This window comes from Martes martes, assembly GCF_963455335.1.
Source record: "Martes martes genome assembly, chromosome: 1".
NCBI lineage: Eukaryota > Metazoa > Chordata > Mammalia > Carnivora > Mustelidae > Martes > Martes martes.
Window position 1 is genome coordinate 75273351 of NC_137888.1, and position 144179 is coordinate 75417529.

The window sequence follows — 144179 nt, forward strand, 5'->3', positions numbered from 1 at the left end:
AATTAAACAACACTCCTGCAATGGAAAAAGACAAGTTTAAAAAGAAAAAACTCCTTGTTAATCCGGGGACCCACTGTTGCCTGGAAGAGGGGACGACTGCGCCTCTGACCTTGAGTACAGCTACCATAGGGAAGCACGTGCACGAATACCCTGGGAGGAATGGTGAACAGCTGCTGCCTATTTGATCTGAGACGAACTGGAAGGGGTGAGCTTGAATTTCATGGAGAGCTTTGGGGTGAATGTTTGCAAGAGACTTCTGTCTCCAGAATTAACCAGTGAAGGGTTCCGGAGAGAGGTGGTGGAATTCCCTGGAACAAGAGTTTTTCTGCAGTGTTCGCGCAATCCTGTGCCAGGTCAAAAAAGAAAAAGTACTCTTCAAATCTCAGATTTTAACTCCAGAACTCTTTTGCTAACTAAGATGATTCACATCCTCAGGGACTTAAGCTGAGGTCAGCAGGAGTCACTACAGTTACCAATCCACTGGAGATCAGGGAAGAAGAGTTGAAATCAGGGTCATGGAACATAACTGTGGTGTGTGTACCTGTGTGACACACAGGAGTGGAGTCAAGCCTGAGACGAGGCTGGAGTAAAGGTGAGTTCATGTCCCAATTTTTTACTTAGGTTTTAGGTACATCCATGGTTCCAAATTTCCTACAATGAACACGTATTACCACTCTCCTGGGGGAGGGGAAAAAAGACCTCCTTCCCGATCTGCAGCAATTAAGCCAGCACAGATTAACCTAGCCCCTGTCAAAGGTGATGAAAAATCATAGACTGTTGTGGATTCTTTCCACTGTCAGAATTTTGACACCACGTTAAAGAAACATAAAGCTAAATCTCTACTTCACACTATGCATGAAAATAAATTTCAGTTACATTATAGAACAAAACACATGTAAAGAATACTGAGAAAAATATAGTAATATTTGTATAACTGTGGATGGGAAGAGTCTTTTTTTAACACGGCATCGATGCCAAAAATCATAAGGAAATGACTGGCACATCTATTCTGATAAAAATGAAAAGCCACCAAGATAGACAGTGATTCTGAAAAAAATAGTATTTAAAAATATGAAGACGTTACAGATAACGGGACAATGTCTTTATGAATAAAGAGGGCTGAAAACTAATTTAAAAACCAGATTTTTGTTTGAAAAAAAAAAACATTAAAAAGTGAAAGGACCTGAACAGAAAAATCACACAATACAAATGACAAAACTATGAAAATTTGTCTGAACATCAGTACTAGTAAAAACCAGAAAATTAAAATAACATTTTCACACCTTATGTTGGTAGATGTTAAATCCTTTTCTTCCATCCTGTGAATTGAATTCCCACCAGAGCCAACATGGGAGCAGTGAATCAGGGCAATCCCTGCATTTGTCACAAGTCTGGTTACCACTGCCCGCCACCATTGCCCACACAGGGAGACCAGGAAGCAGCGGGTTTTGATGGCCAAGGTGAGGAAGTGTTTCTCTCAGCCAGTGGTTTAATGCAGCACCATCCCGGAGAGCAGCTGGAATCCTCATATAATGTTGGTGGAAGTGTTTATTAATAGCAGCACTTTCAAAAACTGTTTGACAGTGTCTATGAAAGCTAAACTTATGCATACCCAATGACTCAGCATTTCCATTTCTTGGTATGTACACAACAGAAGTGCGTGCTTAATGTGTACCCAACACAAGTAATGTACAAGAATGTTCATAATTTCAACAGCCCTTCATGATAGAAACACTCACACTGGGAAAGGAAGGGAACTTCCTTGACCTGATTAAGGACATCTACAAAAAATTCACAGCTGTATCCTCAACTGTGAAAAACTGAATGCTTTTCTCCTAAGACCAGGAAGGAAACAAAGATGTCTATTCTCAAGACTTCCACTCAACACTTTATTGACTGGACCGTTCTAGGCAGAGCAGTTAAGCAAGAGAATGAAATAAAAGGCATAAAGGTTGGAAAGAAGTAGAATTATCTCTCTTTGCAAATGACATGATCTTGTATGTGGAAAATCCTAGGAACTCTACTAAACTATAAGAAGTAATAAGTTCAAAGGGTACAGAATACAAAAATCAATATATAAAAGTTAATTATATTTCTATACAGTTGCAGTGAGCCAACAGAAAATGAAATGAACAATTTTATTTACAATAGCATCAAAGAGAATAAAACGTTTATGAATCAATTTAACAAAAATGCAAGACTTACACTCTGAAAGCTGCAAAACACTATAGAACGAAATGAAAGAAAACCTAATTAAACCTACCTAATGACATCATGTTTTCATGGATCAGAAGACTTAATATTGTTAAGGATGTTTGGACGATGGCAGCATCCTCCAAATTGATCTACAGATTCAACCCAAAAATTTCAAAATACTAAGTGACTTCTTTGTAAATATTTAAAAATTCATATGGATTGCAAGGGACCAACGACAGCCAAAACAATCTTAAAAAAGAACAAAGTTGAACAGCTCAAACTTCTAGATTTCAAACCTTACAATAAAGTGACAGTAATCAAGACAGCGTCATCCTGATGTAAATGAGACATGTTAGATCAAAGGAACTGAATTGGAATCTAGAAATAGACCAACACGATTACAGTCAATCGGTGTTGGATAAGGGTGCCAAAAAGACTGAGCAGGAAAAGAATAATTTTCAGTAAATGATGCCAGAGCATGTTGGTATCCACACACAAAAGAGTGAAGTCTGACCCCTACCTCACAACATCGATGTTACATAAATGTAACATAAATGTAAGAGCTGAAGCTGTAAAACTCTTCAAATGAAACACAGGCATAAACCTTTGTGGCTGGTTTCTTAGCCATGACCCCAAAAGCATAAGTAGCAAAGGGAAAAAATAAACCGAGTGGACACCATTAAAATGAAAAACTTTGGTTCTTCAAAGGACATTATCAAGAAAGCGAAAAGAAAAACCACAGGGTGGGACAATCACGTATCCGATAAGAGACTTCTGTGAAGAACGTACAAGAAACTATTACAGCTCTGTGATCAAAAGGCAAACCACTAATTTTTTTCAAGAGGCAAAGGCTCTGCATGGACATTTGTCCAGGGAAGATACAGTAAGGACAAAGCAGCACACGAAGGGATACTCCATATCATCAGCGGTCAGGGAGCCGTCGGCGCTAAAGCTACTGCTGCAACCAGTTACATCTCTGTGGAGGCCTTCGTATTGACCCACATTTCAAACACGAGGTTCCAGCTCGCAGACCCCAGACACAGACTCTCCGACTGTCACTTGAGGTGGGCCTGAGGGGTTCTCGACCTCCACCCCTTGCAGGGTGTTGGGCAATCTCCTCCAAGGGGCCCCTTCCAGCCCCAGGGAACCCAGAGAACTGTGCCTCTGGCCTCTCTCACCCTCCTCAACCCCTGGCTTCATTGCTTCTCTAGGCTTTTGCAAAAGAACAGAGGAACATCGGACCTGTGGTTGCTTCTGCATACCCTGCAAGCGTCCCTGAATCCTCAAAGCCCTAAAGAGCGAAACTGAGAGCGAGCAAACACGACTTGAAAATTCCATAGGTTGTCTTGCCATAGGTATTTCCCACCCTCCCTTAAATAACCCACTATGTCTTATTCACTAGACTTCAAGGTTATATATATATATAACCTTGCATATATATATATATGTGTATATATGTATATACGTGTGTGTATATATAGGCAAAATGTGAAAGATTGCACTCTAAGTCATAATTACAATAACAATAAGCAAATGCATTTTTTTCCTTGCACTTTACTTTTGCTTTTTAAAATTATTCAGTTGGGTCCCTGGGTGGCTCAGTTGGTTGAGCGACTGCCTTCAGCTCAGGTCATGATTCTGGAGTCCCCGGATCAAGTCCTACATAGGGCTCCCTGCTCAGCAGGGAGTCTGTCTCTCCATCTGACCCTCCCCCTCTCATGCTCTCACTCTCTCAAATAAATAAATAAAAATCTTTAAAATAGATAAATTAAATTAAATTAAATAATCCAATTATTGGGCACCTGGCTGGCTCCTTTTGCTTAAACGACTGCCTTCAGATCAGGTCATGATCCTGGAGTCCTGCGATGGAGTCCCATATTGGGCTCCCTGCTCAGCGGGGAGCCTGCTTTTCTCCCTCTGGCCTTTTGCCTCTCATGCTCTCTCTCTCTCTCTCTCCGTCATTCTCTCTGTCTCTCTCTCAAATAAACAAGTAAAAATAAAATCTTTAAAAAAAAATTTTTTTTAAATCCAATTATTATTATGGTCACATAGATCAAAACATAAATAATTTTTTAAAATACACAAGTAGGGGCACCTGGGTGGCTCAGTCATTGGGCGTCTGCCTTCAGCTCGGGTCGTGGTCCCGGGGTCCTGGGATCGAGCCCTGTGTCGGGATCCCTGCTCAGCGGGAGGCCTGGTTCTCCTTCTCCCACTCCCCCTGCTTGTGTTCCCTCTCTCGCTGTGTCTCTCTCTGTCAAATGAATAAATAAATCTTTAATAAAATAAAATACACAAGTAACCCTATTCTGGTTTAAAAAAAAAAAAAAAAGGGAGCGCCTGGGTAGCCCAGCAGGTTAAGTGTCTGCCTTCACCTCAGGTCATGATCCCAGGGTCCTGGGATCAAGTCCCACATCAGGTTCCCTGTTCCTTGGGGAGTTTGCTTCTCCCCTCTGCCCCTCCGCCACTCCTCCTCGTGCTCTCTCTTTCTCTCCCTCAAATGAATACATAAAAAATCTTAAAAAAAAAAAGTTAATGATATCCATATTTCTTTCCCATTTTAGTATGGATATATCAGTCTACATGTTATTTTACATCCTGCTCTTTGCACTTATTCACAATTTCCATGTTACCCTATAAATGGTATTACATTAATTTATAGGGTCTGCATGAAACGGATTAAAATCTGCACAGCTCTCTCAACCTCCTAATTCCATTCCTCAGAATTTTACTTCACACAAGTGTTTAAAGCAAACTGAACAGTCTTTCCTTCCTTGTAAATTTTCCATCGCTCCCCACATTTAAGAAAACAGGATGCTTTCGCCTTTTCCCCCATCCCCTTAATCTCTTCTACTTGAAACCCCAACTGCCTCTGTCGAGGGCCTCTCTGTGCAGGACACTGCAGTTGCCTCACAGACAAAGGCATAAAATCAGTGAAAAGCAGTGCCAGCTGCTTGCCCGCTGCTGCTGGAAGAGGTCATCTTTCCTGACTTTTATCCCACCGAACAAGGACTTTTCATCCCTCAAACTTCTTTAGAGTTCCCAGGGGCTGGGCAGGAAGGGCTCCCCCCAAAGTGCTCTCAGCCCTTGGGTAATCATACATGAGCCAAATCTGCTTAATCTTCCTTCCTAGAAACAGAAACCAGAAGGTCCAACCCTGAAATCTAAAGGAAAATCCTGACTGTGATTTCATCTCTCAAACTCCTGTTGTGGTTTTCGAAATATGCTCCATAAGGAATGGTTTAGAGTAGTAGGTAGATGAAGAATGGATTGTAATCTGAAAGTATTTGTACCCTGTGCATATTGTATAAATCAACTACTGCCCTCCCACTCTCTATCATCCACTCTTCCATAAATAAAGAACCTGATACATTAAGGTCCCAAGGCTGACTACAATCAAATGCTTATTTATGGCTCCTTCTATTTTTCTGAAACTCCCAGAGAACAGGAGGAAATAGGAAAGTAATTCCTTTTCTTTCTTTATCCCTGACTCCCACCCCCAAGTCAGGCTCCATCAACTGAGCAAAAGATTGAAGAGAAAATACTGCATTTTTTATTATGAAGATAAGGAAATCATTATGAAGGTAAGGTGTTCTCTACAAAATCACTTAAAAATCCAAGGCTGTTTTCACAAAATTTATTCATGACACTTGTTAAAGAACAATAAAGCAGACTTCATTCTGGACCATTTCTGTAGGTGTAGGGACCACTGAGATGACGTTTTGCAGTGGGGGGAGAGAGGTCAGGCTCAACTCCAAATACAGTCAGGAAAAGGGGGGATGTATAGCCAAGGATGGGGCGGGGGTCAGTGAATGGAAAATTACTCAGAGGACACATCAGCCGTCAGGGAGGACTCCGGCTAAGCTGACTTGACGGGATTCTTGCCGAAGGCAGGCAGAGAAATCAGACATCACCTAGGGGATGGTGGAGGTTGAGGCACCCAACCCCATTCCAAGGATAGGGGATTCTGGCCAAACTAACTTGGCAGGATTCTTGCTAAAATCGAACAAGGGAAAGGCAAACACAGAAGCCCAAAAGTCAGGTCCTTGTTTAATCTGAGCTACTACAACAAAACTATTGTTACAGGATGTTTGCTCTGTGGGTGCCCCAGGTTCTTGGTCACGCATCTTCGAAGAATGAAGGTAGGCCAGGCAGAGTGGTGGGCAGCAAAGCAGGGTTTGTTGAGTGATACCAAAGTGATAGCACAAAGCTCCAGAGGAAGGAGGGGACTTGGGAGCACAACCCAAGTCCCTTAATCTAGGAGCTTTTATGGGCTTGTTGACAGGCTGTTTTAATCTGATTAACTCTCCCTGTGCCTGTCATCCAGTCAGATGTTTGTCATCTATCTCTCCCATGGGAAAGGGTGGAGGACTCCTTCCAGGGTGGTGTAAAATCCTTTTAAGGGTGGTTTCCTCTTGGGGGTGGGGTGGGGGACCTCTTCCCTGCCTACCTGCCTTCTATTACCCTTCATCAATAACACAAACTAGGTGGCTTAAACACCATTTATTTCCCATGGTTCTGGAGTCTGGGAAGTCCAAGATAAAGGTGCCCTCATATTTGGCATCTGAGGAGAGCTCATTTTCTGCTTCATAGATGGCTGTCTTCTTCATGGGTCCCCACATGGGGGAAGAGGTGAGGGGACTCCCTGGGGCCTCTTTTATAAGGGCACTAATCCCACTCACGAGAGCTCTACCCTCCAGTCCTAATCACCTGCCAAAGGCCCCACCTCCTAATATCATGGGGGTGGGGGGGGAATGTCCGGAATTTCAACATATGAATTGCAGAGGACGCAACATTCAGTCCACAACACGAGATTTGAGAGGAGACTGATTAAAGTTTGGTCAAAGAGAGACGGGCAGTTGTAAGAATATTTGGGAAAGAGCAAAAAAGATTATTGGGATTCTTTGAGGCAAAACGAAGCCTATTTAGAGCCCACTTTGGCAGTTACTCAGATTCCAGCCTTGCACTGCCTGCAGCTATGTTACAATTCTGTAAACTTGGGGATGAGTGATCGCAAGGCAAAGTATGTGTTTTCTATACACATGCAAATATATTCTGGGTTGGGGGGGATGTTTGGGATTGACTTCCCTCCCTTCCACAAAAAAGCCAGCTTTCCTGTTCATTCATAAATTCATTTCAACACATCTTTATTCCATGTAAATTTGTGCTCCTTTGATTTCTCCTTCCAACTAGTTAACGTCCTACCAACTCCTTCATTAACAATGAATTGAATAAATCTTTAATACACGTTCATGTTATATTTTCATGGAAGTTCTGATTTTAGCCTTGTTAAAAAATCATCCTGTAACAAGGTCGGGCCTCCCAGTTCCAATAAGAGGACTAGAAAACTCTACCCTTCCATTCAAAGAATTGCCAAATAAAACAAAAATAATCCCCTCAAGAGAATAAATTCACAGGCTATAAGGCACCCAGTTCCACACGGGTTAAGGAGGTGGAGGTAAGTAAACTGAGACTTTTAAAGGTCTCCACCCTCAGTGAAAGAGTGGATCAGAATGAAATGTGTCCACCAAGTCAGGAAGATATCAAGGAAGTTTGTCTCTGTTCTGGACTTAAAAAACACAGTCCCAGCTAAAGATGAGTTTACTGTAAAAAATTGTTTAAAAAGTATGAGAAATCATTCCACCACGAGTAACAGTTAGTGAACACAAGTACCAGAAGGTAAGATAACTAAAAAGACAAACTGAAGCAGAAGAAAGTAATTATCTCTGAAATTATTAAAAATATTTTTAAATAGTCAAAACTAAATAAAACAAGACCCTATTTTTAAAAAAACAGGCAGAATGAGGAGAAAATCTGAGAAAGAATTAAATAGAAATTTTAGAAGTGAAAAAAATTATTGAAATTAAGAAGAAATTCATACAACTGATGAGTGAAAAAACTCATTAAATAAAACTAAAGAGATAATGATCAGGCCAAAAGACCTATGTGAAAAAAAAATGAGCCAAAATACCACAGAGAGATAATGATAAATACAGAGAGATAAAGAGAAGAGATTATGACCAAAAAATGAAGAGACATAGAGGACAGTGTGAAAAGGCTAAACATAGTTGGAATAGAAATTCTAGGAGAAAAGAATGAAAAGAGAAGAATTTGAAGAGAGAGATGGCAGAAAAATGTCTAGTCTTGGTAAAAGACATAAATCCCCAAACTCAAGGATCACTATGATCTGGAAATCAGGAAAAATAAAAATAGACCCACTGTCACAAACACCTTAGTGAAACTGAAAAACACCAAACACAAAGTCTTTTGAGACTTGAGATCCCAGAGAGAAAATACCTGTAACTCACAAAGAAAGAGCAATAAACTGATGGCTGACTTTAAGACAGCAATACTAGAATGGTCGGGAGATGAGAGAATACTGTCCTCTGATTGCAGAAGGAGAATAAGTGTCACTGTGGACATCTGTACCGAACTCATTCAAGGGAGAAGAAAAAATTAAAACATTTTCATATAAACAAAAAGAGAATTTATCCCTCACTGTTAGTTACTGAAAGAATTACTGAAGGATGTACTTCAGGAAGAAGGAAAAGGAACTTGAAAGGAATAAGATGCAAGAAAGAATGGTGAGGGGCACCTGGGTGGCTCAGTGGGTTAAGCCTCTGCCTTTGGCTCAGGTCTTGATCTCAGGGTCCTGGGATCGAGTCCCGCATCGGGCTCTCTGCTCAGCGGGGAGCCTGCTTCCTCCTCTCTCTCTGCCTGCCTCTCTGCCTACTTGTGATCTCTCTCTCTCTCTCTCTCTGTGTCAAATAAATAAAGAAAAAAAAAGAAAGAATGGTGAGCAAAGAAATTGATAAACATGGAGCAATGTAAAACATGCTCATAAAACATGCTCATAAACAAGGAGCATGTAAAAACATGCTCATAAAAAACAATAATGGCTAATTTGGGCAAAAAAAAAAATACCTCACTATAAAACAGTAGTTGTATAACTACTGTTCCATAAAATATGGAAGAGGGAGATGACTGAAATCAAAGCATTTGAGCTCTTCCTTCTAGAAGGAAGATTAATTACAGATGAGTTTTAGACTTCCATCAAATATACCAGGTTTAGGGCGCCGGGGTGGCTCAGTGGGTTAAGCCGCTGTCTTCGGCTCAGGTCATGATCTCAGGGTCCTAGGATCGAGTCCCGCATCGGGCTCTCTGCTCAGCGGGGAGCCTGCTTCCCTCTTTCTCTCTCTGCCTGCCTCTCTGCCTACTTGTGATCTCTCTGTCAAATAAATAAATAAAATCTTAAAATATATATATATATATACACATATATATATGTATGTATATATATATATATATATATATATATATATATATATATATATACCAGGTTTAGTTTTTAAAGGGTTCGCTGTGGGGCGCCTGGGTGGCTCAGCGGGTTAAAGCCTCTGCCTTCGGCTCAAGTCATGATCCCAGGGTCCGGGGATCGAGCCCCGCCATCGGGCTCTCTGCTCGGCAGGGAGCCTGCTTCCTCCTCTCTCTCTCTCTCTCTCTCTGCCTACTTGTGATCTCTGTCTGTCAAATAAATACATAAAATATTTTTTAAAAAATAAAAATAAAAAATAAAGGGTTCGCTGAGACAATAGAAAAGGAATGTTTAACTCTGAGAAAGGTGGAGTGGCACAAAAGGGAAATAATAAGGAACCCCTAATCGGATGCTCTCCCACACATTAACACTCTCCCAAACGAGGCCTCCAGTCTCCCATAGCAGCTGTTCCTCACATAGGAGGGACAAAGACAGAGACCCACACCTCCATTGCAGCCATCCCCAAGAAGAGAGGTGGAAAGAGGTACAGAGATAAGAATGAGAATGAGCCTGAAATAAGAGAACTAATGTTCAAGGGCAATGGGCCAGTATGCCCACGTGACCTAAAGGCTAGGAAATGGGCAATTGGAAGCAATATGTTTGGACGGTCAGAAGAAATCGAGAAAGAAAGGTTAGGATAAGAACTTCGGGCATTTTATCGGTGAGTTTACAAAACTTCTTGACAGCAAAGTTACATATTTCACATCGTCCTGCTGATAAAGCTGGAGAGATGATCTTCCAGGACAAGCTACGGTCAAAGGCAGGTTACGTGTGCTCCCGGAGATGGTGTCAAAATCTGTTTGATGACGGGGATGACGGTGAAGACGCTGGGCATATCCAAACTGAACTCAACATTTTACATTTTACATTCTGATCTTTCTGTGGGTTAGAATTTGGACCATAGCCACAATCCTTGAAGAAGTCTAAAACATTGCTAGCGTGAGTGGTTTGTTCAACAGATGGATGTATTAAAGTATTCTGTTTCTTTTAAAATTGATGATACTAAATTACCTTCAGTCAGATGTGAAACCCACTTTGTTCTTTTATTGTAATGGCATTTATTTGGGACAAAAACCCACAACATCTGTTGCTTAGGAAAAAAAAGAAAAAACATATTGCCAGTTTCCCTGCTGTGGCCACTTCACCTCGAGTATGTGGATGTTTTGAAGAAATTCTATGCCACGTAATTATCATGGATTATGTGTAAACCTCTAGTTTTGACTACTCTGCACACTGCTTGGAGTCCTTCTGAATCCTCTATTTACTTTGGTGTCTTCTTGCGACTTTGTTAAGATTTAAAGATTTAAATCTGCATTTGATATTTCAATGCATGGTTCTTTCCTTAATACTTTAGTAGCTTGAGCTTTTTCTTTTTTCTACTAATTTTGATATCACACACATTCTTTGCAAGTCTTATGTTGCCATCATAAAGAAATCAACAAAAGCTCTTTCCAAAACCAGTTTTGAGAAATTGGGTTTGAATTTGTTAGTTTTGTAGTTGCAGAAATTGAACACTGGGGGGCACCCAATCATAAAAAATATGTATTAGGGGTGTGTGTGTGTGTGTGTGTGTGTGTGTGTGTGTGTGTGTTTTACTTGCCATGTACTTGAGATTTTTCAAGATCTCAAAAAAGAAGCTACCTTTCTAACCTTTTACTAAATATGAAGTTTTAAAACTCCTCCTTTGGAAATAATTCCAAAGTTATAAAATATTGCAAAAATAAAAATAGTAGGGGTGCCTGGGTGGCTCAGTGGGTTAAAGCCTCTGCCTTGGGCTCATGTCATGATCTCAGGGTCCTGGGATGGAGCCCCTGCATCCGGCTCTCTGCTCAGAAGGGAGCCTGCTTCCCCTCTCTCTCTCTCTCTGCCTGCCTCTCCGCCTACTTGTGATCTGTCAAATAAATAAATAAAATCTTTTTAAAAATTTTTAAAAAATAGTATCCAAAACATAATTAGATCCTTCACCCTGATTTACCTATTGTTAACATTTTATACCATTCACTTTTGTTTCTTTTTAAAGAGATTTTTAAAAAATTTTTAATTCCATTATCGTTAACATACTGTGTTATATTAATTTCAGGTGTACTATATGATTCAGGTACTCATCCTGATAAGTATACTTTATTTAATCTCCACCCCTATTTCATCCACCCTCCTCCCCCTGCCACTTCCCCTCTGGTAGCCTCTGAACTTGAGTCGGTTTCTGGGTTTGTCTCTCTTTTTTTCCCCTTTGCTTGTTTGTTTTGTTTCTTAAATTGTACATATGAGTGACATCAAATGGTATTTGTCTTTCTCTGACTGACTTGTTTTGCTTAGCATTTTTACACTTTCTAGATCTATCCATGTTGTTGTAAGTGGGAATATTCCATTGTATTCTGTATACCACATCTTCTTTATCCATTCATCTATCAATGGACACTTGAGCTGCTTCCATAATTTGGCTATTGTAGATAATGCTGCTAACAACATCGGGATGCAGGTATTCCTTTGAATTAGTATTTTTGTATTCTTTAGGGAAATACTTAGTAGTGCAAATGTTGAACCATAAGGTGGTTCTATTTTTTACTTTTTGAGGAACTTCTGTACTGTTTCCCAGTGCTGTGGCTGCACCAGTTTGCATTCCCATTAACAGTGCAAAAGGGTTCCTTTCTCTCCACAACCTCACCAACATTTATTGTTGCTCGTATACCATTCACTTTTATCATTCCCTCTCTCCCTTTCTTTCTAACAAATCTATGTATGTATGTATAGTTATTTTCCTGAACCATTTGCAGTTAAGTTACATACATCCTGAATCTTACCCATAAGTGTTTTAGTGTGTATTTCCTAATAACGGGAATATTCAAAAGAGTCTCTTTTGATGGAATTTACAGAATATTTGTAGAATATAACAGATTAAAATAAAAATGTGTTCTTTCCAAAAGCCTCATACAGTGTAAGATACAGTTTTGTGTGCTTTATTTATGTACACTTAAATTATGACTTAGAGAGGAAGATAATTTCAAACTAACTTCTACAAAATAAGTTTTTCTCAAATTTTTCCTAAGCTGGAAGAGGACGAAGAAACTACAACTTAATGAAAAGATGGTCTCCAATTTCTTTTCTAGGACTTTATTTATTTGTCAGAGCGAGAGGGAGAGAGAGAGAACAAGCAGGGGGGCGGCAGGCAGAGGGAGAAGCAAGCTCCCTGCTGAGCAAGGAGCTCGATGAAAATGCAGGGACCCAATCCCAGGACCCTGACCTGAAGGCAGGCACTTAACTGACCGAGCCACCCAGGTATCCCTCCAATTTCTGAAATAAAAGAGCCACAGGTAAAAATTATAATGAAGAAAATGTCATGTTTCACCCTTAAAAAGCCCCAGAAAGCTAAAGTCCCAATCAATCCAACAGAAGGTAGAAATGGAAGTTAAAACTAAGCGAAATAAAATGATGATGGTGATGATGATAAGACAAGTTAAAACATAATCAAAATCCAAGTATATGCTATTTAAACAAGACACAAAAAATAATGACATAGAAAGATTAAACATAAAGGGATAGAAAAACATACTGTACAAACAATATCCGAAAGAAAGGTGAATATATATTTACACACAAAATAAAATAGATTAAGTCAAAAAGCATTATTAGGATGGATACTACATAATGAAAAAAAAAACTATCAAAAAAGATAGCCCTGAACTAAAATACACCTAACAGGGGCACCTGGGTGGCTCAGTCGGTTAAGCATCTGCCTTCGGCTCAGGTCATGATCCCAGGTCCCAGGACTGGGCCCTGCATTGGCCTCCTTGATGCTCAGCAGGGAGCCTGCTTCTCCCTCTTAATCTGCCTGCCACTTCCCCTGCTTGTGCTCTTTGTCTCTCTGTCAAATAAATGGATGAAATCTTTAAAAAATAAAATAAAATACACCTAAGATATCCTCAAAATATTTAGAGTAAATATGTATGGAAATATTAGAAATTAATAAGCCCATAAACTTTTACCAAGAAGTTAAAAAATTAATAAAAATATATATTTAAACAACATAATTAACAATTTGACCAAAGGAACAACCATGGGACTGGCACCAAAAACTAGAGAAAACACGTTGTTATTTTCAGTCCTATATAGCACATTATAACAGGTAACCACATAGGGATACTGGCTAGGAATGTAAACTAGAATGGAAGGGAATTTGTTAATGTCTAACTGTATATATTCTTTGACCCAAAGTTCTCACTTCTAAGAATTTATCTCAAAAATATATTTGCACATCTGAAGGCTGGGAAGATGGCCAAGCTGGAGGACCCTAAGCTCACCTCTTCCCACGGATACAACTAGATAACACTCACATCCATGTAAATAACCCAGAAAATGAGCTGAAGACTGACAGAACAGACTCTGCAACTAAAGGCAGAGAACAGGCCACATCGAAGAAAGTAAGAAGGGTGAAGATGTGGTTTGGGAGCAAAGGGACCATGGCCATTCATGGCTGAGAGAGAGAGCCAGGTCTCAGAGAAGAATGAGAAACAGACTATCACAACAGGAAGCCTGCACAGGGAAGACAAATCCCTATAACATCAGGCTTGGAAGGCAAGAAGGGCTGAAATTCATGAGTTCTTGCAACCAGCAGAACTTAAAGCCTGGAATTTTAGAAATTTTTTTTTTTAAGATTTTACTTATTTATTTATTTGACGGACAGAGATCACAAGTAGGCATAGAGGCAGGCAGAGAGAGAGGAAGGGAAGCAAGCTTCCCACTGAGCAGAGAACCCGATGCAGGGCTCGATCCCAGGACCCTGGGATCATGACCTGAGCCGAAGGCAGAGGCTTTAACCCACTGAGCCACCCAGGTGCCCCAAAGCCTGGAATTTTAAAAATTAGTGGATGATGGGAGAGCCTAGAGAGCATGAGGAAGCTGAGTCCCCACCCTTAAAGAGATAGCTCCATGGGCAGCAGAAAAACAGCATAGAAGCAGCAATTTGAAAAACACATGTGGCAAATGAGACAGAGAATGATTTACTCATGTCAGAGCACGGCCCTGAGAAGCAGTGGTCACAGGAAGACCCCTCTGGGAACAAAGAAACTGGCAGGTGCCATTTCCCTCCCTTGCCCCTCAACATGAGGACAAGGCCACCTGTGGGAACCAGTGCAGTGTGGACACTTGCTGCCTAACTGGCTTACACCAAGCCCTGCCCCCTGCACTTTGGCAGAGCCACTTTTACCAGTCATGCACTGCAGCAACCCCCACCCCCACTCCCAGAAGACGGGCACAAACCTCACCAGCACTGTGTCTTTGGGCCTGCCTTTTGCAGGGCCTCTGTTCTGGCAGCAATGGTGGCAGGTCTCATTTCACAGGCAGACTAGTGCATACCTTCTTAAGATGTGCCCCACCCAGCAGGGACCAAACACTGCCCACAACAGGTAAAGACAGCCTCTGCAGATGACTGCACTAAAGGGAAAAGAGGCCAGGCCTCCAGAGCAGAGCTCACACAACAAACATGGGAGATGCTCCCTGAAGTGCCAGGTCCCAGGGAACAGATAACACTGCACTACAGGACACTATAGGACCTCTTCTTCATAAGGCCATTACCTTAAAGAACAAGAGACATAGCTAACTTTCCTAACACAAAGAAAGAGACACAGGGAGTAGAGAAAATGAGGAGAAAGGAATATGACCCAAATAAAAGGACAGGACCAAGCCAGAGCAAGACACATAAGTGAAACAGGTATAAGTAATATGCCCCATAGAGAATTTAAAGTAATGATCATAAAGATACTCACAGGACTTGAGAAAAGAGCGGAGGACATCAGTGAGACCCTTAACAAAGAGATAAAAAAGAACCAGGGTGCCTGAGTGGCTTAGTGGGTTGGGCCTCTGCCTTTGGCTCGGGTTGTGATCTCAGGGTCCTGGGATTGAGCCCCCCATCGGGCTCTCTGCTCAGGCGGCAGCCTGCTTCCCCCTCTCTCTGCCTGCCTCTCTGCCTGCTTGTAATCTCTCTCTTTCTTTGTCAAAAAAAAAAAAAAAAAGATTAAAAAGAACCAATCAATGATGAAGAACACAATAAATGAAATTAAAAAATACACCTGAGGGAATAAATAGCAGGCTAGAGGAAGCAGAGGAATGAATTAATGACCTGAAAGACAGAGTGATGGAAAGTAACCAAGCTGAGCAAATGAGAGAAAAAATAAATCATGCAAATTGAGAATAGTCTTAGGAAACTCAGTGACTCCATCAAACATAATAACACTCCCATTATGGGGATCTCAAAAGAAGAGAAAGAGAGAAAAGAGGGAAGAAAATTTATTTGAAAAAATAATAGCTAAAAACTTCCCTAACCTGGGGAAGAAAACAGATATCCAGATCCAGGAGACAACAAAGATTCCCCCTGGAAAAATCAACCCAAGAGGATCTGCATCAATACATAGTAATTCAAATGGCAAAAAGTAGCAAAAAAGAAAAAAATTTTTAAAGCAACTAGAGAAAATAAGGTAGTTACATACAAGGGGGAAACCCCATAACATTATCAGAGAATTTTTCAGCAGAAACTTTGCAACTAGAAGAAAGTGGCTTGATCTATTCAAAGCACTGAAAGGGAAAAAAAAATCTATAACTATCTGGCAAAGCTTTCATTCTGAATATAAGGGGAGGTAAAGAGTTTCTCAGACAAACAAAAACTAAAAGAGTTAATGACCACTAAACCAGCCCTATGAGAAATATTAAAGGGGACTTTTTGAGTAGAAAAGAGAGACTATAAGTGAAAGCGTGAAAAGAAAAATCAAAACAGCATTAAAAATAAGTATTTCATTAAAGTCAAGGAATTCATAAAACAAAAGAATGTAAAATATGACATCAGATACCTAAAACATGGGAAGGGAGAGGATGAAGAATGGATTCAAAGTTAAGTAACCATCTACTTACTATAGACTATTATATGCAGATGTTATATACAAACCTAATGGTAACCACTATTCAAAAAAACCAGGAACAGATATGCAAACAATAAAGAGAAAGGAATCCAAGTATATCACTAAAGAAAGCCAACAAACCACAAAAGAAAGCAAGAGAAGTATCAGAGAAAAACTACAAAACAACCACAAAACAAATTACAAAATGGCAATAAATACACATCTATTAATAATTACTTTGAATGAAAATGGAATAAATGCTCCAACTAAAAGACATAGGATGAGAGAGTGGATTAAAAAAAATAAGACCCATCTATATGCTGCCTCAAGAGACTCACTTCAGACATCAAGATATGTGCAGATTGAATGTGAGAGGATAGAGAAACATCCAGCATGCAAATGGATGTCAAAAGAAAGCCAGAGTAGCACTACTTATATGGTACAAAATAAACTTTAAAACAAAGACTATAACAAGAGACAAGGAAGGACACTATATAATATTACAGAGGACACTCCAAAAGAAGATATAACAATTGTAAATACCTACACACCCAACATAGGAGCACCCAAATACATAAAGCAGCTAATAACAAATATAACATAAAGGAACTAATTGATAGTGGCACAATAATAATTGGGGACTTTGACATGCTACTTACATCAATGGACAGATCATCCAAATAGAAAATCAGTGGGAGTGGCTTTGAATGACACACTGGATCAGATGGATTTAATTTAATTTAGAACATTCCACCCTAAAACAGCAGAGCATATATTCTTTTCAACTGCACATGGGACAGTTTCCAGAACAGATCACATATTAGGCCACAAAACAAACCTCAACAAATTAAAAAAGATCAAAGTCATACCGTGCACCTTCTGACCACAACAGTATGGAACTAGAAATCAAGCACAAGAAAAAATCTAGAAAAAGGAAAAATACATGGAGGTTAAGTAACATGCTAATAAACTATGAGTAGGTCAACCAAGAAATCAAAGAAATTAAAAAAAAAAAAATACACGGAGGGGCACCTGGGTGGCTCAGTGGGTTAAAGCCTCTGCCTTTGGCTCAGGTCATGATCCCAGGGTCCTGGAACCGAGCCCCACATCGGGCTCTCTGCTCAGCAGGGAGCCTGCTTCTCCCTCTCTCTCTCTGCCTACCTTTCCGCCTACTTGTGATTTCTGTCAAATAAATAAAATCTTTAAAAAAAATACACAGAAACAAATAAAAATGAAAACACATAATTTCAAAGTCTTTGGGATGCAGCAAAAGTGGTTCTAGGAGAGAAGTTTATAACAACACAAGCCTGCCTCAAGAAGCCAGAAAAATCTCAAACAACCTAATTTTACACCTCAAGGAACTAGAAAAAGAGGAGCAACAAAACCCTAAACCAGCAGAAAGAAGGAAATAATAAAGATTAGAACAGAAATAAATGATAGAGAAACTAAGAAAACAGTAAAACAGATCAATGAAAAAAAAAATTGACAAAATTGATAAACCTCTAGTCAGACTCATAAAAAAGGAGAGAGAGATAGAGAGAACCCAAATAAGCAAAATCACAAATGAAATTAAAAAAAAAAAACATTACAGACATACGAACAACTGTAACAGAATATTATGAAAAATTATATGTCAACAAATTGAACAACCTAGCGGAAAATGGATAAATACCTAGACATATAACCTACCAAAACTGAAGGAAGAAGAAATAGAAAATTTGAACAGACTGGTTACCAGCAATGAAATTGAATCAGTAATATAAAGAAATGCCTAACAAACAGAAGTCCAGGACCAAACAACTTCACAGGCAAATTCCACGAAATTTAAAGAGATAATACCTATTCTTTTCAAACTATTCCAAAAAATAGAAAAGGAAGGAAAGCTTCCAAATTCATTCTATGAGGCCAGTGTTCCCCGATACAAAAACCAGATAAAGAGACCACACACACACCCACACACACACACACACACACGCACGCACACACACACACACACAAAAGGAGAACTACAGACCAATATCTCTGATGAACATAGATGCAAAAATCCTCAACAAAGTAGTAACAAATTGAATCCAATAATACATTTTTAAAAATCATTCAGCACAATCAAGTGGGATTTTTTTCCCCAGGATGCAATGGTGGTTCAATGTTCAGAAATCAATGTGATACATCACATCAATAAGAGAAAGGACAAAAACCAAATGATCATTTCAATAGATGCAGAAAAAGCACTTGACAAAGTACAACATCCATTCATGACAAAAACCCTCAACAAAGCAGGTCTAGAGGGAATATGCCTCAACATAATAAAAAACCCCACAGCGATCATCATACTCAATGGGGAAAAACAGAGCTTTCCCCCCAAGGTCAGGAGCAAGACAAGTATGTCCACTTTCACTACTTTTTTTCAACATAGCACTGGAAGTCCTAGCCTCGGCAATCAGACAACAAAAAGAAATAAAAGGCATCCAAATTGGAAAGGAAGTCTTAAAATTTAAACTATTTGCCGATGACATGATACTATAGAGAGAAAACACTAAAGACTCCACGAAAAAACCACTAAAACCAATAAATAGATTCAGTAAAGTCACAGGATACAAAATCAATGTACAAAAATCTGTGCTAATTTTATGCTAATAATGCTAATAATGAAGCCACAGAAAGTGAAACTAAGAAAGCAATCTCCTGGGGCACCTGGGTGGCTCAGTGGGTTAAGCCTCTGCCTTTGGCTCAGGTCATGATCTCAGGGCTCTGGGATCGAGCCCCGCATTGGGCCCTCTGCTCATCGGGGAGCCTGCTTCCCCCACTCTTTCTGCCTGCCTACTTGTAATTTGTAATTTCTCTCTCTGTGTCAAATAAATAAATAAAATCTTAAAAAAAAAAAAAGAAAGAAAAGAAAGCAATCTCATTTACTATTGTACCCAAAATAAACTATCCAGGAACAAACTTAACCAACATGAAAGACCTGTACTTTGGAAACAACTATAAAACACAGATGAAAGAAATTGAAGATAACACAAAGAAATGGAAAGACATTCCATGCTCATGGATTGGAAGAACAAACATTGTCATAGTTTCTATGCTACCCGAAGCAACCTACAGATTTAATGCAATCCCTACCAAAATACCAACAGCATTTTTCACACAACTAGAACAAACAATCCTAAAATTTGTATGGAACCACAAATGACCCTGAATAGCCAAAGCAATCTTACAAAAGAGAAACAAAAGAACAAAACTGGTAGTACTACAATTCCAGACTTCAAGTATATTACAAAGCTGTAGTAATTGAAACAGTATGGCACTGGCACAAAAATAGACACATAGGGCGCCTGGGTGGCTTAGTTGGTTAAGCTTCTGCCTTCAGCTCCGGTCATGATTCCAGGGTCCTGGGATGGAGCCCCATGTCAGGCTCCTGCTCGGTGGGGAGCCTGCTTCTCCCTCTCCCTTTGCCTGCTTCTCCCCTACTTGTGCGTTCTATCTCTTTTTCTGTCAAATAAATAAATACTATCTTTAAAAAGAAGAAGAAGAAGAAGAAGAAGACGACGACGACATAGATCAGTGGAACAGAAAGAAAATCCAGAAATAGGGATGCCTGGGTGGCTCAGTCAGTTAAGCATCTGCTTTTGGTTCCAGCCGTGATGCCAGGGTCCTGGGATCAAGTCCCGCTTTGGGCTCCTTGCTCAGTAGTGAGCCTGCTTCTCCCTCTGCCTGACACTTCCCCTGCTTGTGCTCTCCCTCTCTCTCTCTGACAAATAAATGAATAAAACCTTAAAAAAAAAAGAAAACTCAGAGATTAACCCACAATTTTGTGGTCAATTGATCTTCAACAAAGGAGGAAAGAATATATAAGGGGAAAAAGTCTCTTCAACAAATGGTGTTGGGAAACTAGACAGCCATATGCAGAAGAATGAAACTGGACCACTTTCTTACACCACACACAAAAATAAACTCAAAATAGATTAAAGACGTAAATACCAGGCCTGAAACCAAAAAAACCCTAGAAGAGAGCACCAGCAGTAATTTCTCTGACAGTGGCTATAGCAACATTTTTCTAGATATGTCTCCTGAGGCAAGGGAAAGAACAGCAAAAATAAACATCAAAATAAAAAGCTTCTGAACAATGAAGGAAACAGTCAACAAAACTTAAAGGCAACCTACTGAAGGGAAAAGATACTTGTAAATAATATATCTAATAAAGGGTTAGTACCCAAAATATATAAAGAACTTATAAAATTCAACATCCAAAATATGAGTGATCCAATTAAAAAATGGGCAGAAGCCATGAACAGACATTTCTCCAAAGAAGACATGGCCAACCAATACATAAGAAGATGCTTAACATCACTCATCATCAGGGAAATGCAAATCAAAAGTACAATGAGCTATCACCTTGCACCTGTCAGAATGGCTGAAGTCAAAGACACAAGAAACAACAAGTGTTGGCGAGGTTATGGAGAAAAAGGAATCCTGTTACAGTGTTGGTGGAAATGCAAACTGATACAGCAACGGTAGAAAACACCATGGAGGTTGCTCAAAAAGTTAAAACTAGAACTACTCTATGATCCAGCATTTGCACTACTTTCCCCAGAGAATACAAAACAACTAATTCAAAGGAACACATTAACCATGTTGTTTTTAGTAGCATTATCTACAGTAGCCAAATTATGGAAGCAGCCCAAGTATCCACTGACAGATAAATGGATAAAGAAGCTGTGGTATATAGATACAATGGAATATTACTGAGCCATAAAAAGAATGAAATCTTCCCATTTGCAATGACATGGATAGAACTAGAGAGTATTATGCCAAGTGAAATAAGTCAGTCAGAGAAAGACAAATGCCATATGATGTCACTCATACATAGAATTTAAGAAACAAAATGAAAGGAAAAAAAGAGAAACAGACTCTTAACTATATGGAACAAACTGATGGTTGCCAGAGGGGAGGGGGGGAGGGGGGATGGGTGGAATAGGGGTGGAGATTAAAGAGCACACTTATCATGATGGGCACTAAGTAATGCATAGAATTGTTGTACACCTGAACCTAATATAACACTGTGTGTTAGCTATCCTAGAATTAAGATTTTAAAACTGAATAAAAATATTTATGTGCAAAAGGCATATACTTAAGGCAATTTATTCCAGTTCAATTTTTAATAGCAAAAGACTATAAAAACAAATATCTATGAATAGGTTATTGATTGAAGCTGAATAAATCATGGCACATCCTGAAGAATATCTCTATATACTGATATGGCCTGATGCCTAGCATATATGTACTTTTAATTTTGTTTTCCTGGGTATTTTATTTGAGAGAGAGAGAAAGCATGTGAGAGAGAGAGTGAGCATGAGCAGGGGGCATGGCAGAGGAAGAGAGAGAAGCAGGCTCCCCACTGAGCAGGGAGCCCTGTGCTGAGCAGGGAGCAATGTGGGACTTGATCCCAGGACCTGGGATCATGACCCGAGCCAAAGGCAGATGCTTAACCCACTGAGCCACCCAGGAGCCCTCTATTGAGTATTCTTAATAAACTAAACTAAGCAAAAGATCTCCAAAAATATTTCACTAAAGAAGATATGTACATGACCAATAAGCATATGAAAGTCATTAGCCATCCTGGAAATGAAAATCAAAGCCACAATGAGATGCCTCTTCATACCTACTAGGACGGCTAGAATAAAAAAGACAGTAATAACAGAGGATGTTGACATTCTTTGACAAGGGTTGACAAGGATGTAGAGAACTTAGAATCTTTATACACTGCTGGTATGTAAAATGGTGCATCTACTTTGGAAAACACTCTAGTGGTCCTCAGAAAAGTTAAAACATAGAGTTACCGTTTGACAAGCAATTCTACTCCTAGGTATATATCCAAGAGAAGTGTAAACATATTTCCACGCAAAAGCTTGTACACAAATGTCTATAGCAACATTATTCATAAGAGTCAAAGGTGCAAAAACCTAAAATCTCCATTAAATGATGAGTGGATCCACAAAATTTGGCATATCCTTATAATGGAATATTGTTCAGCCTTAAAAAGGAATGAAGTGCTGGTACATGCTACAACATGGGTGAGGCTAGTCACAAAATACCACATAGTCAATGATTCCATTTATATGAGATGTCCATAATAGGCAAATATAGAGACGAAAGAAATTAGTGGTTGCATTAGGCTATGGCGTGGGGGATGGCGGGGAATGTTGAGTGGTCAGAGCCCAGAAATACTAGACTTCTTTTGAGGTTATGAAAATCTGACTGTGGTGATCATTGCACAGCTCTGAACACGCTGAAAACGATTTAAGGGCACACTTTAAATGGGTGAATTGAATGATCTGTGAACTCCATCTCCAGAAAGCTGTTTTTTAAAAAAACAAATCCTGAAAAGCAAAGTCAAATGGGACAAGTCAGCCTAACTGTATATCAAGTTAGTGGCACAATCCCAGAGAAATTTCAGACGATTTAGAAGCTAGTCATCTGTTGTTGTGAGCTGCGGCAGCCTGGGGACCTGGCCACGGCCGCCTTGCGGGCCTCCGGGAGGGCCCTTCTGCCTCGGGCTCTGCGCCCAGGCTTCGCGGGCCCGGCGGTCAGCTCGCCGCGAGCTTGGCGCAGAGCGCAGGGATGCGGCCTCCGGCCGGGTCTCCGCACTGCGCTCCAAGAAAATCTTGCCGTGATTGTGCAAGACCCCCAGTAAACATTCAAGCCTTCGGCCCGTTCACTCTTACTTCCCGAAGACGAATCACCGTTGGAACAAAAGCCAAGACGATGAGGGCAAGAAACACAAGAATGGCTCCAACAGCTTTGGGCAAACCAGAACTCGACATTTCATAAGGAAAAAAGAATTTATTCACTCAAGACTAACGGCGAAAGGACCGGAACTGAGAGTTGGATCAGGTCATAAAGCAACATTACACGCAGAAGTGGCTGACTTTTACAAGGGATTCTTTTTTTTTTTTTTAAGATTGTATTTATTTATTTGACAGAGAAAGAGAGAGAGAGAGTGAGCACAGGCAGACAGAGTGGCAGGCAGAGGCAGAGGGAGAAGCAGGCTCCCCGCCAAGCCAGGAGCCCGACGTGGGACTCGATCCCCGGACGCCGGGAACATGACCTGAGCCGAAGGCAGCCACTTATCCAACTGAGCCACCCAGGCGTCCCTTAAAAATTTTCTGAAGCACGTGTATTTTAACAGAGACTGATACAAGCGTAACTTTGCCATCACCTTCTTCATGGGAAAAGTGGCCCTGGAGAGAGCTTGGGACAAGCTTAGACCACACCAAAGAGGACCAGCACCTGGGAGCCCACCCCGCCCCGCCCACCACCGCGGTCAGTTTTCCGGGAGAAGCGGCTGCTTTGGGAATCCGTTTTACAAGGGCTCTAAAAACCTGCAAGTGAACTGAGTCCCATGCCTGCTTCATGGGGCCCCTTGGCTTATGTCAGCACAGGGTAGACTGGCAGAACGGGCGTCCCAGTGGGCCCCAGACCATGTGACTCTGTCCTGACTGTGGATTCCACGCTGGTTTCCGGTCATGGACATGATATTAAACAAAACCCAAGCACTGTGAAACGTACATACATACGTAATACAGACATACATACAAATAAAGGCTAATAATTTGGCTCTATATCCCTCATGAAATACTGCCTAAGGACAAAAAGAACTTCAAAGATAAATACATATTTTTTTTGAAACTGCTTTCAATGGCCATATTGTTAATAAAATTGTCATTATATTTTGAAATTATTGTATATTTAGTAGGATAAAGTGACTAAGTAATCACATTATTGTTGTTAGGAACCAAGATTTTCAATTTAAGGGGGAAAAATGCAAATATAAAATTCAAGAAACTAGTGAAAACCTGTCATCTTAAATTTGAATTGAAAATACCAATGTAAAATCATGATGTACTTTCCCTTAAAAATACCTATTTTTTAGTTTTGTTCGCTAACAGTCTTAGTAACAATGAGAACACGGTTGCAAAAAACTCCCCTAGAGTTTAGACTGTAATCTCTAAATACCATATCCTGATAAAAAGAACCATAGATGACAGTTCAAGTCTAGGAAAGGAACTATCTCAGGTGAATTTGGGACACCCTGTTATGCCGGTCTCTTTTCTATGTGCTTTACCTACATTTGCTCATTTAATTCATTTGTAACTGAAGAAATAGAATTGAAAAGATTTCCCAAGGTCACAAAGGAACAAAGTGGAAAAAAAAAATAGATGCAAATGAGTCTAGAGCCACACTTGAAAAGTTGCTCAAGGGCGCCTGGGTGGCTCAGTGGGTTTAAGCCTTTGCTTTCGGCTCAGGTCATCATCCCAGGGTCTTAGGATCAAGCCCTGCGCTGGGCTCTCAGCTCAGCAGGGAGCCTGCTTCCTCCTCTCTCTCTGCCTGCCTCTCTGCCTACTTGTGATCTCTCTCTGTCAAATAAATAAATGAAGTCTTTAAAAATTAAAAAAAAAAAGAAAAGTTGCTCAACCTTGCTAGTAACCAGAGAAATGCACATTAAAACAACTCTGAATCAACTTACCCTCTTCTTAGAAAGGCAAAAGTTAATGTCTGATGAAATAAAATTTTAGTGAGCTCTCAAGGACATAAAAACTTTTACATATTGCTGATAGAAACTTAATTTTTCACAATCTTTTTTGGATAGTTAATTTACCATACCTAACACATTTGAAGATGCATATACCTCATGCTCAGAAATTTCCCTTCTAGGGGTGCTTGGGTGGCTTGGTTAGTTACGCATCTGAGTCTTGATTTTGGCTCAGATCATGATCTTAGGGTCATGGGATCAAGCCCTGCATTTGGCTCCCCCCTACACTCAGTGGGGAGTCTGCTTGGGATTCTTTCTCTCCTTCTGCCCCTACCCCTTCTCTCTCTCTCTAAAATAAACAAATAAAATATATATTTTTTTAAGTTCCACTTCTAGACTAGGAAAATTCTCTATATATTTATACAAGGAACCAACGTTTAGGGGCTCCTGGGTGGCTCAATCATTAAGCATCCACCTTCAGCTCAGGTCATGATCCCAGGGTTCTGGGATAGAGCACTCGCATCAGGCTCTCTGCTCAGCAGGAAGCCTGCTTCTCCTTCTCCCTCTGCTGCTCCCCCTGCTTGTGCTCTTTCTCTCTCAAATAAATAAATAAAATATTTTTAAAAATTTAAAAAGAGGAAATAAGGTATAATTATCCACATTCATTGCAGCCCAGAGTGTAACAGTGAACACATAAAAACATCTCTCAGGAGTCTGGACACGTAAGTGTGGCTTATTCATAATAGGTAAACTCTATGTGGTAATTAAAATGAATGAATCAGATCCACTGGAGAAACCTCAAAATTATGCTGAGCAAAAAGTAAAATTGCATATAAAATGTACAGTTTGACACTACCTATGTAAATCTTAAAAGTTCACAAGAATATGTATTGTTTATGAATTTATATATGTGTAGTAAAGGTACAAAAATGCAAAAGAATGGCCTACAGTGACTTCATAAGGCAAAGGGTGTATTTGTTGTATCTTTAACATTTTATTTATACTTAAAAAAGAGATTTAAAGCAAATATCACAAAATTTTAACAACTGTGGCATATTGATGATGACATGTAGACATCTCATGTTATTTTGTGTATATTGGAAATTTTTTATAATTATAATATTTAAAACTCCAAAGCACACTATTCTATATTAGGTGCAGTTTACTCATTAAAAAAAAAAGGAATGAGGGCTAAATTGCAATGTGGTAGCTGGGACTGGATTCTAAAATAGAGAAAGGACATTAGTAGAAAAACTGGTGAAATCCAAATAGAGTCCTAACCTAGTTAATAGTATCGCTCCAGTGTTAATGTCTTAATTTTGACAAGCGTACCGTGGTTACATAAGACATTTACATTAGGAGAAGCTGAGTGAAGTGTACAAAGGAACTTTCTGTACTATCTTTGCAACTTCTCTGTAAATCTAAGTTTTTGTTGTTGTTGTTGTTTAAATTCAATTAGCCAACATATAATACATCATTAGTAGTGATCCAAAGGGCACGTGTACCCGAATGTTTATAGCAGCAATGTCCGCAATAGCCAAACTATAGAAAGAACCTAGATGTCCACCAACAGATGAATGGATAAAGAAGATATGGTATATATTATACACACACACACACACACACACACACACACACACACACATATATATATATATATATATACAATGGAATGCTACGCAGCCATCAAAAAACCTGAAATCTTGCTATTTGCAACGATGTGGTTGGAACTAGAGGTATTATGCTGAGCAAAATAAGTCAATCAGAGAAAGACAATTATCATATGATCTCTTGGATATGAAGAATTTTAAAGGCAGGGCGGGGGGTCATGGAGGGTAGGGAGGGAAAAATGAAACAATATGGGACCGGGGAAGGAGACAAACCATAAGAGCCTCTTTTTTTTTTTAAATTAAGATTTTTATTTATTCACTTGACAGAGAAAAAGAAATCACAAGTAGGCAGAGAGGCAGGCAGAGGGGGAAGGGGATATAGGCTCCCTGCTGAGCAGAGAGCCCGATGTGGGGCTTGATCCCAGGACCCTGAAACCATGACCTGAGCCGAAGGCAGAGGCTTAACCCACTGAGCCACCCAGGTGTCCCACCATAAGAGACTCTTAATCTTAGGAAACAAACTGAGGGTTGCAGTGAGGGTGGGGTTGGGGAGGGGGGCAGAAGGAAGAAGGTGGTTTGGTTATGGACACTGGGGAGAGTATGTGCTATGGTGAGTGCTGTGAGATGTGTCAGACTGATGATTCACAGACCTATACCCCTCAGGCAAATAATACATTATATGTTAATAAAAAAATACGTCATTGGTTTCAGATATCGTGTTCAATAATTCATCAGTTGCGCATAACACCCAATGTTCGTCACATTATGTGCCCTCCTTAGTGCCCATCACCTACATTTATTTTTAAAATGAGCGAAAGTGGGATGCCTGGGTGGCTCAGTCTCATTTGAGACCCATGTACCCCCCCGGTTTCTCGTCAGCTTTCCAAATGTAATATGTCTTCTTATTCCAATCCTGATTAGCTGGATGGGATTCATAGTCCCGTAAGTTTTGAAAAGCCATTCAGAAGACAGAAGATTGGGAAAGGGAGATTTAGTTCAAGATATATGAATAGCAAGTGACCCTAAGAAGTAGGTGACTTCTGCCACATCCAATACAGAGGCTACTGTTACTTTCTGTTTTCAACGAGGAAGGCCCCTCAGCCTATAGGAGATATCTTGTTTTTGCAGTTCGTAAAATTAGTGGATCTCATTATGTAGAGCATTTTAGCTTTTCAAAGTGCTCTTACAATCAAGTTTTCACAACAGTTGCATCAAACAGGAGGGTAAGAGCTTTCTTTTCTGTAGCCAAAGAGAACAAGGCCCAAGGAAGTTAGGTATTCATTTCAGAACCAGAACTCTGAGACCTCTTCAGCACTTCTCAAAGTTTAATTTGTATATGAGTTACCTAAGGATCCTGTGAAAATGAAAATTCTGATACAGTGGGCCTTGGGCGAGGCCCAAGATTCTATATTCCCAACAGACTTCCAGGTTACCGTGGGTCTGCTGGCGCCACTCTGAGTAATAGATAAGACCACTGACATAGGCTGGTTATTAAACTCCGTTGGTCCACTTTCCCTGCGGGTACTTGTCAGTACAGATGGGCTTTAACATAATGTTTAGAAAAGAAAGGGATCCGGCCTTGGAAAGCATTCTTTTTTTTTTTTTTTAAAGATTTTATTTTATTTTGTTTGTTTGTTTGACAGAGAGAAAGTGCACAAGCAGGGCGAGTGGCAGGCAGAGAGAGAGGGAGAAGCAGGCTCCCCACTCTGCAAGGAGCCCCATACAGGACTTGATCCCAAGACACCGGGATCATGACCTGACCAAAGGCAGACACTTAACCGACTGAGCCACCCAAGCGTCTCTAAAGGTTTTAAGTAATCTCTACACCCAAGTGGGTCTCGAACCCACAACCCTGTGATCAAGTCGCATGCTCTACTGACTGAGCCAGCCAGGTGGCCCTTAAAAAAGCATTCTGATGCTGTTCTCAATCAAGCAGAAATGACTGTTAGACCTTCCTTCTTCATGTAATCCATCTGTGGTTAACAGGAAGTTGTGCACCTGTAACCGAGGGTGGAACTAGGTGGAAATATGCTTGGATATTGCCAGTGTTTATCTTTATGATTTGGGCTTTGTCAGCTCTGTCTCAATCCCAGATGCATTTGGACCTTGGCATCTACAGTTGTTCATTAATTGGTGGCTCAAGTGTCAGACAGAACACAAACTCATGAATCTTGGTGGTTCATCCTAGTCCCACGGTGCTCCCGGGTGTCAGGAATTAAGTGGTTTTCCACATGACTGCATGGATGATGTTTTCACAGGTGGGCCCTGAGAGTTTCCTTTGTCCAATGTCGGAGATCTGGTTTGGTAACCACATGACATGATAAAAGCTCGCCAGTGTGGTGTGGCCTTGCTGTAGGGAATTTCTTTGTGATGAGAATAAGCTGTCCCTTTCAGGGACTGGATCTGGTTTGGGAAGAACAGAGCCATCTGGGTTTGCGGACTTTTTGGAGAAAGGTGCCCACTGTGACATCCTTGTCCCTTTCTGTGCTATAGGATGGGGCCTGGGACAGAGGGTGGCTAACAGCCCACAGGCACCTGCTCTGAACAGTGTTGTCAGACTCTTCCCTTATAACTGGGCAGACTGGTGTGGTGAGGTGTCAGCTTTCTTTATAAAGCACATTTTATAGTTTTCTCAACGACACTTATAATGAACGGTTCTCAAATATGCCTGAAGGACAAATACAACTGTTGATATATTTCCAAACATCAAGCCTATCCTAAGAGAGTTCATTTGAAGGGTAAACTTGGATTATGGTGCTGAGCCCAGCCATCAAGCAGAGGTTGCCAAGATTGGAAGTAGTTGGGAGGCTTTTGTATCAGGGGTGGATTATTTTACATGTTCTTACCTTAAAGATTATTTTTTTTTAAATTTTTTATTTATTTGGCACAGAGAGAAATCACAACTAGACAGAGAGGCAGGCAGGGGGAGGGAGAAGCAGGCTCCCCGCTGAGCAGAGAGCCAGATGCGGGGCTCGATCCTAGGACCCTGAGATCATGACCTGAGCTGAAGGCAGAGGCTTAATCCACTGAGCCACCCAGGCGCCCCCTTAAAGATTATTCTGATATGATAGGGCATTTGGTGCTCTATCACTCATCTAAAATGTTGAGCTCCCCTCATGTGTGTAAAGTTCCATGCTAGCCTCAGGGCCCCTGGGTGGCTCAGTTGGTTAAGCGCTGCCTTTAGCTCAGTGGGGAGACTGCTTCTCCCTCTCCTGCTCTTCCCTGCTTGTGCTAATACATAAATAAAATCTTAAAAAAAAAAAGTTTCATACTAGCCTCAAGCGTGGTGGAAGTAGATGAAAAAAGAACGAAAAATATGGCATTTGTTCTTAAGGATTCCATATTCTAGCTGGGAAACTGAGAACGCTAATAAACATGGCAACATAATAAATACTAACTGGTCCAGAGTCATCAATCCCAAAGAGAGTGTTTCTAATTCCCATGACGTGGGAAAACTTCACAGAGGTGATACTTAAGCTAGATATTGAAGGGAAAGTAGTATTGTAATGTCGGGAAAATAAGCAAAAACACTTAGAGCACAGGTATTTGAAAAGTGAACTTTTTGGGCTAACTTGACTGAGGAGAGAAGCCGTGGGAGACAAAGCTGAAAAGGTAGGTTGGGCCATGCTGTGAAGTTTCCTGAAAAAATCAGAGCTAAAGAGATATTTCATTCCAGTGGCAGCAGGAAGCCACTTAAGTTTAGTAGGTATTCAGATTTTACCTTCACAGAACTCTTAAGGGTTTCATGAGATTAACATGTTATCTTAAAAAAAAAAAAAAAAGACATTCTAGAAGAATCAGAACTTTTTAGCACTCAACATATTAATGGAGCCAATTTAGTCACCACAAGACTAGTTATCTAATCCTTGTTCTGTCAATGGTTCATTGGTAATGGGAAAGATCACTTCTCTAGGCCATAATTTCCCCAAGTGTAAAATAAAAGGGCTAATCAAGATAATTTCTAAAGTTCCTTCTCGTCTAAAATCAGTTATTTTCATTTCCCTGGTTCAGACTTCTTCATAACAATGAAAAAAGATGAAAAAACCTGTTACTAATGCTTTTAATGACATTGAAATCAGTTTTATTTAAATTTGCAAATTTGTTCTATCTGCATCCCGAAGTAGAAGTTCACACTGTGAAAAAAAGTCATACATGATTTATTCACTGAAATTTTGTAATAAAAAGAATCTATGTAGGACCCATGACTCCATTTTTTTTGGGGGGGGGGGGGACTACCAGACTGATTTTTCAACATCACAGATGAAAATTTTTAAAACAAAATACAGTAAGGTTATATAACAAAATACCTTTTAAAAATGTACTCTTGGATATGTTACAGTGAATAACATTACTGATTTGATCTATTTTTGTGCTGTACAGGAAATATCAATAGTAAATTTGTCACTTAAATTCATTTTCAAAAGACATTGCATCTATAAAAGGACAAGTTTTTTTTTTAAGTTTGCAACATGCAAAAAAATTTTAAAAATTACTGGTTTTCCTAAAAGCAGAAGTAAAGAGCTCATGAAAACAGAAGTGTTGTGTGTGGACGTTCTGCAGTCATTCCTATGGTTTCTTTAGGATACAGCTGAGTCCGGAAATCTTGATTCTAGTTTCTGCTCTACCTCAACGAGCTCTGAGAGAGTGGACACCATTTATCTGATTTTACTTTTCTTTTGAAACACTGACCACAAATACAGTCTTCATTTTATAGTCTTTTCCCTCCACTACAGGACTGAAAGATACTTGAGTGCTGGGACTCTGTATTCACAGCTCTAACTCTGTATCTGGCACATAGCTCAATATTTACAGAATAAATGAATTTTTTTTCCCCTGTAAACTGGGGCAGTTGGACTAAACTGCCCATGTCCTTTCTATCTTTAGGACTCTGTACTATAGATGAATTTACTTTGAATTAACTAAGTCCAGATGGCTGAATTTTCCCCTTCAGCTTGGCTTCTAGCCTTTATTGCTCATTATTGGTCTTTTCAAACTAGGAAATTTTTGTTCTAATTCAACCTGAAGCTAACACAGTACAAGTAGCTAGAGTGGGAAGAAGTTTTGACAGAAAATGGTTCTCTAAGGGAAGGGACAGAGAATTTGTTGTTGAACCCAACTCCTACTTCTTAAAGTTCTGGTTTGCATCTCAAACAGTATGTTAAAAAACTAAAAAGGTAGGTAAAGACAAACCAAACGTCAAAACAATTTCTAAGTGGAAAATTTGAGGCTCTAAATTTTTAGATACTATAAGAGCAATAAAATTTTGTTGATGATGAACCTTCCAAGAACACAATCCAGATCTCCATGATATTCCTTTGTGCCAGCAAAACCCCAGTAACCTCAGTGAGAAGAGCGATGGCCCAGCTGTTGAATTCAGATACACACTTCTTTGATGTTAAGTCAAAGCCCATTACAATACGTCCTGTTACAATGAAAAACTTTCCTTATTTTGGAAGCCCACTCAATTATTTTGAGTAACATTATATACAACCCAATGGATACAATAAAATCACTGACAACTCCTCAAAACGTTAAAGGTAAATGACAAAGAGTAACTGAATAATGTAGACAACCCCCCAATATTATCACACTGTGTTCAAAACTGCATGACATAAAATTCAACTGGGAAAGGGAGACCGAAGGAACTGTAATTTTTCCTCCAATGAGACTTGGCTAATGAGATGAGGATAAACCCTAGGAAAGGAAGTATTTAATTCACTGTGCTTTTAATGTATTTCTTGCTACTTATTCCCAGTTATAAACTTTTAATCTGTGTCTCTGGGTACTTACTTAACTCAAGTACAACATAATAATAGTATGCATTCTTTAAAATAATTTTCTACTAACTATAAAAAGTACACTCCGATAAGAAATCTGTAAAATCATTTCCTTTTAGAAGGCATCAAATATTCAGGGAACTTTATTTTTAAAGGATAAATCAGTAAGACATAGCTTTCATTGACCCAAACATGCATAATCCATCCTTAATATAAAATGTACTCAATTAGGAAATTACACATGAAATACAAAGGGAATGCAACTTTACATATGTAAAATGATTGCTAGCTATAGCAATTTAACAGTCAAATTAATAAAGACATGTACAATTAAAAAAAAAAACAAAACCCTAACATCTTAAAGCCAATTATCTATAGTAAACCAGGGGATATGGAATGGTTTCACTCAAAGCAAAGAATAAGGCACCTGCTATAAATTTAGAACAAAAACTTTCATTTTTAAAGTTACAATAAAATAGAATTAGTCAACCAAGACACTTGCTTCAAAGAGGGAAACAAGTCTAGGGTTGATTTCCTGGGTGAGAGAGGCAGGTTAACAATGCAGATAAAAACCTGCTGATCCAAGGTCAGCTGATTCCTTCCCTATTCTTGAGTTAAGTTCCTAAACATTCTTACCTGCTCCTCTCCCTCATTCTCCCCCTGTATTTAGGGGTATCAGAAGCTCTCTCTGAGGTTCACACTGTGCATGACTAGGTAGATTTCCCTTCTGTTCCTCTTAAAAGAGTTTATTTTAAAAGAGATATCCTGAGACAATTAACAAAGCAAATGAGCAGCTTTCTTTCCAATTCACTGATACACTCTCATGCTTTTTTTTTTTTTAAATCAAGTTATGACTACATATTTAAATAGCCTAAACTTTAAATTTTCTGGTACCAGAAAACCCAAAACCTGCCTTCTCACCCTTACCATTAGTAAAAAGAAACTTTGATCATAACCTATAGAATTATAAAACAAAGGGAAGACTAAACACTGATCCTCATCAGTAAATCCATTTAATTCCAGATGGCACTTTAGTCTGATGTATCTAGTACCCTAACAAGATTTTAATCATAGATCTAGAAAATTATTTCCAAACTAAGTTTTTAGTTGATGTGCCTTTTTTGGTATTAAAAGTGCTATTAATGTGCTAAGATGTTTTATGGCACATTGGACTCATCAGTATGTCCTGATGAGACACCTAGTTTTAGTAGTATTTTTCCCTAAAATGTTGTCTAGCATAGTAGACCCCTTTGATATATTAAAATAATTTTGGTGAATTTAATGGTGACATACTTTCCCTGACTTTACTCCACCACGGTAGCTTTTAGTGAAAATAAATTGACTCATTAAGTTACAAAATGCTCAATCAAGTTGTTTTCTTATGGCATTTCAGGTTAGTATAATTACTCATGCAAAATCCAAGGTAGTGTAACAGAAATAATATTGTTAAAATAGATGTTGTAGCTATAAGCATCTCCCTTTATATTAAGCATTTAGAAGCTTTTAAAAAATTTAGGTGCTAAAGGTTATGGGAAAACTAGGCTAACTGTGTAGTTGTTCCATTATAAGCACTTTATTACAGGACTGTTACATGACCCTATACGGGAGTGTGCTTTCAATTCAAGATACAGTAATAAAGTGCCTAGCTATATAAAAATCGTAACTCCAAATTTTAAATTCAGCTAATTGCATTTACACATTAAGGTTAACAAAATCTAGACTCTGTCTACATAAATTTAATCTAATTATCTATATTGGATACTGTTTTAATAACCACATTAAAAAAATTTACTCTTTACTGACTGAATAAGTAGGGTCCACTACTGTAGCTTAATAATCAAATTTTATTGCTTTATTCATGTGGTGCTTTTGCAAGGCACTGTGGTATGGACTAGAAAACTTGGAATGACTTGTGAAGAAACCTTGGAATGACAAATGAAGGATGATATGAAAAGTCATTCTGAGGCAGGATGCTTTACTGAATTGTTTTTAACCAGGGTATCAAACATCAGGAATGAGTTCAAGTTAAAATTCACAGGAGAATGGAAACATCTTAAGGTCAGTCACTTCACATGCCCATCCTGATACTTTGAATAATCTGGAAAATTGCTGTAAAGAGAAAGAGCAAATGTTTTAGTAAGCATGCTTTGAATAAAATAGGTCTGGCACGATAAATACTTATTAAGGTAGTTCACAAGAACCCAAGAGCACCTTTTCAATTACTTGTAAATGCTATGCAACTTTACTGAAATAAAAAATAAAGACAAGCCTATTCTAAACAACTAAATGTCAAATTATATTTTTAAATTTCAGCTTCTCTGAATTTTATGTCTAAATGTCCAAGAGATTTTGCAATACGCAATCATTTCAGAAAGAACTTCAAGCACCAAAGCAAACAGGTTTTCTAGCATAGAATTATTTTGATTTATCCCCAAAATATTAAGTGTCCTTCTAAGGCCTGGCCTGCAATATAATCATGTTTCCTCATTCTCACAAAGCTGAAATTTGATAATCCTTAGGTTATATAAATTGCTTGGCTCTTAGCCATTTATCAAGAAAGCTTCTAACTAGTAAGTTTAGGAAGGAGGCAAAGTGAAATGTTTAAGAGAAACCTCAGTAACTTTAGACTATCAGAATTTAAAAATAAAAACGTGTACTTCAATATCAACAACTTAATATGCAACAATTTCCATATTAATAATAAATGAAGATAATAAATGAAGAGAGGAAAAGATATTCTATAATTTGTCGAGGCAAGAATCTATAACTTTAACAGCAGGTTAACCTGATAACTTATTTTTCCTACCATATGTCAAACGTTTCTTTAATCTAAAAACATTTATCTCATATATTAAGTTGCCAGTCAGGTCCGTTTCCTTTATACAGAATCAATTCTTTGCAAGAGCTTTCTTTACTTTATAAAATATACCCAATTCTGACATAAAGACATTAGACTCTGGGACACATTAAACTAAGTTCAACGTCCATAACATACATCATGTTCCTAAGCTTTTTTGCAAATGTATCGATAATGAGGCTGCAAAACATTCTGAATTCTCATTCCTTGAGGCTTTTTTGTTTTGGTCTAAATTTCTTCCAACTTGATAATTACTAACTAAGGACCTGACCTCTTTTTCTGATCTCCTGTGAGCACAAATCAACCTGTGAGAAGTTTCTGGAGCACCACCCTCTGTGCATATGTGGGACAAGTAATTCGGTTCAGATGAAAGAGACTTATGTGGGGCTCCCGGCAGGTAAGTTGAAAACTACGCTGGTAGGAGTCACTACTTATGGGTCACCACGTCATCCCAAACCGTACATCCAAAGCCCTACCCAATGGTAGCCCCCAAACACTTACCAGAACCACAAACAACAAAAATGAAGAGAGCCAATAACCAGGGTCCTACAGACGCCTTCTCTTCGGGAGCATTTCTCTGTAAAAATGAAGATTCCCTTTTCAAATGCAAAACCCCGCTCCGACCCCGGACTCCTGCAGCCTACACCTCGGTCCAGGTGGCCGGGTCCTCTCAACTCACAGGTTTCCCCTGCGTTCCCGAACCGCCAAGCTCCGGCACCCACTTTCCCGAACCTCCCCCACCACGCCCCAGCCTGCCCCCGCCAACTTAGAGTCCAGCTCGCGGCCCCGGTCCCCTAGCCTCGGGTCTCGGGGAGAACTCGACGCGGCCCTACGACCCGGGCCTGAGCCTGGGCTGGCGGACCGAGGGGCGCCTGCCCTTTCCTTACCGAGGTCTTGGCGACGTTGCCGCGCTGCGTGATGTTCTTGCTGTGCTTCTCGTTGGCCATACGGATTCGCTGCTTGGCGACCATCTTCGCGGCGCCACCACCTGCCCCCGGCACCCCTTGGACGCGCACGCTCGCCTCCCCTTGGGCCGCCGCGACGCTCTGCTCCCGGTGCCTGCGCCGCCGGAGCTAGGAGGCTCTCAGGCGGGGCACTAGCTCCGGCCGCTGGGCCTGGGCTAAGCGAGCACGAGTGCCGAGCGCTAGCGGGGCGCGGGCCGCCGACTGACTGACGACGCCGGACTGGCCGGCCGAGAAGCGGGCGCGCGGGACGACAGCTGGCCGCCGGGATATTCTAGCGCCGCCGCTCTGGCCGCCGCCGGGAGCGTGGAGTGAAAGAGGAAGGAAATGCAACGCAACAACCGGGCAGCGCCGTCCGTAACCTCGAACTACTTCGGGTTCGGCTGCCAACGTCAGCACTGGACGGGATCCGCCCCGCGGAAGCGCGGGCTCCGCCTGCTGAAACTGAAGAGGGAGGACGAAGCCTAGCCTCCCGACGCTCTTAAAAGTGTTGCCCCGGAGCTGCGCGTGCGCTTTCGGGCTCCTTTCCGCTACTCTCTCCAACCGGAAGTGAATTGGCCCCGAGGCTTGTGATACCGGAAACAGCTCTGCGCGGTTTCCACGCTTGAAGAGACGTGTAGGGGCCGGGTTTGGCCCTCGTGAACTCTGACCCAAGCGCGTGTGTTTCTTTTTCCGGGACAAGATGGCGCCGTCCACGCCGCTCCTGACAGGTGAGTCCTGAACAAGCGAGGGACTGTTTTTCAGAGCACTTTCTTTTTGTGTCTTTGCTCTTGGGAATAACCCGAGAAGCACTGGTGTCTGATGCACTTTTCCTTGTGGGTTGTGGAAGATCTCGAAGGCCTTTTGGGTTTCTTGGTGTAGCGTGGCAATCGGAAGTGAGGCCCCCGCCTCTGGGCCCCAGCATTCCCCACCCTTTTGGCCCATCCATCATCCCTCCCTGTAGCTTCAAGTTCCACTGGAATTGGGGAAGGAAGATAAGATCAGAAAGTGCTGGTTGAATTTGTTACCCCGGGTCTGCAGCACTGGTTTTATAGGAACCCTCATCTGGTGACAGACCTTGTTGACAGTGAGAAATCATTTATCCCTTTAATAAGGAACAAACAAAAACAAAGGATTAAGTCCCTCGAATGAGCACACGTATTAAATACACCTGAACTTAAGTAATACCAAATTCTGTGCTCCTTGCTTTAATTAGATTAGAATAGAGAATAGAATAGAGAGAGTAGAACTGTATTAGTGTAGATTTAAAGTGATGAAAGTGTGCTCTGGGATTGTAGCAGTGAGTATTATAGAAATGATCTAGCAACGTTTGATGTTGAAATGGTTATGAGCATTTTCGAATTTGAACATGAGAGGATTCCTGAGATTTTGAAGTGGAGTTAGAGTTTATAATTTTGGAAAAGATAATTAACTTAGTATTGGACTGTGTCCGAGAAGACTGGACTACAGTAACAGTTGGGATTCTCATATGACTATCAAATAAAGAGAAGGGTGTTGGGAAAGAGAAGAATAGAGGCTTTTTAAAAGTCGTGGACAGCTTGTGTAGAAGGGAGAAAGTCATTAACAGAAAGGTTGTCTACTTTTGAGGAAGGGGGTTATGTCCCCTTGAGACTTGAAAGGAACTTTTAAAAACTTGCACTTTTTCCCATTCTGCATTTTAAGATCTTTATTATTAAGCACCACGTCCACACATATCAGTCTGGCTACCGCAGTTCCTTCATCAGATGTTTATCAGATGCTGACTGTAATTTGTTAGATGATTATGCCAGGCAGATACTGTTTTAAAAGGCATAATTACATAATTAAATGAAATTTTTTCTCTGGCTTCATAAAGATAACTTGTATGTTCACATTTTTGGAATACTAAATGCTTATTTGAACTCTAATAAACAAATAGTACATTAAAATTATCTATAAATTTTTCTCCTTTAAAAATTCTTGCAGGCGCCTGGGTGGCTCAGTTGGTTGGGCAACTGCCTTCGGCTCAGGTCATGATCCTAGGGTCCTGGGATCGAGTCCCACATCGGGCTCCCTGCTTCATGGGGAGTCTGCTTCTCCCTCTGACCTTCTCCTCTCTCATGCTCTCTCTCACTGTCTCTCTGTCAAATAAATAAATAAAATCTTAAAAAAAAAAATCCTTACAGGGTCTTCTTGATGCTTACAGGGTAAATTCCAGTTTAGCGTAGAATGTGGAACCCTTCATAATCCTTGAAAAGCTCTTTGCATCCCCCACCCCCCCAGCTTGTGCTCCATCAGTATTGAACTGCTTATAGAAAACTGCTTATAAAACCCTTGAAAAATGAACTTCTTCAGTCTAGGACTATCCTGTTCCTCTTGATTTGACTTACTTCTTTTCATCTTTAAAATTCATTTCAAACATCATTGCTTTTTGAAGTTTTTTTCCACTCTTCCCAGATGATCAGTCAGTCCTAGGCTATTTTTGTACTTCATATATACTTGAATTTTTTTTTTTCACATAGGTTAATTATCTGGTTGTTTAGATGCTTTTCTGCCTTGCTAGACTGTGAACTCCTTGGTAATGGGGGCAGAGTTTTACTCCTCCCTGACTTCTCAGTACCAGGTACAGTGCATGGTAAATAATAGACACTCTAAATGTTTGATGGAGGAATAAGTTAATGAAGGATCATCACTTCATTTACAGTCAAATTAACTAAGAATGACAGTTTTCTTACAGTGCTTAAAATCAAGGACTTTGTAAGAGCTTAAAGGTCAACTAGTCTTTCTGTTCCTCATATTATCATATTCATGGAGGCCCAGAGAGATTGATATTCCAAGTTGGCAGAATCAGGATTATATTTAGTCATTCAACTCCATGGTCCATTTTTCTTTTACTTAAATAAACAGATTAATTTTGTAAACATTGTTAGCATAGATATTTCAGCCAATAATAGATTCTTTTACTTCCAATATCTTTTTTTAAACTCAGACTCATGGAATTTTAGAGTTTAAAATAATTTGGACATTGTTAAGTAAATTTTGTTAGACATAACTTTTAATTGGAAATGATAAAAAGCCAAAGCACACCCGTGTGGCTCAATCCATTGGGCATCCGACTGGATTTCAGTTCAGGTCATGCTCTCGGGGTCATGAGATTAAGCCTCTCTTGAGTTGGGCTCTGTGCTCTGTGGGGGATCTGCTTGGGATTTTTTTCCATTTCTCTCTCCCTCTTCCCCTCCTGCTTGCATGTGTGTACTCTCTAAATAAATAATGTTTAAAACAAAATTAATTCTCAGGCTAACATTCTCCATGTTTACATTCAACCAGCTCAGCAGCCCCAAAGGAAAGCATGTTTTTTGCAGTCTCAATGCTGTCTGTCTGGCTTGGCTTGGCTGGATCTTGCTTATCTTTGAATCATTCAGTTGTTAATCGAATCACCAGGACCAAATTATATTCTCACGCTTGGACGGTTTTCCCTGGAAAATTAGAGTCTTCTAGAAGGTGGATTCTGGATGCCAGGCATGTAAAACAGTGGTCCTTATGTGAAACCCATATTTCTAATCAGCTTGCCTGGTTGAGGCCACTGAGTTAATTTATTCAAAATGGAGTCATTGTCCTACATTGATAGGTACTGCCGTGGATGTAAGGATTGGAAAAAGTATCCCATTATAATGATCACAATATCCCTGGCATAGAACCCTTGTTTGTTGAAACCTAGTAGTTTTCTCATATTAATTCAGGCCTAGAGCAATAAATGGTATATGAGTATCCAGAAAGGCTACTCATTTTTAAAAAGATTGTTGAAATACAATATTTAATATTCTTGATTTTAAACAGTTTCTCTGTGTGAAACTCTGGCATTTATTTGTTGCTTTACTGAAAAGAGCTGTTCACGTTCTAGGTTTTTCTTTCTAATAGAGCATGTTTCCAGATCCTCTTTGATTAAGGGGAAAATCATTAAAAACAATCATAGCAACTCTCAGTACACTATATTAAACTATCTCTACAGTCTATTCAATGTTTTGCATTCAGTCATTTCTAATTTAAAATGAATTCCTCGGGGCGCCTGGGTGGCTCAGTGGGTTAAGCCTCTGCCTTTGGCTCAGGTCATGATCTCAGGGTCCTGGGATCGAGTCCTGCGTCGGGCTCTCTGCTCGGCGGGGAGCCTGCTTCCCCTCGCTCTCTGCCTACTTGTGATCTCTCTCTCTCTCTCTGTCAAATAAATAAATAAAAATCTTTAAACAATAAAAAAAATAAATAAAATGAATTCCTCATTAAAAGTCATGTAGAAAAATTGTTTTCATTACTGAAAAGAACTTCTGAATTATATTTGTATTTTTGCTTTTATTAACTTGTAATACAATTTATGTTCTGTTATGAATCTGATTTTGTATCTTCTAATACACTGTGTATATCCATTTATTCTTGTATAAGTTACTGAAACTGATTAAATCCAGTAAAGTATCTTAGTGGTTCCAAATGTCTTATAGCACTTTATGTTATTTTATTTAAGCATTTTAATTATGCTTGTTATTATTATTTAAGCATTTTAGTTATGCTTCTGTGTAAGGAGGTGTGAAATAAAATATTTGCTTTAAATAGTGATTGTAGGGGCGCCTGGGTGGCTCAGTGGGTTAAAGCCTCTGCCTTTGGCTCAGGTCATGATCCCGGGTCCTGGGATCGAGCCCCGCATCGGGCTCTCTGCTTGGCGGGGAGCCTGCTTCCCTCCCCCGCCATTTGCCTCTCTGCCTACTTGTGATCTCTGTCAAATAAATAAAATCTTTAAAAAAAAAAAAAAGAAAAGAAATAGTGATTGTATGTATGAACAAGACTGTAGTGACCCAATATGATTTTTATGATGAATTCAATTGATAATTAGTCCCCCTAAAATAGACATATCAGTTATAAGAATATAACCACCAGTATCACTAGTTTTAAAGTAGCTCTGGTTTGTACTTTTGTCTCATGGACTTTGTTTTTATCTTAGTACAAAAATCTTGATCTATTCAATTTTTTATTTTATTTATTATTTTCTTTTTTTTAAAGAGTTTATTTATTTATTTGACAGAGATCACAAGTAGGTAGAGAGGCAGGCAGAGAGAGGTGGGGGAAGCAGGCTCCCCGCTGAGCAGAGAACCCGACCCGGAGCTCTATCCCAGGACCCTGGGATCATGACCCAAGCTGAAGGCAGAGGCTTTAACCCACTGAGCCACCCAGGTACCCCCAATTTTTTATTTTAATGAAACACTTTTATTTGGTATTCCCAAGCAATTCCATTCTTGAGAAATGTTGAATAACTTTTTTCCAGGGGTACCTGGGTGGCTCATTTGGTTAAGCATCTGCCTTACGCTCAGGTCATGATTTCAAGGTCCTGGGATGAAGCCTCACGTTGGGCTCCCTGCTCAGCGGGCGGTCTCCTTTTCCCCTTCACTCTCCCTCTGTGTGTCTCTCAAACAAACAAAATCTTTAAAAAAAAAAAAAAAAAAAAGAAAGAAAAACTTTTTTCCAGACTTTTGATTGGTTTAATTTCTTGCCATATTTTGAAAAAGCATTATAAAAAATGGTGGTCTTTTATAAAGCCTTATATTTTGGTATAATTTAAGACTTATAAAAAGTCACAAAAACAGTAAAGGGAGTTCCTAGTATACCCTTCACCTGGCTTTCTCCAGTGATAATATATAACCATAGTACATTATTAAAACTAGGAAATTGGTGCTTGTACAGTAGTATTTACTAAACTATAATCCTTATTTGGATTTCACCAGTTTGTGTGTATATATGGTACTAAGAAATTTTATCACATATGTAGATTCATGTAACCACCACTGTCGTAATATAGAACTGCTCCATCATCACAAAGAAGATGCTACCCTGGGGATCCTGGATGTCTCATTCATCTGAGCATCCAACTCTTGATTTTGGCTCAGATTATGATCTCAGGGTGGTGAGGTCAAGTCCCATGTCAGGCTCTGCCCTGGGTGTGGAGCCTACATGAGATTGTCTCTCTGTGCAACCCCTACCCCTTACCACCCACTGTACATGCTCTGTCTCTCTAGAAAAAGAAGAAAAAGAAGCTACCTTTTATAGTCATACTCTTCTTTCCACTCTAACCATGGGCAGCCACTGATCTATCCTCAGTGATTTTGTCATTCCAAGAATGTTATATAAATGGAATCAGAACATACAACTTTTGGGATTTTTGTCGTAAAACTCTTTATTTAGAATGTGAACATGTGCATATTGAAAAGAAGTTGATCAATTTCCCTCAAGATTTTGCTTCTCCAGAAACATACTAAAACCAGGAACTGAAAACTACATGAGACTGAATGCTTCTTGAGTGACACTCAAGAGTGACACTTCTTACATGGAGTTGAGTGTTGCCTTTTAAGATTTTGAGTTAACAATCTGTAGGAAAGAGGGTGGGTTAAGTAGTTTTTGTTCCTCACTGCTACTCTGTCTCAGTCCATTCAGGCTTCAGTAACAAAAGTATCATAGAGTGGGTGGCTTAAACAACATTTATTTCCCATACTTCTATAGTCTGGGAAAGTCTACTTCAAGGTACTGGAAGATTTGATTGTTTGGTGAGAACCTGTTTACTGATTCAAAGAGAGCCATCATCTGCTGGGTCCTCATAGGGCTAGGAGGGGCGAGGAAGCTTCTGGGAATCTCTTTTATATGGGTGCTAATCCTATTCCTGGGGACTCACCTCCCAGAGGCCTATCTCCAGATACCACCATGACAGGGATTAAGTTTCAACATTTGAATGATGTGAGTGGTAAACGGTCTGTAGTAGATCCTTTGGAGTTTTCCACCTGTCTTAGTTTGGTATGAAGATATAAAATATACAAAATATGTGTTAATCATTTATATCAGCAGTAAGGCTTCTGGTCAGCTGTAAGCTATTAGTAGTTAAATATTTGGGGGAGTCAGGTTATTCACGCATTTTGAGTTACACCGGATTCAGCACTCCTAACCCCTGTGTTGTTCAGGGGTCAACTGTGTAATGTACAAAAACTTTGAATTTCACCCCAACTGTAACATTGTGGTTGCTGATAACAGAAAAATGAACAAATATGGAGGACTAAGTCACTAGTTCCAAGTTCATGAGAACACAGGAGGCTGAGATGAGATCGATAAAGCTTGTTTTTTCTTTTTTGCCAGCCGCTTCAGGCATTATGTTCTCAGGGTCAGCAATTAAAACAGAACATGGTTTGATTGCATCATCTTGTGGCACATTTTCTCATTACACTGCAGCTTCATTGGGACTTCACTGACGATATGCTGTTTTATTTTCCTAGGCCTATATGTAAATTCTGTAGGAGAGCCCTTAGTATGTTAAACCACAATAGCAGCTTGTAGGAGGGACCTCATTAGGCCGACAGTTGTATGTAGCCTAGTATTAAAGTGTAATCTGGAAACTAAACTCCCTAGTTTGGTAAATTCACTTTTTATTAAACCCTGAGATAAGTGTTTGTTAAAGCTGTTATTTTAGTATTAAGAAAAGAATGGCCTGGGGGCGCCTGGGTGGCTCAGTGGGTTAAAGAAAAGAATGGCCTATTCTAAATGCTAATGAGTTGTACCTTACATTACAGCAAATGATTCGGTGATGAGAAAGCACTGTTTTGCCTGTGTAGTAAAAGAATTTTGATGCTACACTTATCTTAGCCAAAAAAACTGAGAAGCAGTTGAGAATTTTGAAGCTAGAGAATTATAGTTCGTAGTTTTAAAATCTCAGTGTTTCATTCAAGGCATAGCAATAGACTGAGCTCCTTTGAAATTATTGCCTTGAATGCAGTTATGGATTCATTTTTTTAAATCCCTCATGCCTAGCACACAGAGCTGTGAAGGGACCAGATCATATCGAGCCTTGTCTTGTAAGCTGTGTAGTGTTACAGGTTTAGATCTTGATACACGCAGAACACTTCGCTAGGCTTCATTCTATTCAAGGCCAAATGACCCGTAACAGTTTGACCAGTCTAGTGCTTGCATGTGAGGAAACAAGGTATGGACTTATGTACTTGTGGATATCTAACAAGCAACTCATCGTTTAGTTGTGTGTTTATTTATCTTGGTCCCTCCACTAGGGCATAGATTTTTTTTGTCTTGTTTTAAGAAGTAAAGATCCATGAGGGCATAGATTTTTTTTGTCTTGTTCATCAGTGGTTCTTTTCCTTAATAACTTCCTGACTTTAAATTACTTACTTTGGGACTATAAGTTATATTACTTTCAATATCTGAAAATTGAACTAGTTAGTTCTCAGGTAGAAAATCAGTGTAATGATGGGGCCCCTGGGTGGCTCAGTTGCTTAAGTGTCTGCCTTTGGATCAGGTCATGGTCCCAGGGTTCTGGGATCAAGCCCTGAATCAGGCTCCCTGCTCCATGGGGAGCTTGGTTCTCCCTCTCTTCTCCCCAGTGCTCGCTCTCGCCCTCTCTATCTCTGTCAAATAAATAAATCTTTAAAGAAAAAAAAAAAAAGAAAATCAGTGTTATAAGAACTGTACCTTGAGAAGGAAAATGAAGCCAAGAGTGGCCCTGTTTACCAATTGTGCTGCTTTCTCACTAAAAGGAAGAGTGGAAGATTTGTGAACAGCTGGCAGAAAAGGAAGCAAATAGAATTACAACCATGAACCTTAGTATAAGTTTTTCTTCTATTCAGTGCTTAACTGTTGGTGCCAGCAAGAATTTTAGCTGACAAAATAGTAACTCATCACCAGGTTCTGCCAGTCTTATCTCTTAAATATTGAACATACACTCACCATTTCCACTGCACCCCACCAGTCCAAGTATCCACACTCTCCTGTGGGACCACTGCAGAACTGTCTTGAATAGTCTTACCCACTTCCCCCCACCCCCTGCCTGCCTCTCTGTGATCTTGTGATCTCTCTCTCTCTCTGTTGAATAAATAAATAAAATCTTTTAAAAAAAATTTTACCTAAAACCCTTTAGAAGTTTCCCACCTTAGGCCACAGACCAACGTTGCCTAACTTAGGCCACAAGAGATCGTGCTTGGTCTGAGCCCTGTTTTCTTCTCCAGCTCAGTTACTTCCATAAAGGCCTTTAGTTGCTTCTGATGCTCTATCATCGCTTTTGCCATGGAGTTTTTGCACTTGTTGCGGTTCTCTTTGCTTGTTAACTACTATCCTTCCTCCAGAACTCAGCACACAAATCCTGTACTCCAGGACACTTTCCCTAACCTTCCATTTTTAGATCAAAACTCCCTGTTATTCACTGGATTAGCTCCATAAATCTTTACTTTATAGCACTAAGCACACTTACAGAATTCCATGTATTTGACTGATTATGTGATTAATGAGGTTAGGGACAAGGCTGATTTTCCTCCCTGTTGTATCGTCAGTACTCTACATAAGGTTTGGGAGGTAGTTTTTATTTTTGCTCAGGAAGCATTTTTCAAATGAACAAATCAATTTCTTTGATTCAGCTTTAGAAGCTTCTAAGTCAGCCATTTAAAAATATATAATTAATCTGCGACACCTGGGTGGTTCAGTCGTTAAGCATCTGCCTTCAGCTCAAGCCATGATTCCGGGGTTCTGGGTCCCCGCATCGGGCTCCCTGCTCAGTGAAGAGCTTGCTTCTCCCTCTCCCTCTGCCTGCTGCTCCCTCTGCTTATGCTCACTGTCTCTCTCTGTCAAATAAGTAAATAATCTTTAAAAAAATAAATAAAAATTTATAATTCTGTCGATGTTTTTGCTTAATCTTGGATTCTGTTCTGACTTTAGTTTTTAGGATTTTACTGCTATTGGAAACATAGTAAATGTGTTTCATCCCGCTTGTTCTCTTAGTTTGAGAAATTGTAAATATATTAATAATACCTTACTTTTTTAAGAACTTTGAATATATTCTGTATTTTTATGGGTTTTTTTTTTTTTTTTTAAATAAAGCACACAGCTACCCTGCTTTCTATATCCTCTTCTTCCAGGTTGCAGACTGCCAACTTTTTATTATATCCTTACATGGCAGAAAGAGAGCTAGCTAGCTCTCTGGAGCTCTTCTTAGAAGGGCACTAATCTGATTTATGAGGTCTCTACCCTCATGAATCGGATTACTTCCAAAAGGCCCCACTTCCAAATACTATCACATTGGGATAAGTGTTTCAACATGAGAATTTGTGGGGGGACATAAACATTCATTCCATTGCAGTGCCTATTGATTTCCCAGCAGTTGCAGGATTTCATGCAATAGGGTTAAGAAAAATGTACCTATTTATTTATTTATTGAAAAAGGTACCCTTTTAATGCTAACATTCTATAGTTCTAGGAAATGTTTAATAATATGATTGATACTTTGATAGCTTTTTTTTTTTTTTTAAGGATTTTATTTGAGAGAGTGAGAGAGCACATGAGCAGGGGTTGGGGGAAAGGGAGGGAGAAGTAGGCTCCCCACTGAGCAGGGAGCCTGACTCAGGACTCTATCCCAGGACCCCAGTACCTGAACTGAAGGCAGGTGCTTTGGTTGACTGAGCCACCCAGGTGCCCCTGAAAGCTTTTTGTTTTTTAAAATATTTGTGATTACTGAGTATTTATTAACAAACTGATGGTGGTATTTTCCATTTTGTTTCTTTAGTCCGAGGATCAGAAGGACTGTACATGGTAAATGGACCACCACATTTTACAGAAAGCACTTTGTTTCCAAGGTATGGTTTATATTGTTGATTGAGGTTATGGGGAACTATATGATACATCCTATATTATTTTTTTGCTGTTACATTCTGAACAAGAAAGAAAGAACAGATAGGCTGGTTTCTTCGGGTGTGTTATGTAATATCAACAGAAGATGGAAAGAATGCATAATCTTTATCGAGAAAAATGATCAATCTTTAGATGTGAAAATAATAATTCAGCATGTTTAAAAGAAAAAGTGTAGACATTAGTATATTTGAGTTCAAGCCTTTAGCTTCGAAGAATCTTATCTTGGGGGATGAAGAAAAACTTGCAAATGTGATAACCAAACCACTGGCTATAGTCTTCATGAAGTCAGAGAATGGAAAAGGTATAGGAAAGGAAGGAAATAGAAAAAATATATATATAACTAGGTAGATACAGATATATTTTTTCTAGAAAAAAACAATGGGTAAACAGAAAATTATAATAAAAATACTAAGTTTAAGTTGGTGGCATAACCATATGATGACATGCAAAATTCTGAAATGCATTCAGTTGTTTTCTTGGTAACAGAAAATTGATACTGCCATTTTAAATCCATTGTATGATATAAATAAATAAGTATATAACATATTAAAAATCATTAGAAACCAAGTTTTTTTTTCAGCATAAGACTGAAAGGATAGACTTGCATATATCAATATGGACTCATGATTTCTTTTCTTCCCAATGCTCAAAAGTGTCCCATCTTAAGGTTAGTGTGATCCCCATAAAGTTGATTCCTGTGACCTTAGTCGAGATTTTAAATGAGTGGCTCTCAAATTTGGCTGCACACTAGAATGACATGGGAGCTTTTAAAAACCTGTATATCCAGGGACTGGGTATTAAATGAAATAAGTTGCAGCACAGGTGGAAGACGGAGGACTTCCTGGTGATAGTTGTTTATGTGAGAAGAAGACAAAAAATAATGTTCCAGTAACCACAAGCTGAGTATAAGCTACCATTATTATGTGATTGCAGAAACACAGATACCATCTTCAGATGAATTAGTAATGTAAAGATAGTATCCAGTTTAAGGGGGATGTTCTGGTCAGTTCTCAGTGCTTGTTATTTAATAATTCAAATGGTTGTTAGCTGATGAAGTTCTGGTTTTATGTAACTACATATATGGACATTCTGCATGTGCCCACATACACATTATGTTCCTTATTGCTGGGAGATGTACTCTTAGTAGCCATCTCCAGTTGAGAGATACAGTACGTAGAGTTTTGATCATTGGATAGAATATTGCCAAGAAGTCTGATTTCCTAGGTCTGTTCTTATAGAGAATCTTGCATTCACAGTTTAACGTGGAGATCCTCTTATTGTTGTTACACTTCTTGTCTCTGTACATCAGAAATTGATGGAAGATCTTTGTCCTTCAAATCCAGGGGCACTTATTGGTTACTTGAGAGTATTTTATCCATAGTTAGGTTGTTATGCAGGCAATCTGGGGCATTCTTCACAAAGTCTCCATATTGAAATCCTTCAGCCCTTTCAAGATTAGGGCTAACAGCTGGTGACTTTCATGTTAACTTACATTTTTGAGTTTTCACACAAACTAGTTATTCACCCAAAAGGGCTCTCTTTTCTTCTTAAGATTGATCTGTTGATGTAACATCAATTTCCACCTTACTTTACAGTGGTTGTTGGCACTGCATTTTAAGAGATAAGGCATTTGGTAGACTAAAGCATTTTGGAATTACTTCTTAAATTTATGTAAGTTCATAATCATTAAATTAGTAGTAAGATTGTAAATTTTTAATCACTTTTTTTGAAAAATAATAATGCTTATTAAACTTTTTTTCTTGTCATTTTCAGGGAATCTGGGAAAAATTGCAAAGTCTATACTTTTAGTAAGGATGGCACCTTGTTTGCCTGGGGCAACGGAGAAAAGTTAGTGTTTCTTTATATAACATATTTTTATCAGTATAAAACATAAGTGGCATTATTTGAATAACAGTGTTTGGATGTCATTAGTAAAGTCCTTCTTTTAATGTCATGATGTAGTTAGATATTATCTCCAGTGTAGCTCCCCTAGAACTCTAAAGTTTTAAATCCTATTTATATGCCATGACTTGACTTACCATAGTTTCTTAGGATTAAAAAGTAATATATTAAAAGAGGCAGTTAATTTAATGCTGGAGAAGCTGAGTTGTTTTAAATAGTGCTCTATGTTATTGGTAAGGGTTTCTTCAGTTCTGCGCTAACACTTAGAGAATAACTTCTTTGTTTACCTTAGACTTAGATACTTATATCTTTGCTTTTAAATTAGTAACAACAGTTATTTCTTTGAGTTTTATTATATATAAAAGTATGTCATTTAAGTATTTTATAAATTATTCAAAAGTACATTAGTGTAGTTTCTGTTACATAAAATAATCAGATTACAAAATTGGTTTTGCAAAAAAAAAGTATTCTGATTAAATACTCATAATTTCACTAAGAAAATCACTCTCAATTTTTCCATAGTCACTACAATATTTCAGTTCAAAGAACCAGGAAAATGCCTTAAGTATTTGTTGCTTGATTTAAAGTTATTTTTGTTGTTGTTTTTAACCAGATATAATACCTTAGGTTTTTTAAAAGGTAGAAAATGTATTCATTAATATGAAAAGTACATTTTAAATGTTGTTTGTTACACAATGATGATGGATTCTAAAGTCAGATTGGATTAAACACCTGGTTTTTTTAAATTAATGCTAAAAAGATTGTGTTGAATTAGATGATTCACTTTTGATGACTATGAGTAGTTGGCAGAATTAGTTTTTGTAATTAAAAATGTTAATCACCTTATTTTTTTTAAGTTATTGAAGCCAACCAGTAAACTACTACTCATAAATTAGTAAGAATATAGTAATATTGGGGGTACCTGGGTGGGTCAGTCAGTTGAGCATTCTGCTCTTGATTTTGGCTCAGGTCATGATCTCAGAGTTCTGGAATTGAGCCCCATGTTAGGGTCTACATGTTACACAGAGTCTGCTTGGCCCTCTCCCTCTGCTCCTCCCCCCACACCCCAACTCATCCTTTGTCTCTCTCAAATGAATGAATACAATCGTAAAAAAAAAAAAAAAAAAAAGAATATGATCATATTGGGTCTCATCCACAATGTTAACAGACAAAGTCTTAATCTCAGTCTCAAAGAATGTACTCTCAAATTTTCTTATTTTTGGTGTGACCTGTTGTCAGAATTTGAGTTTTATTTTATTTTGTTTCATTTTTAAGATTTTCTTATTTATTTGTCAGAGAGAGAGAGAGCACAAGCAGGGAGAGCAGCACGTGGAGGGAGAATCAGACTCCTGGCTGAGCAGGGAGCCAGATGCCGGACTCGATTCTAGGACCCTGGGATCATGACCTGAGCTGAAGGCAGACGTTTAACCGACTGAGCCACCAGGCATCCCTTATTTTTTAAGATGTATATTTTAAGGGTAATTTTGAAAAAAAATTAAAATCTATATTTTAGTTTATACTGTGAGTAATAAGCTAATAGAAATTTACTATCTAATGAAACATAATATACTTCCTTTCATTGTCTATTATCTTTTTGAGGTATCCTTTACTCTACTAGCTTAGAGTTGTTTGAATAAGTCTGTTTTCACCTTCACAATTATTTATTTTATGTATTTCATATCCCCGATTGGCTTTCTGTTGTATTCAGCTCTCAAACCTTTTAATATGTGCCCATTTGTTGTGTCCATCTTTTTAATAGATACTTTCTGTCCCTGGTTCTAGCATTTATTTCCTTCAATTTCTGCAACCACAACAACATATAATGTTTCTGGGGACAAGAGAAACAGATATAGTGTATTGATTGTGATCTTTGCTGAGGTCATAGTTAATTAATCAGAAACTATAACTGATTTTTCCTTAAATATGTGGATTTTTTTAGTGTAAATAAATACTCTGTTAAACTAAGAATAACTATTAAAGGCTATCAACAACAACAAAAAATGAAAGTTTCATGTAATTCTAAAATATGTAATTTATAGTAACTTGTAAAGAATCCTGTGTATTTTTATGTATGTGTGTGTTTAAACAGTATGCAGTAATCATTCATTCTTACCAACTTCACTTATCCTAAACCAGTGGCACAAACTTGAGTAGAACAAAGTAACTTTAAGCAATTTCTAAAGTAAGAAGGAGTATCTTTTTTTTTTTTTTCCTACCTATAAGAGTACATAAGATAAGTCAAGCCAAACTGGTTTTAAAACTCGATTCTGGCATTTATCAATAGTATGATCTTGGACAAATCATCAAATCATTTATTTTTCTAAGCCTCGCTTTTACCATTTGTAAAATAGAGACAATGATACCTATCTTTTAAGTCTCTTTTGAGGATTAAATGAGAAAATGTATATAAAGTGGTTAGACCAGAACATGGTTCATAGAAAGCATCCAAAAAGTGGAATGGCTTTTATTATACAATTATTATAATTTTTATCATTATCATATCACCATCATTCTTAGTCTTATTTTTGGAGTTTACTTCTGAGATTTTAATAGACATCAAAAGTCTCCTTGATGATTTCACAGCCACTACAACTTCCATTTAGTCAAATTAAAAAATATACTTTCAGTTTAGCACTTCTGTTTTCCCTTGCTTTGATACACGTCAGCTTATCTGTCAGTTAGCTCTATGTCCACTTTAAGTCCTATTTTCTTTTCAGCTAAAAATGGAATCATCTATTATATCCTTCTGCTAAGTCTGTGTTTCCCAATACCAGCCTTATATAGGGGCATTTTGGTAAAATGTACACTTGGTTTTTGTTGTTGTTTTTAAGGTGTTCATTAGATATTTTCTAGAATTAACTGCAAATTGATTTTTATGAGAATCACCACTTTATAGCAATGTGTATTTGAAAAGAGGCATGAATGTTTTGGATCTTTCTGGCTATTTTAAAACAGTATTTCATTGCTGAAGTACTTTCTTTTGAAACCAGAATAAATGTTATCAATGTCACTAACAAGGGACTGCTGCACTCCTTCGACCTCCCAAAGGCAGTTTGCCTTGAGTTCTCACCAAAAAACACTGTCCTGGCAACGTGGCAACCTTACACTAGTAAGTATTTTCCAATTGTAAAATTATGGACAGGACCAATTCAGTTCAGTGGGGGGAATAAAAGAGAGAAGGTTTAAAACCTTATATGAAAGTAATTAATCTTTAGATAGTAAATAGTGTTTGTGAGTATCTTTACTGAACAATGAATCTTGTATGGCCGCAATATAATGTACTCTAAGTAATTTGAAGGTATAGTAAGTTAGTGAAAAGATCCATCATGAGATAAAGAAAAAGCTCAAGTGAATAACCACTGGTTGGAGAAGATCTAAAAAATTAAGGATAATAATGGCCCTTAAATGAAAAATATTTTAAATAATCATTGCCAGGCAGTGCCTGGGTGGCTCAGTGGGCTAAAGCCTCTGCCTTCAGCTCAGGTCATGATCCCAGGGTCCTGGGATCAAGCCCCTCATTGGGCTCTCTGCTCAGCAGGGAGCCTGCTTCCCTTCCTCTCTCTCTGCCTGCCTCTCTGCCTACTTGTGATCTCTGTCAAATAAATAAATAAAATCTTTAAAAAAAAAGTCATTGCCAGTTAGGGGCGCCCGGGTGGCTCAGTGGGGTTAATCCTCTGCCTTCATCTTGGGTCATGGTCTCAGGGTCCTGGGATCGAGCCCTGCATCGGGCTCTCTGCTCAGCGGGGAGCCTTTCCCCCCCCCCCTGCCTGCCTCTCTGCCTACCTGTGACCTCTCAAATAAATAAAATCTTTTAAAAACAAATAAAGAAATAATTATTGTCACTCAAAGAGGAAGTAAATAGACACAATAGGTAAGAAATGTGTATGGTGTGACAAAGAGTAGGAAATGTGCCATTTTTTAACACATTTAAAGATAAGATAATATGTTATATGAGCATTTTATATGGCTGTGCTTCATAGATGAGTAATAATTTAGAACTGGTATAGGGCTTTTTAAACATGTTTTAATAACATGGGCATATGTTAAGTTAAATATATGATAGCCCGTTGTTGGGTTATAAACCCTTTAGGTTTGTTCTTCCAAGAGGCATAGACTTGAATGAATCTTCATTTTCAAGTAAATAAAAAGGAAATGGAGGATCATGAGTAGTTAATATAATTTTGTTTATGTGTATGACTTACATAAGATTTCATAATAACAGAATTTAATCCATTTAACTGCAAACCATGTCAAACTTAATAAAGTCTCAAGTATTCTTAAAATCTATAGTAATTAACTCATTTCAGAAATGCTAAACTTTTGCTCAAACAGCTGTCAAATTGTGGCTTTAGGAAGGGATGATTAAATCCATAATTAAAGCTAAAAGAGAAAGTTGATTCAAAGCAACTCTTTCACTTGATCTTTATAATCTTGTTCAAAGTTGTTCTTTGAAAGAATTCTTTTTACTAGTGTTAGGAGACTATTACTGCAAAAAAAATGTTTTTATTTTAGCTTCTAAAGATGGCACAGCTGGGATACCCAACCTACAACTTTATGATGTGAAAACTGGTACATGTTTGAAGTCTTTCATCCAGAAAAAAATGCAAAATTGGTAAATAATGCTTTAAAATACTAATTATTTACAAAATATTTTAAATGTATTCATTGTATAATATTTTTTCTCAGGTACTAAAATAGAAAATAACTTGTCTGACCAAAATCTAGATCTTGAGGGATTTTGTATGTGGGAATGTAATAGAGGAAAAACTTGATCTTTCTTTTGTTTAGTATTTGAATGAAAGAGAATGGTATCTTTCTAGTACAAATGCTAGCTAAAGCTATTGGGATCTGACTTGACATATTTATCAGTAATTTTCCTTAAATAGTAAGCAATATCACTAACTTCAGCATATTAACATGTGAGGTTACACCTGTCTAAATTTTGTTCATACTCTTTCTTTTCAACATAGGTGTCCATCTTGGTCAGAAGATGAAACTATCTGCGCCCGAAATGTTAACAACGAAGTTCACTTCTTTGAGAACAACAATTTTAGTATGGATATATGAACTAAGTTTATTATTTACTCTAAGTGTATATAGTTTTATTGCCTTATATAGCATCATAGGGTTCTCCTCAATACTGTTAATATTTTAATAATCATTGTTACATTAATTCATTTGGATAACTTTTGTAAGTCTAAGTGCCAACTAAAATTCTACAACAAAGATTTTTTTATAATAAGCTTTTATTATCTAAAAATTGCTATTAAATTAAAACACTTGCATACTCTTTCTGTGTTTAGTTGCTATCAAAGTTCTGTGATATAGATTTTTAAAATGTTTTGTTACGTAGAATTTGAAACATAAAAGTTGACACCTAGTCCCAATAACCTTCAGTGCATTGCCAGTCCTGCCTCATCCATACATCTCCCTACCTAACATCTATCTCTCTTACTCTGCTAAAGTAAATCCTAGACATAGCATCATTTTCCCTATAAATATCTCAGTATGTATCTTTGAGGATTAGGGCTCTTTAATTTTTTAAGACTTAGCTACAATACCATTATCACAGTTTATAAAATATCTGGTCAGTATCCAAATTCTAATAATTGCAAATGTTATAATTTTTTTTAAACTTGGGCTCCAAATAAGGCTCCTCACATTGTAAATTGGTATATATATATCTTTAAGTTTCTTTTAAGCTATTAGTTCCCACTCCCATCTCCTCTGCCCCCCATTGAGATTTATTAGTAAAGAAACAAGGTTACTTGTCATATATTTTTCTCATAGTTGAATTTTGCTATTGTATCCTATCCTATAGTTTACCATGTTCATCTGTCCCCTAAATAGCTACTTGGATCTAGAGCTGGTCAGCTTCAGATTCTTCTTTTTGGAATGATGAGGGCAAATCTACCTCATAAGTGGTGCTCAATTCTTTTATCAAGAAGCACATAACATCTTATGGTCCTTAATTTTGTAGGATTAGCTGACATTAATGTTCAGTGCTTCGATCCATTATTTTATGAGTGGTTGCAAATTGTTGATGTTCCAAGTCTCCCCACCTCCCCTGTCACTTATAAGCTATATTACTTTTATAAAGAGAAATTCCCCCATCTACTACTTGGTTACCTAGTGGGACCATTTATATAAGAAAGAACACTGTTTTCTTAAAATCATCAGTGGGAGTTAGATGTGCAGTCCCATTACTCACCAAGGTCACCCAGCTAGTAAGTGACTGGGTAGGAATTCAAATCTAGGTCTGTGTTGTTCCCACTCCACAATTTTTCCACCATACGCCTTACCTACATGAGACTGTAATGAATAGAATCAATGTGTAGTTAAATTAATCTTTATAATGCATTCAGAATTGATCATGTTCCTATTAGCTTCTCTCGTCCATCTAACACTATTTGCTTTTTTTCAGACACAATTGCAAATAAATTGCATTTGCAAAAAATTAATGATTTTGTGTTATCGCCTGGACCCCAACCATACAAGGTAATTTCTTTGTTTTTGTTCATGTGGAATGTAACTAGATTAAACCTTTTCCTGGTTCTTAGTGACTGTAAAAACATGTCCATCTTAGTTTATATGCCTGACAAAACTAAGTAATGATTTATATGTGTGTATTTTAGGTGGCTGTCTATGTTCCGGGAAGTAAGGGTGCACCTTCATTTGTTAGATTGTATCAGTACCCTAATTTTGATGGACCTCATGCAGCTTTAGCTAATAAAAGTTTCTTTAAAGCTGATAAGGTTACAATGCTATGGAATAAAAAAGGTATGATAATTATATTTCATTTATCAAGTATTGACATATTCCTGTATGTTTAGAAAAAAAGAATAGCAGTGCTTATTTAATGAAAATGTGCTCTGTTACATTTTTTGGAATTTTTTTCTTATCAATATTAGGTTAATTTGTGTTTTAAATCTAACTAAAGTTTTTACTATTATAGCTACTGCTGTGTTAGTAATAGCTAGTACAGATGTTGACAAGACAGGAGCGTCCTACTATGGGGAGCAAACACTGCACTACATTGCAGCAAATGGAGAAAGTGCTGTTGTGCAATTGCGTGAGTATTCATTTGTCTTCTTGTGATAAAACAATAGAAAGAGCACTATGCCATAAAGAGGATCTAATGCAAATTCTTGATCACATGACAAAACTCAAATATTTTAATAACCTTTAAATTAAAATTTCTCTTAATTTAACAAACCTAAAATCATCCCCAAACATAGATTATTTTGACAAAATCCAGTTTATTTAGTTCTGGGGAACTTGTTGAGTGAGGTAATTTCATTGTAGTACTCTCTAGGGACTTAACTTATTATGACAGTAAGTTGGTCTAATGAGTTTAGCACTGTCTTCAGAACTGAGGAATGTTACCATTTCATCTTTTGTTTTGATGAGCTAAATTACTGAGAATATTACAATTCTAAAATTCTGGCAACTCCTTGACTTTTCATTTTGAATTGAACATGTAAAAGTAAGGTACTTCCTTATAAAAAACTTCTTATAAAAAAAAAACTTTGTATTCCCTCTGAAGTCATCAAGGATTCTACTATAATTTAATATTGTGGAAGACCTAGTCAATGTAACTGATCAAAAGAATAAATAAACAGTTTTGAAAGGAGAAAACAGAATCATATCTGTGCATGTACATGAAGTCACAGTATAAATAGCCACTTGAAAAACATAATGAAAGGAAAGATCCCATAGAAACTAACAAAAGGCAAAGAAATACATAGGACTAATGGGAAGAAAACTTCAAAACTTCTAAGAGGCAAAATGTGACCTTTATTAAGAAGAGTTTCATAGGGGCACCTGGGTAGCTCAGTAGCATCAAGCTCTCTGCTCAGCCAGGAGCCTGCTTCTCCCTCTCCCACTCCCCCTGCTTGTGCTTGCTCTCTCTGTCAAATAAATAAATAAAATCTTAAAAAAAAAATAGAAGTGTTTATGAAGATGTCATTTCTTTCCAAATTAACCTAAAAATTAAAAAGCCAGGTTTTGTTGTCTTTTTTTTTCTAACTAGATAAACTGGTTCTAAAGTTGATTTTTTTTTTTCTAATCTTTTTTCTTTAATTTATTTGAGAGAGAGAATGAGTGAGCATGAGCAAGTGGAGAGGCAGAGGGAGAAGGACAAGCAAACACCCAGCTAAGCAGGGAACCCAAGACAGGGCTTATTCACAGAACCTTGAGATCATGATCTGAGCTAAAGTCTGATGCTTAATTGATCTGCCACTCGGGCACCCCAACCTTCTCTTCTAATCTTGAAAGTGAAAAAAGATTTTCTAACATGGCAGAAGAATAAGGGAAAGCAAATATATAAAATATAGATTTCTACATGGGAGGAAGAAAAACCCATAAATTAAGCAAGACAAAAAAAAATTGGGAAAAAATTTTTAGACAGACAAGGGATGAATATGAGAAAAGTGAATTTTGTTACTCTATCAAGTAAATCAGTAAAAGAACAATAACTGGAGAGAAAAATAAGCATGGGACAATAAAAAACAGTCCACGGAAACAAACGAAATTATGTATAAATATACTAAAAGGTGCTTAGTTTATAATAAAAGAAGTAGAAAGGTTTTTCTCTTAGTAGCTTGGCAGAGATAAAAATATGAAACTACACAGCGTGAAGGAGACTGAGGGGAAAATATGTACACTCAAGAACTGCTCAAAAAAACAAACAAACAAACAAAAAACAACTCATGGGGCACCTGGGTGGCTCACTCAGAAAAGCATGTGACTCTTGATCTTGGGTTGAGAGTTCAAACCCCACACTGGGATTAGAGATTGCAAAAAAAAAAAAAAAAAAAAAGTTAATAATCTTAAAAAAAAATGCTTTCAATAGTGTAAAATGGTACAGCTTCTCTGAGGGGCATTTTGGCTTTATCAAGTAAATGTACACACCTTTGAGCAGCCAGGTTCACTCCTGCAGATGTGTTTGTATACACTCACAGTTGAGAATATACAGGAATACATTACCACTGGAAGAGTGAAGCAGATCTTAATGTGCTCATATGGAAAAATCTCCAAGATAGAGTACTAAATGAAACAGCAAAGAACTTCAGTGTGATTGTATATGTGTGTTCAAGAGAGATGCTTAATTTCAACAAAAATATTTTGAAAGCATATACAAAGAATATAATAGAGGGTTGCCTTTGTGTGGAGGGACTTATTTTGTGGCATATCATTTTATATAATTTGTATTTTTATTACTATGTCCCTATATTACCTCTTCTAATGGAAACTTAAGGACTAATAATGTATGTTTCTATGAGCCTGCATTGCCAAAATGTTTAAAACAAATTAAGATAAAGCATTAATTGACATAGTATATCATAATAATACTTTAATTGTAACATATCTTGAAATTTTTGGATTTTTTTTACTGTTTGACATGTTTATGAGTATTATACAGTTATAACTTGGCTAATAAATATTATATTCATGTAATGATTTATTGCTAATTTGGGTCTTATATTTTTTTCTAGCAAAAAATGGCCCCATTTATGATGTTGTTTGGAATTCTAGTTCTACTGAGTTTTGTGCTGTTTATGGTTTTATGCCTGCCAAAGCGACAATTTTCAACTTGAAATGTGATCCTGTGTTTGACTTTGGAACTGGTCCCCGTAATGCTGCCTACTATAGCCCACATGGACATATATTAGTACTAGCTGGATTTGGAAATCTGAGGGGACAAATGGAAGTATGGGATGTTAAAAACTACAAACTTATTTCTAAACCAGTGGCCTCTGATTCTACCTATTTTGCTTGGTGCCCTGATGGTGAGCATATCTTAACAGCCACGTGTGCTCCCAGGTTACGTGTTAATAATGGGTACAAGATTTGGCATTATACTGGCTCTGTCTTGCACAAGTATGATGTCCCATCAAATGGAGAATTATGGCAGGTTTCTTGGCAGCCATTTTTAGATGGAATATTTCCAGTAAAAGCAATAACTTACCAAGCAGTTCCAAGTGATGTACCCAGTGAAGAACCTAAAGTTGCAACAGCTTACAGACCCCCAGCTTTAAGAAATAAGCCAATCACCAATTCCAAACTGGTAAGCAAAGTTTTACTACTTTGGTGGGAAAAGATTTTTCAGTGCGTGGAGTTCTGGAGACCTTTTTTTTCCTCATGCATTTTCTTGCATTACTTAGTACCTGATTAGAATATAAACCCTAGAGTAGAAATCATGGAGGACCTACTGCTGAAGATCATGAACAGCTAGCATTGTCAAGTTGACAAAGTAGTCAATTGAAAGCAGTTCACGTTTTACGTATGTGGGAAAGAGAACGGAGTATAACATACTAGCTTTATAGAAATCATTGGCTCAAATTCAGATGCCTGTCAGGCGAGGCTGGTAATATAAGGCTTTGGTGACTGGGGGAGAATGGTGAAAGGGAGAGACCATGCCCTCTTTAAAGGCCACTGCAACTACACAGCAGCAGCTGATTGTTTCCATAGGAGATTTGGGCACAGTTTGCCAAAATGTTTGATTTTTCAAGACAAAACAAGTCTGGATGCTTACATAAAATTTCTCAATTTTTAAAACACCGTTGGTCAAACAAAACGTGTTTGTTTTCCTTAGGCTGTCCGTTCCCATCTATATCATAAATTTAGGACCAGAGCATTGGTCAGATTCTGATCTGCTTTAAAATGTTAGCATCTCAGAGCTCAGGGGAAGCATTTACTAATGACCTGAGTCTCTGGAATGATGTTAAGGAATAAAGTTGTTCTGCAAGAATGAACAATAATATTATTAGTATTATAGTGGTGACCATGCAGTCGGTGTAAGTTGGAACCAAGTAAACAGGGCTCTATATAGTCACTTAACTATTAGGCAGTCAGGGAAGTAGATACTTTTTCAGAGGATAAATATTCCTATGCCTCCCTCATGCCACTCCTAACCCTCTCAAAAACAAAAGAATAGCCATCCTCCACAAAACCTAGCAGTAGTCTGTAACTTCTTGACTTCATGAAGTGTCCTGTTTAAACATTCTTGTTGTATTATTTACTAAAAACGTATAAAAATATATGAACAAATTAAGCCCCATTTATGATACTTGGCATTTAGAATAAAAAAAGAGAGGTACAGTAGTCTTTGGATTTGTCTTATTCTCTGTATTAAAATGTTCCTTGACTAAGATAAAACCTCAACATATCCTGGCTTCTAAATATCTGTAAGGTTGCACAAGAGGAATAAATTCTAAGTCAATATGTATTTTTATTCTCTGATTCATAAAACTAATTTGTTTTGATAGGGAGAGGAAGAGAAAGATAAACTTTGAAAATAGTGATAAAACTTTGTAAGAACTTCTAAAAAACCAGCATTGTTGTAACATTTAAGATTTCCACTAAATTTTTGTTTTTGTGTGTGACATGGTGATTATGTGATCCTATCAAATCATTTTAGTTGAAGGAATTATATGCCCAGTGAGAAATTTTTGTTTGTATCAAATTCTAGAAATGAGCTAAGTGGCAAAAAAAAAAAAGTCAAGAAATTAATAGAAACAAAGACATTCTTGTAAATAACTTCACGAGGGAGGAGGTTTAGATAGCAAAAGGGACAAAAAAGAGATGGGATTTTCTCTCAAGAAAAAACTTCCTAGCTTTTTTTATAAATAAAAATTCACAAATGAATTCTGCTTAAGTATTTCTTGGCTTTCCAAAAAACCTTCACTTTTGTAGTGTACTCATTAAAATAGTCTGGTAATAGTCTGACATAAATGAAAAAATAAATTTTATTAATAGGGCTGAAATTATGGTGGGCACAGTACTAAGGCCAGAAAAGCTCATGATCCGTAGTAGCCATGTGGATTTTTTGTGTGTCTGAAATGAAAGTCTGTCAGTGACTACATAGTGTTCATATTGTAGAAGAGCCTTATTACTCGTCCTTCCTTACATCATTTTTAATTGCTTTGTCATTTTTTTTTTTGACATTCTCATGACTAGAAGCTTCTCACCCAAAGCAAGGTACTGTAGGAGAGCCCACTGTGGAAAGAATTTTGATGTATAAAACACATGTTCAGCAAATATTGCTCTGTCTTAACTAATGTTGTATGCAGTGTGGATAACAAGTGAAAGAGACTTGCTATCAAATTGTCTGTTCTACTAATACTCAGTTACTTCAGGTAGAGCATGTACACACCGAGAACTTTGATGACCTGAAATAGTTGATGCAGCTAAGATAAAGTCACAGTATGGTTTCTTATTTCTTCCTCCTGTACCTTCAGTGTTTGAGCCCTGCCCATCTCCTGATAGCACTTACAAGTACCACAGGGGTCTGAGATCTAGTACTTAGGAAACTTCATGGAGATCTTGTTCTTTAGATGTGCTGAGTGTGATAGAGTCTAAGAGACAGTTAACACTGAGATAACAGCAGTTTGGAGGGAAATCAATAAGTAAACGTGAACCTGATAAGAAGCTGTGGTGCAACCAGGCATGCTCCAGGTGGCCTCAAGCAACTGTGGAGATGCCTTAAACCTGTGTATATATATTTTTTATTGAAATATAACTGACATGTAGAATGATAAGATATCTAAGTGTACATCATGGTGATTTGATATATATGTATATATTGTGAGATATAGCTAATTAATCTAGTTAATTAATGAATCTACCACCTCATTATTATTTATTTATTGTGGTGAGAACATTTGAGTTCTTAGCAAATTTCAGCAATTTCAGTTATATGATACAGTGTTGTTAACCATAGTCACCATGTTTTATGCTAGCTCCTCCTTGATCCTATCCTTAAGTGATCCTTTCTGTTGTGGAATATACTTGATGGATGGCTATATAAATATCTCCTGATGGAAATGATTTTCTCTTTTTACTATTATAGTCTGACCAGTCATTTAGTTTTTTGTGAGCTTCTTCATTATGTTAATCCTGGATTTACAAATATACAGTTACCACTTGCTGTTTGTTTGTTTTTTTTCCTTCTGGTCTGTTTTAGTTTTTAATTTGCTTTTATTTTTAATCTTCTAATCTCTGATTTTGCATATAAAGACCTAGCAAGTAATTCTTTGTGTAAAGAAAGCAAATGAGGTAACTGGGTTTAGTTGGCAGTAGTCACATCCAAAAAGAGCCTGGAAGAAGCTGTTGTTAGTATCTGATTTCCTATGAAGCATGTGTCAGTAGTAGTACTAAGAAAAGTTCCATTGTTTTAACAAAACTATACTGTATTTTGCCAGCACTTGTATAACTGAAAGACATCATATATCCACTAATAATAAGATCCTCATTAAATCCATCCTGATAGTTGGAATGTGCCTACTACTGAGTTTTAAAATATCCTTTGCCAGTGATCTTAAAATAAATTTAATAAAATACATTTATCCCACAGTAACAAAATTGTATAATTTGTGATACATGTTTTTAAAAACATGGATTCCATTTCACAGTTGTTTATTTCACATTTTCCACAGCATGAGGAGGAACCACCTCAGAATATGAAACCACAAGCAGGAAATGATAAGCCATTATCAAAAACAGCCCTTAAAAATCAAAGGAAGCATGAGGCTAAGAAAGCTGCAAAACAGGTATTTGGGCCACTAATCTTTTTGAAACAAAATAAAACCAGTTAAATTAGCTTAATTTAAGCCTCAAAGTTTAAAGATTGTAGTCCTAAAGACTTGACTATTGTGGGGTTTTTGGTGTGTGTGTGTGTTTTTTTTTCTTTTAAGATTTATTTATTTATTTGAAAGCGAGCGTGTGCACATGCACATGCGCAGGGGCAAGGGCAGAGGAAAAGGGAAAGAGAGAATCCTCAAGCAGACTCCCCTGCTGAGTACGGAGCCTGATAACGCAGAGCTTGATCCCAGGATCCTGAGATCATGATCGGAGCCCAGGTCAGAAGCTGGCCACTTAGCCAACTGAGCCACCCAGGCACCTTAAGACTTGACTACTGTGTTATTAAATGTTTGAAGTTAGACTTAAATAGCCAGAATGTCTTTCTTTCGTATTTGCCTATGATTTTCTGGGTAGTTCTGTTTATATAATGAGGCAGTGAGGAAACTGGATCGGGTCTTAAAACCTGAAACCTTAATGGGATTATGTAGTATGTTACTTGTTATAGACCCTTCTGTTGGAGCCTGTGTGAAGTGGTATGGTTTGCTCTCTGAAAGCATGTGTTTGTTAAGAGAGATCAGAAATTACATGACCATAAAGCCATTTTGTTACTCAGTATTACATTACTGTAGGAAATTGTTCAACTGGGAGTCTAAACAACAGAAGTACCCAAAACAATGGAATTGTTCTAAAATAATTTTTTATGTGGTTTTATTTTATTTTATTTTTTAAGATTTTTATTTATTTATTTGACAGAGAGAGACACAGTGAGAGAGGGAACACAAGCAGGGGAGTGGGAGTGGGAGAAGCAGGCTCCCTACCGAGCAGGGAGCCCGACGCGGGGCTCCATCCCAAAACCCTGGGATCATGACCTGAGCTGAAGGCAGATGCTTAATGACTGAGCCACCCAGGCACCCCTTTTCTATGTGATTTTATAGTTAAAAAACCACACCAGTGTAATAATTGATAAATGACGATCGTGTATGGCTTACGGTGATAGTGCAGTCAGCCAGGCTAGGAGTATCTGGTTAGTGAAGTCATCATGATCACATTATTAAGATTCAGATAATGCAGTCTTGCTGGTAATGGTGGAATTTTGACATATCTAGGTTGCTTATGTTTTGTAGGCAGTTACTATTTTAAGTCATAGAATTATATTATGCAACCAGTCTGTTAAAATCTGAGCTTTAAAAAAAATCAGTGTGCTCTTTTGTAGTTGATATATTTCATCTCCAGAGATAATCTTTAAATAGGTCAGGTTTAGGTCATTCTCAGCATAATGATCTATTCCATGTATTTGACTTGTATAAAAGCAGGAATTGTCCTTTCATCAGTGTGAGTAGAAATCTCTTACTGGCCCTGAATATTACAAGTTAATAGTATCCTTTTAAGTACTGGAAGATTAGAGTTCTTGTTTTTTTTTTTTTTTTTCCCCTAGCTAATATTTTCAGGCATAATTGACAAAAATTTTAAGTGTACAGTGTGATAAGCTGTTATAGGCAAACATTGTGAAAAGATGCCCACAATTGAGTTTATTAACACATCCATCACTTTACATATTTGCTTTTTGAGAGGTGAGGACACTGAAGTTCTACTCTTTAGCAAACTTCAGTTATACAATACAGTATTATCAGCTGTGGTCACCATGTTATATATTAGATCCTCAGACTTTATTCATCTTGTAATTGGAAGTTTGTATCCTTTTACCAGTCTGTCCCCATTTCCCCCACTCCATAGCCTCTGGCAACCACCATTCTACTCTGTTTCTAAGAGTTTTACTTTATTTTTAATAGATTCCACATACAAGTGATACCATGCAGTGTTTTCTTTCACAGTCTGGCTTATTTCACTTAGCATAATCCCACCATGTTCATTCATATTATTGCAAATGGGAGGATTACCTTTTTTTTCCCTTCAAATATTTATTTATTTATTTGAGAGAGATTGGGATTACACACTTAAGAGAACACAAGCAGGGGGAGCAGGAGAGGGAGAGAGAGAAGCAGACTCCCCACTGAGCAAGGAACCCAAAGTGAGGCTCAATCCCAGGACCCCAGGATTGTAATTTGAGCTGAAGGCAGACACTTAACCAACTGAGCCACCCACGCACCCCTGAATAATAGTCCATTTTATATGTATATTCCACATTTTCTTTATCATTCATCCATCGATGGACACTTTAGGTTATTTCCACCTTGGCTATTGTGAATAATGCTGCAATGAACACAATATAGGTATCTCTTTGAGATAATGATTTTGTTTCCTTTGGTATATCTCCAGAAGTGGGATTACGGGGTCATATAGTAGCTCTGTTTTTAGTTTTCTGAGGAACCTCCATTCTGCCCACAGTGGCAGTATAAGATTCCTTCTCATTGAGATGTAAGGGCTTTCTGAAACCCACTCAACTTAAGAATCTTATTTTTGTAAATGATGTTTCTTCCTCTTTATTTATTTATGGGGCTCCTGGTTGGCTCAGTGGGTTAAAGCCTCTGCCTTTGCCTCAGGTCATGATCCCAGGGTCCTGGGATTGAGCCCTGCATCATGCTCTCTGCTCAGCAGGGAGCCTGCGTCCACCTCTCTCTGCCTGCCTCTCTGCCTACTTGTGATCTCTGCCTGTCAAATAAATAAATAAATAAGAAAAAAGAAAAAAAAGATTATTTATTTATTTTAGAAGATTTTCTTTAAATTGTTATTTAAATTCCCATTAGTTAACACACAGTATAATGTTTCAGGTCCACAATACAGTGATTCAGCACTTCCATACATCACCCAGTGCTCATCACAAGTGCCCTCCTTAACCCCCATCACCTATTTAACCCATCTACCCCACCTCCCCTTTGGTAACCAGTAGTTTGTTCTCTATAGTTCAGAGTCTGTTTCTTGGTTTGCCACTTTCTCTCTCTCTCTCTTTTCCCTTTGCTTGTTTGTTTGGTTTCTTAAATTCCACATCTGAGTGAAATTATATGGTGTTTGTCTCTGACTTATCTCACTTAGCGTGATATTCTCTAGCTCCATCTGTGTCATTGCAAATGGCAAGACTCATTCTTTTTTATGGCTCATAATTCCATTGTATGTATATACCACATCATCTTTATCCATTCATCAGTTGACGGACACTTGGGCTATTTGCATAATTGGCTCTTGTGGATAATGCTGCTATAAGCATCGGGGCGTATGTATCCCGTTGAATTAGTATTTTTGTATTCTTTGGATAAATACCTAGTGTGATTGCTGGGTCTTAGGGTAGCTCTGTTTTTAACTTTTTGAAGAAACTCCGTACTGTTTTCCAGAGTGGCTGCACTAGTTTGCATTCCCACCATCAGCTCGAGAGTATTCCCCTTTCTCCACATCCTCGCCAACACCTATTCTTTCTTGTGTTGTTGATTTTAGCCATTCTGACAGGTGTGAGGTGATATCTCATTGTGGTTTTGATTTGTGTTTCCCTGATGATGAGTGATGTTGAGCATCGTTTCATGTGTCTGTTGGCCATCTGTATGTCCTCTTTAGAAAAATGTCTATTGAAATGGATGGTTGGAGTTAGTTAACATCATGTGATAGAACAAAGGTAAATGGTTCATGACAATAGCCACTTTCTCAGCCCTGACTCTTGAGTTAAGTAATCAAAGATAAAGGAGTCAGAGACATATAATCTAACCAAGTACTTTTATAAACTAGTGATGACTTTATAAGCTTATGAACTCTACCAAAAGGAACTGAACCTAAGAATCTAATCTTACTGTATATGCATTGTTTTTAGAGAATGACCAGAATTTAAGTATAATAATGCAGACATTTTAACTTATTCTTGGTTTTCAAAAATATGGTAGAAAGTTAAATTTCATATTTCGCTTAGTAGTTTTTCACATGTATTGACATTAGTCTTCTTTCCTAGAAGAAAATTTTTCTCAGCTCTTTGCAAACTAAATTTTAAAAATACTTGATATCAGAAGTGATTTTTTTTTCAAGATTTTATTTATTTATTCATGAGGGACAGAGAGAGAGACAGAGGGAGAAGCAGGCTCTCACTGAGCAGGGAGTCTGATGTGGGACTCGATCCCAGGACCCCGGAATCATGACCTGAGCCGAAGGCAGATGTTTAACCATCTGAGCCATCCAGGTGACCCAGAAGTGAATTTTGATAGGCGCAGTATCTCTCTTCCCCTTTTACTCACTCTTCTTTAGTTTTCTAAAGTACCAAACTGCATATTATTAGAATAAATAGGCTTCTGAGGAGTAGAATCTAAAACAGTTTCTTTCTATTTATTAAAGTGCTTGCTCAGTATTGCGTTTTCACATGGAAGGTTAGAAGTTAATATTTATTGAACTGGAATGTGCAAAAAGTACAACTAACATGCTTTAAAAAGAAAAAGTGACTCCAGTACTGTGCTCTCCAAAAACTCTCAGGCAAATATTTCTAGATACGAGGATATAGGAGTGATACCGTGTTTCATGTCCCCCTAGGATGCTTTGGTATTCAGAGCATTTTACCCAGAGCATTTACTGAGTAAGAGTTGTGGCCTTGGGGCTTTATGTATTCCACTGGGAACTCTATAAGGAAGAAACAGAAGTTCTGTCTTGGGGCTAATAAGGCCTTAAATAACCTTTTTCCCCCCTCTTGTAAAAATGTATGTTTTGTCATAATTACAAAAGCAGAGTAGTTCTTTGACTACTTCATTTATTTAGCATGTGCCATAAAGCAGGTCTTATACTGGGGGCACAAACAGAACAGTGAACAAAGAAACGTCTGGTACAATCTAATGGGAGATAGTATAATATACTGTTACAGTAGGAATACATACCACGTGTTGTGCAACTAATCCAGTCTTCTGGGTTGGGAGAGAATTTTTCAAAAGGCCTAAACGATAAGTAGGGTCAGCCAGGCAACCTGAAGTTGTTCTAGCACACATAAAGGCCAGAAAACAAGTATATGGCACCTGAGGGGAAATAGAAGTGGTTCAGAATCAGAGGTCTGATTACATTGAGAGCAATATCCCTTTGAGTTTTCCTTAGGAATTTGTCACAGAGCTAAACTGACCTGATTATAAATAAATCTCTGTAGGGCTTATCTGGTAACATTATCCATTACATATACTTGATCATACATACTCATTAGAGGTTTTGGAGGACATCATCAAAGTGAAACTTCAAACACCTTAAATTAGAAGGGCCCTCTCACATTTCTAAACCATTCATATAGTGGCACATCCCAAAATATCCAGAAGTTTGGAATGCTTGTAGGCTGATACAGAAATCTCCTGTGTTTTTCTGCTAAAATCATTTCTTTTCATATATAGGATTATTTTCTATTTTATTATTTTATTTTTAATTTTTATTATTTAATTTTATTTATTTCATTTTATTATTTATTATCATTTATTAGTATTTTATTATTATGCTACTTTAACTCCAAATTTTAGACCTAACAAAGTGTTCCCTATGACGATTGCATGGTAAAATCCTTTTGGGTGTCTCCTTATACTGTGATTTTCTTTCTTTTTTTTTTTTTTAAAGCTGTATTGTATCTTTCTGTTATGGGACAATGTGGCTACTTCATGAGACTTTCAATTCAGATCATTTATATAAAATGTAGTATAAAAGATAAAATCACATTTTGGCTTCTGCATTTTATATACCAAGACTGTGTTGGTTGAAGTACTTTAATGTTTTCATTTTAGAAAATTGAATTTTTGAAAATGTTTCCTGCAGGAAGCAAGAAATGAGAAGAGTCCAGATTTGGCACCTACTCCTGCCCCACAGAGCACACCACGAAATACTGTCTCACAATCAACCTCTGGAGACCCTGAAATAGACAAAAAAATCAAGAACCTAAAGAAGGTGAGACACTTAAGTAAAAACCAGATGTATTTATTGAAAGAAATCCATGAGAAATATATAAAGATAGGCATCTAAGAAGTTTGCAGCAGTTCTAATTACTGCTTTCTCTCTATGAAATTCTATAATTTGGGAACGGATTTTAGTTCTAGTCACAAATGTCTGATAGCTATTATTAGTTTTTATTATTGATTCTTGGAGTAATAAGAAATGTACATTTGTACAGAAATACACTGAACACTTTTATACTTAGTATTTCATCAGACATTTGTGAGATAGGTAGGAACAGATGTTTATCCCAGTTTTGAAGATGGAGAAACAGAGACAAAAAGAAGTTTATTAATTTGTCATATTGCAGCCAGTTTGTGATGATGGCCCTGGGGTAAAACCAGGTTTCTAGAGCCTTCTCAGGCTGCATTACAAAATATCTCTTAAAGCCAAAGACATTGTCTGGGTACAGTGAGGTGCTGGAAGAAGTATAAAGTTGGTGATATGTTTACATACTTATACATGTACATATATAATACAATAATTACTTGAGAGCTTGAAATTTTTTTTGCCAAATCCCATGTTCTTAACATACTCAATTTTACATATAAGTTAAAAAACAAAAAATTTTGCCTTAGCATTTTAACAGACTATCCTTGATCCAAAGGTAAGATAATTGATTCTTCTTACTCATTTTTCCCATCCATGTGATTGCATTGTTACTAAGAAAATTTGCATTCTGAAATTACTTATTCTTCCTTCCTCTTGACTCATAATATATTTGATATTCGCAGAAACTGAAAGCAATCGAACAACTGAAAGAACAAGCAGCATCTGGGAAACAGCTAGAAAAAAATCAGGTCATTTTTACATGTTTCATTTATGCTTGTAATTACTACCACTCTTCTTTTTATTATAAACAATTGTTTAATCAAGTGAGAGAGCTTATAATTGAAAAACTTATTTTGAAAACATATGCCATATATTTGGTAAAATGTTTTTACATTTAGAAAAGGATAGGGGAAGATAGGATGTAGATCATGGTGAATGAGAGAATCACTATTCCCAAGAAGTATACTAAGGCCATTGCTATTAAAAATAAAGGCAATTTATTAAAATAGATAAACATAAGATTCTCTTCCTTCCTATATCTCAGGTTATGCTGCCCTGTTTGCTCTTTTCTCTCCTTCTGAGGGAAGCCCAAGTGTAGAATGGGAAATTTCTTGGACCCTCAATGTTGCAATAAGACAGCATCTGTCCTTTGCCCCCTTGATTCATACCAGGAAACAAATTAGAGCTTGTTTCCCTGTATTTTTAAATCTGTATTTTCCAGTAGACCTGTTAAAGTATCAGAAATACTTTTTATAAACTTTTTCTCCTTTGCTGTTTTGGCTGTATATCCAGTAATTATTTTATTTCATTTCCTATTTAATAACTTCGTTGTTTTGACTTTTCTAGTTGGAGAAAATTCAAAAAGAGAAAGCCCTTATCCAGGAGCTGGAAGATTTGGAATTGGGCATTTAAAGATTCACAGAAAGCAAGTTGTTACCAGAAATCAGTGCAAATACATTTTCTGTTAAGCGCATTGGTGGACATGAAATATCCATGTGCCCACATTGAATGTTCATCTATAATTTTAACCATTTATCCAAGATTCTGCATATGTGTGAAATTATTTAATAATGTCTGTTAAATTGATTTTTACAACCTGCATCCTTTACCATGTCAACACATGACACAGAAAAAAAAACACATGAATTTTTTAATAAGTTTGACAGATTGAAAGACAATGTCATTGGTTTTTTAGTAGGGGACAGTATTTACCATACACGTGAATAAAAACATTTAAATTTAATCATCGTTGGCTTTGTTATAAGTTCCTAAGTTAACAAGTCCTTTATTAATTAATAACACAAGTTTGGGAAATTTTTCCTTTGAATGTATAAAATGGCTTTTTTTAATCCTAAAGAATTATTATATTGTCCAAATTATAAATTAAAGCCTTAAAAATCTGACTGTGCTAAACATATTAAATTGATTATATTATTTGTAGTATTTGAAATAGTTTTTCTGCTTAGTTCTAAAGTAAATATAGACTTTAAAAATAGGAAATAGTAAAACATTTTATTTTGATATTTCAGGTAATAGATCTAGTGATTCAAGGATGAAGTAAATATTTTTGAAACATGAACTATGATTATTTTGCTGTAGTCAAGTCTTGATTATTTTGATTGTTTATTCACATGATGAAAAAAAGATGTAAGATAATTCAAGACACTTACCTATGAAAATGAATTTATATATAGTTTTATTGTCTGTTACAATTAATTTTTTTTATCAGGTTTACATTTGAAGTCACTTTTTTAAAAGTTTGATTATTTAACTAATCTGTACACCCAGCTTGGGGCTTGAAATCATGACCTTGAGATCAAGAGTCACACACTCTCCTGACTGAGTCAACCAGGCACCCTAACATTCGAAACTGCTTTTATTTCATTTGCATTAATACAGGTTTTCATTTTCCAGAGGTAATCTTTAAACTGATAGGTAAAAGAATACAGAAACAGCTTGAGAGACAAGAATAGACAACTGAGTTTACTGATATCCCAGAGTTTCTACTAAGATTTGGTAATTCATTACAGTTTTGAGTGGTATTTTGACACGGAGGGATAGTCCAAGATGGCGGAGGAATAGGAGACTTAGTTTTCGTCTGGTATCAGGAATTCAGCTACATAGCTATCAAATCATTCTGAATACCTGTGAACACAACCAAAGATCTAAGAAAATAGCTGCAGCTGTGCAAATGGAAAAGTGACTACGTTCTGCAAGGTAGAAGGTGCAGACAAGTGAATCTGAGGCAATAAATGGGAAGATAAACCGTGGGGAGAAGGAGCTTCTGTCAGCAGCCCTGGCAAGTGATAATAGCAGCAGAGCACAAAATCAGAACTTTTAAAAGTCTGCTCCAGGGGTATCTGGGTGTCACAGTCGTTTAAGCATCTGCCTTCAGCTCAGATCATGATCCTGGGGTCCTGGGATGGAGCCCCACGTTGGGCTCTTTGCTTAGCAGGGAGTCTGGTTCTCCTTCTGCCCATTGTGTCCCCCTACCCTAGCCTCTGTTCATGCTTTCTCTTTCTCTGTCAAATAAATAAATAAAACAAAATAAAAAGTCTGCTCCTGTGAGAAACGTCTCTGCCTGAAAGGTGCTCAGGTGGTAGAGAGGGGCAGAATCCTAGGTGGGACAGCATGGTCTCAGGATCCTTGGGGTCATAGGAAGGGGGAGGTGCACACATGGCAGAGTTCCCAGGCATTGGAGCAGGGAAGCTGGCTGCAATCAGCAAGCCCAGGAGTGGGTTCTCAGCTCAGGGTTGCCATAAACCAGGAACTGTGGCACAGTTGGGTGACCACTCTCCAAGCAGGGGCCCAGCAAGCGGCAGAACTGTGGCAAAACCGTCTCCCTACCTCCCCTGGGAGGAGCTGCATTGGTGGGCACTGTAGGAGTCTACAGGGTTTGGAGACTAGAAACTGGATCATGTGCCTGAGATAGAAACGCTTGGTCACAGGCTGGGTGAGCACACTGTGGATGGAGACCAGGGAGACAGGAGTGATTGCAGTTTTCATTTTTACACTTACATTCTATGCTCTTATTGTATTTAATTTTATTTTATTTTTCTACATATATAAGTTTTTCTTACTTTACAATTTTGGGATCTAGTTTTCTAACAAACAGACCAAAATACAAGATCCAGTTCTGGTCTGTTCACCTGATTATATTCCTTTTTTTTTTTTTTCCTTTCAGGTCCCTTCTGATTTGTTTAGTGTATATTTCTCTGGGGTCGTTGTTGACATTTTAGTATTTTTGTTCTCTTGTTCATCTCTTCTCTGGACAGAATGACAAGATGGGAAAACTCACTTCAAAAAAGAGAAGAAGCAGTACTGACTACCAGGGACCTAATCATTATGGATATAAGTAAGATGTCAGAACTAGAGTTCAGAATAATGATTTTAAAGATACTGTCTGGGCTTGAAGAAAACATAGAAGACACAAGAATCCCTTTCTGGAGAAATGAACTAAAATCTAATCAAGTTGAAATAAGGGCTATTAATGAGATGCAATAAAAAATGGAGGCTCTAGATGTTAGGATAAATGAGACAGAAGAGAGAACTAGTAGATATAGATTAGTATATATAGAAGACAAAAGTGATGGAGAATAAAGCTGAGAGAAGTAACTACTGTATCACAAGAGGAGAATTCGAGGGATAAGTGATCCATAAAGCAAAACAATATTAGAATAATTGGGATCCCAGAAGAAGAGGGGAGGTGGGCAGAAGGTATACTGGAGCAAATTATAGCAGAGAACTTACCTAATCCGGGGAGGGAAACAGGTATCCAAGTCCAGAGAACCCCTCTCAAAATAAAAAATTGGTCACACCCTGGCATATAATAGTGAAACTTCAAAATCAAAGAGATAAAGAGAAAATCCTGAGAGCATCTCAGGACAAGAGGTCTGTAACCTACAAGGATAGAAATATTAGACTGGCAGCAGACCTATCCACAGAGACCTGGCAGGCCAGAAAGTACTGGCATGATGTATTCAGGGTGCTAAATGAGAAAAATATGCAGTCAAGAATACCCAACTAGGATGTCGTTCAAAATAGGAGAGAGGAAAAGCTTCCAGCACAAACAGAAACTAAAAGAATTTGATCACCAAACCAGCCCTATAAGAAATATTAAAAGGGATCCTTTAAGCAAAGAGAGAGCCCAAAGGTAACTGACCAGAAAGGAACAGAGACAATACACAGTAACAGTTGCCTTGCAGGCAGTACAATGGCACTAATTCATATCTTTTAATAGTTACTCTGAAAGTAAATGGTTACTTTTACTAAAAATGGATATATGCTAAAATGCCCCAATCAAAAGACACAGGGTATCAGGTTGGATAAAAAAGCAAGACCCATCAATATGCTGTCTACAAGAGATTCATTTTAGACCCAGAGACACCTCCAGATTGAAAGTGAGGGGGTGGAAAACCATTTATCATGCTAATGGACATCAAAAGAAAGCCGGGGTAGCCATCCTTGTATCAGACAAATTAGATTTTAAGCCAAAGACTAGTTAAAGATAAGAAAGGACAGTATATCATAATTAAAGGGTCTATTCAACAACAAGATCTAACAATTGTAAATATGCCCCTAACATGGGAGCAGCCAATTATAAACCAATTAATAACAAAATTAAAGAAATGTTTATAATACAATAATAGTAGGGGACTTTAACACCCCACTCACTTCAGAGGACAGATCATCTAAGCTGAAGATCACAAGGAAACAAGGGCTTTGAATGACACACTGGACCAGATGGACTTCAAAATATATTCAGATCATTCCAAGCTAAAGTAACAGAATACACATTCTCGAGTGCACATGGAACATTCTCCAGAATAGATCACATACTGGATCACAAATCAGGTCTCTACTGGTACCAAGAAATTGGGATCATTCCCTTCATATTTTCAGACCATGTGCTTTGAAACTGGAACTCAATCACAAGAGGAAATTTGGAAAGAACTTGAATATATGGAGGCTAAAGAGCATCCTACTAAATGAATACATCAACCAGAAAACAAAAGAAGAATTTTTAAAATTTATGGTAACAAATGAAAATGAAAACACAACTGTTCAAAATCTTTGAGATGCAGCAAAAGTGGTCCTAAGAGGGAAGTATATAGCAATACAAGCCTTTTTCAAGAAATAAGAAAGGTCTTAAATACACAACCTAACCCTACACCTAAAGGAGCTGGAGAAAAAAACAGCAAATAAAGCCAAAACCCAGCAGGAGAAGGGAATTATTAACGATTAGAACAGAAATCAATAAAATAGAAACCAAAGAACTAGAACAGATCAATGGAACTAGGACCTGGTTCTTTGAAAGAATAAGATTGATAAGCCCCTCGCCAGACTTATCCCCCCCCCCAAAAAAAAAAAAAAAGGACAAAGGACCCAAATAAATAAAATCATGAATGACAGAGGAGAGATCACAACCAACACAGAGGAAATATAGGAACATATGAGCCCCTATATGCCAACAAATCAGGCAATCTGGAAGAAATGGATGCAGTTCTAGAGACATATAAACTACCAAAACTGAACCAGGAAGGAATAGAAAACCTGAACAGAACGAATAGCAAGCAAGGAAATTGAATCAGTAATCAAAAATCTCCCAAAAAATAAGAGTCCAGGGCTGGATGGCTTCCCAGGGAGAATTCTACCAAGTATCTTAAAAAGAATACCTATTCTTATGAAACTGTTTCAAAAAAATAGAAATGGAAGGAAAACTTATGAACTCTTTCTATGTGGCCAGCATTATCTCGATCCTCAAACCAGACAAAGACCCAACCAAAAAGAATTACCAATATCCCTGATAAACATGGATACAAAAATTCTCACCAAGATACTGGCCAATAGGATCCAACAGTACATTAAAAGGATTATTCACCATGACCAAGCGGGATTTATTCCTGGGCTGCAAGGGTGGTTCAACATCTGCATATCAATCAGTGTGATACAATATATTAATAAAAGAAAGGACAGGGGCACCTGGGTGGCTCAGTGGGTTAAAGCTTCTGCCTTCGGCTCAGGTCATGATCCCAGGGCCCTGCGATCGGGCCCTGGGATCAGGCCCAGTATCGGGCTCCCTGCTCAGTGGGGAGCCTGCTTCCCCCACTCTCTCTCTGTCTGCCTCTCTGCCTACTTGCGATCTCCGTTGGTCAAATAAATACAATCTTTTAAAAAAGTTTTTTTTAATTTTTAAAAATTAAAAAAAAAAAGAAAGAAAAGAACTATATGATCCTCTCAATAGATGCAGGAAAAGCATTTGACAAAGTATGGCATCCTTTCTTGATTAAAACTCTTCCAGTGTAGGGATAGAGGGAACATACCTCAATATCGTAAAAGCCATATACAAAAAATCCACAGTGAATATCATTCTCAGTGGGGGAAAATTGAGAGCTTTTCCCCTAAGGTCAGAAACATGGCAGGGATGTTCACGATCACAACTTGTTCAACATAGTACTGGAAGTCCTAGCCTCAGCAATCAGACAACCAAAAGAAAGTCATCCAAATTGGCAAAGAAGTCAAATTCTCACTCTGCAGATGATGTGATGCTCTATGTGAAAAATCAAGAAGATTCCACCCCAAAATTGCTAGAACTCATACAGGAATTCAAAGTGGCAGGTTATAAAAAATCAATGCACAGAATTTAGTTGCATTTCTATACACTGACAATGAGACAGAAGAAAGAGAAATTAAGGAACTGATCCTATTTACAGTAGCACCCAAAACCATAAGATACCTAGGAATAAACCTAACCAAAGAGGCAAAGGATCTGAACTTAGAAAACTATAGAACACTCATGAAAGAAATTGAGGAAGACACAAAGAAATGGAAAAACATTCCATGCTTATTAATTGGAAGAGCAAATATTGTTAAAATGTCTATGCTACCTAGAGCAATCTATATATTCAGTGCATTCGCTATCAAAATACTTCTTTCACAGAGCTGGAACAAATAATCCTACAATTTGTATGGAACCAGAAAAGACCGCAAATAGCCAAAGGAATGTTGAAAAAGAAAACCAAAGCTGGTGGCATCATGATGCTGGACTTCAAGCCTATTACAAAGCTGTAATCATCAAGACAGTATGGTACTGGTATAAAAATAGACACATAGATCAATGGGACAGAATAGAGAGCCCAGAAATGGACCCTCAACCCTGTGGTCAACCAATCTTCGACAAAGCAGGAAAGAATGTCCAGTGGTAAGAAGTCTCTTCCAACAGATTCTGTCAGGAAAATTGGACAGCCACATGCAGAAGAATGAAATTTCCTTACACCACACACAAAAATAGACTCAAAATGGATGAAAGACTTCAGTGTGAGACAGGAATCCATTGAATCCCAGAGAACACAGGCAGCCTCCTCTGTGACCTCGACTGCAGCAACTTCGTGCCAGACATGACTCCAAAAGCAAGGGAAACAAAGGCAAAATGAGCTATTCATCAAGATAAAAAGCTTTTGCACAGCAAAGGAAACAGCTGACTAAACCAAAATACAACCAACAAAATGGGAAAAGATATATACAAATGTCTAAGGAGATAAAGGGTTAGTATCCAAAATCTATAATGAAACTCAATACCTGAAGAACAAATAATACAATCAAGAAATGGGCAGAAGATATGCAAATGGTCAGCAGACACACAAAAATGTGCTCCACATCACTCGGCATCAGGGAAGTACAATCAAAACCACAATGAGATACCACATCACACTGGTCAGAATGGCTAAAATTAACAAGTCGGGAAACGACATGTTGGCAAGGATGCAAAGAGAGGGGAACCCTCTTACACTGTTGGTAGGACTGGAAGCTGATGCAGTATGGAGGTTCCTCAAAAAGTTGAAAATAGAGCTGCCCTACGACCCAGCAATTGCACTATTAGGGATTTACCCCAGAGATACAAATCTGAAGGGGCACCTGCACCCCAATGTCCACAATAGCCAAACTATGGAAGGAGCCCAGATGTCCACTTGACAAATGAATGGATAAAGAAGATGTGGTATATATAGACACACACAATGGAATATTACCGAGACATAAAAAATGAAATCTTGCCACTTGTAACCACATGGATGGAACTAGAGGGTATTATGCTAAGCAAAATAAGTCAATCAGAGAAAGACAATTATCATATGACCTCACTGATACATGGAACTTAAGAAACAAAACAGAGGCTTATAGGGGAAGAGAGAGAGAAAAAAAAATAAGGCAAAATCAGAGAGGGAGGCAAACCATAAGAGACTCTTAATCATAGTAAGCATACTGACGGTTGCTGGAGGGGAGAAGGGGTACGGATGGGGTAACTGGATGATGGACATTAAAGAGGACATGTGATCTAAGAAGCACTGGGTATTATATAGGAAACTAATAATACATTATATGTCAATTGAATTTAAATTAAAAAAAGTGAAAAAAACAAAATAGAAAAAATTGTGGTATTTTAAATGTTTTGTGTGTAGAGTATATGTGTGTTGGGGTGGATGGAAGTGTGTGTGTGTGCATTTGCACACATATAATTGCTTTCAATATCAATTCATTTCTGATAATAGAAACTTAAGCAGATAGATTACTTTACAATGTATTACCTTAAAAATTGTTTTACTGGGGCACCTGTGTGGCTCAGTTGGTTAAGTGTCCACCTTCAGCTCAGGTCATGATCTCAGGTCCTGGGATTGAGCCCGGCATGAGGCTCCCTGCTCAGTGGGGAGTCTGCTTCTCCCTTTGCCTCTACACCCTGACTTGTGCTCTCTCTTTCTCACCCACTCTCTCTCAGATAAATAATAAAATCTTTTTTAAAAATTGCTTTTTAATAAAATATTAAATAGTGCATCCTAAGATAGTATAATTATTTTTTGGTCTGGCAGCCTAACAATTTTTTTAAAATTAATTATGCATTTATAGCAAGAGTTTACAGTAAACATTATCTTTAAAATGTTTATCTCAAAGAGAGTACCGTTGACTTTTGTTTTAGTCAAATGCATATAAGTTTTTCCAGGCTAACTGCTCCTACCAAAATTCTTCAGCTCATGTTTTTAGAATTGTCTGTATTTCTGTAATCATTTAATCTATTCAACTCTTTCAAAAAAAATGTTTCCTTTCTGAGCACATGTCAATATAAAAATCACTGATTTCAAAAAAAAAATCACTGATTTCTTTGACTACATATTTTTTTTTATTTTAAACATATTATTCTCTCGGAGTAAGAGTATGGTGATAGAAAAAAGAGGATAGAGTGATGAAAGTCTGTTTGAGAATGAAATTTTAAATACATTGCTATATTCATTATAAAGGAAAATCTATAAATCCCAGATTCTCATAAAAATCTCCCTTGCTCACTTATCTCAAAAACGTTTTTGGTATTTACCAGAATCATCTCTAAGGAAATTATAGTCTTGAGGAGAGGCACTTAAGTAGACACATAGGCTCTCCTTATCTTTTATGAGTTAAGCAAGCTTCCAGTGAGGGAAGAGAAAAAGACCAAAACCCAACTCTACTGTTGGGAAAAAAAAGGAATTCTTTTCTTAGGAAAGAAAAAAGAGATGATTATTTGTGTCAAAAATGCTGTGTGTGGGGCGCCTGAGTGGCTCAGTGGGTTAAAGCATCCGCCTTCGGCTCAGGTTCAGGGTTCTGAGATCAAGCCCTGCATCGGGCTCTCTGCTTAGTGGGGAGCCTTCTTCCTCCTCTCTCCCTGCCTGCTTGTGATCTCTGTCTGTCAAATAAATAAATAAATATATATATATTTTTTAATGCTATGTATGTTGCCAAAAAATAAGATACTGAATATTTTCAAACTAACACTGAAGTTTCCATGGGTACATTTAAGTATGTAAACTTAACAGAAAAAGTTTGATGAGATTGTACACTAAACAGGTGACATTGACTAGGGTAGAGGGTGGTCAAAAGGAACGTTAGCTTTATTTGTTATGATTAATTCTTTTATATAAGAAAGATTATAGTTTTGTACAGTTTAAAAATCATCAACTGAGATGGCTTCAGAATAAGAAATTGTCTTCCTGCAGTTCAATATATGACTACCATACACTTTTCATTTCTAAGATTACTCAGTGTTACGGAGATTGGGTGGAATTCATTTACTCTTCGAAATATATCTCCTGATGTCTGAAGAGGAAAGTAAATGTAAAAATGTGTGATGTTTAAAACAGTGACAATTCTTAGTAGGATGGAATACCATGCAGCCTTTTTTAAAAATGGTGCTGTAGAGCAGAGCTTAGCAGCGACAGCCCTTGGGCTACATTCTGTGTAGCACAGTGTAGTTTTTGCATTTTTTAAAAAAAGATTTTATGTATTTGTCAGAGAAAGAAAGAGCACAAGCAGGGGGAGAAGTAGGCTTCCTGCTGAGCAGGGAGCCCAATGTGGGACTGGATACCAGGAACCCAGGGTCATTATCTGAACTGAAGACAGACACTTAACTGACTGAGTCACCCAAAGGGGCCTAGTTTTTGCATTTTTAAATGTTTGAGAAATCCAAAGTTTATCTGGTGACACATGAAAATATATGAAATTCAGCTTTCTGTGTCTTTAAAGTTTATTGGAAGACAGCCATACCTGCTTTCATGCTACAACTGCAGTTGAGTAGTCGCAACAGACTATGTGGCTTGCAAAGTCTAACACATTTCTTCTCTGGCCCTTTACAGACAAAGTTTGCTAACTGCCACTTTACAAGAGTACAAACTAACATTGACATAATCATAATACAGTATATCATTATTTTCTTTCTTATATTACCCACTATATAAATGCCCAGAAGTGGAATTGCTGGGTCACATCCTATTTAAAAATTTAAATGTTCCCAGGGTGCCTAGGTGGCTCAGTCGGCTAAACATCTGCCTTCCACTCAGATGATGGTCTCAGGGTCCTGGAATCGAGCCCCATGTCGGGCTTCCTGCTCAGCAAGAAGTCTGTTTCTCCTCTCTCTGTGCTTTCTCTTTCTGTCTCTCTCTCTCCCTCACTCTCTCTCAAAAAAATAAATAAAATCTTTTTTAAAAATGTAAATATTCCCTTTATTGTTTTTTCCCTCACCAGCCTCACCTGTTTGGGGGTTTTATTTGATCTGTTTTGATATTGGGTACTGCTGTCACTCTGAGACCAGACCAAAGTATGATTGAGTTACTTGAGTTAATCTCACGAATGACTGCAAACTGGCATCTTAACAACTAAACCTTTTTTTTTTTTTTTTTAAGAAATAAGACAATCGGCCAGATTGATTTTGATGAGGATTGAACCATTTAAACCTTTATTGTTCAAAAGGTTAATGAAAAGGCGTTTATGGGCCACCAACCTGCTGCAGATAAACTGCTACATTCCTTTTTTGAATGAAATACTTCCAGAATCTATACCCCTTGGCAAGTAAAAGTTAATATGCATAAATTCCAAAAGAAATTTTACATCAGAAAGTCTGTGAAACATGAAAAAAAGGAAGATGTTCGGTTTTCCAAAAGTAAATCGTAAGGTAAACATTTTAATCTTGGCTCCTTAGCTGTGTCCCTATAGGTACAATCCATTGACAGCCATAGTCCTGCTTAGACTGTGTGTAACCCCATCACACGAGGGCTCAGCCACAGGCCCCAGCAGTGTTACACCTCTACGGGGACCTCTCAGGGGCAGCTGTGGAGTCAGTGAGGTTAGGAGTCAGGCATGGAAATGCTGCTGCAGTTTTGGGGACCTATTTACAGTGAAAGCTTAATGAAACCTCTCTGGGGCTTGACCAGCTCCTATCTTCACTTCATCTTTTTCTTGACATGTTGTTGAGGTGATAGGTGAGCCCATTAGTATGACTCTATCTACTTTCTGTTTTTTAGAGTTTTTGCAGTTTCTAGCCTACTGCCTTCATCCCAGCATTACCATAGGTGTATTGCTTGTACCACCACTTTCCTGGCATTTCTCTGAGATCCCAAGACAGGACAGAGCCAAATGCATGTCCTATTTTTGCTGTCTTAAATCGGGAGTCAGAAAAGTGCACTTCTAAAAGTGTTTATAACATATAGAATCATATTTTAAGTGAATTTGAAAATTCAAAACCTTTTGTTTTACCTAAACAATTCCTGATATGGCCACTAGAGGACTCCAAAATCAGAGCGTTGTATAAAGAAATTAAAGAATTAGAAATTTTACGACATAAGCTGAAAAATATGCTCACTCACTTAAAAGTTGCCAGTCTAATAGGCTGGTTTGCTGTTTTTTCTTTTTTTTCCATTGCCAAGTTCCTTGAATTAACCTTCTTTATCCCCTTGCCATCAGACTTATTTCCACCTTTCTCCTGATTCTGTCAGTTATCTATTGGCTGCAGATGAATCATGTCCCAAGAGGTTACTTATAGGTCAAATATTTACAAAATGGAATGTGTTTTCCTAGAGAGGTAATAATGTAACTAGTTATTGGTGCTGAGGTGAGCCCATGAAGTATTAAATGGAAGAACTATGTATACTTTTTTTTTTAAGATTTTATTTATTTATTTGAGAGAGGGAGAGAGAGAGAGAGAACAAGCTGGGGGGGAGGGGCAGAGGGAGAGGGAGAAGCAGACTCCCCTGCTGAGCAAGGAATCTGATGTGGGACTTGATCCTAGGACCCTGAGATCATGACCTGAGCTGCAGGCAAATGCTTAACTGAGCCACCACCCAGGCACCCTACTTTTTTTTTTTTTAAGGCAATTTAAAAATTAATTTTTAAAAACTAGCACCAGAATAAGAAATATATACAAATAGAATGAGAATTCCCGGGGTGCCTGGGTGGCTCAGTGGGTTAAAGCCTCTGCCTTCGGCTCAGGTCATGATCCCAGGGTCCTGGGATCGAGCCCCACATCGGGCTCTCTGCTCAGCAGGGAGCCTGCTTCCTCCTCTCTCTCTGCCTGCCTCTCTGCCTACTTGTGATCTCTGTCTGTCAAATAAATAAATAAAATCTTAAAAAAATGAGAATTCCTTTAGAAATTTTGAATGCTACTATTTAAAAAAATATTTAAATGAAGAAAAATAATTTATAGGATACTACTAAGGATGATTTTGGTCATTTTTGCGTGCTTTAGATACTCGTTCTTTCCTGTATACATACAAACATATCTTCTCTTTTCCTTGATACAAATTTTCACTATTCTTTAATTACAACTGAGGTAATTTGGTGTTTACAAATGAAGGAAAGAAAGGAGATTCCTTTTCCTAAGATCACTAAGCAAAAAATGGAAGCAGTAAGAAAAGAAAAAGGAATTAAAGACAAAAAGATATACAGGAGATACACAGAGGAAGACGGAAACCAAGGGAGAAGTGAAGGAAAGACATTGGAATTGGGTCAGAGTCATCACACCCAGGCAACCTCTCAGTTGCTTATTTGAGCCAGGGAGGAATGGAGGGACGGTGAGCACACTTAGAAGAGAAAATAGGTACCATGTAACGCCGAGATAGTTGCAGATCAAGTATGATGTGACTTGGGAGTACCTTCAGAAATCTCTTAGGAATTTAGTTCTTTTTCAAAGAAAATGGAGCTGTAGTTTTAGAGTCCTAAAAGACTAGCAAAGCAGAGTTGCTTACATTTCCACTGAGGCAAAATTACTCCTAGGCACAGTTTTGTTTTTCATGTTCAGTTGAAGCTAAACAAGTCAAGTCCTAGAACTGTGATATCACCACAGAGAATCTTTTATTGTGCCCAGCCTGTTTTTTGTTTCTGTTTTTGCCTACTTCCCCACATCCTTTGACATCTGGCAGGCACCCACTTAAGGAACCTGAAGTCCCTGGCTTGTGCTTCCTCCCCTAAGCCCCTAATTGATTGAAATCCTATGTTTGGACCATAAAACCTAGGCAGACATTGCATTTGAACACTGGCAGTGAAAGACTTTCTCAAGGAATTTAGATAGTTTGGTAATGATGATGGTACGGATGTGATACACCTTGGGCATAGAAGTAATGGCCCCAGTGCAAAATAAAAATGTGGAGTTCCAGGGGCACCTGGGTGGCTCAGTGGATTAAAGCCTCTGCCTTCGGCTCAGGTCATGATCCCAGGGTCTTGGGATTGAGCCCCGCATTGGGCTCTCTGCTCAGCAGGGAGCTTGCTTCCTCCCTTCTCTCTCTCTGCCTGCCTCTCTGCCTACTTGTGATCTGTCTGTCAAATAAATAAATAAAATCTTAAAAAAAAATGTGGAGTTCCTTGTTCAAAAAGAATTTCAAGATGGTGATGGCAAAGTTAATAAGCTGAGGACAGACCCCCTCCCCCCCTTTCTAAAAGTGAATTCTATCCCCAAGGTGGGACAAACTCATGACCCCGAGATCAAGAGTCACATGCTCTACTGACTGAGCTAGCCAGTCAGCAGGCCCTTCTAAGCACTGAGTCCTCTGAAATGGACTCACAGCCATGAAGCTAGCCTTGTGTAGAAGCTACTGGAATTTCATCTGATGTAAAGTCTACTTAGTTTATGGACATCCTCCCGCTCCCTGGAGGAGGAAGTGATAGTGCCTGACTATAACAAGACTAACTGTTATGGTATTGGGTTGGCAGCTGCTGAGGAAAGGAGGATTTTTTTTTTTTTAACTTTTTTTAGAGTAGTTTTAGGTTCACAGCAAAACTGAGCTGCAGGTACAGAGATTTCTCATATATGCCTTGCCCCCACATATGCATAGCCTCCTCCATTGTTAACATCCCCACCAGAGTTGTACATTTGTTACAACTGATGAGTACATTGACACATGACCCCCCACCCAAAGTCCATAGTTTGCATGACGCTTCATAATATACAACACTCTTGACATATGTTCTATGGGTTTGGACAAATGTTTAATGACAGGTATCCATCATAGTATCCTACAGAACAATTTCACCATCCTAAAAATCCTCTGCTCTACCTACTCATCTCCCCACCTCCCACCACTGACAACTGCTGATCTTACTGTCTTACTTTTGCCTTTTCCAGAATGTCATTTAGTTGGAATCATACAGCATGCAGTCTTTTCAGATTGGCTTCATTCCCTCAGTAATATGCATTTAACATTCCTTCATGTCTTTCATGGCTTGATAGTGCTGAATAATATTCCACTGTCTGGATGTACCACAGTTTATTTATCCGTTCACCTACTGAAGGACATCTTGGCTGTCTCCAAGTTTTGGCAATTGTGAATAAAGTTGCTATAAACATTAGTGTGGTTTTTGTATGGACATGAGTTTGATCCTAAGCCTTTTATCCTAGGCCTCTTAATGTCACCCCCTCAGGAAGTCTGAGGTCTGGCCTTGATTCTGAGCTTGGTGGCCAGGGTTTTTCCATCTTTCTAATGGCCTCCTAGACATTGATGGTCTACCGTCTGAACTTCCACATAATGTCTGTCTGTATTTCTAAGTTTAAGACTTGAAGGTGGAATGACAGCAGTTAGAAAATCTAAGCCAGGCTTATGGAAAGAAAAGATACATGGCTCTAAGAGCTCTGGCTTTGCAAGCAAGAGAAATGGACTCTAACTTATGGGGAAGAGCATAGAGGCAAAATATGTTACAACTCACAGATTCAAATGAAAAGACACAGAATGAGGTCCTGGAGATGAGAGGAAGCTGAGTAGTTTGGAGTCTAGCACTGTCCTTGGAGTTCTTTTGTCAGAATTAATCAACTTCGGTAGTTTTGGCTTATGGACATTGGCACAGCTCTGGCTGGGAAGGCTTTTGGGCATCTTAATTGACAAGACTGTGTGCAGTGGAGTCAAGCTAGTCCCCCGAAGAGAGACAAAAGTACTTTTACCAGAAGAAGAGGAGTCAATATTGGGAAGCATTTCAACAACATATATCTACTTTATTAATACTGAAATGAAGAAGCTCCCACAAGATAACTTGCTAATCAATTAAATTTTGTACATGGTACTTTATTTCTTACTTTTGATCTTGAAATGGATACATTTGCTTCAAATATTGGTTTTCGGGCATCTGGGTGGCTCACTGGGTTAAAGCCGCTGCCTTCGGCTCAGGTCATGATCCCAGGGTGCTGGGATCGAGCCCCATGTTGGGCTCTCTGCTCAGCAGGGAGCCTGCTTCCTCCTCTTTCTCTGCCTGCCTCTCTGCCTACTTGTGATCTCTGTCTGTCAAGCAAATAAATAAAATCTTAAAAAAAAACACAAATATTGGTTTTCTATACAAGCTAGGTTCTCTAGATATTGTTTTTATTTTTATTTTTTAAAAGATTTTATTTTTGCAAGAGAGAGAGAGAGCACGCGCATGAGTGGGGAGGGGTGCAGATGGAGAAGCAGACTCTCCACTGAGCAGGGAGCCTGATGTGGGACTCGATCCCAGGACCCTGGGATCATGACACGAGCCGAAGGCAGATGTTTAACCAACTGAGCCACCCAGATATTGTTTTAAAATTCAATTTTACCTGGTTATATTAATTTGCCTTCCATCCAATGCTTTTAATTGAGGCCTCAAGAATTTGACATATTAACCATATCTGGATGTTCTTTCATAATTTTAGTTACCACATGCATTTAAATGATTCCTAAATACATAAGTGTACATTCTTTCTAGTGCCATATTACCAGTCATTTCTAGCATGGATAGCATGGATAGCATTTCTAGCATGGATAGCATTTCTAGCATGTCATAGTTCACATGGATACATAGTCAAAAGTTGAAATTTAACATGTTGATGATAAAATTATCTTCTTTTATTGCTTACCAATTTCCCCATTACGATTCATTGCAATAAAAGTTCGAGTAACTTCTAGGCTCAGAGCAATCTGCTGGGTTCTCTGGGGATTTAAAGACAAAGAGGACCACAGTTTGAACCCCTAAGAGACCTCAAGCCTAATTCACTAGATTTGGCTGCACAGTAGAATTGCCTGAAGAAATGTGAACATATGGAAGCCCAGGCCCATGCTAGACCAACTAAATCAGAAAAACAACTGAGTTAGAGATGTGATTATTGAATTCTCACTGTCTTAGCTTGAGCTCCTATAACAAAAATACCATAGACTAGGTTAAACAATTGACATTTATCTCTCACAGTTCTGGAGGGTGGGAAGTCCAAGATCAAGGTGCCAGTGGACTTGGTTCTTGATGAGGACCGTCTTCTGGGCTAGCAGACAGCAGCCATCGTACTGGGTGCTCACATGCTCTTTTTGTGCGTGCTTGTGGGGAGTCCCACTCTCATGAGCAAATCTAAACCCAGTTACCTCAAAATACCTCACCTCCAAATACCATTATATTGGGAGTTAGGACTTCTATACATAAATTTGAGGAGGAACACAAACATTCAGCCCATAATATTCACTCTCTAGACCACCCACTGGCAATCACCAAATTAGCCAGTATTTCCTCTGAAAAAATCTCCTTTTTCTCTACATTTAGCATCTCCTAGTCAAAATCTTACTACCTTAAACAAACAGTAACAACTATCACTACCTGCGGAACCAGGCTACAAGTTTTACATATATCGTTTTATTTGCTCTGATCCTTATTAAAACTGTAGGGAAACTCACAGCCACACAGCTAGCAAGAGAGAGGAGGATCAGACTTCAAAACCAGTGATCATCACCCCTATGCTCTTCTTTCTCCATTCTTTTTTCTAGTCCATCTTGCACTAAAGCCCCCAAATGACCTTCCTGAGAAACCTGTAGCACTTTTCCTCTATGCTCAAGAATCCGTAGTACCTGTGACCATCTGCTGAATTTGTTGTTTTTCAGTGCAGCTTTCAAAGCCATCAGTCTTCAGACCCTTCCTCATACTGCTAATTGTATTAATTGTATTTGTCAAAGAAACTCCCTCAGGCCAGCTCTGCTGGCCTTATTGTGGATGTCGACTATTTCTTTGAATTAGAAGATTAAGAAAATTCATAACTTGTATTTTGGATCAAACTACCAGCCTCTGAGAATAAATGGAGTACATTATTATTGTTAATGTTTTTGGAGTACATTATGAATACCAACTTACATGTTACTGACTCGTTGGTTCTACATGCAGATCCATTTAATGCCTGCCTCCCTTTTCAGGTATGGCCTGGGAGGCTCTAAATGATGTCTGACTTACGTTAGGTAAATGAATTCACTCTTACCAGGTGCCACAATTACCCTGCTCACACCACAGGTTTTCTGAAGAATGCTACCTCTGCTCTGCCAGACACTACGCCCTCTGCTGGCACACATCAGCTACTTCACTGTACACTGGGGTCTCTGTCAATATCTGGGCACATCCAGCCCATCACAACCCTAATATGCTAGATCCCTTAAGGTGCCATACTTTGTGTCTCTGGATAGGATAGAGAATGTCTCTCTTCTCTTTGCATTATGTTCTTTTCTTGGAGAACCGCTATTCAAAGCTGCACTTCTGGGGTTCCAATGTTGTGCCTCATTCTTAGACTTTTAGATCTGTCTGTCAATTTTTGGAATTTAGTTGGGATGAGGAGGAATTTGAGTGCAGGTCACTGTGCTGTGGTTGTAATCATCTTTTCTCTAGAGACCAGTGCTCTGTTGCTGACTGGGCTCTTGTTCTTTGACCTCTTCTCTTAAAATGCATTATTTCCCAGAAGCATTAATTCCATGTTCCCCCAAACCCCACCTAAATACACATCTGTCTGTTTGCCAGTCACGCCCCCACACAATCTGAGCACCAGCTGTGGAAATCTAGGCTTAATGAGATTCTCCACTTACCAACTTTTATACATTTTTTAAAAAGATTTATTTATTTATTTAGAGTGAGAGAGAGAACGAGAGCTAGTGAGCATGGGGGGAGGGGCAATGGGAGAGGGAGAGAGAGTCTCAAGCAGATCCATACTCATCACAGAGCCCAATGCAGGGCTCGATCTCACAACCCTGAGAGCAAGTCCTGAGTGGAAACCAAGAGTTGGACACTCAATTAACTGCACTACCCAGGTGCCCTAAGATTTTAAGTTATCTTAGCACCCAACGTAGGCCTCAAACTTATAACCCCAAGATCAAGAATCACATGTTCTACTCACTGAGCCAGCCAGGTGTCCAAACTTTTGCACATCTTATTGGTCCCACTTGAAATATTTTCTTACCCAATCATGACCTTCTTTAAGACCAAGAACCCAGGGGCGCCTGGGTGGCTCAGTGGGCTGAAGCCTCTGCCTTCGGCTCGGGTCATGGTCCCAGGGTCCTGGGATCGAGCCCCACATCGGGCTCTCTGCTGCTCAGCAGGGATCCTGCTTCCTCCTCTCTCTCTCTGCCTGCCTCTCTGCCTACTTGTGATCTCTATCTGTCAAATAAATAAATAAAATCTTTAAAAAAAAAAAAAGACCAAGAACCCACCAAGTCTTATTATTAGACTAGTTTTGTGCCCTAGTTTTGCACTAGTTTTGCACTAGTGGTTTACAGTAAGTGTTCTCTGTTAACTTTCTCCATGTTGTATACAACTGCTTTCCTTTAGATATGTTACTTCAATCTTTACCCATGCTGTTACCACATTTGTCTTCCAAAGATAGTGCTTTGATAATGCCACCAATCTCTAATGGTCCCATTTTTTAATAGGAAAAAAATTCAAACTGCTTAGCCTGACATTTAAGACTTTCCACCATCCACCCTACCTACATTCCCATTCTGGCTTCCCATTAATTTCTAATATTTTTATTTATTTATTTGACAGACCGAGATCACAAGTAGGCAGAGAGGCAGGCAGAGAGAGAGAGGAGGAAGCAGGATCTCCGCCGAGCAGAGAGCCCAATGAGGGGCTCGATCCCAGGACCGTGGGACCACGACCTGAGCCGAAGGCAGAGGCTTTAACCCACTGAGCCACCCAGGCGCCCCTTCCCATTAATTTCTTACAGGATATAAATAAAAATAATATAGGTAAAGCCCTTAGATAAACAGTATCTTGATAAGTGTTTGTTTTCATTTTATCCTCATTGTTACCGTTACAAAAATTCCATGGTCACCTGGGCTATAAGGATAAGTGACATTTCCTGCCCTCTCAGCTAAGAGCAGAAGAGACTAATATAGTAATAACTGATTATGATGAAATATGATGACTAAGTAGGGAGGTCACTTCTCAGTGTTTAAGGGCCACAGTGCAGGGAAGGCTCAGTGAATTTGCCTTGAAGCATTAGTAGAAAGGTTTAGAATTTTTTTTTTTTTTTTTGGAGAGGTTTACACATTTCATGTAGATTTATTCTAGAAAATATTGTTAAGAGATACCCTTTTTAAAAAAAAAACTGCATTTTCTAACTATTGATGAAAGATAACTATTGGTATTTGTAAATTGAACTTTTATCTAGCAACCTTTCTGGACACCGAGTTTGTAGGTTCTTTTTGGTTTTCTATGTATATAATTATATTGTTTATAAACAGTGGAAGTTTTGTTTCTTTCTTCGCAGTCCTTACATGTTCTGCTTTTTCTTATTATTAAAATTTCAAGGTACAGTGCACAGTTGTACAATTCAGCACAATGCTTAACAGGAGCTGTGAATGTGGGTATATTTGACCTGTTTCTGACTGAACTGGGAATTTCTCGGGATTCTAATGTTTCAAGTTAAGTATGATATCTGCATTTTTTGTTAGACAGCTTTAATCAGGTTAAGAAAATTTCCTTCTAAGTCATTGAGAATTTTATAATAAATGAGTTTATCATTCTATGGAAATGATCATATGATGTATCTTCTCTAATCCATTATTGCAAAGGATTCCAATAGACTTCTTAATTTAAAAAAATTCTTGCACTCTTATCCATTTTTATCATGATGTATTTTTTTTTTTAAGATTTTATTTATTATTTATCTGACAGAGATCACAAGTAGGCAGAGAGGCAGGCAGAGAGAGAGGAAGGGAAGCAGGCTCGCCGCCGGGCAGAGAGCCCAATGCGGGGCTCGATTCCAGGACCCTGGGATCATGACCTGAGCTGAAGGCAGAGGCTTTAACCCACTGAGCCACCCAGGTGCCCCTTGTGATGTATTTCTTAACACATTAATTTAAATCTATTTCCTTTCTCCTACTGCAAGGTCCCATTGCCACTGACACCAATATAACCACTCACTTGCTTTATCCCATATTACATTCAGCAGTCTTAGAATAATAATACAAACAAAATAGTATCACCATCAGTGTGATTACTGAAAAAAAATTTGATTTTGGTCTTGCAATTCCTTTTGTCCTAAGATATATGTAAAGTTTATATTAGTCATTTAAAGTCTAAGTGAACTGAAATTAACAGCTGTGAAATGTTTTCAGACTCTCACTGCATCCTTAAATAAGAAAAAAATTTTGATCACGTTACAATTGAGCTATTAGATATAAGCAACTTTGCGCACACACTTACTGAGACTTTCCTATTCCACTGTTTCTCAAACTCCTATCTGATGTCTTTCATAATTGAAATATCTGGCATAAATGATCCAGAATGACCTATATTTATTAACACTGAGACTTTAAAAATTATGATCAAATTTCCCATTGCTACCCCCAAGACTCTTCCCCAAATCATCAAACTGAAGCCTATATACTGTAAGGGTCTTTCCAATACCATCTTTCTGAGACTCCCCTTGGTTCCCAAAGGTGTGTGTTTCCCTTTACTGCAATAAATGATAAAACTTTCCAATTCCTGGTATATTCTTCGTTTTAATTGCTCTAACATAAATTAAAAGACCTATCAACCAATGGCAACGGATTTTATTTTGATCCTGATTTTAGAAAAATATTTATCAAGACAGAAAACATTTCAAACTGGGTATGTGGTATGAAAGAATGACTGTGTTTTTTTTTAAAGGTGGGATAATGGTCTTGTCAGATTTTTCTTTTCTTCCCCAAAGACTAGTTATTTTCTAGAGATACATATTTAAATACCTACAAGTGAAATAATAGGATGTCTGATATTTGCATCCCTGGAGGAAGAACAGGTTAGAGCTATGCATAGACAATGAAGACTGTCAAAATGCCAGTAATTGTTAAAGGTTGTTAATGAGTAATTATTCTACACCTCTACATGATCAAAATTTTCCAAAAGTCTCTTTAAAATAATTCACTCTTTTAAGAGAGAGCAATATTGTAAGATCAAAGAAAAAGCCATAGTACGGCACTCAAAGAGCGACGCTTTAACCGTTGGGAAGGCTTGGGCTTTTTATCTCCCACACCTGTATCAAGGCTGCTAAATGGGCTCTCCTAAGTGTCTCAGGCAGATCAATGTCTGAATTAAGTGACACTGTACTTAGAACCCGCATGTGCAATGACTAGAGCTTCTCCGACACCCCACCAGCTACTTCATTCCCTCCCCACTCAACTCACTCCATCCCAGTCTCCGCACACATCCAAGATGGTGGGTCAGGACAGCGAAACAGGTCAGCTCTGCCTCCCAGAGCGTGCGTTGGCGCCGGCCTGCGCAGGCGCACTTCCGCTTCCCTCCCGACCTTGCCGGATCGCGCCTGCGCGGTGGGGAGCTGCTCGCAGCTCCCGCTCGGCCTTGGGCTGGCTGGCTGCAGTCTCCGTTTGAGCGCGTTCGAAGTGGCTGGTTCGCTTAAGATGAGGTTTCTGCTAGTTCTCCTGGTGGCGGCGTCGGCGGTGATCCGGAGCGATGCCTCGGCCAACCTCGGCGGCGTGCCTAGCAAAAGATTAAAGATGCAGTACGCCACGGGGCCGCTGCTGAAGTTCCAGATTTGGTGAGTATGTGTGCCGGGCCCCGGCAGCGCCGTCGCGCCTCTGCGAGGCCCCTGTCGCTACGCGAGGCCCCGGCTTCGCGGCCTAGCGGGCTGAACCTCCCCCGGCCCGGAAGAACGGCGCCGGGAGCCTTTCGCAGCTTACCTCCCCCGGGGTCCTTCCCGGGACTGCCAGGCCGCCCTTCTCTCCTCCAGGCATAACCGTTCTCTTGGCTCAGTTCTTTTTTGCCTCCTAGAATGGTGGGAGTGGGGAAGGAGGGCACGGGAAGGTTAAGTACTGAAAGGCGAAGACGTGGGGCCCCTTGTCAGTGCGAGGGCCAGTCGGCGACGTCACGCCATGGCCACCCGGCTGCCTGCGGAGGTGGGCATGAGTTGGCGCAGTGTCGGCGGACGAGCGCGTGCGTTTGCCGCCCAGGGCCCCTTTCCTCTCCCCTTTCCCAGGGTTATGCCAGGCGCCCTCGCAGCGCCCCTGGGCGAAGGTTAATTCGAGTCGTTGGAGGACACCCGCGAGTGACAGACGCCTGTTCTCCAGGACCTCCCGGGGTGACTGTTGAGTGAGGGAGTGGGGATTCTGACAGCTGGAGGGCGCCGAGAGGTCCAGGGAGGCTGATTCTCACTTTGCAGTTTCCAAAATGTCTTTAAAAAGGAGCACGTTGCTCTTCCGACAGTGTGGTTCACTCCCAGACAACTCTTAGTTCCCCCAACTCCCCTGACACTCGCCTCCCAGGAGTTGCCGGTACCCGCATGTCTTTATACCTTTCAAATCTCTTGTGCATTCAGAGAAACAGAAAAAAAGAAAAGAAAAAAAAAACCCTAAACCAGAAAAAAAAAATCCCAGCAGTTTTCGACTTTGTACTGTAAGTGATTTTGTCGTTACCTGGTTAAGTGTTAGAACCCGAGCAGTGATGCATGTAATACGGTAGGTGGGGTTGGGGGAAGATTTGAAAGGCAAACTAAAATTGTAAAATTGTAGAAATTAGAATCCTGTATCGCAAAAGATGACGTTTGTTCAAGATCACAGGCTTTTTAAAACTTTTATTAATTTAAGTGTACTAAAGGTGAGATTTCCTGTGTACCCAACTATTTTTTGCTTATCCTTTAAAGAGTAAGCAAATATTTAAAATTTAAAAAATCAATTTAAGAGTCAGAAAGTGAGATGGTGAGATGAGACTTTATTTTTGGAGTGAAAACTATAAAAACTTTGTACTTTCCTCCTGATTTAAAACAAAAAAACAGAACAACTCCCTGTATTGTTTACTGTGTGGCCAGCACATATCATTTTCATATAATACTGTAAATGGGAATTATGACTTGACCGTTGCAACTTTTCCCATAATTTTTTTTTTAATTAAAAAGTGGCTGTCATTTTTTTCAACCTATAATTACTGTTAAGGATTGTGATACTTTGGATTAGGTAGTTTAAAAAGACTGCATTTCCAAGGTATGTAATTTTTCTGTTTCCTACTTTTGCACCTCTTGTTTTGTGCTTTTCCAAAGTACTCTTCTTTTACAATTGCTTCTGTTGGAATACTCCTCAGAATAATTTAACAAGTGTACTTTCCACTGAGGATGTTCATAACAACTATAGGGAAGGGCATTTAGTTCTTCAGTTAAACTTTTTAAAAAGTCTTAAGTACTTCAGTTGAGTTTCTGATACATAGTTTCTCTGTCATTTTTTTCTTTCCTTCTCTTTTTTTCCCTTTAAGTACAAAGTTGTCCCAGAAGTCTAATGAGAGTTTTCTTATGCAGTAACCCGGAGCATATTACATACAAAAGTTCTTCAGTTTTGTTTTGTTTTGTTTTTTAATCATAGATGAGAAAGAATTTTATTAGTATGCCCTCCGTATACAGGTATACTCAGCTTGTTTTTGGTACTTTTTCCCCAGAGATTAATCTGTATATAATAAATTGAATATTGTGTTTCTGGTTTTGGTAGACTCTCTTGGACATTCATTTGTGAGTTTGGGAAAGAAGAGGAAGCTAAAACAATTGAGGATAAATATGTGAAAATTCTTTTAATTCTGTTCGAAATCTGAGTGCTATAAAATGCAGTTTTTTATTAATTACCACTGTGAACAAAGGAGAGAGCTATTTTTACCTTCTTTTCAGTCGCTTTTGTCCTTTATTTTATGACTGCTCTTTAACTGTAGCTCAGTATATCATCTATTAATTGTGTCACTTTTATAATTGCTAATAGAATAAGACAGCGGCACAAACTCACTCAAATGGAATTAAAGGGAGAGAGTGTGCAAAACAGCTTACAACAAACGTTCCTATTCTATAATCTTGTATTTTTTTCAATAAATATTCATTCAGTACCTGCTTGTGCCAGGGATTAAAGATAACCCTGGTGAATGATATAGATATGGTCCTTCATGAAGCTTCCAGAAGTGCACAGTATTGCATTACACATCTCAGTCTTTGGTTTATGTCCAATTGATGGAGCAATAGAATTAGATGAGTTTGATAACATTGATTTCACATTTGGGAGAAAAACTTATCCTGCTTACTTGGTTATTTAAACATTGAACATTAAAAAAAAGGAAGTTCTCTAATCAGACCTTAAAATAAAGGTCCCCTCTAACATTTTCTTTTCTTGTGATTTTTATGTATAAATGCATTTTATGTGTAAATGTATGCTGACAGATAATTGGTTGACTGATGTTTGTATGCATGTTTTGTTTTCCCCATATATGAGATTTAACATGTAGTCATACCTACAGCATTCAATCAGTTGTAGTTTATTTATTCTTTTTTATTTTTTAAAGACTTAATTTATTTGCCAGAGAGAGATCACAAGTAGGCAGCAGGTGGAGAGAGAAGGGGAAGCAGGCTCCCTGCTGAGCAGAGAGCCTGATGTGGGGCTTGATCCCAGGACCCTGAGATCATGGCAAATCCCCCAAAAAAACCCCAAAACTAAAAATAAATAAAAAATAAAAATAAGGGTGCCTGGGTGGCTCAGTGGCTTAAAGCCTCTGCCTTCGGCTCAGGTCATGATCCCAGGATCCTGGGATCAAGTCCCGCATCGGGCTCTCTGCTCGCTAGGGAGCCTGCTTCCTCCTCTCTCTCTCTCTGCCTGCATCTCTGCCTACTCGTGATCTCTCTCTCTCTCTCTCTCTCTGTCAAATAAATAAATAAATAAATCTTAAAAAAAAAAAAAGAGCTTACTAGGTACAGCTCTTTGCAGTTAATCCTTATTTGGATATTTAATGATTGATTCACTAAGAATAATAAAGATCGCAAAACAAGCAAATACAGAATTTTCCAATTTTTGTTAATTTAAGAATCCACTGCTATAATTTTAGGGCAACCAACTTCTAAAAGTATTTTTAAGAGGTAAATGAAAAAACTATTCCAAGAACAGAGTTTTATTTAAATTATACACACTCACACTTTGCTTTCGTGATATGGAGGCAAGAAAGTAAAGACCTAAGGCTGATTTGGATGTTGATATTTGCTGAGATTAGTAAAAGGATGAGTTGAAGAAATCTGAGAAATTGGAGCCCTAAAGATCATGTTAGTTACCATAGACTTAAATTTGCATATTCAAATATTTGAGCACCTACTCTGTGCAGGTACTTTGGTTCTTGGAATTCAGTTTTCTCATAGACATCATAGGCAAGAGTAGAAAGCAGTCATTAATCCATGGACAACATATAAAATTAGAGTTGTGTTCAGTGCTATAAAGGAAAGGTTATATATTATATGAGACAGGCCTAGTCAGGGGATTAGGGAGAGTTTCCATGAGGAAATCAACTTTGAACTGAGATTTAAAGGATAAAATTTATTGCTAGAGAGCTTTCAAGCTGTAGGAATAACATGGTCAATGGCCTTGTAGTAAAGAGAACGTAATTGCTTAGGAGGCCAAGGCTACTGACCTCAAAGTCCAAAGAGAAGGTGGCACAGATCCTGGAAGGTCTGGTAGACCATAAGGAAAGATCAGTTAGCCTCATGGTGGAAAAGACATTAGAGGGGACAAAGAATAGAGATAATGGGGAAACCATTTAGGGGGACCATTTTGAGCTACCCAGGTGAGAGATGATGGAACTTGGAATACAGTGGTGGTGGTAGAACTAGAATGTAAAGGGACAGGTTTAACAGATCTTTAGGAGATAAATTTTAGGGTTTTGGTGATGGGTTACATATCTGGGGGAAGGGAGAGGAGGTATGGAGTGAGAGGTGTCAGAGATGGCTCCTGAGTTCTGGAGTTGTGCTGTGCCGTTCACTAGAATGATAAACAAAGGAGACAAATTTTATGACTTTTTTTTTTCTTTTTGGTGGGAAAGAATGGGAGGAATCCTGAGTTTTTAAAATGGTATCAGGGGAATATCCTACAAAGAAATTTTTGTCTCCCCAAAATAGCCATAGTAACTTAAACTAAAAACTTATTTTTAATGTGTATTTATTTATTTATTTTAAAGATTTTGTGTATTTATTTGTCAGGGAAAGAAAGAGAGAGGGGCACAGGCAGGGGGAGTGATAGGCAGAGGGAGAAGCAGGCTCTGGATGAGGACTCTATCCTAGGACCCTGGGATCATGACCTGAGCCAAAGGCAGACATTTAACCCACTAAGCCACCCAGGGGTCCCTAAAACTAAAAACTTAAATGCCAGTTACTGGATTTCACCAAACCTAAGATATGATGGATTTTAAGGTACAGCATTATTTTATATGTCTCTCAGAGGGAGAAAAATACTGCCGTTTAAATTGTGACACAGATGATTATAAGATAAATACTGATTTTTCACAACGATACTAAATAGGAGAAATGTATTCTTAGAATCATTGAAATAAAGGAGTAGTAAGTTGATTCAGATAGACGAGTACTCCATTAGAGTGTTACTGGAGAACAAATAAAATGCTGGCTGCTATACCTACCACTATGTTAGATTTTTTAAGTTTTCTGTAATTATGTAGAACTTAGTCACCATTTTGTTTTGTTTTTTTACTATTTAAACAAAAAACTGCAGTATCTAACTGAATAATGTACACATAATGGTGGTTTGTACCTAATAATGTACAAAGTACTCTAGTCCAAAGCTTTTAGAGGTAGGTAAAATATGAATGGTTTTAAAGGTTTTATCTCCTCTTACAGAAAAATTGAAACATTCTTTCCTTACCATTTGCCATTAAGGTAAGTGGTGGAAATCAAATTGAATATATCATTTGGAAATACCAAGATAACCTCATAAATTTTGAATAGTATAGTTACTGGAAGACTGTATTTACTGCTCTAGCAGTTCGGAGGTCCAGGTTCTTATTTGATCTGACTCTTATCTTCTGAATGACTTCCCGGAAATTATTGAATCTCTTTAGTAGCTCTCAACTTGTTGGTCTGTAACATGACAATGTTGGTTGCATTCCAATTACTAATATTCTGTTACTGTTTTATATTGTTAGGAAGCTTCAAGGCAAAAAATGAAAGCATGCATATGTGTTTCATTTCTGTCACCTTTTCTGCTTTCCAAAAAGGGAAATCAAGTCATGTTTTCACATATCTTACCTTGATTGGGGTGCAACCTAAGATTGGTGAGGAAGAAATCTTGCCATGGGTTTTATCAAGAACTTGGTTCTTGAAAAACTTGAGGTTTTATCAAGAACTGCTGATGAAATCAAATCCTCATTTTTTTATGCCCTTTTTACATGCTACTTATTTTCCCCTTTTGTCCAAGGAGGATAAATATTTATTTTTTACTATTTAGGAAGATAAATACTAGTTTTTTACTAATTGTTTGAAAGCCCATTGTCTGATGGGAGAAACAGAAACATGTTAAACAATATTACAGTAAAGTATCCTGTTCAGAGTGTTCTAAAAGAGGTCATAATGGAGGGCTTTAAAACCCTAGGGGAAAGAAAGGTTATTCAGGGAGAGTTGAAAGGCTTTGACAGGAGGAAAGGAAATCTTGAAGGGTATGGGGAAAGCACCAGGAGATGTAGAGAAAGAGCTTTATAAAAGTAAGGGAAGATCATATGTAAATGAAGCCTGACTCAGCACAGAGAAGGGGGAGGGGACAGGAAATAAAGCTGGAGGCAGATAATCTATTAAAAACTAGCTCAGCATACATGCAATCATTTATCAAGTTTTGTTGTAATGTGTTATTTTTATTGTCTTTAGTGTTGTGATGAGAACTTTGGTAAATTTTACTCTGAGACTTCCATCTTTTAAAAAAATGAAATTAGTTTTCTGGCTATAAAAATAATACAGGTTTCTTGTAAAAATAATAAAAAAGTGTAGGGGACATTTTTATTTTACCCTTCTAGGTTCTTTTGACTGGTCTATTAAAATGCCGTAAGACAGATGAATAGCAGGAAAACATTTAATTACGTACTTAGGAAAGCCCTATAAAAAACACGAAAGGCAAGAACAAGTTGGGCAATTGAGGTTTATATAGTATCCTGAGTGAAGGAATAGGATGGGGGCCTGGGGCTCCAAAGGGGAGGAGGGTAATTCACAGGACAATAAGAAGAGCAGATTTTTTTTTATAAAAGATTTTATTTATTTATTTATTTATTTGACAGAGATCACAAGTAGGCAGAGAGGCAGGCAGAGAGAGAGAGAGGGAAGCAGGTTCCCCGCTGAGCAGAGAACCAGTCCCAGGACCCCGGGTTCATGACCTGAGCTGAAGGCAGAGGCTTAACCCACCCAGGCGCCCCAGAAGAGCAGATGTTTGATTAAATAGATGTTTGTCCTGCCACACAAGTCTTTCAGATAAAAAGTTACCCCTGTTAATAGCTTTCTGTTTGGGCCTATCCAGATTCTTTTACGTAGTTTAAGGGAGCAGTGAGTTTTTTGTTTGGAGTCCATTTGGTCTAAATTGCCTTCAGCTCAAAATAAGCCACATGCCAAAGTGGCATATTTTGGGGTCGCGTGTTTTGCTCTCCCCTTAGTATGCACAAGAAAGTGAAAAATCCTTGTAGCCCTCTATTAACATTTAGAAGAACAGCCTTCAGGACAACTCTACAGACATACTGTATTATGTAATTTTACAGAAGTGATCGTGTTCATAGTTGTATGCTTTTTTCTTTTTTTTTTTTTGAAAATTTCCTTCCCCTCTATCACTTATTGTTCAGTAATTACAGATATGCATCAGCAGGCATAGTATTACATAAGATGAGTGTTCCTTAATTTATCTAACTAGTGCCTTTTTGCTTAACTCTTAGGTTGATTCTGATTTTTTACAGAATTACTTAGTGAATATCCTCAGATATGTTGTATACTTGTCCAATAATTTCTGTAAACTAAATCCACAGAAGTACAGTATTATGATTAGGTCAAAGGGTATTACATTTAAAATTTTGATATTGTTATCTTAAACTCCTACTGGAAGATCTTAGAGAAGTAGGTTGGGTTTTTAAAATTTCTAGTTTATCGCACTATAATAAGAATACGACATTGAATACATAATGAGAATACGATGTTGGCTATTTTTACTTACTGGGCTTTCTTTGTGATATAACATGGTCAGTTGTTGCAAATGCTCTTTGGGCTATCAGGGGTTTTTCTTATTGATAATAAAACCTGATGGATGCATGAAATCTGCTAATGATAGTATTCAGATCTTCTGCAATTTTATTATTCATCTTCTCTCAGTTTTCTAACCCATCAATTTTTTTAGGGCCTCAAAATATAAACATATAAATAAAAATTAATAAATATATATATATACACACACATATATATATATGATTCATTGCCTCAAAATATTTTTTGATTCTGCTTTTTGGTTTTGAAATTTCTGGTAGTGTTTCCTTACCTCTTACTACTGCTTCTTGTAGAATATTTTTGAATATAGGCTCTTATTTTGACTTCTGTTTGCTGTTTCTCCATTTTTGTTTTATGACATAGTTTCCATAGTCCCTCAGGCTTTGTCTTCTTTTTTCTGTTTCTCCTCCCTGTTTCTCAAAACAAGAGAAACAGCTTCAGATATTACCAGTATTATCAATACTGTTTAACCCACTTAGCCACACAAGTGGCAGCTTCAGATATTATCAGATATTCAGATAAACAGCTTCAGATATTATCAGTATTATCAATATTATATTGATGAACTGTATCCTCTTCAGTAGACTATTACCAGTTTACTGTCTTCATTAGAATTTTGCCAGCACCAAAAAGGCATGGACTTTTTTTTTTGCTTTCTCTTGTTCTAGGTTCTTTCTCTTTTGAGTATCTTCAGTCAGTATTTATTGAAAAAGTGAGTACAGCCTATTGTGGTCCACTGTGGCTTGCCCTGAAATAACCTAACTGTCCTCTCTGTCCCCCCCACCCCACCCCATATTCCTAACTGGACTAGCGATAGCTATCACTTAATACTGTTCATTTCTGGTACGTTTTTACCCGGTTGGCTTCTGTTCCAGTTTGGAAACTGTTAGGCATAGAATGTAATACATGTAAAACTTCAGTTTTGAACATAACTCTTATCAGTAACACTCTTGGCTTGGTCTGCATGCCTCTACTGGTGGGGCTAAGCTTCCAGAATCCATTGTGCTTACTGCCAGTCATCTTTCTGCTGCTCTGATACCTGACACACCCTTACTTATTAGTATAACTGCATTATCCTGTTAGTGGCTTTCTTTCCAAGATTCCTGGCTTTTTTTTACTGAGTTTATTCTAATGTCATGTGAAATCAGTCTACAACCAACCGGTTAATAAATATACAGGTCAAATAGGAAAGCGGTAAAAAGCAGCCCAGAGATTTCTTCAGTTTGGCCATTGATTCAACATAGAACACAATATATTTTTTTATCAGACTCTTTAACAACGTATAGAAATACACTGAGGGTGAGTTCTGTGGAATGTGAATCATACCTTCAATTAAAAAATGTATTGAAAAGAATAAAAGCTTGGCATCATATATGGAGCATTTTAAGATGAAACAAAGAATTCTACAAAATGTGGTTGTCACCATTTATTGAATGCTTTAATCAAGTCATCTTTATTGAGTGACTGCATACCTTACAAATCTGTTAATAAGTGTTTTCCAGAGTAAACAGATAAAATTCCTTCCCCAGGAAGGAGCTAAGCAATTTATAAATTCTTGATGGAATAGTCTTTAGCAAAAGAATTCCTGAAATGTTATGTCAGAGATACAGAACTAGAGGCTAGTGACCTCCAGAATAAGACAGAAGAATGGAGAGAATAAAAACGGATTACTAATAAAATTTTAGGTTTGTCACATCTTTGGAATACATTTAGTAAAGAAGCCAGGAATCTTAGAAGCTCCTTTAGGCATATTTCCTGTATGTGTTTTCACTGCAGTGGCCACTGTAATGTTTCAAGATTTGAGGTTGCTAAAAGGAAATCACTTGATTTCGTATAATTACTGTTCCTTAATCTGACAAGCTGATACCTTTTTGGTGCGCTCTTGGAGCTTCTTAAAAAACTGAGCAAATTTTGGGCCACATTTTAATCTTCAAAGTGTGTAGGCACTCCTGTTTGCAACTTTTAAAAACATTAATTAGTTTAGTCTATTTTTCACTCCCTAAATACCTTGTGTCTTGTGTGATTTATAGAACATTTGCAGATTTCATTCCTTAAAGCACTTAGAGCAGGTGATGCCCCAGACAAATGTTTATTATTACAGTATTTCATCTACTAAACAGAACAAGGAAAAGCAAAGATTAAATCTAAAAACACAGCTTTCAGTGGTCAGCGAGCTGTTGAACTGAGCAATGCTGTAGACATTTAGAAAGCATAGTATTTACAAAATATCTTCCTGATTTTCTAGGTACAGTGTGGGAGAAATATTAGTTGAAATTCTTAGGATGCAAGTAGCAGAAACCTTTTTGACTGGTTTGAACAATACGTTTGGAAATGCATTTTAAAATTACTGAGGGAATAATCTTAGAACCCAAAGGCAGGGATTCATCAAGGCCTTAAGATGAGCTAAAATAGAAAACTGGAAAGTGGAGAAGATGTCATTCACTCTTCCCTGGTTCACATCTGTACTTTTTTCTCAGTAAGTCGTACTTTATCCTTTGTTTTCTCTGAAGATTCACTTATCTTCTCAGTCCTTTGAAAAATTAAACATGTTAAACATTCACCTTTGTGGAGATAGTCACTTTAAAATCCCATTTCTTCACTTTTTAGGGAGGGATCTCAAGCCTTCCTTTGACAGGTTTGCATTTTTCTGGACTGTCAGTGATGGCAAGGGGTTGGTTTCATTATGTAAACAGAATCCAGAGGACAGTTAGAAAGGAGGTTATTGTAAATAAAAGGGGAAGGTGAATTCAAGAGATGCAAAAAATAGAAATCTTAAATATTTATTTCACAAATGTCTGAGCTTTTGCCCTTTTTTCTTTTTTTTAATTATTATAAACATGTAATGTATTATTTGTTTCAGGGGTACAGGTCTATCATTCATCAGTCTTACACAACTCATAGCGCTCACCACAACACATACCCTCCCCAGTGTCCATCACCCAGCCCTCCATCCTCCTACCCCTCCTCCCCTCCAGCCAACCCTCGGTTTGTTTCTTAAGATTTAAGAGTCTCTTACGGTTTGTCTCCCTCTCTGATTTCATCTTGTTTCATTTTTTTCCTCTCTTCCCCTATGATCCTCTGCCTTGTTTCTTAAATTCTGCATATCAGCGAGGTCCTGTGATAACTGTTTTTCTCTGATTGACTTGTTTCACTTAGCATGAGGAATTCTAGTTCCATCCACTAGTTGCAAATGGCAAGATTTCATTTTTTTTGATGGCTATAATGTTCCAGTGTGTGTGTGCATGCATGTGTGTGCATGTGTGTACATACACACACACACACACAACATCTTTTTTATCCATTCATCTGTTGGTGGACATCTGGGCTCTTTCCATATTGGGGCTGTTGTGGACATTGCTGCTATCAATATTGGTGTGCAGGTACCCCTTTGGATCTCTACATTTGTATCTTTGGGGTAAATAACCAGTAGTGTAATTTCTGGGTCATAGGGCAATTTTCAGCTCTATTTTCAACTTTTTGAGGAACCTCCATACTGTTTTCTAGAATGGCTGCATCAGCTTGCATTCCCAACAGTGTAGGACAGTTCCCTTCTCTCTGCATCCTTGCCAACATCTGTTATTTCCTGACTTGTTAATTTTAGCCATTCTGACCAGTTGTGAGGTGGTATCTCATTGTGGTTTTGATTTGTATTTCCCTGATGCCAAGTGATGTTGAGCACTTTTTCATGTGTTTGTTGGCCATTTGGATGTCTTCTTTGCAGAAATGTCTGTTCATGTCTTCTGCCCATTTCTTGATTGGGTTATTCTTTGGGTGTTGGGTTTGATAAGTTCTTTATAGATTTTGGATACTAGCCCTTTATCTGATATGTCATTTGTGAATATCTTCTTCCATTCTGTTGGTTGTCTGTTGGTTTTGTTGACTATTAACTTTGCTGTGCAAAAGCTGTTGATATTGATGAAGTCCCAAAAGTTCATTTTTGCCTTTGTTTCCCTTGCCTTTGGAGATGTGTCCGGCAAGAATTTGCTGCAGCTGAGGTCGAAGAGGTTGCTGCCTGTGTTCTTCTCAAGGATTTTGATGGGTTCCTATCTCACATTTAGATCTGTCATCCATTTTGAGTCTATTTTTGTGTATGGTATAAGGAAATGGCCCAGCATTTGTTGAAGAGACTTGTCTTTTTTTTCCATTGGATATTCTTTACTGCTTTGTCAAAGATTAGTTGACCATAGAGTTGAGAGTCCATTTCTGGGTTCTCTATTCTGTTCCATTGATCTATGTGTCTGTTTTTGTGCCAGTACCATACTGTCTTGATGATTACAGCTTTGTATTAGAACTTGAAGTCTGGTTTTCATTTTCAACATTCCTTTGGGAATTTGGGATCTTTTCTGGTTCCATACAAATTCTAGGATAATTTGTTCCAGTTCTGTGAAAAAAGTTGATAGTATTTTGATAGGGATTACATTGAATGTGTAGATTGCTCTAGGTAGCTAATTCCATACACATTTTAACAATATTTCTTCTGCACATCCATGAGCATGGAACATTTTTCCATTTCTTCGTGTCTTCCTCAATTTCTTTCATGCCCTGTTTTCCTTTAATAAGAAGATGTAAGAGATTGGGGTTTGTGATAGGTTCAAGTTTGATATAAGTATTTGACTACAGTTGGGGCAGACATACCCAACTGTAGTCAAATACTACAGTATTTGAGTAGAAAGGGGAAAAAGGGGGTGGTTGGCATAGTGAATCAGGACACTGAATACATGATGGACTCAAAAAAGCACAGAATCTATTTGAAATATTATAGACAGGGCATTTTCTTTATTTCTTTAATTTCCTTACACATAGATCATCTAATTTGTATGCAGGTCTTTTCTTTTAGAAAAGTACTGTGAAAAATATTTTAAAGTGAGCAATTGCAAAAGTAGACTCCATATAGTAAGACATTTCTGTATTACTGGGGATTTGCAAAGTGATTAGGACTTAATGTTAAGATTTCAGAGTTTAAGTCTACTTCTTAAGGACCTTCGGTCCCACGGCAGGAGGAGGAGGCAGGTGCTGCAGCGTATTTTTAGCATGTTTCCATATTTATGTGTTGGGGGTATAGTGGAATTCAGAGTTTTCCTCACAGACCCAGAAAGAATGAAGTAAGTTGGGTCCTCACCATGTGTGCCTTGAATTTCACATTTTGTCCACCTCAGTGAACACCAGGTATGTTTTGTTTTGGAAAACATCTGTCAGCAGTAGAGATTGCTATTTTAAAACAGGAAAATTGATTTTTGGAGAACAATTATATAGGGAAAAGTTCCTTAGGTTTTCTTCACAATTCTGAAAGCAATGCTAGGGAGGAATATTTCTTATATGTAAGTAAACTTGTCTAAAAATATGTTGTATCAGTTTTGTAAACTGTTTCATCTTTCAGAAATAAATAGGTAAAGTTTTGGGGGGGGTTGTTTGTTTTTTGTTGCGGTATAATTGGCATGTTAGTTTCGATCTCCTGTTGGATTTGTAGGTGTTGGGAGTGGTTTGATAACTATCTAACTGAACTCCTGCAACCTGATGTCATCTCAGTCTGCTACTCCTCTGCCATCTTGACTCAAGTCCTAGCATGTTAGTTTCAGTTATACACATAAACAGTCAATATTTTATGTAGTGCAAAATGATTACCACCGTAAGTCCAGATAACAGCAATCACCATATAGTCACAGTTTTTTTTCTTGTGATGAGAACTTTTAAGATCCATTCTCCTACCTACTTTTAAATATGCCATATACTGTTATTAACTATAGTCACTGTGCTGTACATTCTATCTTCATGACTTGCATGTTTTATAACTGGAAATTTGAAAAAAAAATACAGTTTTAAAGTCCTTTTTGGATTTCAAGATTATGAGCTAATTCCATTTGGAGTTCGATCCAAAGGTCTGAGACCATACTGAAGACTTGGAACTGGGAGGATGGAGGATAGAGCTAGGATTCTGAGCACAGTAGCCAGAAAAGTAGGTGACTAGGAGGAATCTGACCAGAAGTGTTGCCTGCACATAGGTACACCTCTCTAGCTGGGCTTCTTTGGGCTTCCCTTGGCAACAGATTGGTACTCGCAGAGCAAATAGGGACTTCTGGAGCCCCACAGGTTTTAGTTCTCCTAGAGGGAGAATCTCTAGATGTTCATCATGGAAAAACCTCAAAAATCTCTGCCATCAAGAGGTCAACTATATGGGTACTTGCTTGTGGCATTTTGACCAAAGGGAACTTAGTTCCTGGACAGAGGGGAGAATAACTCTTACATCATAAACTCTTTTATTTGGGTCTAGTGAAAAGGGCTAGGATCTCACATCACAAAGTCCATGTCTCTCAGCCCTGACTAAAGACAGCATCTGTGTCACTCATCACTACATACCCAGTGTCTAACATAGTGCTTGACATGTAGTAGGCATTCAGTAAGTATTTGAGTGAGTGAATTAATAAATAGTACATATGGATGTATAACCATGGAAAGTCACTTCATCTCTTTGGGCTTCATATTTTCCCCTTCATCTATTAAAAAAAAGTTTCAACTCAATTAATTTTGTCTCCAACTCTCACAATGTTTTATTAAAAGTTAGAGAATATCCCTAGGGCAAATAGTACATTATATGTGAGTAAAAATAATTAAAAATTAAAAAAAATAAAAGAGAATGTCATTTTAGATAATTAATTCCGTGTAAACACTGATGCAGACTTGAGGGTATTGAAATCAGTTGCCATTTCTTGGTTTCATGGTAGTTAGGCATATAGGTATTTTTTGTAATATCCTCAAAACAAAAGCAACATTAAAATTTTTCTTTTTTTTTTTTTTTAAGATTTTATTTATTTATTTGACAGACAGAGATCACAAGTAGGCAGAGAGGCAGGCAGAGAGAGAGAGGAGGAAGCAGTCTCCCTGCTGAGCAGAGAGCCCGATGCAGGGCTCGATCCCAGGACCCTGGGATCATGACCTGAGCCGAAGGCAGAGGCTTTAACCCACTGAGCCAGCCACCCAGGCGCTCCCAAAATTTTCTTATAGAGAAAGCAGCTGTGACAAAATAGTACAATTTGGTGACTCTAACAACAGTAATAATAAAATATTAAATAAGGTGAATGTTTACTAAACATAAAGTATGTAGAGCGTAAGTTATTTTAAGTATTTAGCTGTAGAGATTTGTTGCCCTTTGCAAAAATTTCATACTTTTTAGGGACTTAATCTCTTGTGAAATTTTTATTCTAAATGTGGAGGAAGTATTAATTGTAAAGAAAACTGGTGACTTTCTCTCTCTCTTTTTTTCCCCCTGAAAAGTGAGTTTTTTCTTTTTTTTAATTTTCTTTCTTTTTTTTTTTTTTAGATTTTATGTATGTATTTGACAGACAGAGATCACAAGTAGGCAGAGAGGCAGGCAAAGAGAAAGAGAGAGGAGGAAGCAGGCTCCCTGCAGAGCAGAGATCCTGATGTTGGGCTTGATCCCAGGACCATGACCTGAGCTGAAGGCAGAGGCTTTAACCCACTGAGCCACCCAGGGGCCCCAAGTGAGTTTTTTCTTAAATTGAGATCTACTGGGGCACCTGGTGGCTCACTTGGTTAAGCGACTGCCTTCGGCTCAGATCATGATTCTGGAGTCCCCAGATCGGATCGAGTCCCACATCCACCTCCCTGCTCGGCAGGGAGTCTGCTTGTCCCACTGACCTCTCTCCACTCATGCGCACGCGCTCTCTCCCTCTCTCTCTCAAATAAATAAATCTTTAAAAAAAAAATTGAGATCTACTAATATTTGGACTGTTACACCCTTCCAGATATAAACCTGATCCTGGTAGTTGGTATGTTTCTCCTTGATGACAGTGTGATTGACAAAGTTGGCACCTTAGGTTTTACATTATTGTTACTTAATTACTGACTCTGCTTCCTCTGTACTTTCCTTGCTTTATGTGTTCCTTGACTTAGACTATAATGCAGTTAAGCGCTTAACACTCTTACCTGAATTTGTAAGCTCTTCTCTTGATTTGGTGGTACCACCTCCTTTTTTTCTCTCAGCATTATTGAACTATGATTGACAAAAGAAATTATGTGTAGTTAAGGTGATGATTTCATATACATATATATTGTGAAATGATTACCACAGTAAGGTTAGTTAAGACATCCATATGTGTCCACTCACAAAGTCATATAATTAGCTTATTTAATTGGGTGAGAACATTTAATATTTATTCTCTAAGCAAGTTCCAAGTATACAAAACAGTATTGTTAGCTACAGTCACCTTGCTGTAAAGTAGATCCCTAGAATTTGTTTTATAACTGGAGGTTTGTATCGTTCCACCAGGGTCTCCCCATTTTGCCTCTTCCACAGCCCCTGACAACCACCAGTCTACTTTCCATGTCTCTGAGCTTGGCTTTCTTAAGATTCTGTGTAAAATGAGATAAAATTCGTGTTTCTCTGTCTTACTTAATTCACTTAGCATAATGCCTTCAAGTTTCATCCATATTGTTGCAAATGGTAGGATTTTTTTTTTCTGAATAATATCCCTATGTGTATTTATACCATATTTTCTTTATCCATTCATCTGTCGATGGATGTTTAAGTTGTTTCCATGTCTTGGCTATTTTAAGTAATACTAAAATGAACATGGCAGTACAGATACCTCAGATACCTCTTGAAGAGAGTGATTTCATTTCCTTCCGGGTATATCTAGAAGTGGAATTTCTAGATCATATGTTAGTTCTTTGTTTAATTTTTTGAGGAACTTCTAAAATGTTTTCCTAGTGGTTGCTCCATTTACATTCCTGCCAGCAGTGCACAAGGATTACCTTTTGTCTACATCCTTGCCAACACATACTATTTCTTTTGTCTTTTTGATGACAGGCATCCTAACAGGTATGGGGATATACTCTGTGATTTTGGTTTGCATTTCCCTGTTGATTAGTGATGTGGAGCACCTTCTTATGTATCTTTTGACTATTTTTATGTCATCTTTGGAAAAGTATCTGTTCTGGTCCTTTTACCCATGTTTTTAGTCAAATTATTGACTTTTGGCTATTGAGTTATATGCATTCCTTATGTGTTTTGGATATTAACCACTTTATCAGATATCTGATGTGCAAATATTTTCTCCCATTCTATAGGTTGCCTGTTCATTTTGTTGATGGCTTCCTTTGCTGTACAGAAGCTTTTTAGTTTGATCTAGTCCCACTTGTTTATTTTGCTTTTGATACCTTTTATGGTCTAACCGACAAAATCATTGCTAAGACTAATGTCAAGGGGCTTATTACCCACTGTGTTTTCTTCTAGAAGGCTTATGGTTTCAGGTGTTACGTTCAAGCCTTTAATCCATTTTGAGTTCATTTTTATGTATGATGGAAGATAGTTGGTCCATTTTAATTCTTTTCATGTTGTTGACAGTTTTCCCAACACCATTTGTTAAAGAGATTGGCCTTTCTTCAGTTTTGGCTCCTTTGTTTTAAATTAATTGGCCATATTTGTGTGGGTTTATTTCTGCCCCCCCCCTTTTTTTTTTTTAATGAGTGAGAGAGAGCATGAGAGAGGAGAAGGTCAGAGGGAAAAGCAGACTCCCCAAGGATCTGGGAGCCCGATGCGGGACTCGATCCTGGAAGTCTGGGATCATGACCTGAGCCAAAGGCAGTCGCTCAACCAACTGAGCCACCCAGGCGCCCTATTTCTGCCATCTTGATTCTGCCCCACACTGATCTATGTGTCTGTTTTTGGGCTGCTATACAATTTTGATTACTATAGCTTTGTAATGTAGTTTGACATAAGGCAGCATGGTGCCCCCAGCTTTGTTCTTCCTTCTTAAGATTGTTTGGGCTATTCCGGGTTTTTTATGGTTCCATACAAATTGTAGGATTGTTTGTTCTATTTCTGTGAAAAAAGCCATTGGAGTTTTGATAGAGATTGCACTGAATCTGTAAATTGTGTTTGGCAGTGTGGACATTTTAACAATATCAGTTCTGATCTGTAACACAAGATATCTTTCATTTATTTGTGTCTTCAATTTTTTTCTTTTAAATATTTTATTTATTTATCTGACAGACAGATCACAAGCAGGCAGAGAGGCAGGCAGAGAGAGAGGAAGGGAAGCAGGCTCCCCACTGAGCAGAGAGCCCGATGCGGGGCTCCATCCCAGGACCCTGGGATCATGACCTGAGGCAAAGGCAGTGGCTTTAACCCACTGAGCTACCCAGGCACCCCTGTGTCTTCAATTTTTTTTTTAAACTTTTCAGTGTATCCTCCCCCTACAGGTGAACTCTGGTGGCCTTTTCCCCTTTTCTTGCTGGGGAAACATATTTCCACAGCATCGTTGTTCAGAAATTTTAATGGAGATATTTGATGCTATTGACTTAATTTCTTTAGTACTGTTATGGATTGCTGTCATACTGCTGAAAATTATCTTCCCAAATGTTTGTTTTCCTTTGCAAAGTAGAAGCAAATTTTAAGTCAGAACTTGAAAAGAGTTTTTTAAGTTCCTTTTATTGTGATTGAGCAGGCATGTTTGCCCACTTAGGGGCAGAGTAGGAACAAGAACCAGTTTCATGTCTCATGCCTTCGTATTTTTTAAGCTTCCTGTGCCCCAGTTTTGAAAGTCCCTATTTCAGATGTATAAGAGTTGTTTTCGTTTCAGTATTTATACTCATTGATACCCCTGCAAAAAGCAGATTGATTTGAGAGCTCAATATGCTGCCATATATGAATAGGTATTTGCTGCTGCCCCCTAATAACCCAAATCTATAAAGTTTAATGTTCTAATAGATGGATATACATGGTGGGGAGGTAAATATGTGAAATTTGTGAACAAACCTCCGTGTTGCCATCATCCAGCATCAGTTGTTATTACTTTGTCACTGTTCTTGGGAAACAGTTTTTTACACTTGGCAATTTTCAGGCTTTGTCTAAATGCAAAGTAAGTGTAGGCATATTCTAAATTGATTAACAGAAGCACTTTTATTTTTCTGAAGTGTTTCCTGAGGCTATAGGCGGGTGTTTGAGGAGTACATGCGGGTTATAAGCCAGCGGTACCCAGACATCCGCATTGAAGGAGAAAATTACCTCCCTCAACCCATATATAGGTAAGTAAATCTCAGTAACTTAAAAGGAATTTTTAAAGTGAATTTTTTTCACTTTTGAGTAAACTTTTGTGAATTGGTTCAGTTAACTTTTCTTGGTTATTATAATTTCTTAGTTGGTTACAATAAACAGAGAACACTGTTTTATAAGTATCAAGTTTATTTGGTCCAAATATGGAAGAATTTTTTTGTTAAGAAAGAAGAAAGAAGGATTATTTCAGAGATGGTAACCTTCTAAGGATATGTTTTCTTACATAATTTTTATTGCAGAAATAGACCAAGAACTTCTGAATTTTTATATAGAGTCAGTGGTATAAAATTCTGTACTGTTAAAATAAATATTTTTAAAGCCTAATGCTATATAATTTTGCAAGCTATAATAAACGTTTTTGTTTTAAATCTCCACATTAAACTTTAGTTACTATCTTTTTCACTATTTATAATTTAGTAACCTTTAGATTTGGTGTCTAGAAAATGTCCATGCACATATACTTGAGTTTTGAGTTACATTTATTTGTGTCTTCAGTTTTTTTCAACAGTGTCCTAAAGTTTTGTTGTGTCTTAAACAGTGTCTTAAAGTTGAATTAGGTGAAAAATTATGGCTTCTGATGAATTTCTTTTTTCTTTCAATAGACACATAGCATCTTTCCTGTCAGTCTTCAAACTAGTATTAATAGGCTTAATAATTGTTGGCAAGGATCCTTTTGCTTTCTTCGGCATGCAAGCTCCTAGCATCTGGCAGTGGGGCCAAGAAAATAAGGTATGTAACCTAATACTTTTGATAGTTGCGCGTTTTTTAGGTTGTCAGTGAAAATATTTCAATGGCTTGTTTGTTTGGTTTTCTAAGTACTTGTTGCTGATTCACCTGTTCACTTGTATCATTTCAGCTTCAATCACTTTTTAATCTTTGGGCATGGCACTTAGCCTTTCTTGACCTTAGTTTTTTGTTTGTGATTTTTTTCTTGGCCTTAGATTTTATAATTATATATTAGGAATGATTAGGTCTTATTTTTTTCTTTTAACTATTTGAAGGATAAGGAGGTATAACTTTAGTAGAAACTGGGCACAAAATAATTTAATACCTGATATTGATTATATAGATTAGGTCAAATCATATCCAACAGAACATAATACACATATAATGTAGGCCTTTTAATTAATGGCTTTATTCACATTAAAAATGACATTTCCATGGATTTGTTTTTATTAAAATTTTCTGTTTTCATTATTTGTCCCTTGACTCTTCTTTTACTCTCTCTCTATATATGTATATATGTATATATATGAATTGTGCTAATTCTTTTTTCTTTTGTAGGGTCTTGCTGTGACATGCATTCTTTTTAGATTTCTTTAATTTGTTTTACTTAAAATCATCTTTTCTAGAGGGTCCTTCTGCTTTGACGAATGGTACTAATTGTATTTCTCTCTTGGATGAGATTGCTTAGGTTTCCTTCTAAGGAGTATTCTGTTTCGGAGTCCTCTATCTGGTCTTGTTCTTTAGTTCTAGGCTCAAACCACCTTTAGTGGACTCCTACATATCTCTGCTTCTTTTTCTTAGGGAACCACTTATTTCCAGTAATAGGCAAGACTTCTTAACATAAACATAAAATCCTTGGGTGCTACCTCTTATTGAACTGTGTCTCTAGCCATTATTAGTAAGATTGATATGCACAAGATTAAGAATTGAAAGTTAAGTACTCATGATGTTTTGTGTTAATATTTATTCATTCTGTTGATTCCAGCTTTAGTGCATTTTACTTGTGAAGACATGTAACATTATTAATCTACTGTGGAAGAGGAATGTACTTGAAAGCTAGAGCTTTGATGACACTTCTTATATATTGTTCCCATGAAAATATACTTAATGTTCCCAAATGCAAGGGTAACGCCTATGAAATCAAGCCCACCTAGCTCAAGTGAGACTGGGGGGAGAGCTTTTTCTCACTCGCTATGGGCATTTTTATTTACTTTTTTGAAATAACTTGCTGTGAATTGACATCCTCATTACTTCCTGTTTTTTAGTCCGGTGATTTTGTTAAAACCTTTCTGTCCACCAAGGAACTTCTGGTCTCTTTGAAAGAGTATAGATTTGCCTTCAAAAGGGGAGCAAATATAATTTAATATGCTAGTGCTTTCTAATCTACTTTTTTCTTATTTGACTTAAAATAATTTGTTTGGAACACGGACAGGTTGTATTGAATACATGGAGTTGCTGATTGTTGCATCACTAGTCTCTTGTGAATTCATGCCTTATATTAGAAAAATAGTGAAATGAACACTTCTTATGCTGGTATTCTTTTGTTTAACTTATTAAGGCTATTATGAAATTTCTAGAAATTCTGTCTGCATTATGAATATATATTCTTCAGTGTGTATAAACTTATAAATTAATGTTGCATTTTCCTTGTTCTGTGTATGTTATTTGAACATACAGAATGGCAATAAGAGTCTGTGTAGAAACTTTTTTGTTAAAGATTTTATTTATTTATTTATTAGAGAGAGAGAGAATGAAAGCACGGTGAGGAGTGGGGGCGGGTGGGGGCTGAGAAGAGAGAGGGGAATCTCAGACAGGTTCTGCACTGAGCACAGAGCTGGACATGATGCTTGATACCGTGACCCTGAGATCATGACCTTAGGTGAAACTAAGAGTCAGATGCTTAACTGGCTGAGCCACCCAGGCACCCCTGTCACCTGTATAGAAACTTTAAAGTAGTTTAAAAACAGCTATTACTGGAGGCATCTGGGTGGCTTAGTCAGTTAAGTGTCTACCTTTGGCTCAGGTCATGATCCCAGGGTCCTGGGATCCAGTTCTGCATCAGGCTCCCTGCTCAACAGGAAGCCTGCTTCTTCCTCTCCCTCTGTCTGCCGCTCTGACTACTTACGATCTCACCCTTTCTCTCTCTCTCTCAAAAATAAATGAGTAAGGGGCACCTGGGTGGCTCAGTGGGTTAAGCCTCTGCCTTCGGCTCAGGTCATGATCTCAGGGTCCTGTGATCGAGCCCTGCATCGGGCTCTCTGCTCAGCAGGGAGCCTGCTTCCCCTTCTCTCTCTGCCTGCCTCTCTACCTACTTGTGATATCTCTCTCTCTGTGTCAAATAAATAAATAAATGAGTAAAATATTTTTAAAAATAAAAATAAAAACAGCTGTTACCAAATAAAAATGAGACTATATTTTAAAGATTACTGTGTCTTCAGTTGTAATGTTTTGCTTTTAAAATAACTTTGTGTGCTGTACTGAATTATATTTTCTTTTAGGTCTATGCATGTATGATGGTTTTCTTCTTGAGCAACATGATTGAGAACCAGTGTATGTCAACAGGTGCATTTGAGATAACTTTGAATGGTGGGTTCTGAATAGTTTGCATTCTGTAACATATTTTAAATGATTTATAATGACCATTTGGCTTTTCTGTCTTTCATAATATGCAAAACTATCACCTTATATGGTCCTCAACTCCTATAGCTTGAGAATTATATTCATATGATGACCCCTGAATGTATAACTCTAGAGAGCTCTAGATCTCTCCTAGGTGCTATACCCAGGAATCTTATGCTACTCCCAGACTGTTGATTACCTCTGCTTCCTGCAAGTCTTGTGTACTCCGGTTTGCCTCTGCCCTGGCATTGCTCATTTATTTATAATGGCACCATTATCATTCTCCCCAGTTGCCCATGTCAGAAAGCTAGGATAACCTCAGTTTCTCCATTACTCTCCATATCTAATGGTTCACCAAGTCTGATTCTTAATTCTACCTTCTACATTTCTCAGAGTTCTACTCCTGTTTATATTTATCACGATTACCCTAGTCCAAGTCACAATTATTTTGTTACCCTCTAATACATTCTCTAAACCAGAGGTTGTCCAATATGGCCTATGAGTTACCAGTATTTTAAAAAAATTTTTAATGATTACAAAAAAAATCAAAAGACTATTTTATGGCACATGGAAATTATATAAAATTCAGATTTTATTGTTTATACCTCAAATTTTGAGTTTCATCAATGAAAGATTTGGGGAAATTTATTTCTCTGGTTATGTAAGTACCTATGTGATATCCTTGATTTTCTGTTGAGCCGCAAAGCCTAAAATATTTATTACCTGGTTTCTTATAGAAAAATCTGCTGATATCAGCTCCAAACAGTACAGTGATTTTTTTTCAATGCAAATCATTTCCATCTTGTTGCTTCACGGCCTCAAGTTCATTAAGTAGCTTTACTTTGTCCTCAAGATAAAGACCAGAACATTTAATACACCCAAAAGGCCCTGCTTGATGTAGTCTTGGGATTGGCAAACCACGGCCATGTGGACCCTATGTTCAGCTGGCTTTTTTTTAAAATAAAATTTTATTAGAACACAGCCGTGCCCACTCACTTATGTATTGCCTGTTGTTTCTTTCAGACTACAATTAGAGTTGAGTAGCTGTGATGGACTGTATGTTTTCCCAAGCTGAAAATGCTTACTGTCTGGCACTTTATAGTTTGTTGACCCTGATCTAGTCCCTGCTCGCCTCTCCAGCTTCCGTTGTACCCCTCTTCTCCTGTATTTCAGCTCTCACTTTTAATGACAGTATTTCTCAATTTTAGTGATACCTCTCACTTTTGATAATAATAAGGCTCTTTTCTAGCCTCTTATATCCCTCAGCATCTTCTAGTTTTAATTCTTAGTGCACAGTTGTGATTTCTAGCTATATGTGTAGTGCTTTTTGTGTCTCCCCTATTAGAATGTAAATACCATAGCAGCAAGAAGGGTAACTCTCTGGTTCACTACTGTATCCCCAACTGTATATAGACAACAAGTATTTGTGGAATGAATGTTTATTATAGAATCATCTTTAATTTGAAGGGGTGGTACTATTTATTTTTATTTTTATTATAGATGTGCCTGTGTGGTCTAAGCTGGAATCTGGTCACCTACCATCCATGCAACAGCTTGTTCAAATTCTTGACAATGAAATGAAGCTTAACGTGCATATGGATTCAATCCCACATCATAGATCATAGCCCCACCTATCAGCACTGAAAACTCTTTTGTAAGTAGTTTAAAAATACAGTAACCAGTTATAGGTATCATTCTCATCACAAATCAGCAAGATATTAGATATTCCATATATTACCATTTGAGTTCCCAATTTAAGATGTAATAGATGGATGTTTTCTTTATTAAAATTTATGAAGTGAAAAAAAAAATTTATGAAGTGATAAAAGCATTTGGACCTGCCAAAACAAGGTAAGGTTATGCTACTAGTATTACCTTCAAGGCTTAATAACCTGGGCCCATAACATCATTTTTTTGACTGGAACTCCTAATAGTCAGAGTTGGTATATTATTCTAGAATATTTATATACATATCTTCTCTTTACTTGCAAATAACTAGTTTCTAAGAGTATGCAGAATCTTTTAACATGTTCGAGATAGAAAATTATAAGCAAGTGTGTGTGAACACAGAGGTGGATGTTAGTTAACTTTTGCATACCGGAGATGTTCTCAGTTCTTACCAATGAGTTGATTTTATAAGAGTGAATTTTGAAATAAAATATTCTTTTTTCTCTTTCAGACATTAAGGGATTTTTTGCAAGAGCAGCGTGACTGACATTATGAAGGCCTGTACTGAAGACAGCAAGCTGTTAGTACAGACCAGATGCTTTTTTGGCAGGCTCGTTGTACCTCTTGAAAAACCTCAGTGCAAGACAGTTTTTCAGTGCTGGCACATTTTGGAATTCTGCACATTCGTGGAGTGCAATAATACTGTATAGCTTTTTTTTTTTCTTCCCCAAATCCACTTAGTTAACAGTTTTTAAAAAATGTAGACATTACCACTTGTACCGTATTTTCCTTGGTCATATTTGGAAAAGTAGAAAATGGAGTTACAATTTGACTTTCTTTTCAAAGATGTCTGTTAAATCTGTTGTGATTTTATATGAATTTTCCTTTTTTATAGTTTAAAATTGATCTTTTTGGGAATACAGCTGAAGTTCCCAAATACTTTATAAGAGTTTATCAGGCATCTTTAATTTGGTCATTTCCAATTTATAGTTTTCAAAATACTGCAGATTGTGAACAGTGCATTATATGAGATTATGGGGGGAAATCCTATATCCAGAGTACTCTACCAATTTGTGTGTATGTGCGTGTGTGCGTGTGTGATTACCAGAGAATTACTAAAAGACCAACTGCTTTTTAAATACTGTTATGTAGTTCAAGTGTCTTGCCTTGACCAATCTAATGAGTTGATTAACTGGGCCTTTATACTTAACTCAATAAAAAACTAAGCAGATGTAAGTTAAAAAGTTTGAATTTATTGCCCAGCGTACCTATTAACATATTTAAAAGTTGTCTTCCTCAATTTTTGTTTTTGACTTACAGATAATTTCATAAGGAACATACTTTAGTTTTATACACAAATAATAAGTCACTTACCATTTTTAGGGTAGTTGAAACTCAGTTCCCTTGAAAGATCAGTAAAATCTATTTACAACATTAATTTTAGGTGAGTAGGGAGTACTTGTCTAATAATTTAACTCGTTTAACATCATATATCAGAATTTTATTATATTTAAGGAACAAAATTAGAAAGTTTTTTATTCAGTGAATTTAGTATCTTTTCAGAGTTCTAAAAAGATAGTTTTTTTTAAGCAAAAAACTTAAACTGCTGGACTATAAAGGTAATTTAGCAGAAATAGGATCATAATATAGAAAAATAGTCATGTCAGCAGTCTTAACATATTTTAGCTTCCATATGGGAATAGAAAAGGTAGATCTAGATTTGTTGCTAGAAATAAAGGGATTTGAGGAAAAATTATGAAATAATTCAACATTTGGTCTACCAAACACTTAGCACAATGGTATACTTCATTTGTCACTGAATATTTGTTGAATTAATGTCTGGTATTCATGATTTTACAGCCTCAAGGTGGAACATACTATAATCTCTAGTTAACAGGAAGGCAGTCTGATAATTCACTGCAGAAAATTGATTTTACGACTTCTCTTTTTAATTAGGACTGCAGAACTGTTACCCTAAGTTGATATAGTGGCAAGAGTCAATAGAGGTTAAGCTGGAAGTTACTTAGAGGTTATTATTCAGGTGTACTATTTTATAAGGCTAGTCAGGCTTAAAGCCTCATTACTTTCATTTGTAGAAGCCCAAAACAAATACCTGTCTTCTGCGCATTGAACACAGTGCTCAGCATGCGTAGGGCCCTTCTTCAGCAGATGGCCATTCCACTAGTGACAAATTAACATTCTGACATTTAGACCTTCCATACTCGAGCCTCGGATATTCCCATATATCTGACAGGTCAGCCCCAAGAAACTTAAGATTAAATTCTAACTTGTTTCCTGTTTGTCTTGGCTGAATAACTTGTGTTTTGGAGAATAGCTTTAAGTGGCTTAGACACTGATAAAACTCAGTGTGTTATGTTTTTGACACTCATCTCAATATTGTTTTATCTTTGACCCTATTTAAATCTAGGATTTAGTAGAGTCTAGTGAAAAAATTAGTGGGAAGCATGAATATAAACAAGGAAAAGGGGAAAGTTAAAAAGAAACTATTTAGAATTAGTTTTATTATATTTCTAACATTTCAGAATTTATTAGTTGCTTACAAATTGGTGTGGCTATGTAGTTTATAAATGTTTATGTACTATATTAAGTAGAAGACCATTGAACATTACAGTAGGTTGGCTAATATTATTGGAGTTCTTACCGCAGTTGCTATTGTGGAAGAAATTACTTGTTAGATTAATAAAAAAAAATGTTGGCAAAACATGGCCTTATACCTCAGTGTCAAGTTGTGAAAGACAGATACGTTTTCAGAATATAAATACATTTTTTATGGCATTAACATTAATGACAGCAGTTGGTCAGCCTTTACCATTGTTAAAAATATAACAGGATTCCAATAATAATTCTATCTTGTTTTGAATGTTAGTTTGGGACCTCGATTGGTTGGCATTTTATCATTGTCATAATTTTAATTCAGTTTTTAAAACCAGCCTGCAGAATTTTTAAGCATGGTTTGATGATATTCAACACTAAGGCTTTAAAAACTATCTCTTGAGAGAAACGCGAGGGATTGTAAAGTTTAGGGGCTTACTACCATAGCATTGTGAAAATAAACCTTACTAAGCCAATGTAAAAGGAACCCCTCTTTTGTGGAATTAAATCTATGCTAGAGCATTTCACATGATAACTGTATTTAGGAAATTTTGTTTTGTAAAAATTGTCGGTATCAAATAGTATGTTCACTTTCTAATGACTTAACCCAAGCAGTGCTAACACTTCACCCCTCCCTCTCAGTCTGGCACTCAAGTCTTACTGCTCTTGGACCTTAAACTACTTCTCAAGCATTATGGTCCGTCCACTTGTGTTTGGGTGTTGCCGAACTAACAACAGCTCTGTGGTGTAATTCTGTGCGGGGTTGAAGCAGAGAGCAGCAATTTACGTCATTGTCCATCATTACCCCCAACCTCAAGAATTCCTGAGAAAATAATACTCACATTCCCAAATCTGGAAGAAAAATAGTATGAGGACTGTCCCTCTTGACTAATGGAGACAACTTAATCTCAGAAGAGAAAACGAAGTTCAGACATTTTTTAATAATCCAGGTGAGCCCTTCCCTTAACAGTCCTTGGCTCTTTTTAGCTAGGGTCCAGAAAAGCAAATAGATACTCAGCTCCGAATTATATCTTGAAGAAAAATATAAACTGGTCTCAGAGTGGGAGGAGTGTTAAGTCACCTACGCTATCAAAGCTTATGGAATGTCTTCTGTTGCCTGTGTTAAGCTTGAGCAAAATAAAAAGAAACATGATAACTATGTAAACATATAGCAGCATTAGTTTTAAAACTTTTGTGTGCCTAAGAATCATTGGGACAAAATCTGGGATTCCATCCCTGGAGATTCTGATTCGGTTGGTCTGAGATGGGACCAGAAAATTTGCATTTCAGACAAGCTTCTGGGTAACACTGGCAGCTGTCAGTCTGTGGTGCTAACTGAGGAGCCCTGTACCTAGAGCACAAGGCAAAAGAATTAATGACTCATCTGGGAAGAGAATGTAATTCATGTAGCAGAAGAAAATTTTTTCTATTTGCTTCCCATTAATAGAATGACTTTATAAGAGGGGTGCATGGGTGGCTCAGTTGGTCAAGCATCTGCCTTTGGCTCAGGTCAAATCTCGGGGTCCTGGGATCAAGCCCCACAGGGGCTCTCTGCTCAGCAGGGAGCCTGCTTCCCCCTCTCCCACTCTCTCTCTGCCTACTTGTGCCTGCTCTCATTCTCAAATAAATAAATAAATTTTTTTTAAAAGGGTGACTTAATAAGAATTCAGCAAAATTGGAACTCAAAGAGGAGAGACACAATGAGATGATGTTTCTAGAAAACATTGAGGACTTCATTGCCCCAAGTGATCTGTTTTAGCAGTGCAGCCTATTTGTTAGTTAAACTTTGTTGAGTTTGCATTTTGAAACCTTTTAGATGGATGTCTTAAAAGGGAATGTTAAATCTTTGGATATAAAATTGATTTTAATTGCTAGATTTTCCCAGACGCTACATGATGCTTATATTTAATAGTCACAACCAATCTTAATTTTTTTTAATAAGATTTTATTTATTTATTTGAGAGAGAGAACGAGCAGGGAAAGGGGCAGAAGGAGAGGGAGAATCAGACTCCCTGCTGGGCAGGGAGCTTGTTCTAGGACTCCACCCTGGGACCATGACCCAAGCTGAGGGCAAATGCCCAACCCCCTGACCCACCCAGGTGCCCCACCAATCTTGATTTTTACATAAATCTACTCATTTTTATTTTTTAAATATTTTATTTATTTAACAGAGAGAAAGAGAGCACAAGCAGGGGGAGTGGCAGGCCGAGGGAAATGGAGAAGCAGGCTCCCCACTGAGCAGAGAGCCCCTTGTGGGCCTCCATGTGAGGCTCTGTCCCTGGGACCTGGGATCATGACCTGAGCCAAAGGCAAACACTTAACTGACTGTACCACCCATGCCTCCCAAAACAAATCTATTTAAATGCTTATAGTTCTGAGTAGAGAAATGTATATACTTCTAGTTTCATTGTAGTAACCATAACAGAACCATAAAATCAGGGGATACCCAATCTGAACTTAATTCAGCCTTCCCACCAAAGCAAAGGACTTATTAGTTCATGTAACTGAAAAATCCATTGTAGAGTTGTCCTCGGGATTCAAATGTGATTGTCAGAACTCTCCATCTAAGTTGGTCTCACTTCTCCATGAGCCTTCACATAAGTGGGAGAAGACTGTGGGGGGCTGGGGTGAATGGGAGAGGAATGAGCATGGATAAAGTCTCAGAAAACTACTCTGGTGCAACTTCAGTCACATTCTTATCTTTGAATCCTATTTCTCACTTGATAGCCACTCTAAAAATACCAGACTCTGTTAACCCTTTGTTTCCTCTAATTACTCCCTCTACCCAACCTCCTGTTATTCAGGATTATAATTCTTTAAGATAAGTTTATGGTTTTGTGGTTATAAACTGCTCAGATTAAGTGTTTAGCTATTTGGGAATTAATCTGGAATGGATAGAGCCAGCATTGGGTTGCTTGGCCTGGTTAATACAGGTATTAGAACCTGGGCAGCCAGTTCTCAAATTCCCTCAGGCGGCCACTGGCTGTGCTCATTGACTTTGTGTACTAGCAACACTTACTAAAGAAAAAAACAATTACTATTCCTTTGTTTATTGTTACTGTTGAGTTGCTAGGAGCACATCTGTTTGCAGGTAAGTGTGCTGATGACATTTTCTAGAGATGGAATCTAAATGGAATCTAGAGTCACTTTTTTTAAGGTATTAAAATACATGCTTAAACAGTAGGTTATGGATAAATGTGATAGTCCCAGTAAAATTATATAATATGTAGAAATCTGGTGTTGTAAAAGATTTTGAGATGTACTTCAGTACTTGAAGGAAAAGGCAGGAGAGGCTAAGTATCTTGCTGTGGTTCTATAGTTTGTGCAGTGCTAAAACAAAAAGAAAAACAACTATATCCTTGGTGCAGCTTGGGGAAGAAGGAATGACAGCAAAGAGGGCTTTGTTAGAAATTACTTGGGGTAGGAAGAGACCGTAACAAAGCAGACTTAAAATTTTAATCTCAGCTTCACTTCACAACAGTTTATTTTACTTTTACTTTAGCTAGGATGGACTGGAATTTTCCAGATCAGTCAAACTAAAAAAGGCGAGGGAGTACAGGAAACACCAAGAGAGAAGGCAAGTTGACATGACAAATTCTTATCCTAACACAGGCAGATGCAAGCTACAGATTAACTCAGCCTGTTTCCCCACCTGGAAAGACCCTTTCCTAAAATCGGATTTACGAATTGTGGTTTTCCTGACCATTTATGCTCTTTACTGCTTGTGTGATAATTGCAAAAGCCTATGGAGAGATTTCCATTTACTTGTCCTAGGCAGGGAAGTTACCTCATCCATAAGATGAGTTTAAAAACACCATGCCTGCCTCTGAGCTAGAGTTTGGATAATATGTTATCTTTAGGCTCTTGGATTTTTAATTCAATGAAGATTCTTCACGTCACCGAATTAGGGTTTCTCAGTGTTTCTCTTGAAGCACAGGTCTGCCTGGGACCGTGGCTCGATGTGACCCAAGTGCAAAAAAACTTTGTTGATATATTTTAGTTTAAAATCCATGCAAAAAAAACCTCATTTCATTCCAAATCGTTCATATTAGTTCTAACATAAAAATTTTGTTTTATTCTTAATAACTTTCTAAAGCTTCAAGCAAAATTCAAAATCTTAAAAAACTGTGTTTTTCCTCAGGCTACGTGTAACTTCGGTTCCATTGCATCTATTTCTCTTGGGGTTTGGGGGAGTGTGCTTGTGTGTACACATCCTACGAAACAAAGTGATCTATGTTATAGACTCAGTTTCTTTAAGTTTATATGAACTTTCTGTATAATCTGCAGTAAAGCACTATGCTTAAGAATTACTATAGTAACTGAAGGAATATGTACCAGGAAATTTGTTTCCAGGATGCATGTGGAAAGATCATATGAGAAGCACAACTGTGAGTTATAAAATGTTACATAGAGTCACAATATTGAAAAGCTAATTAAATACTGTGCAGCGTAAAGTAATGACAAATATGCTGAGAACTTAAGCCTCTGAAAGTCTTAAGGAGGGCAAAAATGGTAGTCCAATAAATGCCTCCTACGAGTGAATGGGTAGATGAAGGAATGGGTTTTGTTACGCCATTGGTTCTCAACTGGGAGTTTTACTCTGTAGGGGCCATTGGTGATGAGATACTTTTGATTGTCATGACTGAGAGGCAGGGGTTCATTGTTCCTGGCAGCTGTGTATAGAGCCAGAGATGCAGCAAAATAATAATGTCGGAGACAACTTCTCACTGCAGTGAATAATCTGGTCGAAAATGCCAGTAGGGCTAGTGTTGAGAACTCTGGGTTAAGGTTAGGAGAGTTGCAGGAGAGTGCTGGGAAAGGAAAAAAAAAAACAACTAAGACTAGTTAGTCAGGGGGCACATGCTCAGAGAAATGCGAGTGCAGAGTGGCCTCTTGGGGTCCTGGAATGGAGCCTGACAACCACAGCCTCTAGTTAGACCTTAGGCAGGCAGATAACAGCTGAATCTGCCCGAAGGGGTGAGAGAGGGCAGCCCTTCTTTTCTACGTAGCCAAGCCTGAAAGGGATTTGCTATCAGGCCTAGTGTGCCTTCAAAGCATCTCCTTTGCCTCTTTGAGAAGTTTTTCTGTGTTAATATTTTAAATTACCTTAACGGAGCAAGTCTTTCATTCCAATAATGAAATAAAGGCTAAATTGAAGGTGACTAACATTTTCGTGGGAAAGACTCAGATGTAACAAGCCAACAAAGAGAAATGGCTCCAATTAAATCCTTTTTCTTTTTGAATAGGGGAAGATGCCGGGAAACTTTGAGGACTTAAAGTTGATAGTGGGCCACCTCAGAGGGCAGAAGGGGGTACAGAAAGAAGAGGTTTCACAGTGCTTTCTAGGGAAGTTCCTATTCCTTGGAATGTGTGGGAAAGTAAAGCTGTGATCAGAAGCAGCTTTGAAATGTTTATAACTTAAGGGGAAAAAAAAGACTTTTGGAGTAGAGTCCCTCACTACCCCCCTACCCCCAAAGCTTTTGTATTAATGAGTTGGATGGTAAGAAGTGGTAACATTCTGAACCACTGGAGTCCAGAAATGCTTTCCAACAAACAAAATAACCTGTATTTTAATCCTCTGGGCTTCTACCTTTCCTTAGGCTGACTGAACGGGGAAAACTAGCTTTGGAATCTGCACTGAGAGCCACCAAATCCACACTTGTAAGTCAACCCTATTCTTGGAATTTTCCACCTTCAGAATAACATTTTCATTTAGTTTCTTAAAAGCTTTTTTTGGAGGGTTTCCTATGTGTTTGGTAACGAGGAAGATGAAAGTTGTGAAGATGTGTAACACAGTTTCTCCATTCAGGGAGCTTATAGCAGAAGAGACAACCACTCAAAAATAACAAACAGCAAAACATGTTAAATCCTGGTAAAAGAAGCCTCACAAGAGGGCTACGGGAACAGAGGGATGAAGCATTGGATTTAAATCCTTGAAGACAGAATTTTCAATAAATTGGTGTGAAGGGGGAAGGCACAGAAGGATCTGCATCTCAGCACAAAGGCACAGGGTCTTTGTGGTAATTCCTGTAGGGGAAGGGGGCTGGAGCATAGCATAATGGAGGGGGGTGCAAAGGAGGAGGGATGGGTAATATGGTAGGAAATAGGCTAGAAAGGGAAGCTGGGGAAAATGATTGAGGTCATTAAGAGCTGAGGAACTGGGGGGCATTCTGTGGAAGATAGCCATGGAAAATTTTTGTGCAGATGAGCAATACAATCAGATCTGGATTTTAAATGATTCTGCCTGTAGTGAGGATATGGGGGTGGGAATGGAGGGGCAGCAGCAGAGGGAAAATAAATATCCAGAGGCTCTTAACAAAAACATTATTCTGGCATTCTCTTTGTATTTCTTTAGACATCTTTGACCTTGGAAATATATAAAGTAATTTATTCAATTAAAAAATCACTGTCAGCTTTTGTCTTCTTTTAGTCCCTTTGTATTCCAGGGTTTTCTTTTATCTTAGGGTTCAGTGTCATGCTGAAACTAGACTCCCTCAGAATTCTCCTTAAATCTAAAGTTTCATGTTTAGGATCTAGCTTTTAACCCTTGGATATCATTTTCATTCCTCTTGGTATCTGTTTTCTGCTGCTTGGCTAAGGAGTGTCCCTTCTTGCCCTGAGAGCATGAAATTCACTGTAATTAAAGTGCATGTGGTTTAGTGTGATTGTTCTTTCTTGTTTTTCTGAGAAGTCATCCTTGCCCTTTGTGGCCCATCCCAGGTTATAATCTTGGCTTTAATCTCCAGGGACAATACATGTCCCCTGAGTACTGATTTCAGGAAGGGCACTGACCCTAGACATTCACTGGAGGGATTAATTTTTCTTAATTAATTCTAAGGAAAATTATATGATGGAAAGTAAATTGATTACCCTTTTGGATTAAATGAGAACTCCATGTCAGTACAATTATGAATGGGACTGGAACTGTTATCATGCTGAAATCTGAAATCTTGCTAGGGCTATGCTAGGGTGCCTGATATATATAGGATCCTCACTCCCACCCCAATCAAGATGGTATAATGTACTTGTTTTTTTCTTGGAGAATAATGGGTGGTGACTGAAGATTCCACAAGTGTCCCTCATGGTGGGGTTGTTACTCTCCATCTTTTCCTCTTCTCCATAATTTCTGAAAATCATTTAGTTAAGAGATACAAAACGTGTTGCAAAGAGACTCATGCTTCTGGCCGTGATGGATTAACTGGAACTGAACTAGCCTTCCTGAATAAAGTAGAGGTAGATGAAATATGTGAAACAGCTGTTTTCAGAAATGGGACAGCAGGCAGTGCAGGACCTTGATCCCTAAGAGGAAAATAGCAAGGGACCACATATAGTGGTCCAGGCTTTCTCTTGGAGGCTATATTGGCCCAGGGTGCTCTAACAAAATACCACAGAATGGTTGGCTTAAAGAACAGGACTTTATGTTCTCACAGTTCTGAAAATTAGAAGGCCAAAGTCAAGGTGAGATCAGGGTTGGTTCCTGGTGAGGCCTCCCTTCTGGCTTGTGGGTGACTGTTTTCTCACTGTGTCCTCATGTGATTTTTCTTTTGTGCCCACATGGAGAGAGAGAGAGAGAAAGGGAACCCTGGTGTCTCATAAGGACACAGTCCTACAGGATTAGGTCCTCATTCTTAGGAGCTTACTTACTTTAATTACCTTACTAAAGGCCCTATCTCTGAATATAGCCACACTGAGGGCTTTGATATATTGGAGGGAACACAATTCAGTCCATAACAGGGGCACTTTTCAGACCAAGGTACAGAGATCCCAAGCAGAACACAGTAATTTTACCAAGATGAGGATGCAGATTGGAGTTCAAAGTGGTGGCTAGAATTTTGGGGTAGAAACCATAGAAGTGGGAGCTATGTGAAGAAAGTCACACAAAAGTCTCTGTAGGAGTTTCCTTGAGTATTGCTGAAACCCCAGGAAGCTGCAGAAAGAACGGGGAGTTGTAGGCTGAACAATTCCCAGAGCTCAAGAGGACTGGGAAACATTTGTGTTCTGAGCTGCCAGAATGGAGTTATACATATAGGGCATTCAGTTGAGATTCTGGAAGGGTCACACCTTGGCAGTAGGGCTAAACTAGCCCAGAGTAAAGACTGCCCTCACTCACACCTGTGAGCTTAATAACAAGCCTTGAGCTTAATAACAAGCCTTGAAAGGCTCAACATGATTTAAAATTAAACCAAATGTCTCACAGAACACTCTTAACACCCTGTAAAAGAAACAGCAAAATTTAACACTCCCCAACAAAGAATTTGCAATGTTGATTTAATAAGAAATGACTGCACATAGAAAGCAGGAAAATGTGAGTCATAGCCATTTGAAAAACCAATAAATAGAAACCACCCAGAAATGACTAAAATGATAGAATAAGCAGATTTTAATATAATTTTTTTAACGATTTTATTCATTCCTTTGTGAGAGAGAGAGAACAAGGAGGGGGAGTGCGAGGCAGAGGGAGAAGCAGGCTCCCTGCTGAGTAAGGAGCCAGATGCGGGACTCGATCCTGGGACTCTGGGATCATGATCTGGGCTGAAGGCAGACACGTAACTGACTGAGCCACCCAGGTGTCCCTAATATAATTTTTTATACATATGTTCAAATATTTAAAAACATGAATACAATGATGAGAGAAATTGAATGTATAAAAAAAGAACAACAACAACAAAAAGAACAAAATGCAATTTCTAGCAGTGAAAGAATGCATTATCTTTTATGAATAATTCATCGGAGGAGCTTAAGAGAAGATTAAACACTGATGAAAAGATTGGTGAACTTGAAGATAATGGCAAAAGAAACTAAACTGAAGGAAGAAATCAAAGACTGAAAAAATTAACAGAGCATCAGTGACCTGTGGGACCTACTATGAGATACAATTTTTGAGTAACTAGAATCTCAAAGGGGCAGGGAGAAGAAAATATTTGAAAAATAATGGAAATATTATTCCATTATTCCATAATGGAAATACTTGAAAAATAATGAAAAATGTTCCAAAATTTTAAAAGTTTTATTGAAATATCATTCACATGGCATACAATTCACTCTTTAAAACTATACAGTCTGAGGTTTAGTATATTTACAGGCTTATGCAACTATCACTACAACCTAATTTTATTTATTTTTTTTTTAAGATTTTATTTATTTATTTGACAGAGAGAGAGTGAGGCAGTGAGAGAGTGAATAAAAGCAGGGGAAGTGGAGGAGGAGAAGCAGGCTTCCTGCTGAGCAGGGAGCCCGATGCGGGGCTCCATCCCAGGATCCTGGGATCATGACCTGAGCCGAAGGCAGACGCCTGACGACTGAGCCACCCAGGTGCCCCACTACAACCTAATTTTAAGTCAGGGGTTTAAAATAAACCCCTGCAATCACAGTCAGTTTTAGAGTATTTTCGTTATCTCAAAGAGAAAGCCTATGCCCGTTACCTATCCTCTCCCTATTCTGGCATCCTCCAGCTGGAGGCAACCCTAATTTATGTCCTGTCTGTACATATATGCTAATTCTGGATAATTCATGTAAGTGAAGTCATCATGTAATATGTGATCTTGCCTGACTAGTTTCTTTCACTTAGTGTAATATTTTCAAGTTTCATCCATGTTGTAGTGTGTGGTGAGTACTTTTTATTGCTGAATACTATTTTCTTATATGGATACACCACATTCTATTGCATCAGTTGATGAACATTTGGGTTGTTTGCTTTGCCTGGTAAGAGTAATGCTGCTATTAACATTTGTGTGAAAGTTTTTGTGTGGAAATAATGTTTTCAGTTCCCTTGGGTATATACCTAGGAGTGGAGTTACCAGGTCATTTGGTAACTTTATGTTTGGTATTTTGAGGAATGAACAGACTGTTTTCCAAAGTGGCTGTTCCATTTTACGTTCCCACTAGCATTGTATAAGTAGTATATTTCTCTACATTCTTGGCCAGCACTTGTTATCTTCTCTCACTGATTATAGCCATCCTTGTGGTTATGATGTAGTATTTCATTGAGGGTTTTATTTGCATTTTTTTCTTGATACCAGATGATGTTGATCTGTTATTGGCCATTTGTATATCTTCCTTGGAGAAATCTCTGTTCGGATCTTTTGCCCATTTTTAAGTGGGTTATTTGTCTTATTTCTGAGTTGTAAGAGTTCTTTATATATTCTGCAAACTAGATTTTTGCTAGATAAGTGATTTGCAAATTTTTTCTCCCATTCTCCAGGTTGTCGTTTTCCTTTGTCTTTTGAAGCACAAAAAGTTTTAATATTGATGAATTGATGTCTTTTCCTTTTGGTGTTATGTCTGAGAAACCATTGCTTAATTCAAGGTCATCGAGATTTATGCTTATGTTTTCTTCTAATGGTTTTATAGTTTTAGTTCTTTTTTTTTTTAATATTTTGTTTATTTATTTGACACCGAGAGAGAGATCACAAGTAGGCAGAGAGGCAGCAGAGAGAGTGGGTAGCAGGCTCCCTGCCGAGCAGAGAGCCCAATGCGGGGCTCGATCCCAGGACCCAGAGATCGTGACCTGAGCTGAAGGCAGAGGCTTTAACCCACTGAGCCACCCAGGCGCCCCTATAGTTTTAGTTCTTAAAGTTAGGTCTGGGATCATTTTGCGTTAATCTTTGTATTTGGGGGGGGCTTTTTGGGGGGAGTGGGTATGTGAATATCCAGTTATCCCAGACCATTTGTTGAAAAGACTATTTTTCCTTGTTGAATTGTGCTCTCACCTTGTCAAAAATCAATTGACTATAAATGCAAGAGTTTATAATGGATTCTCAATTCTGTTCCATTGATCTATATGTCTAGTCATATGCCAGGATGACACTGTCTTGATCACTGTAGTTTTGTAGTAAGGTTTTTTGTTTTTTTTCTTAAGATTTTTTTTTTTTTTTGAGAGAAAGAGTGAGGGGAGGGGCAGAGGGGGAGAGAGAGAGAGAGAGAGAGAGAGAAATAGAATCTCCAGCAGACTCCCTGCTGAGCACGGAGCCCACCTGACGCAGGGCTCAATGCAGGGCTTAATCTCACAAACCTGAGATGGTAACATGAGCTAAAATCAGGAGTTAGATGCTTAACCGACTGAGCCACCCAGATGCCCCTATAGCGAGTTTTAAAATAGGGGTGTATGAGTCCTTCAACTTTCTTCTGACTTTTCAAAACTGTTTGGGGTATTCTAGATCCCTTGCATTTCCACATGAATTTTAGGATTAGCTTGTCAGTTTCTACAAAAAAGCCAGGATTTGGATAGAAATTATGTCAATCTGTAGATTGGCTTGGAATATATTGCCATCCTAACAATATTAAGTCTTCCGATCCACGAACATGTGTGTTACTCCATTTACTTAGGTTTTAATTTCTTTAAACATTGTTTTGTAAATTTCAGTGTATAAGTCTTGGCTTCTTTTGTTATAATAATGACTAGGTATTTTACTTTTTGATGGTATCATAAATGGAACTGTTTTCTTAATTTCATTTCAGAATGTTCATTGCTGGTGTGTAGAAATACAATTTATTTTTGTATATTAATCCTGTGTTCTGTAACTTGACTGAAGTTGTTTATTCATTCTAATACTTGTTTGTATGTGTGGATTACTTTGAGTTTTCTGTATATAAGATCATTCCATCTGCAAATAGAGATAGTTCTACTTTTTTCTTTTTTGATCTGGATACTTTCTCTTTTTCTTGCCCTGATCAGAACCTCCAGTATAGTGATAATTAGAAGTAACTAGAGCAGACATCCTTCTCTTTTCTGATCTTTGTGGAAAGCATCCAGTCTTTCACCTTTAAGCCTGATCCTAGCTGTTAAGTTTCCAGAGATGTCCTCTGTCAGGGTGAGGAAGTTCCCTGCTTTTTCTGCATTAATTGAAATAATTATATTTTCTCCCTTTTATACTGTATGATGGTCTGTTACATTAATTTTCAGATGTTAAACCAATCTTATATTTCTGGGATAAATTTCACTTGGTCATCTGTATAGTCTTTTTTATATGTTGCTGAATTTGGTTTGCTAACATTTGTTGAGAATTTTTACATCTCTATTCACAAGCAATATAGATCTTTACTTTCCTGTGCAATTTTTGTCTGATTTGCTATCAGGATAATACTGGCCTCAAAAAATGGGTTTGGAAGTGTTTATTCCTACTCTATTTTCTGGAACTTGTGAAGAATTCATATTAATTCTTCTCTGACTATTTGGTAAAATTTACCGGAGACACTATCTTTTCTTTGGGCCTGATAAGCCTTTCTTTGTGGAAATCTAAAAATTACTAATTTGATCTCTTATTATTATAGACCAAATCACATTTCCCATTTCATTTTATGTCAGTTTCAGTATTTTGTGTAACCTGGCAATTTCTCCATTTCATTTAAATTATCTGATAGGTTAGCATACAGCTACTCCTAGTTTTCCCTCATAATCCTTTTTATTTCTGTAAGTTTGGTAAATGTCCCCTCTTTTATTCCTGTTTGAAGTAATTTGAGTCTTCTCTCTTCCTTTGGCTGGTCTAGCTAAAGGATTGTCAATTCTGTTGATCTTTTCAAAGAACCAAATTTTGGTTTCATTGATATTTTTTTTGTTGTTGCTTTCTACCTTCTGGAAACCAATAATAAGGAGACAAATCTTTAAAGCAGCCAGTGGAACACCAGACACATTGCTCGTAGAGGCAGATGAAGCCCTGCAATACTGCAGATGATGGAATAGCCTTACACTTGAAACAGTTGCATTGATTCTTTAGAGAAGTTGATTAAACAAAAAAAGCACATTTCCTTTGAGTCTGAGGATGTCAGCTTGATCTCTGCATGAGGCAGGCAGTATGCTTTATCAGAAAACCCTTTGCTGTCCCTGAATTCCTGACAACCGCTGTGTCCTAGAGTTCTTCAGAGTAGAGATGGTGATTTGTCTTTCTAGCACAAAGGGAGAGAACACAAGGAGTAGGCCCTGCTGCCCCTCCCTGCAGTGCTAGTCCCAGTGTCTGCAGGAGTCTGTTCTCATTATGATGCTTTTAGGGAAATGGTTTTTCTCCCTGATGTTAGCCCTAATCCAGTCGTTATCAACCTTCGCTGCCCTGGAGAATCAGTCAGGAAGCTTTAAAAAAAAATACTGAAGCCCATCTTCATACCAGACCAATTTAAATTTAGAATCCAGGCCATCTGATTTTGTGCATGTGTATGTGTATATGTATTAACTATAAAAAATATGCATATATATGAATACAAAATGTATATGTATTTGTATGTTGTGTGTGGTGGTTTTTGTTTGTTTGTTTAGTTATTATGTGGAACTTTTAAAATATTTCCCAAAGTGGAAAGAATAGTGATCGTCATACTGGTGGTGTGTTGAGGAAGAGCTAGTTCATATATTTTTTTTTCAAAGATTTTATTTATTTATTTTACAGACAAAGATCACAAGTAGGCAGAGAGGCAGGCAGAGAGAGAGGAGGAAGCAGGTTCCCTGCTGAGCAGAGAGCCCGATGAGGGGCTCGATTCGAGGACCCTGGGATCATGACCTGAGCTGAAGGCAGAGGCTTTAACCCACTGAGCCACCCAGGCGCCCCTCATATATTTTTTAAATACATTAAGGGTGGGTGTCACATTAAAGTTGGTGGCATTTAGATTCCACTGACTTCATCTTAGAAAGTAATGTTTTATTTCAAATTGTCAAAATTCACAATACATTAGAAATTACGTTCCTCACAACCTCTTAAACTTATTATGAATCCTTACAGACATTAATAAAGGATATGCAAGAGAGAACATGCATTAAAAAATTTTTTTTAAGGGCATGAGAAGGGAAGAGTCTGACCATCACTCATCTGGATAGATTGCTTTTTTCTTTTTGGAGGGCCTACGGCCGTTCACTAGGATATAATTTTAAACCTTGTCTTTGTAGTTCAGTGAAGCAGAAACAGATCCATACTCTACATACAATTTCATCTGTTTAAGGATTGATAAACAATAAATGCGGCAGAAACTTAAATGTGCCCTTACAGAATTGTGTGCGTATGTTTGATCTAGCATTTTTTTCTTCTCTTCTCTCTTTTTTTTTTTAAGATTTTATTTATTCATTTGACAGGGAGAGCAACAGGCAGAGTGAGAGGGAGAAGCAGGTTCTCTGCAGAGAAGGAAGCCGGATATGGGACTTGATCCCAGGCTCTGGGATCAAGACTCGAGCCGAAGGCAGCGGCCAAAGGAACTGAGCCACTCAGGCCATCCTGATCTAGCACTTTGTTATCTAATCTGTGGGTAACAGAAGCTAATGTGTTTGTATGATACAAAGTTACTATCACTGTTTTTAATATTTATTAATATAATTTTAATAGTAATAATGAAATCATTCTCTTCTGAAATCAGCTTTCCATTCCTATTACTACTTTTAAATTATTCCGTGATCTATTTCTAATTCTCTTGGTCCTCAGAAGAGAGGTGAGGTCATTTCCTGGTTTAGGAAGGACTGTGTGAACAGGCTGCTTTTATCCTTGCAGGGGCTTTCCTGGGTTTCCATAGCAATTACAGTGGCTCCCATCACTGAGCACCGCTTGCTGCAGGCTGAGCACTGTACCTGTATTCTCTCTAATGGCCATGATCGCTGTGGGAAGATGATTTTATCTTTTTCAGTTTACAGCTGAGAGTACTGAGGCCCACAGAGATTAAGTAACTAGCCCAAGGACACAACACAAAGCTAGTTGGTGGAGAGGCGGGACTCGCCCCTAGATGGTCTAACCGATGATTTCCACTTCAGCACATGGCTCTCAGAGCTCTGGCTTTGGGCAAAGAGCATCCAGGTGAGGAACAGAAGAAAGAACATTGGATCAGATCTGAAGACCAAGGCTCTCTTTCTAGTTCACTGCCTGGTCAGTTGTGAGACCTAAGTAAGACACTTAGCATCTTTCAGTCTGTGTTGTTGTTGGAAATTTGCAGGATTATGTGAGATTTAAACTGTAATCAATATAGGAGTATGAGAGAGGATTAGTTTACTCTGTCTCCAGCTCTCACTTTGTTGTAGACTTGGTCAGATACCATCATATCTATCTTTTGACCACAGAGGAGTTCATAATACATCATTTGATTTTACGGAATTAGGAATGAGATTTTTTTTTCCATCTCCATTGAATGCTACAATGAATGGATTGTCAAGAGCTTGGAAGTATATGGAAGTGTGTAGTATCCCTGCCTAATTCTGGCGTTGGGGAAAGGAGTCAGGTAATGTGGACACAGGGAAATGTAGCACATCTTCTTAAATAGAAGAATATCACATGTGAGCATTCTAGATACATGAATTGAATGAACCCGAGTAAAGAATTTCTAAATTGTTCATGTTAAGCTCTGAATCTGGTCTCTGTCTCTGGTGATTTATGTAAGGATAGAGTTAAAAAACAAAGAATGTCATGTATTAAAGGAACATCATTTATTCTTTGGATGAGGAGAGAAGAAATTTCTAAGTTCTGGCTTACATGATCTGATTCCCGACTCTAATTTTAAGAATCTAGTTAAAGTTTCTGCTGACTCAAAGGATTGTTGCTTCTCCTAAAAAATTCTTCAAGTGTCCTCTATGTTTGCTTGCCTGCTTCTGGCTAGCCTTTTAAAAGAGAAAAGAAGAGCATTTCGGATATTAAAAATTCTTTATATATAAAGAATTAATGAAGGCCCATGAACTTATCACCTTGCTTGAGAGATAGTCAAAGCCCCTGCATCCCTCTCCCCATCACGTGTCCCTCCAGTGGGAAGCAGCAGCCTGAAACCTGAAGTCTACCACTGCCATGCCCCTCTTCGTAATAGGTGTGTCTACTTCAATGATATGTGGGATTGCTTGACATGTTTTAAGACTTTATATAAATAGAATAATACTGAAGGTATTCCTCTTCCCTTTTATGATTTTTTCCTTCAGAATGAGAATGTTTTTGAGGGTTGTTTATATTAATTCAGATAGTTCTAATTTATTCATTTTCACTGTTGTATGGAATTCCACTGTATGGAGACATCATGTCTTAGTTTGGGCTGCTGTAACAAAGCACCACAGGCTTGATAACTTATAAACAACATGAATTTATTTCTTACAGTTCTGGAAGCTGAAAGTCTGAGATCACGGTGCCAGTATAGTTGGGTTCTGGTGAAAACCCTTCTCTGGGTTGCAGACTGATTTCTCCTTTTATTCTTACGTGGAGGAAAGAGCGTGAGCTAACTCTGTGGATTCTTCTGATAAGGTCTAGCTCCATTCTAAAGGGCTCATCTCCCAAAGGCCCCTACCTCCAAAGACCACTGCATTAGGGATTAGATTTCAACATAGGAGTTTTGGAGGAACACAAACATTCAGTCCATAACACTCCATAATTTACCCATTCTTCTGTTGATGGATAGTTTGTTTTGCTGTTAGAAACTGTGGCAGTGCGCAAGCTTGTTTTTGTCTCCTTATGTCGGGTATACACGTCCTCAGCCTTACTAGGTAGATTGCTGGCCAAAGTGATGCTGCCAGTTTATATTTTCTCCAGAGGTACTTGAGTGTTCCATGGCTTTTAGTCCTTGCTCCCAGCTGTCGTTACTGGATAGGACAGAGAAAAAGTGCAGGGTGATGAGCAGTCAGATGCCCTTAAAGAACAAGTGTCTATAGAATAAAATCCAAACTCCTTACCATGGTACACACGCCTCTGCTTTACCTGGCTTCCTCTTACCTGGCCGGCCTCTCCAGCCTCACCTCATTCCGGGTATCCTTCTATGGCAGGGACATGCAGGCAAACTCCTTTCCACCTCCAAACTGGCTGTTCTCTGCGCCTGGAACACTCTCCTTCCAGCTCCATGCATGACTGGTTTCTTCTCAACCTTTGTATAGCAACCCCTCAGAGAGGCCTTCTCTGATCAGGTAATACAAATGTAGTCCTTCTATTTATCTTCCTACTTACCCCATAGCTCTCATTCACATTACTGGGTTTGTTTGTGGGTTTTGGGTTTTTTTTTCCATTGTATTTATCAGAATTTGAAATTAGCTTGTTTTTTGCTCACTGGAATATAAACTCTGCAAAGGCCACATACAATGCCTGACATGTGCCAAATTTTTATTGAGTGAGTGAATGTATATATGAATGCCTTCTCCACATGGTGACTTGTTACCCCTTCCTGTCACTTCTCCCACATTCACTGTCCCAGCATTTTGCTGACCACTGGTGTGTATATTGGGTGAATGTAGAGGACCCTGATGGTATCCATACAGACACCCTGTCTAGTGCTATCTGTTTCCTTCTGACATGTCCCAAGATCTCATGCATTGACTCTATCCACAGTTGAACCTCTCTCTTTGGACTGAGGTCAGGTCATCCCCCTGTACCTGCAATGCCCAGAACCAGTGACTCCTGCCATCTTTCTGGAGGTCATTGTGGCTTCCATAAGTGCTTAGTAAAGGATGAGGTTTGCCTGACTCATCTCTGGCCCTTTCTTGCTAACTGATAGGTGTGGAAGACTCCTCAAGGCACTGAGGATAGATTCATTTACTAATGTCCGGGCGGTGGTGACTTTGTGGGCATCATTTGAATCACTTGTGATTACTGCATCCAGTTGACCTACTAAAGGGATTACTTGTTCCTTATGGAGAAAATACCCTGATTATTCTGAGATCAGTCAGTTGATTCACTCACCTTCCTGGGCTGGGACAGGTGGTCTCTTTTGGGTGCTCCCTGTACTACTCCCAATCACTGCACTTACCTCATTGTTCTGTTATGCTCTCTTTTTCCCTGAGAAGAGGAAACTGAATTTAAGCATTGTATCACCAGTGCTTGGCACAAAGTAGTCATTTAATAAATGTTTATTAAGCAGATGAAGAAATAAATGGATGGGGTGAATTCTGGACCTGGAATGAAAACCGGTTTATTAATATATTTGATTTATACAGAGAGAGTTGCCTGCTGTGTGTCTAACTGAAATTTGTAAGCAGTCATAGCTCAGCTCTAGAGAAAACCAGGTTCTCCACACACTGTTGAGGTAAGAACTAGCCTTTGAATGGGGCACTGTTAGTCTGTCCTAAACCCACAATGCCAAGCACGGCTGGAGCAGCGATGAGACACCCAGAATTCCGCTCCAGGCCGTGTATGTCCCTGGTAGAGATTTCACTTTGTTTCTTCATTCAGCATTTGTCAGGTGTTGGTATGTTTTCACATGAACAAGGGAGCAAGAGGCTGATTGTTTTCCCACTGTGTTAGCACTTTGCTTAATAGTTTCACAGAGGATGTGCCTGGGGTATTCAGAAAATGACTCATATGAGCATCATCACTGAAGAATCTGGATGGATGTTGCACTGTTTTCATTTCCCAGTGCCAGTCCTGTAGAGCAGTGTGTAAAAAGCGGGTGCGAATAGCAGTGTTGGTTTGCACCTAGACTCTTCTGTGCATCGTCTACTGCTGGGCCACCACGAGGTGTGACAGAGAGAGTTCAGCGGTTCTCTTTCTGGCTGTGGACACACATACAGTCTCTTTATCACCCTCTTTTGATTTGCCAGTTTGGCTCCAATCAGGGTATCCTAATTCCTAGATTTCACTCTGAATCATAGGGGAAGAAAATGGTTAAGACACTCCCCATCGCTTCTCAACCTGAAGGTCAAGTGTAGTATCCGATAAGACACTCCCTCCAAGGAAGCACGGAATTTGAGAAGAGTTACCTTTTCATTATAAGAGGACTAGAGGATGTGTTTTTGGAAGTTTAACTCATTTCATATTGTCTCAGTTATATTTATATGCTTTAAAATTATTTTATTTTCCTATATTGAATATATTCCTAAAAGATTCCTTACATTGTTTCTGGAATAAGGTAGAGCAGAAAATATACATACATAATATTTGTTGTAGGAAAATGAAACAATAGAATAATAATTATTTAGTTTGAAGTAAAATACATTTTTATATTATTTTTTTTAAAGATTTTATTTATTTATTTGACAGACAGAGATCACAAGTAGGCAGAGAGGCAGACAGAGAGGAGGAAGCAGGCTCCCTGCTGAGCAGAGAGCCTGATGCGGGACTCGATCCCAGGACCCCGGGATCATGACCTGAGCCGAAGGCAGAGGCTTTAACCCACTGAGCCACCCAGGTGCCCCTAAAATAACATTTTTAAATCACCTTTTGTGTATTATCTAACATAGTTGGAGAAAAGCACAGTTCATTTCTGTGTTTTACAAATTATTATTATTATTTTTATTTTATTATTTTTTTAAATATTTATTTGAGAGAAAGGGAACAAAGGGGGAGTAAGGGAGAAGTAGGCTCCTTGCTGAGCAGGGAGCCCAGTGCCAGGCCCAATCCCAGGACCCTGAGATCATGACCTGAGCCCAAGGCAGATGCTCAACTGACTGAGCCACACAGGCACCCCTAAAAATTATTATTAAAATATAAAATTTGCTTCTGAATGTTCACCGAAGGCAGGGGGAGCCTCGGGGCTCAGTCGGTTAAGCATCTGCCCCTGGCTCAGGTCATGATCCCGGGGTCCAGGGATAGAGTCCTGTATCAGGCTCCCTGCTTAGTGGGGAGTTTACTTCTCCTTCTCCCTCTGCCACTCCCCTTTTTTGTGCTCGCTCTCTCTCTCTGTCAAGTAAATAAAAAAAAATCTTTGAAAAACATAACCATACATAAATCCAGATAAGGGACTAGAAACTAGCAATAGAGCACCATATTAAAGATGGCTATTTCCCTGTGGTGGGATTATGAGTACTTTTAACATCTTTATACTTCTGTAATCTCCCAGATTCTCTACGAGTTCATATTACTTTTGTTAGCAGAAAAGACCACCAATGAAACGGACTTTAAAATATTTAGTTCATATATCGTAAAAAGTTTGCACAGGCTGATACACTGGATATGGTTTTACATTCTGATCCCAGCAGGGCTTTGCTGAACACTGCTGCCAACTTTACCTGGAGCAAAGAATTGTAATTTCTTTGCTTATCAGTTACATTGAAGTACATATATGTCTTCTTAAAATGTGATCATTTTATCTGTCAAAAATGTATACATAAAATCTAAAATATGCATAAACAAAAATAAAAGTCATAATCCTGAGATCAGAAATAAAAAGAGACAAAGCTTTAAGTACATCAGTGATTTCTTTAACGTTTACATCTGGAAAAACCTACACATGTAAAGTGTTTTCTTCTCCCTCAATTTATTAAAATAATACTAAAGTATTAGTATATGACAACTTTATGGCCATAAGAGTAATTTTTTTGAAGAGGTTGTTATTTAAAAAAAAAACAAACAACAACAACCCATGAATTAACAGACTGGATTATTCAAAAATGAGATTGCCTAAAACAGCCATATGGAAAAGCAGACATTGATATATAAAATCTATGGCATACCCCAATCCACTTTTTGTACATATTATTGTTGTATTGTTATACTGTATCATTATTGTTATTTTAACAGTACAATCCTTTAAATAAATAAAACTGCCCTGACATATGATCCTAATAGATTAGGGTTAATAGATAAATAGATTTAGATATGTTTTTCACTTGGAAACATTTTATTTTTAATACATTTTTAAAGAAGCAACATCAATTTCTTTATTACATGTAGTTACTTTTAAAGTTAAGATAATTTTGAAAAGTGAAGGCTTTATCTGATCTGAAGAGTAATCAGAGTATGAAAGTGAAGATAATTTTAAATAAATTCTGTCCCTAAACATGAAGCAACATGATTAAAGATGTCATTTCATTATCCTGCCAGTCCCCAATTAAGTTCTCATTCAGTATCCACTATGGGTTTAGCATCCCCAAATAATTCTTACCGATGTACAAAAAACAGATTCAGTTAAGGCTTTGTTGTGATTAAGTGTCTACTACATGCTACTTTTTCAGAGCTGTACAGATACATATTAGTTCAATTAGTTTAATACTTGTCTCACTTGATAGAAACTAAAAGTTCATCAGTGAAAAGGAAGAGGGGAGAGGGCAAAAATAAAATTGAAACATTTAGCATTGATCAAGACGTGAGTCTAGGAACCTCTGTGCGTTCCCCAGCCAGAGGCCTCACTTTTCGAGGTGGGAGAGCAGAAGCCTGGGTCAGGCAGGAGGGGTGGACATGGGGTAGATGGCACTTCCCTGTGATCCTGTGCTCCTGAAGCTGCAGCAGGGGTTTTCCTTGACCTTCACTTCCGTAGCCTTTTGGATGGGTTTTGGAAGCATCTAATCCTGCTTTCTTTCTATTTTTTTTTTTTAAGAGTTTATTTATTTATTTGACAGAGATCACAAGTAGGCAGAGAGGCAGGCAGAGAGAGAGGAGGAAGCAGGCTCCCCACTAAGCAGAGAGCCCGATGCAGGACTGGATCCCAGGAACCCGGGATCATGACCTGAGCCGAAGGCAGAGGCTTTAACCCACTGAGCCACCCAGGCACCCTGCTTTCTGTTTTTCTGATAGAACTCTGATAATGGACACTTACGAATGATTATGCTCATTCTCTGGTGTCCTAAAAGTGAGTAGTTTTCCAACTATGAATGTAAGCTACTGATGACTCAGGATGTGTTCTAAATTTATAATAAACCATATTTCTTGGTATTTCCTGGTCATTACACTTTTCTTGAAATCTCTCGCACCCCCTCCCAAAATAACAAAAAATGAAGGTATCATCATTTAAGTATTTTCATTTATTATAGCTGATATTGTGTTCATTATATCTTTTTTTATACCAGAATTGTGACAAAGGGCAATTAGTTTTACAGAAAGTGAAGTAAGATAGGAAGGTTGCTTTAATTTTTCCCAAACCTGGCTGGAGGGAAAATTCGCACATCCTTCAAGTTTATGAAACAGGCGCCGAATCTTTATTAAGTTGGCCAGCAGCAGCAGATCATCCCCATTCAGGTACCGGAGAACTGGAATATCCTCGGGGTTAGGGAACTTTTCAGCAAAGAGAAAGAGAAGGGAAGCTCAGGGCCCTGCCTGTGGCAGCCAGGAGTTTGTGGAGGCAGCACCAATTTGGAGTAGGATTCCCTTGATTCCTTATCTACAAAGCCGGGTGGGAGGCGGGATAAGGTTGGGCAGCGGTGTTAATCTAATCTGAAGGAGGAATGAGCTAAAATGCTGTGGAGATTTGAGAGACCAGAGCAGGCCTGACCACATAGAATTTGAATACTTTCAAACGCTCACATTTTATTCAAGTAATGTATCAGCATATACTGAGGGGAGCACCAAGATGCCTCAAGCACAGCCCCTTCCTGGGGAGATGCCCAGTGGGGAGAGCATGGTCAGTGCTGGACTGGAGGCTAGGAAAGCGCTGAGCAGGCGGCCTTCCTCAGAGAAGGGAGCACCTCAGCTGAGTTTTCAGGTAGGACCCGGACCACTGAAACTCCTTTCCTTCTAAAATGTGCCCCTGCCCCCAGGAAGCCATTCCACATTAACCTTTCCTTGACCCTCCCTTGGCCTCTGCGCTTCCCCTTCCTCACAGCCTTTGGTGATTCAGGCTGATGTCTGAATTCCTGCAGCTGCAGGAAGGGGAATGATCTGTCAGGATGGTTTTGCCTGTGTGTGCCCATATGTGGATTCAGGACCAGCTTAGGAGGGGCATTTAGCCTCAGTGGAGTGGGCTAAATGCAACCTGCCGCCATCAGTGTTACCACGTACCTACAAGAGACTCAAGAACGCACAGCATTCCCTTCTGCATCAGAAGGTAAGAAGGGAGGAAGGGAGGGACAGGGAGTATGAGACAAGAATAACAAAGAATGGACCAGCATTTATAAGTTCCCTTCAATCCTGATTCCATAGAATCACAGAAAACTTTTTAAGAGAGTAAATCAGTGATGGTTCTAGGAAATAGAAAAGATTCTGATCAGCAGGAATAATCTTACAGAATTTCTGAATATCAAAAAACAGATGGGACCATATCCATAGAGAGGTAATATGATCAAATAAAACCACTAACCCAAAACACATCCAGAAGTGAGAAGGAGGAGGGACCCTGAGGTAAATGCTAGAACAATCAGTTGATCAGTTGGGAGGCAGCCCTTATGTGGATGGGGCTGCACCTGTTTTCAATCATCGTGCCCCCGAGGCTGCACAGGCTGGAGCTGGAAGTCTGGCCCTGGGGCTAGCCTTCTGCCCCTCAACATATACCACTTTTCCAAAGGCCCCACAAACAAGCTTCAGTAAGTAAAATATGCAGGAAAGTAGGGATTCTCAAATACAAAATGAACACACAACCTGGAATTACCGAATATATGAGGAAATTTGAGGCTGTGAGAGAGAGGCCAGATAAACCTATCAGAGATACCAATATTCAAGGAGACAGCCAGAGGAAGACTCGAATATGTATGGTTAATATTTTCTGAGGGAGAGAATTCTTGTCAAAGAGAAGCAATAACTAGAGGACTTGGAAATTCTATGCATATAGGAAAAAAGATGTGTTAACAATTTTATTTTTTTTAAAGATTTATTTATTTATTTATTTGACAGATGGAGATCACAAGTAGGCAGAGAAGCAGGCAGAGAGAGGAGGAAGCAGGCTCCCTGCTGAGCAGAGAGCCTGATGCGTGTCCTGGGATCATGACCTGAGCAGAAGGCAGAGGTTTTAACCCTCTGAGCCCCCCAGGTGCCCAATGTGTTAACAATTTTAGAGTGATCATTAAAATGTATTAAAAGGTTGAGTCTGTCAGGTTGAAGAAAGCAACAAAATCCAGTTATATATTGTTTGCAAGAGACACATCTAACTTAAAATTGTATAAAAACATTGAAAATCAAATAATGCAAAAAAAAAAAAAAACCAAAAACACCACACCAAGCAAATGCTAACTAAAAAGAAAGCCGGTATAGCAATCAAACATCATACAGAATAGTATTTAAGGCAAAAGTCACTTGTAGGGACATTGGGAATAATACATGTTGAAAATATAATATTTTTGTCAAAATAAAAACAAAGAATTTCACTGATAACACTGAATCTCATAATGGGCAGAGCTGAAGAATTAATAGGTGAGGTGGAAGATCGGGCTGGCCCAAGGCAGAAGGCACAAAGCACCAAGGAGATAGTCAACATCTTGAATTTCCTAACCACAGCCTTGAGAGTCAACTGGGGAAGACCAGAAGCAGGGAGACTCATTAGGAAGCTCTTACAATGATTTAAACAAGAGATGAACTCGGCCCAAGAGGCAGACAAAGGGTTGGTATTAGAGGACATGAGAAGATTTGAGACCATGGCTTTGAGACCGGAGGGGTACGGGAAGTGGGGTTTATAGGACTTGCAGGGAATAGATGTGAGGCTCTGACGTGGAGAGAAGGAATACTCCTCCAAAGTGGCCTCAGCAGGGAAGGAGTGCAGGTGTCACTGTCTGAGGTGGAGAAGACTGGATGGAGGGGGGCAGGCATTCTCTAGGATCTAATTTCGCCAAGTTTTTTTCCGCCAAGTTTTTAATGCCCTCTTACACATGCAAATGGAGATGCAGGGTTTCACATCCTGGGATGTGAAAGCTAAAAGTTCAGGAGAGAAAATGAAAGGATTATCAAGATGGAGGTGGTATTGAAGGGCAGGAGACTCCATGAGACCACCTAAGGAGGGATTCACCTAGGGATATGAAGAAGAGCCCCCAGGGGGAGGCCTGGTGCCCCTCAATATGTAGAAAATGCAGAGGTGAAGAGAGCAAAGAAAAAAGGAGAAGGAACAGTTCCCGAGGTGGAAGGAAAATCAAGGGAAGCAAGGCAAGAAATGCTTCCAGGAAGAGGAAGTGAACAACTGGCTGGTACCACTGGGAGGCCACTCCATGTGGCAAAAATTACACTGCATATAAAATGTTATGGAGCCATTAAGAATAAAATAGACAAATAACGCTTTTGGAAATGTAGACATGGAAAAACCTCTAATACTCCTTAAGTGGAAACCAAAAACAGAATCCCCCCCAACAATACAAGCAATATGATCCAATTTTTATTGTAACAAAGATGTGTATGAATAATTTATAAATACATTGAACAGAGAAATACTAAATTTGGGGTAGTGATGACCTTTAAGAAAGGGGTTAGAATAGATGATGAAAGGATGAAAGTGGAATCTTGACTTTTCACTCTATTTCTATATTATTTGAATCTTCGAATATGAGAATGTATTTAACATATCACTTTTGTAATTTTTAAAAACCTAAAGAAAGGCTGATCATGAGGATAATGAGAAATGGAACATCAATTTTTTTTTTTTTGGCATCAAAACGACTCTCTTCTGATTAAAATTCATTTCTTAGGAGCAAAGGGGGAGAGAGAACATTTTTTACATTTTTGGTAAGAAGGCATTTACCATGAATGTAACCAGAAAGAAGCCTATCTCATCAATTTCTAACAAAGAAGCTTGTCTGGAGCCTAAACAGAGGACCCCAATAGCCAGACAGATGGAAAGTGGCTGGAATAGTGCTGAGTGCGTGGTAGACCCTCTTGGGGGTTTGGAGTTGGCAGACTCAGAAGTGTCCCTTTTGTTTGGTCTCTACGAGATATTCCTGCCTGTGCTGAATATGGAGGTCATATTTCCACTTATTTAAAAGTGTAGAAGTTTTCAAGGTTGACCACACCTTTGAAGTCTGGAGCAATCTCTTCCTTTTAAAAATTGATGAAACAAAGGGCTTTGAGTTTAACTGACTTGTTCAGAGCCACACCCTAGATATGCTACATAGACCTCTATTTATCTCTCTCTTTCTCTCCATATATATATCTCAACATTATTGAGTTATATAATTGACAAACTCTGTGTGGAGCTATCATTTATTGAGTACTTAGTTGGTACCAAGCACCATGCTATATGATCTATACTTTGTATTCTTGTTGAATATTTGGCAATCTATTTGGTGGGAATCATTATCCCCATCTTATAGATGAGGGAACTGAAGTTCTGTCACCCACTTAGCTAAGTGGCAGAGTTGACGTATGAAACTATGTCCTTGTAACCTGAAGGCCACGTTCTTAACCATGCCACTCACTGACAGTGTATTCTAGGCCATGCCCTGGGTAGAGTAGAGCAATCCATAAGGCAGAGATTTTGTCCTGGAGCTTACCATCTGGTAGGCAAGGCAGCCACAAGGGCAAGTAAGGCAGCATGGTCCATCAAATGCAGGGACAGAGGTGAGTACATGAACACCCCCAGGGAAAGCCATGATGGACCCTGATTGGGCAAAGGTCTAGGTGGTCTGGAAAGTGTCTCCAAGGAGACGGAACTTATACTTGGTCTTTAACGTGGCTGGAACCCAGGGTCTCCTGACTCAGCCCAGGGCTTTCTGCCAGAGCACAAAGGAAAAACAAACGCAGTACAAAATTCTAAACCCAAACCCCCAAAGTAGCACTACTTGGTCACAGAGTAAACACAGTAAATGTTAGTTTTATCCGCTCTGTACTAAAAGGAATTTCTGAAGAACAAACAATAAGGTTACCTCAATTCCATATGAAATTTTCACTATGTGTTTTTTTCATTGAATTCCAAAACTCTTAGTGGATAGCAGATTACACACAAGTATAATCTCTCAGTCATAATACTAACAAGAGTCATTTACTCTCATTATTCTAAATGCTTTGAACTGTTTTCAAAAAATGTACCTACCTTCACTTTGGTCCCAACACTGATTCTTGCCTGTTGGCCCATTGCTAGAAAAGTGATTGAAATCTTGTCTTGTTCTAAGATGCGAATTCCAATGTAATGGTTCAAAGCCAGAAAGACAGGTTTAAATGAAACAAAGGGTGAGGAAGCAACAGAACTGGACCAATTCCAAGCCCTTATTCTGTTGCCAGCTTGATCCGAGTATTGACCTCCCAAG

General features: G+C 38.3%; 4 protein-coding genes across 4 annotated transcripts in view; 2 read left to right on the forward strand and 2 right to left on the reverse strand.

Moving 5' to 3' along the window:
- Positions 1–32420: 32420 nt before the first annotated feature.
- On the reverse strand, positions 32421–36587 carry SERP1 (stress associated endoplasmic reticulum protein 1). The gene is made up of 3 exons (XM_080806856.1): positions 36057–36587; positions 35671–35746; positions 32421–34421 (listed from the first exon to the last, which is right to left on the reverse strand). Exons 1-3 carry the CDS (start codon positions 36138–36140, stop codon positions 34381–34383), a joined length of 201 nt encoding a protein of 66 aa, XP_080662982.1. The 5' UTR covers positions 36141–36587; the 3' UTR covers positions 32421–34380.
- Positions 36588–36791: 204 nt separating this feature from the next.
- On the forward strand, positions 36792–71268 carry EIF2A (eukaryotic translation initiation factor 2A). Its single transcript, XM_080806489.1, has 14 exons — positions 36792–36841; positions 46672–46741; positions 48570–48644; positions 51689–51807; positions 53211–53310; positions 53669–53751; positions 55123–55196; positions 55334–55478; positions 55654–55770; positions 58196–58767; positions 62138–62251; positions 67986–68114; positions 68894–68959; positions 69558–71268. Exons 1-14 carry the CDS (start codon positions 36814–36816, stop codon positions 69621–69623), a joined length of 1758 nt encoding a protein of 585 aa, XP_080662615.1. The 5' UTR covers positions 36792–36813; the 3' UTR covers positions 69624–71268.
- Positions 71269–91041: 19773 nt separating this feature from the next.
- On the forward strand, positions 91042–118639 carry SELENOT (selenoprotein T). The gene is made up of 6 exons (XM_080811399.1): positions 91042–91278; positions 109690–109800; positions 110431–110557; positions 113053–113140; positions 114674–114827; positions 115353–118639. Exons 1-5 carry the CDS (start codon positions 91142–91144, stop codon positions 114796–114798), a joined length of 588 nt encoding a protein of 195 aa, XP_080667525.1. The 5' UTR covers positions 91042–91141; the 3' UTR covers positions 114799–114827; positions 115353–118639.
- Positions 118640–139035: 20396 nt separating this feature from the next.
- ERICH6 (glutamate rich 6) overlaps positions 139036–144179 on the reverse strand; it is a gene marked incomplete at both ends in the record, with an annotated part of 32976 nt that continues 27832 nt past the window's right edge. Inside the window, 2 exons of the mRNA XM_080801762.1 lie at positions 139036–139299; positions 143966–144179. The exon at positions 143966–144179 is cut by the window's right edge and continues 15 nt beyond it. Of these exons, the coding sequence (XP_080657888.1) occupies positions 139036–139299; positions 143966–144179 (478 nt within the window). The remainder of the gene's footprint in view (positions 139300–143965) is intronic.

Excerpts from the sequence above, each read along its gene's own strand:
- EIF2A (XM_080806489.1), top strand. The coding sequence starts at position 36,814 with ATGGCGCCGTCCACGCCGCTCCTGACAG. Across the intron at positions 48,645-51,688 it reads GCCTGGGGCAACGGAGAAAA|AATAAATGTTATCAATGTCA; the intron begins GTTAGTGTTTCT and ends TTTTGAAACCAG. Across the intron at positions 62,252-67,985 it reads CTAAGAAAGCTGCAAAACAG|GAAGCAAGAAATGAGAAGAG; the intron begins GTATTTGGGCCA and ends TGTTTCCTGCAG.
- SERP1 (XM_080806856.1), bottom strand. The coding sequence starts at position 36,140 with ATGGTCGCCAAGCAGCGAATCCGTATGGCCAACGAGAAGCACAGCAAG. Across the intron at positions 35,747-36,056 it reads GCAACGTCGCCAAGACCTCG|AGAAATGCTCCCGAAGAGAA; the intron begins GTAAGGAAAGGG and ends TCATTTTTACAG. Across the intron at positions 34,422-35,670 it reads TTTTGTTGTTTGTGGTTCTG|CAATTTTCCAGATTATTCAA; the intron begins GTAAGTGTTTGG and ends TTCTCTTTACAG.